The sequence below is a fragment of the Eulemur rufifrons genome, chromosome 7, assembly GCF_041146395.1.
Source record: "Eulemur rufifrons isolate Redbay chromosome 7, OSU_ERuf_1, whole genome shotgun sequence".
In the NCBI taxonomy this organism is placed as follows: domain Eukaryota; kingdom Metazoa; phylum Chordata; class Mammalia; order Primates; family Lemuridae; genus Eulemur; species Eulemur rufifrons.
Genome location: NC_090989.1, coordinates 252,742,959 through 252,863,739, shown reverse-complemented (window position 1 = coordinate 252,863,739; position 120,781 = coordinate 252,742,959). Strand labels below are relative to the sequence as shown.

At 38.7% G+C, this 120,781-nt stretch overlaps 2 protein-coding genes, 1 non-coding gene and 1 pseudogene across 6 annotated transcripts; 1 reads left to right on the top strand and 3 right to left on the bottom strand.

The window, feature by feature from the left end:
* Positions 1–4,027: 4,027 nt before the first annotated feature.
* RECK (reversion inducing cysteine rich protein with kazal motifs) lies at positions 4,028–75,597 on the bottom strand. Of its 4 annotated transcripts, XM_069474429.1 has the most exons (23): positions 75,414–75,597; positions 67,145–67,203; positions 60,346–60,379; positions 59,634–59,708; positions 57,719–57,755; positions 54,661–54,746; positions 52,880–52,927; positions 51,607–51,708; positions 38,643–38,676; positions 36,266–36,463; positions 33,813–34,080; positions 30,385–30,564; positions 21,823–22,035; positions 20,375–20,511; positions 18,149–18,289; positions 16,459–16,647; positions 13,910–14,032; positions 11,598–11,769; positions 10,742–10,934; positions 9,282–9,492; positions 7,565–7,638; positions 6,582–6,737; positions 4,028–5,656 (listed from the first exon to the last, which is right to left on the bottom strand). In XM_069474429.1, exons 8-23 carry the CDS (start codon positions 51,625–51,627, stop codon positions 5,435–5,437), a joined length of 2,532 nt encoding a protein of 843 aa, XP_069330530.1. In that variant the 5' UTR covers positions 51,628–51,708; positions 52,880–52,927; positions 54,661–54,746; positions 57,719–57,755; positions 59,634–59,708; positions 60,346–60,379; positions 67,145–67,203; positions 75,414–75,597; the 3' UTR covers positions 4,028–5,434. The 4 variants fall into 4 exon arrangements, with proteins under 4 accessions (XP_069330530.1, XP_069330528.1, XP_069330529.1 ...); XM_069474427.1 differs by lacking the exons at positions 51,607–51,708; positions 60,346–60,379; XM_069474428.1 differs by lacking the exons at positions 6,582–6,737; positions 51,607–51,708; positions 60,346–60,379 and having other exon boundaries at positions 4,435–5,656; positions 75,414–75,540.
* On the bottom strand, positions 12,293–12,354 carry LOC138388914 (U7 small nuclear RNA). The gene has a single exon (XR_011234369.1). It is a non-coding gene; the product is annotated as a U7 small nuclear RNA (small nuclear RNA).
* A 26,610-nt stretch (positions 75,598–102,207) lies between the features above and the next one.
* LOC138387401 (olfactory receptor 13C7-like) lies at positions 102,208–103,167 on the bottom strand. Its single transcript, XM_069474426.1, has one exon. It carries the CDS (start codon positions 103,165–103,167, stop codon positions 102,208–102,210), a length of 960 nt encoding a protein of 319 aa, XP_069330527.1.
* Positions 103,168–114,093: 10,926 nt separating this feature from the next.
* Positions 114,094–115,049, top strand: LOC138387400 (olfactory receptor 13C7-like; annotated as a pseudogene).
* Positions 115,050–120,781: the final 5,732 nt, after the last annotated feature.

Genomic DNA, 120,781 nt, shown 5'->3' with positions numbered 1-120,781 from the left:
CTCATGATTTATTCTTTGGTTTATAGGTTATTTTAAAATGTTATTTAGAGGCCGGGCGTGGTGGCTCACGCCTGTAATCCTAGCACTCCGGGAGGCCAAGGCGGGCGGATCGTTTGAGCTCAGGAATTTTAGACCAGCCTGAGCAAGAGCGAGACCCCGTCTTTACTAAAATAAAAAATAGTAATAAAATAAAAAAAAAATGTTATTTAGTTCCAAATTTTGGAAATTTCCTGGTAACTTTCTGTTATTGATTCCCACTTAATCACGTTGTAGACAGAGAATATACTTTGTATGATTTCAAGCCTTTCACATTTACCGAGAATTGTTTTATGGCCCAGAATGTGGCTTATCTTGATAAATATTCTCTGCACACCTAAAAAGACTGTATGTTCTGTTGTTATTTGGTAGAATGTTCCATAAATGTCAGGTGAAGTTGATTGACAGTGCTATTCAAGTCTTTTACATTCTTACTACTTTTCTGTCTACTTATTCTATCAAATATTAAGAGAGAGATGTTGAGATCTTCAGCTAAAATTGTAGATTTGTGTATTTGTCCTTTAGGTTCTATCAGTTTTGTTTCATATACTTTGAACCTTTTTATTAGAAGCATAAACATTTATGATTCTTATTTCATCTTGATAAATTTATTCTTTTATTATGAAAGAACTTTATCTCTGATAATATTCCTTCCTGAGAAATCTACTTTGTCTGATATTAGTATAGTCATTCTAACTTTCTTTCAATTAATGTTAACAGGTTTATTCAATTTCTATCCTTTAACTTTTTTTTTCTTCTTTTAGCAAATTCAGAAGACTACTGTTTTACATAGTAAAATACAATGTTGCTTTGTGTTTCATAGAGTTATAGCCCACTGGCATAAAACTTGATTTGGATGCATTGTGAAGGTTAGGTATATTGAGTGTATGGAAATATACAAGACAAAATTTGCACAGGTAGGCAAAAAATGTATGCTTTTTGTTTTATTGCAATGCTGTTGTCACTAACTCCCTTGCAACTTAATGCTCTGTAAAATATCCAAATAGAAACTTCATGTGACCAATGTGCAGCCTTGGACAGGTTACTTGACTCAATTTTCCTTCCCTATAAATCAGAGATAGTAACAGTATCTCCTTCATAGGATAGTCGTGAGAATAAATGTGTTAATACCTGTGAAGTACTTAGAACAGCTCTTGACACATGATAAGCACTAGAGAAATGTGTACCACTACTCCATCCTTTAACTTTTTCTTTCTGAGTCCACTGTTCTGCAGAACATCTTTTAACTTTTAACCTATATCCTTATATTAAAACTGGACAGTCCCACCAACACTGTCTAAGCATTCCTTTCTCTCTTCATGGATAAAGAAAGTGTGGGGTATATATATACCATGGAGTACTGTTCAACTATAAAAAGGAATGAAATAATGTCATTTGCAGCAATGTGGAGGGAATTGGAGACTATTATCCTAAGTGAAGTATCTCAGGAATGGAAAACCAAACACCATTATGTTCTCACTAATAAGTGGGAACTAACAGATGAGTACACACAGGCACAAAGCTATATAAAGGACATAAGAATCCAAGAAGGGGGCAGGGCAGGTAGGTGGGTATAGGATAAAATCTTACCTATTGTGTACAATGGACATTATTCTGCTGATGGGCACACCAAAAGCCCTGACTTAAGCATTATACAAGATATCCTTATAACAAATACACTTGCACCCCCTTAATTAATATTTTGAAATAAAAAAGAATAAAAATAAATGGGCAGCTTGTAGTTGACAGGATGTTGTTGGGTTTTTCTTTTTATACAGCCTAACAATATCTGTCTTTTAATTTGTGTTAAGGCCATCTATACTTGATAACATTATTTTGAAATTTATGTGGAACAAATACAAAAACTGACCAATCAATATTAGGCCTTAAAGTAAACCATAATAAATTCCTGAAAGTAGAAAAAATTCAGTCAAATTTCCTGAACACAATGTAATAAAACTAAAACTAAATAACAAAAGGTTAACTGACAATTTTGAATCATCTAGAAAATTTTTTAAAAAGCTGCCCTAGAGCACCGAAAGGCAAAATCAACACAGATATTTAGAGCCTGGCGTGGTGATGTGCCTGTAGTCCCAGCTACGTGAGAGGCTGAGCTGGGAGGGTTGCTTGAGCTAGGAGTTCAAGGTTGCAGTGCAGTGTGAGTGCCTGTGGATAGCCACTGAACTCCAGCCTGGGCAACACGGCGAGAGACCCTATCTCTAAAAACAGAATCAAAAACAAGCCCCCCGCCCCCAAAATAGATATTTAGAGATGAATGACAGTTACAAAACTCGGTAATGGTCAAGAGTGTGGAGAATGGGCTTGAAGTCATGGAGCCCAAGTCCAAGTTCTAGCTCTGCTTCCCCCTGACTGTGACTCTTCCCCAGTGTGTGAGCTTCTCCATGTCTGTTTCCTCTTCTGTAAAATGAAGATAGTGATACCTATCTTAGAGGATTTCTTTTTAAAGATTAAATGAGATGCAATTAAAAAGCACTCTTTAAATGCCACTTATTTACATGTGTATAATATTTCACAATCACAATTTTGATTGTAAAAAGGTAGCTTTCTTTCTCTATAAAGAGCAAGCCCAAATTCTGCTGCTTGTGGAAAACTTAAACTTACACATTCAAGGAAACTCAGTTGCATCTACTTTCTTTAGGATAAATATTCAAGCAATTCAGGATCTTTCTGGCTTCCCTCCACACTTTTGAGTCACCTTCTCCAGACTCAGATTCTTGGGCAGGAACATCTGTTTAGCTGTTTAGCCACATGCCCTTACACAAGCTTCCAGAAAGGGAGCAGAGGAAACGCCTGCCCCGCTCAGCTTCCAGAGCTACAGGTACAGGACCTTTTACACTCAGAAAGAGAGACTTTGCCACATGCTGAACAGCCAAAAACCAGCAAGTGTCTGCCATATCTCCAGTCTCAGAAGGGGGAATTTTGTTTCTGTCCTAAATCTGTTTCCCCAGAACATGCTACGCCCCATGACTCAGCCCCTTCTCAGTGTCTCAGCCCTCACATCATTATGAATTCTTCCCCAAACTATGTTTATGATACAAACTGTGCTTTAAGCCCTCCAGCCTTTGGCTTTTGATCTGCAGAGGATTTTGGAATAAAAAATTCACTGTAGAAGCCAATGGGTAGAAGGCTATAGCAACTACAAAAGTGGAGGAAAGGAAAACTTTGGCTCAGACCCAGCATCTAGCTAGACGGAAAAAAACAAACAAACAAACAAACAAAAAACGTTGGCAGAAAATCTCCTTATTTTATCCTGTTATGTTTTCTTTATTAGTGTTATTGGAAAATACAGGGGATGCAGTCAAAGCTGTACTTAGAGGAAAATATACAGTATGATAAATGTGAGCATAGATTTTGAGTTACAGCTGGGTCCAAAGTCTCTTTACTCTGCTATTAACCAGATGTGTGACCTTGGAGAAATTATTTAATTTCCTCAAGCTTTAGTTGCATCAACTACAAATGGTGTTAGTAATACTATTTGCCTTATAGAGAGGTTGTGAGAATTTCATGAAGATACTTCATTTAGAGCACTTGGTGCTATACTTATGTGACAGGAATCCTTGGACAATCTTGAGGAAGGGGACCAGAGGAGGCTAGAGTTCCATGGCGTCAGCCTAGCTCACAGCAACCTCAAACTCCTGGGCTCAAGCGATCTTCCTGCCTCAACCTCCCGAGTAGCTGGGACTACAGGCATGCGCCACCATGCCCAGCTAATATTTCTATATATATTTTTAGCTGTCCATATAATTTCTTTCTATTTTTAGTAGAGACGGGGTCTCGCTCTTGCTCAGGCTGGTCTCGAACTCCTGAGCTCGAGCAATCCACCCGCCTTGGCCTCCCAGAGTGCTAGGATTACAGGCATGAGCCACTGCGCCTGGCCTCCATGACTTCTTATTCCAGAGCAAAGGACACAGCTCACCCAACGGTGATCAGTGGTTTCATTTTGAATGTCCACATTGCTTGGAAGCACACATGATCATATAAAATTATTTTTATTAAAATAGAAAAGCTTTCCAGTATATTGCATTGAAGACATTTATACAGAAAAAAAGCAATTGCAACAAACATGCTACATCAGCATTGAGATATTCTGAAAGCTTTAAGTGCCCACTTTTCAACAACATTTTGGTATAATAAGCATATCCCTATGTATTTCAGAGGGTACATATAATACTGAAAAAAATACTTCATGTAAAATCTAAGTTCAGGTGCATACAAACAAGAAGTATTACATTGAATAGCTTATTTCAAACTGTGAAACACATTCAAAGTATTCAATTCTTAGACAACATGCAAACATTTTAATACTCAGCTTGACCTTTTTAAATATATAAACCACAATTCTTTATAATTCTATGTCCAAAAAGAAAGTAAGACAGAACACTTATCTATATTGTGCATATCACAAAAAGCAAATGTGTTTTCATGAACAGAAAGTACTGGGTTAACACACATACATGATTGTCATTTTACAAATATGGCTATTCACCTTCTTCATAATAAAATAGAAATATCATGTATTATTTACATGAACTAATTTCACTTTTTGGCAATTATATAAGTAGCAGCAATTGGTTTAAAGATTAATGATTAAAAACTTTAAATTTAACTCGGACGAATACCAAAGAACAGATATCTGGTTAATATAAAAATTGCATAATGCAAGATGCTTTGATCCAATGTAACTTCTCCCTTTCACAAAAGTCACAGACATAAATCAGTGACCACGGAGACTGTCACTTACAACATATAATTATATGAGTGTCACTTAGTCAGCTTTTTTTTCCTGCTTAACACAATAGATGGGGTCTTGAATTAAATTTCTATAAATTAATTTAAATTTGCCTGATAATTTACATGATAATTTCAAAGATGCTTTATCTTTATTTCATACTCTCTAATAGCAATGGCTCTTCCCTGGGACCCCTAGTTTCTAGATAGAGTAGGTAATTATATGTAAACAAAAATAAACACAAAGGGAACCTTAATACTTACAGGAACTCTGAAATGAAGTTTCTGTGATCTGATCCCGATAGCAAAATGAGTATCTTTCTAAAATGTGATCATCTCACTTATGGATGAATTAAGTTTGCTTTAGAGTGGGGGGACTCATCTAATGAGCAAAATGTAAATCATAAGGCAGTGATCCACCAGAAAGAGACAGCCTCTTTTCAATAGTATTTGGAAGAATGTATTTTAACACTTGGAAAAACAAAACAAAAACCCTACTAATATTGGCAGACTTAAAAAAAAATACTGTGTGGTGAATAGAGGTGACATGTGCTTTTACTTGGCCACAATTCAACAAACCAGCAGTCCTGAATTTCTCTCACAAGGTAGAAAGTTAGGTCGAGGAACACTTTGCACCTTTTGTTGGCGGTCAGTCGTGTGTCCATAGCAAGTGCAAGGCAAGGCCGAGGCTGAGGCCAAGGAGGAAAGAGTGGCAGGGAGGCCTGGCCCCAGTGCCCACTGAAGGCACGCTGCTGGAGACTTGTACCTGGGAAATGATGAGGGCAGAGAGAGGGACGTGGGATGCCAGAGTAGGACTGTCAGAGTTGATAAGGGACTCGATCTTCTCTGCTTCTTTATTGCAGGCTTCAATCTGGGAGGGAGAAATAAGATTCTTTTAATATAAAAGCACAGAACCTATGAAAAGGTCAAGTCAGACAAAGTTCACATGTATCCCAAAAGTAGTGTGGCCTTGGAGGAAACTGCTTTCTCTTTGTCCTTCTTTCTTTAGTCAAAGTAACATTTTATTATAGTCAATTTATTATATAAATATAACAGCATTAATAGGAATCAAACCAGAAAAGAAATGATCCACAATGCCACGGCCCTCATCAATCAACTGTTTTCATTTTTCCACAACCCAGTTCACCTCTTATCCACATTTAGACAGTATTGTAGGGAATGTACTGTCAATGCTTATCTAAACACAGGATGAAAACAGTTCAACTGAACGAAGTTTCTAATGATGGCAGTTCAAAAACTGCTTGAAATCAACCCCTTCACATGAGCCCTCATTTCCTTGATGCTGAACCTTGGGCCTACGTGAGTGGGGTTCCATATGTCTCCAGACTGTGAGGAAGAAAAACGGGGGCCCTCAGGACAATCTCTGATGGGATCCCCCTCTACAGTGGAGTGTAGCCCTCAGGAGACCAGTGTCTGTTCTGGCTTTGTCACTGCATGACCTGTGCCAGTTCCTTTCCTTCTTGGGCCTCTGCTGCTTCATCTGTACAACAGGTGGATTGGATTCCACGATTTCTCAGACCCTTTCCATCTCTGCACACTCTAGGGTCACAGTATCTTAACTTCTCCCCTCCCCTGACTCCTTTGCATTCTGCTGTCAAACGTGTACGGGTCTCAGCTGCCTCGCAGAGCGCTTGGTCCTTCAGACTCCCTTGCTTCTCTCCCTCCTGCCCTGCCGACCCCCAATCCTTCCCTGCTCCTGGTTTGTGCCCACCCACTCCTATGTCCACGAAACTTGAAAGTGACAAGACAGCTGCACAATGTGTGCTGAACCCCACCTGCAGAGCTTTGGGATGGTGGTCGACAGGAATGATCAGGATCACAATTTCTGATTCAATGCTGAAGTAGCCAAATACGTCACACTGTGGGACAGACACGTGCATGCGGATTTTCTGAAGAATTTCCAGAACTGTTATTGGCTTTTTATTTGTCACCTAGAAAGAGAAAATATTCTATTACTTGAAAAACAGAAGAATTCCCTACTACTGCCTAAGCTGCCTTGCTTCAGGCTGCCAGCTGAGGTGGCTCTTTTGACCAAGGCCTCCACATAGCTCCCCCCCCCCCAAATTCTAAATCTTCCTGGTCCATTACAATAGGGTTTTGCATGACTGTGGAGCTTTCTAGCCAAGATAAACACATTCACCAGAAGTGCTTTTTTAAAAAAGTGACTGTTCTGAGTTAGAGACCATAGGGTAATTAAAGTCTTCCTGTAAAAATACAGGTGTTTTAATCAAAATGGGGATAAGTCTCTAGGCAGTGGCACATTGGCTGCTACATTTCTGGAGCCCTGTCTTCACAAAAGGGAGCAGCAACAGTGGCACCACAGAAAACAGAAAGGGGCAAACCTATGCAGGTTGGGGGCAGGCTCCGCAAGTTCTCCTCAGGGGGGATGGGACTGGCATGAGGGAGGTGACCCTGAAACCATCTGGGCATCCACAAGTCTCTGGCTACTGGCTACCTGGCCCTGCCTGCAGCCCCTACATATACTGACTGTGCCAGCAGGGCCCTTTCCTAAGAAACGATCACTGTGACAGTGACGTGCACAGCCAGGGAGTGGAGGGAAGAAGCACAGGCTTGGGAGTCAGCCAGCCTGGGTGCAAACCCTACTCCTACTGATTACGAGCTGTATGGCCTAGGGCAAGTTGCTTTTTGAACATGAGTTTCTTCATCTATAAATGGGGACAACACATTCTACTCTCTAGGATTACTGACAGGTTTAGCAATAAGGTTTCAACAGTACCTGGCATATAAAGCAATTTACCTTAGCAATAGTATCCAGTTTTTCCTTGTCAAATAAAACTCTTAACATCCCAGCACATAATGGGCAACAAGCACCTGTATAACAGAAACCATTTTATGTGTGTTCAGAATTAGAAAGGAGAATTCAAAGTAGCTAGTGAAATGACCACCCCTTCATTCTGGGCCAGGAGAGCTATAGCTGTCCTTCCTGATGACTGCCAACTGGGGTCTTAATAATCTGTACATTTGCCCAAATCCTTCCCCACTTTCGTCCTTCCCCACTTCCCAGGCTGTGTGCAGACAGCACAGAGACGTGGGGCCTGCTCCTGCTCTGCCTGAGAGCTCGCTGAGTGATCCTGGGCAAACGCTTTCGCTGGGCCTTAGTTTTCCTCTCTGCAAATAAGGGAGCTGGTGTTTCAGGGGTTCCATGAGTGTTCCATGAGTGATTCCAATTTAATTTTTAAAATTATTTTAAACTGTTCAAAAACCATATCAGAATATAGCATAATAAAATATAATTATACTGTATTTTAATACAACAGAGATCATTAACCAGTCCATTAGCAACCTCTCCACCACTGGGCCTCCCCATCTCCCTCCATTTCACTTCATTGTACTTGTTGCCACCTGACTTAGTGTAGATTTGCACGGTAACTTGTGTTTGGTCTGTCACCTCCCCTGGAACATGGTCTTCTGAAGGAAAAAGGCTTTGTTTTGCCCACTGCTGTGTCCCCAGGGCTTAGAAGAATGTCGGCACATAGTGGAAGTTCAGTAAACATTTGATGAGTTAATGGATGGAGGAATGAACTTGTTAGACTCCAGAGTAACCTATCTGTGAAGACTTGGAATAAAGGCTCTTCTGCTACCTCTGTTTAACTGGAGAGTGTGAGATTGTAAGGTAAGCTGTTTAAGAAAACAGTTACTGCTTACAACAGTCTGCATGAAACAAGACTTTCCTGATTTATGCAGCTAAAACAATTAAATTAGATGCTAAGACCAATCTAAGACAACTCTCTTCTCTCAATTTCAAATGTTTCTGTTCATTAAAACTACATTATTTATTCTTTAATTACTATTAATAATTCATTAACTTTATAATAACTAAACATTATGCATTTAAAGTAATAAGCCTAATTTTAGTAATCAAATACTATTTCATCTCTTTACATGTTGGTGTTTGGTATAAGATTTTGCTTGAAAAAAGGTTGCCATACTGTTTTAAAATCATAGGACCAGATGATATATAAAGTAATCCACAGCTTTTTAAGGTCAACCCAGAGTAATGGGTCTAATTAGTATAAGGGTCTCTTCAAGACGTTTTTGTTGTTGTTGAGACAAGGTCTCCCTCTGTTGCCCGGGCTAGAGTACAGTGGTGTGATCATAGCTCATTGCAACCTCACATTCCTGGGCTCAAGCAACCTCCTCCTGCCTCAGCCTTTCAAGTAGCTGGGGCTATAGGCGCAGGCCACGCACTGGGCTAATTTTTCTATTTTTTGTAGAGATGGGGTCTCTGCTGTTGCTCAGGTTGGTCTTGAACTCCTGATCTCAAGTGATCCTCCTCCTCAGCCTCCCAGTGTGCTAGGATTACAGGCATAAGCCGCCACGCCTGGCCTTCTTCAAGAGTTTTTCAAAAATTTAAATAAACTAGTCAACTCTCAGCTCAATGACTCACTCTCTGGAGGATGATAAACAAATCTTCCCAATCTCAGCCCCGCCCACCCCAAATATTGCCAGCCTACCAGGTGGGATGATGGGTTTGCATCCAGTTGCCGAGAGTGAAGGACACTTCACAGCAGCACACTCAGCAACAGAACTGTACTCAGAGAGGACCCCGACAGCCTGGCAGGGCCCGTAGTAATCGACTGCCACGCGATCTGAGTAGGCAGCACACACACTACTATAGGTCTCACCATTGTGCCCGCAGACGGGCTCTGGGGCTCTGCAGAAAGGCTGAGGGCAAACAAATCACAGTTAGCCTGGAAACCTCTATGGTGCACCTTTCCTGGCCAAGAGTACCCACCATGACTCCCCACTTTCAGGAAGGAAAAAAGACACAGGTATAAATTGTGGGTACCCTCTGAAGCTCCTGAGGTGGGCCAAATAGAGGGTGTGTGGGGAGAAATAGGGTTGTCTCTAGATAAACTGAAAAGATTACTCTTCTCAGCCTCTTCAGGACTTGGGTGCTCGTTCCATGTGAACTGATGGTCCCCAAATCCCCCCTCCTGCCACCTCTCCTCCTCCCAGACTTCTGTTAGTATCCTACAAGTGCCTGTTTGAAGAAACAAGGGCAACCCATGCACATCTGGAGACCTTATCATTTCATGCTGGGTATGGAATAAGGAGCGGGAAGAATGGAGAGATTTGTGGGACAGACAGACTCTGGACATATCAGGTAGGTTAGGAATAGATCAGAGAGAAGTCGTAGACAGGAAGAGGGAACAAGTAGGAAGAGAAGACTACGAATTCAAAGTAGATGGTATCAATGCAGTTGCCACTGATGCTTTCAGGGCACTGAGAGAGACAAGCTGAAGGGCGTTTTCTAACCATGAAGACCAGAAAAGGAGAAGCAATCACAGCAGGTGTTAGCTGGTTGTGGGCAGGGGATGCTGGGCCCAAAGATGGGCCCCGGAGAGAGGGGCCAGCATAAAATCAGTGGTGCATGTGGGAAGCCCCAAAGGGCTTATCCTTGGGGTTACTTTTTAAAAAACGCAAATTCCACAACCAAAAAGATTGAAAGATACGCTGATATAAAAAGATATTAAGTCTTAGAGAAATTTTCAATCACTTTTCAGTATCTTGGGAGGTGGGACTATGGTAGGAAGAGTGGGAAAATGCTTTTCTTGGTTAATTCACATTCTTCTTGCTTTACTTTCTAGTGAGGGCTCACAGAACCATGAGAAGTGAAAATGGTGTTGACCATGCCAGGGGTGTGAAGCTTTAAATTCTTTCCTGGGAGTGGGCTGCAAGAAGCCACTCTCTATTCTTGCTTGTACACTAGATGTGCAAAGGCACACACACTAGCAAAACAGCCTTCCAGAGTTAGGAGAAACTGTGAAGCCTCATTTTTAGTGGAGGACTGGGTTCTCTAGATTTGACAGGATTCACAGAAGACCCTCAAGTGGTCTAACTGCTGATTCATGTGCAAAAGATCATAAACCAGTTTTATGCCTAGCCTACTTTGTCAGCCAAACCACTGTACCTGGCATGGGCCTTTGTAAGACAGGCTCTTTCCTCTTTGGTATAAAGTGCAGAGATTGCTGTGCTCCATGTGGTCTGTGTCACAAACAGGATCGCGGACCTGGTCACAGGCGAGCTGTCTTGGCACACACTCATATTGGCTACATCCAAATTTATCAAAAGTTGTCAGGCAGACTTGTGGTTTGGGTATGCATCTGAAAAAGATGAATGCAGCACTGTGAACCAACATAGGGAGAGGCTCTGGTGGGGCCGGCAAAACACTGGATGAGGTGCAGGAGGTTGAGGGGAAAGCAAGAGATAAATCAGAATAGTCCTGTCCCCAAAGAGCTTATGTAGAGTGGGAGAGTCAAGCCTGCATATAAAGTAGGCTGTAAGGTAGACAAAGATGTGCAGAATGCTCATGGGGATGAGTCATTCTGGCTGTGGAGCCTGGAGAAGGCATCAGGAAGAGGTGGTATTCCAGCTGGAGCCCGGAGGCACCATGTTATCTCCTCATTTTCCGTGGCTTACAGTCTTTGTTCCTGTTACACTGTCTGCCTTCACCAACACTGCCTTTCCTCTACTGTAAACCGGGCCTGCAATCTCCCACTCATCTTTCCGGATTCAGCTGAGTATCACATCCTCTGGAGGCTTTCCCAGGCCCTGCCTTCCCCAGGCTGCATGAACCACTCCATTTCTGGGCTCCCAATCACAGCACCTTATCGAGTAGCTTTATATGGCTCTTTCTTTCCAGACTCCAAACTCTTCAGGGCAGAGACCACTGCTTAACTTACCTTTATTTTCACTATCTGGCACATGGTAGATACTTTGTAAGTACTTATTTTTGGTTGAAAAAAATAAGAAGCCATTTGACTTACCTTTGATTTTTTTGGCAGGGGTTAGGATTACATGGATCCTTTGAGATGCACGATCCAAACTCAAACTGATGGTCTTGGAGACCCACACAGCGCGCAATGCAGGCACTGGGGTAAGTGCGTCCATTCTGCCCACACACGGGGACAAACTGATCTGCACAGTTACAGGGCAGACCTGAAGAGAAGAAATAGCCTAAAAAATCTGTACTTGTATATTGCCTTTCCCCTCATATTTCCTTACTAAGGCAAACCGTTAACAATCATGTTAAAATAGAATTGTAAATTAAGCAAGAAAAAAAACTCTCCAATCTCTGATAGGATTTTTAAAGGCAGCAATGCTGTGAAGAGCCCTTTGTCTGCAAGATGGCTTTTCCTTATCCTTTTCGTTGCCAGCTAATAGAGGGCCTCCAGATCTTGATCCCAGGTAGAGAACCCTATAAACAAGCTATTGGTGGGGCAAGTAAATCATGTTTCTCATCTGGCATATAAAATCTAGAATTTAGGCGTTTGAAGTCTGGCTGGGGGTATTTCTTGAATGTTCAATGGTAATACCAAAAATAAGATAAAGCAAAGGCTGTAAGCTCCTCACATAGGCTCCTTCCACTCTCATCTTCTTAGGGATGGGGAAGAACAAGAAGGTAAACCTGAAAAATTATTGTAATTTTAAGACTTATGAGTTTTTTTAATTTTTTTCCTTATTGGGTCTTCCGGTAAGGACCAGAAAACCTGCTAGACAAATTCTAAAAGAGCTGTAACACTGACTTATGAGGTTTTAATGAGTATCTCTCTCTGGGTCATGTTTGGATGAGGACACCAAGTCCCAAGAAATGTAGTCTGCTTTTGGGCCTGTGGATTTCCTTAGAGTCTGCTGGCTCAAAAGTCACTGACTTAATTTACCCCAGGACGCCAGGGGCCTCACACTATAGGGAATAAGAGTCTCGCTAGTTATAAAGTTCATCTTCCGGCCGGGCGCGGTGGCTCACGCCTGTAATCCTAGCACTCTGGGAGGCCGAGGTGGGCGGATCGTTTGAGCTCAGGAGTTCGAGACCAGCCTGAGCAAGAGCGAGACCCCATCTCTACTAAAAATAGAAAGAAGTTATATGGACAGTTAAAAATATATATAGAAAAAATTAGCCGGGCATGGTGGCGCATGCCTGTAGTCCCAGCTACTCAGAAGGCTGAGACAGGAGGATCGCTTGAGCTCAGGAGTTTGAGGTTGCTGTGAGCTAGGCTAACGCCACGGCACTCACTCTAGCCTGGGCAACAGAGTGAGACTCTGTCTCAAAAAAAAAAAAAAGAAAAAAAAAGTTAAAGAAAAAAAAAAAAAAAAAAAGTTCATCTTCCAAAACCATTTAGATGTTAACAACAACAAAAAACTTCCTTGAAAATCTTAGTTTACTCTTCATCCCCACATCCCTCTATGATTTCTCTAATCAGAATGAGTTGTCCTCATTACAGCAGGTCAGACAAAGGATAAGAACAAAGGATGATGATAATAATAATAATGTAGTAAAGGCTGGTACTTATTAGGGTGGGGGAAGATGGGGTACAGAAGCCCTACTTCTACTTCCCCATCAGTCTGCTGTTCACTTCTTATTTCTGATCTCCTTTTTATTTCTATGGGCTGGAGGTACAAGGTTGGGACATCCTTACTCTATTCTTCTCCCACTCGACCCCCAGTCCTCTCCATGTGTAATACTAACTCCAGGGAAAGAAGAATCAGGTTGCCACTGCAGCAGCATGACATGGTAGCTACTTAGTACCTCTTTACTCAGAGCCACAGGTATTTCAGATCTGGGAAAGAGTAGATGCCAAGAGATGCCAGCAGACTGTGAGCATAATACCAACAGCAAAACATAGGAAAGTCAAGAAAGCAGTATTCTGAGATGTTATTTGTGGGAGCCTAGATGAACCAGTAAGCTAAGGTAGGCCAAAGGAGAAGGTGTTGGTTGAGAAACAAACTGGGAAAATACATGGACATTTTAGACCACAATGAAAGGGGTAAATGGGGTATTTTACCAGGTAGAAGAGTTCAATTTAATTAAAACCATTCCAATCACCAGCTCTGTTCTTTTTGACTCATGGAATTCCAGAATATTAGTGCTGGAAGGACCCTAAGAAACCATTTAGTTTAGTGCCTTCAATTCAGAGAGGACAATACTGAGATCCAAAGAGGGAAGGAGCCCTCAGATTCTGCATTTATTTTACTATGTACATTTGCAGTTAAAGCAAAACCAGAGAAGCTGCCTTGAAGGGAAAAATGCGTGCAAAGGAATAAGACTGCCCGAGGACAGCCTCTGGGCAACCACGGTCACCTGTGAAGGTGCGACGGTCATCTTCTGAACTATGCTCACTGAGGCACAGGCGGGTAGAACACACCAAATTGCCAGCAAAACAAGAACAGATGTTGCAGTCGATACTAAAGGATGTTCCATGACCTGAGAGAAAGAGAAATAAAATGTAGAACTATATCATGCATTGAGAAATACGGCATAAATTAAAATTTCAATATTTTAGAAAGTTTTAAAATGAAAATTCTTGAAAGATGACTTCTGAATATACAAACGAAGGAGTTAAATCAAGATATTAATATTTATATTTTCAGCCGGGGTGCCGTGGCTTATGCCTGTAATCCTAGTACTCTGGGAGGCTGAGGCAGGAGGATTGCTTGAGCTCAGGAGTTCGAGACTAGCCTGAGCAAGAGTGAGAACCCATCTCTACCAAAAAGAAAGGGGGGAAAAAAAAAAAACCCAGCTGGGCTTTTAAGCGAGCGCCTGTAGTCCCAGCTACGCGGGAGGCTGAGGCAGAAGGATCTCTTAGAGCCCAGGAGATGGAGGTTGCAATGAGCTACAATGATGCCATTGTACTCTACTCAGGGTGACAGAGTGAGACTCTGTCTCAACAAAAACAAACAAGGCAACTGAGCACCCCACCTCTCAACTCCCCCATATAAAAATAAAAATATTAAAAAAAAAAGAAAAAATTTATATTTTCATATTTACCCCCATCATATTTTTCCAAGTCCATAAAGTGCTGGTCTCACTAGGCTGTTCCCTATTCTCTAAGAATGTTTCTGGCTGTACCTTCTGCCAGGAATGCTCACCTCTCCAGGGCCAGACCTAATGGCATCTTTGGATCAAAGACTCTCCCAACGTCCTGGCAGGAATAACTAGCTCCCAGAAGAGCACTTGGTCTGCAACTTTTTGTGGCTCAAATTCTCTCCCATTGTATCATGTAAAGCATGATCTCATCCCCCATCCCAATTTCAGCTCCATGAGGCACTACTGTGCTCTTTTGCACAAAACAGGCATTTAGTCAGTGAGCGTTTACGGAAGGAATAAATTTGTGTGTTCCCACATATTTTCTGTGATACAAGGTACCTACTTTCACATTTTAGCCAAGTATTTAATAGAATATGGACTAAGAAACAGATGCCTGACTTGCTCTAGGGCAGAAATTTGTGAACTCTTTTTAGGGAAAAGCACTCCACTTTCTAATTAGATCTCACACAGAAAAGAAGAGTAACCAAAAAGCATGTAAAAGCTGAACTACTACGGTTGAAGGGGTATGAGGAGGAGGTAGGGGTATGGTAGCTGAGAGAGTAGGTAGGGAGGAGGTACATCCTCAAAAGTGGAGCTTTCCACAATTGTTTGAAGTCATATATTGACATGAACAGTTCTTGGGGCTACAAGCAAAAAGATGGTTAAAGGAAGCAGTGGGAAAGCAAGACTCTAAAATTTTTAGGGAAGGTAGTCAAAGGGTGGCACTTAAAATGTGCTCTTTCCAAACCCCTAACCAACAGTGTAGTTTCCATCCCCATTTGCTTTCCTCGATGTCAAAAATCTGAGTTTCACTTCTGGTGACGTAGGGGTGAAGTGGAGTATGGTTGAGGAAGTGTACCTATATTCAGGTCCTTGCCAATGAAGTGTAAGGGCTTTGGAGTCACATAGACCTGGAGCCAAGTCCTGCTTCGGTCACTTATTAGCTGGGTGACATCTTTGAGCATCAGCTACTCTTCTATGCAATAGGGATAATAATAATAATATTACCTATATCAAAGAATAACTTGGAGGATTATATGAGATAATGTAGAGCAAGACTTTAGCATTGTGCTTGGCCACAATCAGAATTCAGTAAGTATTAATTAGTTATTATTAGTCATTAGCCCCTTCTTGAGGGGGCTTCTAAGAGGATTCATTAGAAATCCTAGTGCTTTGTATAGTTTGAAAAATACTATCCTAGAGCGTCTGATATACAGACCTTACAATTTGCTCTTTTTTTTTTTTTTTTTTTTGAGACAGTCTCACTCTGTTGCCTGGGCTAGAGTGCCATGGCATCAGCCTAGCTCACAGCAACCTCAAACTCTTGGGCTCCAGCAATCATTCTGCCTCAGCCTCCCGAGTAGCTGGGACTACAGGCATGCACCACTATGCCCGGCTAATTTTTCTATATATATATACATATACATATATATTTATTTTAGCTGTCCATATCATTTCTTTCTATTTTTAGTAGAGACGGGGTCTCGCTCTTGCTCAGGCTGGTCTCAAACTCCCGAGCTCAAATAATCTGCCCGCCTCGGCCTCCCAGAGTGCTAGGATTACAGGCGTGAGCCAGCGTGCCTGGCCTACCCTTTGCTCTTTGGTGATATTCTATGCAATGTTCTTCCTACAAAGTGAAGATAACTTATTTCATTTTTTTTTTTTTGAAATGGTGTCTCAATATATTGCCCAGGCTGGTCTTGAACTCCTGGCCTCAAGATCCTCCCACCTCAGCCTCCCAAGCAGTTGGGATTAAGGCATGAGCCACCAAACCCACCTGAATATTATATTAAAAACAAAAACAAATACAGTTCAATACTCACTTTTTCTTTTTCCTCCAACAATACAAGACTTCTGGAGGTCTATACAGTGCATCTCCATACAGTTTTCTAAGAGTCCACTTTGTCCACATGAACAGATTTTATAACAACCAACTTCCCCTGCAGATGATGGCACCTGGATTAGTGTCCCTTGACGGACAATGAAATCAGATGCTTCTCCCAATTTGCAACCTGCACAAACATTAGTTGAGAGAGATGGTATTGTTCTATGACATTAGATATATACTTTACAAAAGTCTTATAGGTACTGTATAGCTGTTAAAGATTACATAGTAGAACTGTCACCAAATTAAGAAATTGCTTTGATTTACTGGCAAAAAATATATCCTCTCAAATTAAAATTCCATGTTCTGATGGATGGTAGTGATTAAGGACCTGTATCCCAAAGTTACCTATCGTTCAGTATAAAAAGATATATAGGTTTTTATTTCTTTGGGCTAATCAAAGATATTTAAAAATCACAGATATTTTTAAAATGGATATGGAAACTGACAGTATTTTTAGGATAATCTTCATCAGAAAAACTTTTAGCAATCGAATACAAGCATACCTGAAATTCAAAGAAAAATACAATATTTAGGTGAGCTTAAGGAGAAATCATTTTATATCTTATATATTTCTATCTTATTACAAGATAGGCTTTCCGAGTTTAACAAAACAAGAAAATTCTAAATTGAATTCCATATTTAAATAATATGGAATATAGTTGTCACCATCTTAAGTAACTATGTCTTATTTTCTTGCCATAGAAAATATTGACTAGGCCGGGCATGGTGGCTCACGCCTGTAATCCTAGCACTCTGGGAGGCTGAGGCGGGAGGATCGCTTGAGGTCAGGAGTTCGAGACCAGCCTGAGCAAGAGCGAGACCCCGTCTCTACTAAAAATAGAAAGAAATTAGCTGGACAGCTAAAAATCTATATAGAAAAAAATTAGCCGGGCATGGTGGCGTATGCCTGTAGTCCCAGCTGCTCGGGAGGCTGAGGCAGGAGGATTGATTGAGCCCAGGAGTTTGAGGTTGCTGTGAGCTAGGCTGATGCCATGGCACTCTAGCCCAGGCAACAAAGTGAGACTCTGTCTCAAAAATAAATAAATAAATAAATAAATGACAACTGAAAATTACATGTGTCTTTGTCTTTTTCTGCTTACACAAATAATATACATTTAATGGGAAAACCTCAAACATTACAGAAAAACATATGTATTGGCCGGGCGCGGTGGCTCACGCCTGTAATCCTAGCACTCTGGGAGGCCGAGGTGGGCGGATCGTTTGAGCTCAGGAGTTCAAGACCAGCCTGAGCAAGAGCGAGACCCCATCTCTACTAAAAATAGAAAGAAATGATATGGACAGCTAAAAATACATATATAAAAAAAAATTAGCCGGGCATGGTGGTGCATGCCTGTAGTCCCAGCTACTCGGGAGGCTGAGACAGGAGGATCGCTTGAGCTCAGGAGTTTGAGGTTGCTGTGAGCTAGGCTGACGCCACGGCACTCACTCTAGCCTGGGCAACAGAGTGAGACTCTGTCTCAAAAAAAAAAAAAAAAAAAAGAAAAACATATGTATTAATAGAAAATAAAGTCCCTTATAACCTCACTCCAAAGATAATCCCTATAAAGCAACACCAGCAGCACCTGTCCATACTCGTCCCACACACGCACCCACCTACCTCTTACCTTGAACACAAGAATATGGAAGACAGGGATCTCCAGATGGACATCCTTTTCGGTTCACTTCACAGAGCTCATTGGCCGGGCAAGGATTTGGGTTACAGGGGTGAGTCACTTCTTCTACAATGTTACCTAAAGTACTTGGCCCTGAAAAACACAAAACAGATTGTTTAACCAAGCTAAAAGAGTAACAGAGGTCTGTAAATTATCTGAATTAATTATGGCTGGAATAAATGAAGAGTGCATGAGCATAAAGTAAGGCCTGATTCTACTTAGCTATTAAAATACTCAGTCTCTCATCATTTGTGAGTTTTGCATAAATATACATACCATACATTCATTCATTCATTTATTTATTGGATACCTACAATATACTGGACAAGGTTCTAGGCACTGGAGATACAGTGATGAACAAAACAGACAAGTCTTTAACACAGAGTTTACATCTGGTAGAGAAATAAACAATAAATATACTGTGTGTGTGTGTACGTGTATAAAATAAAAAATAAAGTCAGAAAATTATAAGCAATAAGTAGTATCAGGGGATGGAAAGTGACAGGTATATTTTGGATAGGGTGGTCAAATAGGTGCTTGTGTCTAAGCAGGATAATTTAGCACGTTTTATAATAAATGATAACTTATTATGGTAGTATGGACCCCAAACCATAATTATATTTTAAGTTTTGAAATCATGACTAAGGAAGAGTCTCACTTAATATAAAGTATGTGTGATATTTAAACAGAGTACTGAATTTTAAGCAAAATCATTTCTTTAATTTTCTTCCCATTGAAATAGTTTCCTTCTACACATATATTTGACTTCTGTAATAGAGTCTAGGATTGTGAATACATTAGTTTTGTTTACTTCATTTCAGGATAGATGCAGACTCTAAGACTAATAGAGGTATAAGGGCCCTTGGTTCAGCTCATCTTGCCTGATCATTTTATAAATAGGTAAGCTGAGGCTCAAGGAAGTGATCTGCTCAAAGTTACAGAGGTCTAAATTCTAGTCTCATACTTTTTTGCTATATTGGTCACAAAAGTTAAGGGACATAGTTTGCTGGTCTTGAGAAAATATGGCATATATTACCAGCTATGAATCTAGCACTCACTCTTCTCTTCCTGTTTATTAATAGATCTCCAATTTTACATACGGTGGCAATGGGCCCACAGCTAAAAACATAGTCTTTCCCAGTGCTCCTTACAACTAGCGGTGGCCAATGAGATTAAGGAGAAGTTATTTGCTCTCCCCCTTCCTTTTCACCATCTAGAATCTACCACCAAACTAGAATATGGTGGCTAGAACACCAATAACCATGTTGTGATAAAGTACAAGAAGTAATCTCGATGACTGAAATCAAGTGCTAAGGATGGTGGAGAAAGATAAAAGGATCCTGGATTCCTGATGATGATTCCATCATAACAACCCTGGACTATTTGTTTCTGGGCTTTCTTTTACTTCTATTTGTTCTGTCATTTGTTAATCTTGTCTGACACATGAAAACTAAGCAAGTAGGAGCTGACTTCACTGCCTTCTTTTCCAGCCAGTTCACAGCACTAATGCCCCCTGGTGGCGGCCTGAACACTTCCCTTATCTTAACTACTGAGTGTGTAGGAGTTTTGCTTGTCATCCCCTGGTTGATGTAGTCACCTCACTGCCAAGAAGCTCAGCTCAAGGATCCCTCAATGAGATATCAATGTACTCTTTTAGCTCCTGGAAGGAGTATTTGGCAGAGAGAGGCCGAAGCAGTGAGACAAGTTCCATTTTCATGTACTAACTCAGACTGTCATTCTTTACACCCTGTTGGGTGGGTAAGACGAAGCCAATGCCTGGCTTAGGTCCACTGACAGATACTCTGATGACAAAAAGCTGAATATTCTTGGGGGGAAATTCCACTTTCAGTGATACTATGGCAAAGAGATAGCCATTATATGGAGTTGGTTATTTGAGAATGCTGGCCCCCTTTTTCACTGCTTAGACAGATTGACAACAGTTCATACCTCCTTAGACTGTTATGATAATCACTTCTGCTTACATATTTTAAGATAACAATTCTTTCCTGGGCCAAAAGGCTAAGCAAATAAGATAAGAGTCTGTGACTGAGATGCTATTATTGAACCACATGTTCTCAACAGATAGATGGTCATCCAAAATAAGTAGCGACAGAGATGGAAGAGACCGTGTTTGAAATCGAAAAAAAAAAGAAAAAAAAAAAAAAAAAAAGTACTTACTGAGGTATGTATCCAAAGGTATACAATTCTCCAGGTCATCTGTGGGTGACAGAAGCTCACAAATACTTTCAGCTGTGTGGTCTTCAGGGAATTTGTTCTGGTCTCCACATTTTTTGAGGATCTCCACACAATCTGATCTTGAAAAGAAAAATGCACGTACATTAAGGGTTCAACGAAACTCACGCTGTCTAGTTAATATCACCTCTGTTTCTGAAGCTTTCCAGAAAGTAAGTTTTCATAATTTAACAATGTTTCATAACTGGTTAGGTTAAGCATGGCAAAAGAAAACAGGAGGCAACAGTGGACCTCAGGTTTAATAAAAAATTCAAGGCATCCCCAACTTTCTCTTATCTGAGATCAAAAGCCTTGCTCAAATTTTATACTTATACTTACTGTTACTACCATCAATGTGGCTTTTTACCATCTTTGAAAGGAAATTGTTTGGCCTATAATAACTGGAAAGTCTATTACTTTAAAATTTTCTTAGTCTTCGATAGGAATTTGATTCCTCTTCTATAAGTTTGCTATGCTAAGAGTCCACATATTTCCCACTCATTGCTTGTCACCCAATAGTTTATACCTTGGTGTCTCCTCAACTCAGGTCGTCCCCAAGTCATATCAGAGAATATATCTGGACTCCAGTGAAGGTTGAAATAATCTGAAATGAGTCATCAAGTACCCAGCAGCACTGAACCACATACCAACAACTTAGGGGCTAAATATTAACTCGGTTTTGGAAAACCTTTTGGAAAACAAGATAACTGGGTTTTGGAAAACAAGACGTGTGAATAGCAGTTAACATAGATTACTATGTAGTTAAGTGCTTTTGGTTTTGGTCACCATAGAAGCTCCTATTTTTATGTTATCCTAGATCTCTCAAGCAAACCATTCAAAAATGTTTACTAGAAACAGGCCCTAATGACTGTATTCATTAACTCCTTTACTCATTGAATATTTATGGAATAGTTGTTATGTGTCATGATTACACTAATATCTGAAGAGGAGAAAAAGAGGAACAAGGATAAAAGAAAAATGGCACAAAGAAGAATAAGCTCTTTAAGGAGAGCAAAGTCTAATAGACAATAAGACAAGTATACATATTGAAATATAAAAATAGAATAGTGTATCAAAGGTATTTAATGTTTCTTGCACTAAGTTCCGTAAGAGACATACAAATAAAGATCATAGGAATTTGTAGTAAGGATAAATTACTATCAGCTGGAGAAATCTGGGAAGCCTCAATAGGAATGTCTGGTATTTGAGAGAAGACAAGAAGGACAGGAAGTGGGCAAATCGAGATGGGGTGAACGGTATTTCATTAGAGGAGGAAAAAGTGTGAAAGCATTTGACACGTGGGGGTCATAGGCAAAGGGAAGTGGTAGAAGAGAAAATTTTAAAGAGAGGCTCTGAACGAAAATTGGAGAATCATTATGATGAAAGAAACTTACTTGCAAATAATACTTCCCCGGGATTTACTATGACAAGGTTTAATCTGCAGTGAACAGGCTATTGCTTTCCACATTTCTGGCTGGCACTTTTTAATATCAAGAACAGGTATATTGATAAATGGCATCTTTATGCTTCCTTTCTCCCACAGCTTCATGTCATTCATGGCTCCTTGATCTGACTGAGCATTACAACTCCTGAAAAGCTCTGTTGGCCTAAAGAGAAAAAAATTTAGAAGGAATCAAGAGGCAATTATTTTCTAAAGAGAAACAACAAGTAAAGTCCTGACACACTAACATATCAGGAAAATCTGATTTTCTTAAAGAGGAGAAAGCACATGCACATACAGCCCATTAGAGGATATCAGCTTCGAGTACATGAAGATTCAATACAGACTAGCATTAAGACTCTGAGTGCATGATTTCCTTTTAACACAGGTCTTTGTGAGGCAGTTTAAAACTTCAAAATGCTCTACACAGGACTATTATCTTCAGACCATCTCATTTCTTTCATTTTGCAAAATAAATATTATAAGTCCAAGTTTTTAAAATGGAGGTATAATTTATAAAAATAAAATGCACACAAAAGGAAAAAAAAAAAGAGAAAAAAGAAAATGCACAGATTTTATGGATATAGCTTGATGTGACAAATGTGTGCATCCATAAGTACATCTGAATCAATTAAGGAACATTCGTATCACATCACACCTTATGCCTCTCTCAAGTCAGCTGACTCCACCTCAGAGAATACGACTATTCATACTTATATCACCATAGATTAATTCTGCCTGTTCTAGAGCTTCATATAAATGGAATCATATTGTTATGTACTTTTTTGGATCTGGAGTCTTTAGCCAAACAATCTTTTTGAGATTCATCCATATTTTTGTTCATGTAAAAAGTTTGTTCCTTTTTACTATTGAGTATTATTGCATTAATAAACCAAAATTTGTTTATCCTAGTGGTTCTCAAACTTTTTGATCTCAGGACCCATTTACACTCTTAAAATTATTGGGTTCTCAAAAAGCTTTTGTTTACGTGAGTTATATCCATCAATGTTTACCTCACTGGAAATGAAAACAAAGCTGGTGTGGTATCATGTGCCTGTAGTCCCAGTTACTTGGGAGGCTGAGGCAGGAGGGTTACTTGAGCCCAGGAGTTTGAGCCAGTCTGGGCAACATAGTGAGACCACATCTCAAAAAAAGACCAAATACAAACTAACACAGATCTTTAAAGTAGTTATTAATTTATTTAAAATTATAATAAATTGGTTACATGTAATATATTATTTATATGAAAAATAACTTTATTTTCCAAAACAAAACAAACATTAGTGAGAAGAGCAGGACTGTTCTACAGTTTTGCAAATCTCTTTAATGTCTGGCTTAAGAAGACAGCTGGATTTTCATATCTGCTTCTGCATTCAATATGTTGCTATATCACTTGTCTTATAGACACTGGAAAACCCCACTGTTCAGTCTCGTAAGAATGACATTGAAAAAGGCAAATAATCTTAGTATTATTATAAAACTATTTTTATAATGATACTATCAATACTAATAGTTTTGATATCAGGGACCCCCTGAAAGAGTTTTGGGGACCAGGTACCACACTTTGAAAAATGCTGATTTACCCATTCACCTAGACATTAAAGTTATTTCCAGTTATTTTCATGCCCAGGAATAGCACTGTTGGGTCATAGGGTAGGTTTAACTTTCTAGGAAGCCACCAAACTGTTTTCCAAATTGCTTATACCATTTGATGCTCTCACCAGCAATGTATGAAAGTTCCATGACTGAATGCTTGTCAGTCATTTTAGTTGTAGCCACTCTTTCTATTAGTGTGTAGTGGTATTTATTGGTTTAAATTTGCATTTCACTGATGACTAATGATGTTGAGCACCTTTTCATGTAACTATTGGCCATTCAAATATCTTCTTTTGAGAAATGTTTTTCCAGCCTTTTGCCTTTTAAAAAAGTTGAGGTTTTGTTTGTTTTTTTTTTGTTGAGACAGAGTCTCACTTTGTTGCCAGGCTAGAGTGAGTGCCGTGGCGTCAGCTTAGCTCACAGCAACCTCAGACTCCTCGGCTTAAGCGATCCTACTGCCTCAGCCTCCCGAGTAGCTGGGACTACAGGCATGCGCCACTATGCCTGGCTAATTTTTTTCTATATTGATTTTTAGTTGTCCATATAATGTCTTTCTATTTTTAGTAGAGACGGGGTCTCACTCTTGCTCAGGCTGGTCTCGAGCTCCTGACCTCGAGCGATCCACCCGCCTCGGCCTCCCAGAGCGCTAGGATTACAGGCGTGAGCCACCGGACCCGGCCAAAAAAGTTGAGTTTTTAAAAAAATTATTGGGTTGTAAGAGTTCTTTATATATTCTGGATATAAGTCCTTCATAAGATATATGTATTACAAATATTTTCTGCCGGTTTGTGGCTTGTCTTTTCATTTTCTTCATAGCATCTTTTAATGAGCAAAAGCTATTAATTTTAAAATTTGTTTTATTTATTTAAAATAATAGTTTATTGGGCATATAATTTACATACAATGTAATACCTAACTCTCGAGAATTTAGTTCAAAAACTTTGAAAACTGTATCCACTCATGTAATTAAAACTCCAAACAAGATATAGAGCATTTTCCTTACCCTATAAAGTACCCTGATGCATGTCCCTCTCCAGTCAATTTCCCCTTCTACCAGGGGAAATGATTTTCTAATCTTTATCCCCATTGATTACATCTGCCTATTCTTGGACCTCATATATGCAGAACCATCAAGAATGTATTTTGTGTCTGGCTTCTGTGTCTGGCTTCTTTTCCTTAACATAAAATTCATCCATGTTTTTGAGTGTATCAGTAGTTTGGCTTTTTTTCTTGCTGCGTACTATTCCATTGTTTGGATATACCACAATATATGATATTCTTTCATTCTTCTAATAGATGTTGTGTATTCTCCCCCACACCTCCAGTGTGGGCTATTAAGAATAAGGCTGCTACATAGGTCTTTTTTTAGACATGTTTTCATGTTTCTTGGGTAAATGCTTCAGAATAAAATTGTTGGGTCAGAGATTTAACTTTTTAAGAAACTGACAGAAAGCTCTCCAAAGTTCTTAAACTATCTTATGCTCCCAGTAGCAAAGTACTATGAGAACTGCACTTGCTTCACATGCTTGCCAGTCTTTTAATTTTAGCCATTGTAGTGAATGTGAGGAGGCATTTCACTGATTTTTTAATCTGCATTTTGCCATGACTAAAAATAATGAACCTTCTCAAGTACTTAAATGGCCATTTCTTTTAAAAATTTTTTAATTGAAAAATTGTATATATTTATTGTGTACAACATGATGTTTTCAAATATGTATACATTACGGAATGGCTAAATCAAGCTAATTAAAATATGCATTACATCATATATTTATCATTTTTTGTGGTGAGAACACTTAAAATCTACTCTCTTAGCAGTTTTCAAGTATCAATGTACTGTTATTAATTATAGTCACTATGTTGTACAATAGATCTCTTGAACTTATTTCTCCTGCCAAATGAAATTTTGTGTTCTTTGAGAAACATCTCCCCAATCCTCCTCTTACCTCACTCACCCTCTAGCCTTTAGTAACCACCATTCTATTCTTTGCTTCCATGAGTTTGACTTTTTTAGATTCCACATATAAGTGAGATCTTGCAGTATTTGTCTTTTTGTGCCTGGCTCTTATTTCACTTAATGTCCTCCAGGTTCACGTGTGTTGTTGCAAAAGACAGGATTTCCCTCTTTTCTTTAAGGCTGAATAGTATTTCATTATGTATATATACCACATTTTCTTTATCAATTCACCCATTGGTGGACACTTAGGTTGATTCCATATCTTGGCTATTGAAGATAATGTTGCAATAAATGTGGGAGCGAAATATCTCTTCAACATAACTGACTTCATTTCCTTTGGATATATACCTAGTAGTGGGATTGCCAGATCATATGGTAGTTATTTATTTATTTATTTATTGAGGCAAGAGTCTCGCTCTGTCAAGCTAGGTAGAGTGCAATGGTGTGATCATAGCTCACTGCAACCTCAAATTCCTGGGTTCAAGCAATCCTCCTGCCTCAGCTTCCTGACTAGCTGGGACTGCAGGCATGCGCCACTATACCTGGCTAATTTTTTCTATTTTTGGTAGAGATAGGGTCTCGCTCTTGCTCAGGCTGGTCTCGAACTCCTGACCTCAAGCGATCCTCCCGCCTCGGCCTCCCAGAGTGCTAGGATTACAGGCATGAGCTACCAGGCCCGGCCTCTGTCTTTCTTTTTTTTTTTTTTTTTTGAGACAGAGTCTCACTTTGTTGCCCAGGCTAGAGTGAGTGCCGTGGCGTCAGCCTAGCTCACAGCAACCTCAAACTCCTGGGCTCAAGCGATCCTCCTGCCTCAGCCTCCCGAGTAGCTGGGACTACAGGCATGCGCCACTATGCCCGGCTAATTTTTCTATATATATATTTTTAGTTGTCCATATAATTTTTTTCTATTTTTAGTAGAGACGGGGTCTCGCTCTTGCTCAGGCTGGTCTCGAACTCCTGACCTTGAGCGATCCACCTGCCTTGGCCTCCCAGAGTGCTAGGATTACAGGCGTGAGCCACCGCGCCCGGCCCGGCCTCTGTCTTTCAATTTGATGTAGGGACAAAGCAGAAAAGGAAGGTCCACAGAACCTGATTACAGCCTTTTTGACCGATACCAGACCCTAAGCACCCTGAACACGGATGTTGCCAGCAACAACCCTAAGGATGGATGAATTACTAAGCCAATGCCTTACAAACTGTCTGTGCTTACCTTTCTGTAACAGCAGTTTATGATTAACATTTATGGCCTGACTGCAAGACAATGCTGGTCACATTCCAGGTTTCTGAACATTTAAAAACATTGTCATTGCTCCATAAGGGGTTGCCCTACTGCTTGGGAGAGGACCCCTACTCTGTCTGTGGAGTAGGATCTGTTGTCTCTCTCTCTCTCTCTATAAACTTTCTGTTACTAATTGGCTGGCTCTTGAATTCTTTCCAGCACAAAGCCAAGAAGCCACTTGGTGAATTCAGGGTGCTTTACTCTCTTCATTGGGACACCCTCTCAATCAAATTGATGTTCTTAGTCCATTTATATTTAATGTAATTATTGATATGGTTTGGTTTAAGTCTATTGCCTTGCTGTTGTTTTCAATTTGTCTCCTCTCTTCTGTCTTCTTTTGGATGAATCAAGTATTATTTTAATATTCCATTCCATATCTTCTTAGCTATACCTCTTTGTATTATGTTTTAAATTAGTGGTTGCTCTAGGTATATACTATGTGCCCATAATTTATTACAGTTTTCCTTGAATTAATATTATACCACTTCAATATTACATAATGTAAGAAATTTATAACAGTATAATTGTTTACCTCTCATCCTTTTTGCTGCTATTGTCACATATTTTACTTCTATGCATGTTATAACACCCACAATAAATTGTTATTTTGGTTTTAACCAATTACTTTAAGAGACTAAAATAAAGAAAAATATTTTTCATGTTTACCTACACTTACATTTCTCATACTCTATAGGTCGGACTTTACATCTGGTATTTTCCTTCAGAATAAAGAATTTGTAGTGAGAGTCAGCGGGCAGAAAATTCTGAGCTTCTTTTTTTAATGTCTAGAAATATCTTTATTTTACCTTAATTTTTGAAGCATATTTTCACTGAATATAAGATTCTGATTTGACAGGATTCTATTTTTTTCCCCTGAGTACTTTAAGGATATTACTTTATGGTCTTTGATCCTCCATTGTTTCTAGAGGAAAGTCAGTTGTCATATTTATTGTTATTTTGTTATATGTAAAGTATCTTTTTTCTCCCTTTGGTTGCTTTTAATATTTCTCTTTTCCTTTGGTTTTCAGCAGTTAAGTATGCTACGTGTGGGTTTTCTTTGCGTTTATCTAATTTCGGGTTTGCTAAGCTTTTCTAAGAAGTGAGTTAATGTATTTGATCAAATTTGGAAAAATTTCAGCCAATGTTTAATCAAATATTTTTCTGTTCCTTTCTTTCTGGATTCCAATTACAGATGTTATATATCACTTATTCTCTCTGTGCCTTAGTTTAGATAATTGCTATTGAGCCATCTCTGAGATCAGTGACCTTTTCCTTCTGTTGTGTCTGATCTATTTTCCATTCCTTCCAATAAGTTTTTTATTTCAGCTATTATATTTTTTAGTTCTAGAATTTCCATTTGATTATTTGTTTAGAACTTCCATAGCTCTTTTCAAACTCCCCATCACCTCACCTATACCCGTCTTTAACCTGTAGATCCTTTAAAATGTTTATAATTACTTTAGAGTCCTTATATGCTAATTTCAATATATAGGTGATCTGTAGGTATGATTGTTTTCTTCTCTTAACTATGGGTCACATTTTATATTTTTTCTCATTTCTTGTAGTTTTTGGTTATAAAATGGTCATTATGCATGTTACCTTATGGGATTTAGGATTTTTTTAGCCTTTTAAAGAATGTTGTTTTCATTCTAGCAGGCAGTTAAATTATTAGCAAATACCTTGCTCTTGTGGAGGCATGGTTTCATGTTTTGTTAGGGTTTTTCAGTTTTACCCTTAGTTCTTGGATGTGGTCTTTACTTCCATAGTGTGGCCCTTATGGGATTCAATGAAAAGGTCAAGGTGTTTACTAGGCCCTTCTAACTTGGCATGACTTGAATTCTAAACTCTGTCTACTCAACAAAAGGCAACTGCTATAATCTATGTTTACCTTATTTTAGCCTTCTACCTATTATTTTCCCCTGGGTTCTTTGTGGTATCATCTTGCACAAGTGCAATTTAGGAGTCAGCGAAGGATTTTTTGTTTTTTTAAGACATGGGGTCTTGCTCTGTCACCCAGGCTGGAGTGGAGTGGCATGATCATAGCTCATTGTAACCTTGAACTCCTGGGTTCAAGTGATCCTCCTGCCTCAGCCTCCTGAGTAGCTACAATTACAAGTGTGTGCCACCATGCCCATCTAAGTTAAAAAAAAATTTTTTTTTGTAGAGATGGGGTCTCCCTATGTTGCTCAGGCTGGTCTCAAAGTCCTGACCTCAAGCAATCCTCCTGCCTCAGCCTCCCAAAGTACTGGGATTACAGGCATGAGGCATTGTGCCCAGCCTCTGCCAAGGATGTAAGGGGAGTTACCTCTCTTTTTATGGTTTCCTTCTTTTGGGATTTTCACCTACAATATCCAGCCTCTCTGGCAGCCCCAGACTCTGATACCTATATCCTCGGCCCAAGACTGCTGTTTCCATACAGACTGAAGCCAGAATTATGTGCTCAAGTTTAATTTCAAATATTTCATAGATTTCAAATTTAATCAATCTCTAATCCAGGTCTTTGTTAAGCTAACATTCTATCACCAGTTATAAAGATATCTTGATTTTCTTACTCAAAGTAATAATCTGAATACTTTTAAAAGGATAGGTATGTGTTAGTTTGAGGTAAACATCATTTGAAAAAAATATCTAGAACCTCCTTCTGGCCCAACTAAATGATTTTTTTCCCTTTTGCCCTCTTGATCTCTGTGCTGCAGCTCACAAAACCAGCCACCTTTTCTTTAGTAATTCTTCCTCTCTGGCTTCTATATGGAGTTCTCTTGTTTTATGCTTCTGGATGCCCTGTTCTGGTTTTTTCACTGTTTTTTTTTGTTTGTTTGTTTGTTTTGAGACAGAGTCTCACTCTGTTGCCCAGGCTAGAGTGAGTGCCGTGGCGTCAGCCTAGCTCACAGCAACCTCAAACTCCTGGGCTCAAGCGATCCTACTGCCTCAGCTTCCCAAGTAGCTGGGACCACAGGCATGTGCCACCATGCCTGGCTAATTTTTTCTATATATATTTTTAGTTGGCTGGATAATTTCTTTCTATTTTTAGTAGAGATGGAGTCTCGCTCTTGCTCAGGCTGGTCTCGAACTCCTGACTTTGAGCGATCCACCTGTCGGCCTTCCAGAGTGCTAGGATTACAGATGTGAGCCACCACGCCCGGCCTTCACTGTTTCTTTAACCATTAACTATGGATATGTTCCAAAGCTCAGTCCTTAGCCCCTTATTTTTCTTACTCTACTTCACACCTCAAGGGAACACCTATTTGAATCGCTTCTGTAAATATTTTTGTATGAAAGAGGGGACTCACTGAGCAGGAAGCTCAACAGGTCTGAAGGTCCTTCAAAGTAAACTGGACTCAGGAGGACATTCAGATGATCAAATAGTTCACAATGATTTATTTTGCAATGAATTGTTTCTGCTGGTGCAGTAGCAGAGAGAAGGGACTGTAGATAGAAGAGATTCTTTGAATTCTAGAAGCTTGAGGTATCTCTAGATTAGAAGGGACTTTGCAATCATGCTTCTTTCCCTGAGGTGACTTACCAGATGGAATATAGCATTTAAAGAAGAAATTGTAAAGAAATATGACTTTCTTTTAATCCAACAGAAATGAAATGAGAGTAAAGTAGTAATTTCACTTATTTAAAAATCAGATAATTAATAATAAAATATTTCCATTCCATGTATAATAATTTGTTCCTACCTGTTGTTAAAATTAGTACAGTAAGTAAGGTTTCTACAGCCCAACTGGCAAGGTTCCCGGACATCTGCCAAGCAGGTCAACATGGACACTTCCACTGGATTATATTCACAAAAGCGATCGAATTCTTGCCAACTCTGTGTATTGCCCCAGCTCATGCTATACAGTTTAGTGCACAGTTCCCTGAAACAAGAGCACAAATGCAGAAACATAGAAATGAGCCAAATGAATAAATATTTGATTTGCATAAAACTAGAACTTTATGAGTTACATATAATACTTCAGAACATAAATGAGGGAAAAAAAACAAATGACTATCTCCTAGAATTCAGAGACAGAAAAACTGATTTTTTCCATGAAAAACAGTTAAGTCTTTTTTTATCATCCATTTCTTCCCCTTTTGCCATGGTTGCTAGAAATCTCAGTGCTAAATTTAATGTTTAATTATAATATTAGTACATCCTTAATTCTTGGCACAATTATGTCCTCCTGTATCTTTCTGATTTCTTTTTTTACCTTTACTTAAAGTACATGGTTTTACTTCCACAAAGATATATTCCCCTATATTTATAAACAATCACAGAAGGCAAAACTGTGACATGATCTTTAGAGACTTCTTTTAAGAAACATTATAAACTTAGGGTTCATTAATTTCTCCCTGAAAATTATGCCAGAGTCACTTATAGTCCTTAAGATATTCCTAAGCCTCTGTATACTATTGTAGTTAATACATGACATTATTATTTTTAGTACTAGATGATTACAAAGCAACTTAAATGTGCGTATATAGCTAAAACATCTTTACTATTTTCAAAGTGCTTTCACACATTAATCAGTTTAATTTTTTATTTACAAAAGCAATACATGTTCACTATACAGTGTTTTCATAGTTCATATTTTATTGAAATATACAAAGTCATGAGTAAAATTCTCTACTTTTTCCACATTTTATTTGACTCTTAGAATTACCCCACGAGGAGAGTATCTTTTCCTTTACTTTTGTTCATTCACTCTACTAATGTTTACTGAGTGCCTATTTTGTGTGAAGACCTGTTTGAAGCACTGGAAATGCAGTGGTGAATAAAACAGACAAAGTCCCTGCTTTCAATGGAGCTTATACATTATGGGGATGAGGAAGCTGAGACCGAGTTACATCAGGTACCTTGGTCTGGAAACCAGTCCTTTCTCTAGTCTTTAACTTTCTATACAGGTTGAGTATCCCTCATCTGAAATGCTCATGACCAGAAGTGTTTTGAATTTCAGATTATTTTGGATTTGAGAATCTTTACATATACCTAAAGAGATAGATATCTTGAGGATGAGACCCAAAGTCTAAATATGAAATTCATTTATATTTCATATATACCTTATATACATAGTCTGAATGTAATTTTATATAATATTTTTTAAAAATTTTGTGCATAAAATAAAGTTTTGACTATGTTTTGACTGCAACCTGTCATATGATGTCGAGTGTGGAATTTTCCACTCGTGGTATCATGTCAGCACTCAAAAAGTTTTAGATTTTGGATTTTGGATTTCAGATTAGGGATGTTCAACCTGCATTTACCTTGGCCAGATTAACATCTCAGAGTTTTTCTTAAATGTAAAACAAAAATTACACAAATTTACCCAATTATCTCATAAGGTATCATGAAAATCAAATCTGATAGAAATGAAAGCATTCATCAAACCATAAAACCCTACATCAAGGTAAAAGAGAGGAAACTGTGTTTCTCACTGAAGCTATTCTGGGAATACACAGCCATTCCAATCTCCAGTGATTCTATGTAGGCATAAACTCTTTTGTGGGCATTCAAAGAACCACTCAGCATCCCTCTCATAAATACATTTGACCTTCTATAAGCACCCCAATTTCCTTACTTCCATAGCCAACTTAATTTCTCTTTAAGCTCTTCTGTTAATTTTCTTTGAATATTTTTCATATTTTTTTTTATTTACCAAAGTTTGATTGATATTCACCAAAAGTTTGATGAGCTATTCCAGGCACAATTTTTTGCTAAAGGTCCATCTAATTTAGAAACCACAGGAAAGATTATTTTACTCCTGGTATCTCATACTCATTTTAGGTTATCCTAGTAACATGTAGTCCCTTTCTATCCAAAATACTTCTAATAAAGCAAGCTTCTATTTCACCTATGTTCTACTATGATCTTAGTTATCTCCATTAATCTTGTCTCTATATTATGTTTCCTCTATCCTATATTTGTACTGTTAATTTTTTATCCCTAAGTGTATCATTCAAATGAATGCCAATACACTGCTATCTAACTTTGGTTATAAGTGCTAACCCAATTATTCATTAGTATAACAAAAATTTGGTTATATTCATCAATATAACAAAAAGTTGATTAAGTACAAAGTTTCATAATTTAATAAAGAGAATATCCCTTAGATGTCAGATCAAAACATCTTCTAATTGTAAGCTTACTTAATTGTCTCTATGAGGGTAGGGCAGAATTCATATTGTAAAATAATGATGTCAGGCTAGATTAGGGTAGTTAAGAGTGAAATAGTAAAGATATTTTAATAATCTTTTATAGCATCAGAATGTTAGAGAACAACAGTTTAATAAATAATCACAATTATATCTGTGTCAACTATAACATCTTCAGCCATGTTCAGTGCACACTGCTGAGAAGGCAGAGGGGCATGCCACATATTTTATAACAATTATATATTTTATATATAGTTTAAAATTTGTCTTGATTGTAAACATGTAAGCTCTAGCTATCTAGACACATCACTTATAGAAATAACATATTTCCTGTGCTAGCCAGATTGCTTTTTGAGTAATGCAGGGCCACAAAAATCAAGGTATACATTTAAATCATGAATGTTATGATTTCTGAGATGCAGCATTTTGAGGTTTTGTTGATGAATCAATTGAAGAATTCTAAATAAGATCTCACATCTAATTTTCATCCTTATTTGAAATACTCTAAAAATCTTCACATATTTCAAATGAGTCTACCTCCTTTGGGAAAGGAGTAAGCTAAATTATTATTAAGATACTGTTGTAAAATATGTGTCTAATCTGAACAATGTAATGATTAAAATGATCAACTCGAATTAAAATTATAGTTGTGTGAAAATAAATATATAAGTAAACAAAACAAAAAAAAGAATTCATATTGTATCATCTTTGGGTATTTATTGTCCTGGCAATGCTAATCTTCCATGCCCTGAAACACAGTGCTTTTAGTTAGCACTCAATGTACAAAACTATGTTGTGTATACACTATACAATGCTCAAGAAATATCTGCAAGATGAAACAATGAAAAATTTTATATCTTCTAAACTCTAAACCTACACAATGCAAGAATATAACACATATTTGCTAGTATTAAAGTCATAAATTAAAATGCTATTTTCTACCGATTTTAATAAAGGAAAATGAAATACTGACCTACATGTTGAAGTGTTTGCCTTAGAACAGCAATGCAATTTAGCCCCATCAAGGCCTGTAGAGGGAGGAGGGTGTACAGTGACTCCAGGGTGAACAGATTGAGAACTTTCAAGGAAACACTGCCAAAGAGGATCTTGAGGCAAAGGTTGGGTCTTACAACCCTCGATGAGGCCATCAACAATTTCCATTTCTGTTTTCTTAGACATCAGAATTCTCTTGCAGGCATTTTGGCAAGCATGGTCTTCAGCTCTGTCACAGCAATATAAACCTACATTTCAGAATATAAATGTCTTAATTAGCTGGTTTTATACCATGCCCTGCTCAGAAGAGAACGTGGCAGTGTAGTGGAAACCATTACTACTCTTACTTATATGGCAATATCTGCAGAATATAAGGCCTACCAAATTTTCTCTCCATTACTTTGCAGTTTAGCAAAAAGGTGAGGAGATACAGTTGGACAAGGTGTCTATTACCAGAATTCACCACTGTCCCCAGTCATGGGATCTCTAGCACTGTCCTTACAAAAATGAAAGCCCATTCTATACCTAAGAGATTCTCACATAAAAGGTATTTTATGTTTCTGGAAAAGGTATTATATATCAAACTGGAATTATTTCCTGCTAGAAACTGCCTAAAAGAGATTATGTTCTCAACATTAGAGAGATGACTAATTTTACAGAACAAACACAAACACTATATTTCATCACAGTCTAGGACAGCATAAAGCTTTACATATTTGTGTATGTTAATGTAAGTTTTTTTTTTTTTTTTTTTTTTTGAGACAGAGTCTCACTCTGTTGCCCAGGCTAGAGTGAGTGCCGTGGCGTCAGCCTAGCTCACAGCAACCTCAAACTCCTGAGCTCAAGCGATCCTCCTGTCTCAGCCTCCCGAGTAGCTGGGACTACAGGCATGCGCCACCATGCCCGGCTAATTTTTTTCTATATATATTTTTTAGCTGTCCATATAATTTCTTTCTATTTTTAGTAGAGGTGGGGTCTCGCTCTTGCTCAGGCTGGGTTAATGTAAGTTTTAATTTAAATAATATTAATATAATAGCAAACTCTGACAAGATATCAGTTTGCTTCTGCCTTTAATTTTCTACAAAGAATCAGAAAATGAAAGAATACTTTTCAACCAGACCAGAGAATTCAGAAAGGCTTCTTTAAAGTAGTTTTCTCAAATGTCTTTGACTTTTTGAAGAAACCTATTCAGGCATATCCATCTGTAGCTTTCTTTTCCAGATTCTTCTGTATTAGTAGAGACATTAGAGATGGTTGCTCTTCTAGCCTTAAAACCTTTCTGCTTTTCTTTTGAGCTCTATCTCTTTAGCTCCAGCAGCACCTTTGTATAGCCTAAATGTCAGGGAACACAGATCTGCCTTTAAAGCAAATGAAGGTTGGTTGTGGCAAAGGCTTCATCCTCTGATTTTCACCAGAGTCACATCACAGAATGTCAAAAGCACTAGAGTTCTGATTTAGATGATGGCCAAATAAGGCACACAGCACTGTTTTTGAGTTATAAAAACAAGTCTTTTAATATCCCGGTGCAAATCAAAACATTGACATCTGGCTTATAAGTCAGTCTTTTGTCAGTTTGGTTAATCAGACACTTGTCTAAAATCTGATCATATCTAACTGAAGAAAATGGATTCCAGGACGTACAAAGCTAACGCTTTGAAAACCCCCAAGAGGTGCAGGTTCATTAGGAGTCTCTGATTTAAAAAAATATATACCAGGCTCTCTTCTCATTCTTTATGATTTTTTAATTACAAAAGTAATAACTGGTCATTGGTAAAAATTCAAACATTATAGAAATATATAAAGTGAAACAATTAGGTATATAACTAAAAATGTATCACACTATACCTTTAGTTCTATAACTTGTTTTTGCTTAATATATCTTGGATTTCTTTCTATATAAACATATACCTTTCTTTTTATTGGTTGTAAATTGTTATTATAATATAGAGATATCATAATTTATTTAATCAATTTTAATCAATACCCTATTGATGTATGTTTGGATTATTTCTAATTTTTCTCTGTTATGCCAATGTTGTAGTGAACATCCTTTGTATGTTATATAAACAATATATTTTTAAAAATTTGTATAAGTTTTCTTGCAAGATAAATTATGAGAAATGGAACTGCTAGATTAAAAGTTATGGTAATTTGAAATTCTAATGGTCTTTACCCAGCTTTCTCCAACAAAATATCCATACCAATGAACTCTCTCATGCTCAGGAAAGAGAATTCCTGTTTCCTCATACTCTCTATAGTTCCATTTCTCTTGGCACTTTATAGCTGTGACAATAATGTTCAATTTGCCAAGTCTAAATACCAAAGGAATTCTGGTATTCCCCAAATGACCCGGACTGCAGATATCTACCAGAACATAGATACAAACCATTGGACCAAAGACTGAAATGAGAGGGATATTTCCGTTTTACTTACTATCAGTCGGGTTCCTCATTGGATAAGACTGGGTATAATTGTTCACACAGTGTATTAACTGTGGACTAATAGAGGCACAATAATTTTCCACTGCTTTGATCTGCGACGGACCAGGAGAAGAGTCTGTTCGAAAAATAGCTTGACAGTATTCTCGACAGTTTGTATGATGACCTGCATAACTGCAACAAACTGAACCCACTATGCGGAAAAAAAGAAAGGACATTGAAATGAAAACAGGTTTTTGTTAACATTAAATCATCATTATAATGATGGAACAATATGTCTTTCTAAACTTGAGATATAAAACCATGCCGTATTAAGAAAAGCCCTTAAAATCAGCACTTCTGTGGCATAGTCATGGGGACATTCAAATGATCATTAGTATAAGAAAGTCATTATTCATCAACTTATAGTCTATAGTCCAGTGGTTCTCCACAGAAGTAGTACCACCCCCCCAGAAGAGTTTGGATCTGGCTGGAAGTATTTCTGGTTGTCATGATGACTTGGGGACTATTGTTGGCATTTAGTGCATGGGGGTCAGGGCTGCTAAAATGTCTTGCAATGCATGGAACAGTCTCACCCAACCAAACTATCTCCTAAAATGCCAAGAGTGCCCGTGTTGAGAACCACTGACACAGCCTCCTTCCATGTTAGACTTGTTAGGTGCATAAACAAAGCAAAGCAAAGCAAAGCAAAACAAACCTAAAATCAAACGCCTCACATTTATAAAACAGAACCAGTAGAAACTAAGTAGGTAGCAGGATCATTTAGTAAATTTGACAATTATATACTGGTAGATCTTAAAACAAAATCCCAAAAGTTCTATGCAGTTTGAACATCTATCTGTATGAATATGCCTAAATTGAGATAGCCTTCACCTCACGATTGATATGACCTGCTTTAATACTGAAAAGTAAAATATATTTGAAACAAACATGACTCTGGATTTTGTATTTTAACAAAATCAATGGGCTGCCATTTAAGGTATCATGGGAAAGCTAGATGAGTGGCTGGGGGTGGAGATGTGGGATTTATGATGGAGAAGATTTATGATGGGGAGACCCTCACAGGAGTTTAAGGGAGTCTTTGGGAAGCTGAGGGGAACAAGGGTAGAGGTATGGCAGGAGAAAGGCAGGTAGGAAATCCCTGATAATTAATTATTTGAGATGGGTATGGAGGAACCAGAATCAGGTTTCTGGTGAATTCCATAGATCAATGAACAGGGAATTCAGGTGACTTCCAGAAATAATGACAATGACAATGGTAATGATAAAGTCATATACAAATTAACTGAACTAGGCATGAACTAACTGATATAGAACAAGCCTCAACTTCCTGGGCCAGGAAATTGTTCCATACTTATTGTGTCACCTGTTTTTGACATGCAATTACTATCAAGTTTACTAAGTCTATTGCCGAAGATTTCATTTTTATAACAAAGAACAATTATTACTGGCTATATTTATCACTGTAAACCTTAATAGGGATTGGTGGTGGGGAATGGTGAAGACATATAAGAATAGGCAAGTAGGAATAGGACAAGATGCCTATCTTCTGATTCCTTCATTAGGCTGGCTTCCTCACCAGTGTGGGAGAACGTAAGATTACATGCTAGAGACTAAAGACCCAGTTAGAAAGGATAGAAGATAAAGTATAGAGAGCTAATGTTTCATATTATTCTTCAATATATCCCCTGCCAAGCTAATCTAAACAACTCTTGTTTCTTAGATGTGTTTTCCCTTCTCTAACTGCTCTCACTATTCCCTTCACCTGGAATGCCCATCCTCCAGTCTCCACTGTTCACATCTTGTCCATCCTTCAGGGCCCAGCTCAGTGACCAACTCCATGAAGTCACCTCTAAGTATCCCTGCAAGAGTGATCCCTCCTTTCTCTGAACTCCTGCCATACTTTATCAGTGATGCTATCTCATATCCTACCACATCAGAATTCTTTGTGTACAGGTTGTGTCCTCCACAGATGTGTGTCTGCACCACACTGAGAAAGTAATCAATCAATATCTGCTGAAAAAAACTGAGAGGCAGCCCTTGGTAAGTGTTACATTATATAATATGGGTGTGCTTAACTTCTGAAAGTGGTGGTCCTATTTATTGGGTCATGGTCATCCTCACATCTAGCTCTAGTATCTTCTCTGTTAACCTAAAATTAGGACATGAGAACTGTTACAATACACGAATGACCTGAACACACCAGAGGAAAGAGTGTATCAGAATCCTGCTGTGTACATTCTTTCAGATGGCTTACTAACAGCCTAAGTTATAATGCCAGGGTCTTGGCAATATTTATAACAGTGAATCATGGCCTGTGAATTGTGTTTTGCCCTTTGGACTGCTTGTACAACCATTGACAATATACTTACTTTCATTTCTGCTAATGCAACTGAAAAGAGCATTCTGTAAATTAAAGAAAAATAAATAGACAGAAATTAACAACCAGACAGAATTTCTAATTTTATTCCACTTTATGGTTACATGAAAATCAGGATATCAAACTATTAAATTCTTCTCTATGTTCAAAACTGAAAACATATAAGCTATGAAATGACATCCTGGTAAAAAAGGAAACCATCTTCCAACACATACTAGGGATAAAGATGATCTCTCAGAGCCATAAACTGATCACGTTATAGTAAAGCAAGTTTATGTAAAGCTGTATCAATGTGTGTGTATTGGGGGTTGGGGGTGCTTCAATGTGTTAATCTTAATTATTTCTTGCAGGATATAAAAAACTTTGCAGAAAAATCTAATAAAGGACTTTTAGGGAAATACATATTAAATATTTCATAGATCCATAGCATTGTAGAGTTGAAAGGACTTTAGAGATCATCTCTAATTCTTCGCAAATATGATCATGCACTAGAATCACCTGGGCTTTCCAGGCCTTACCCTAGATTACAGAATCAAAATCTGGGGATAGGGCACAGAAACCTAAATTTTAAGCAGGCTTCAAAGATGGTACTTATGTAGCCATCTTGGTACCAGAGTTTAGGAATCTCCCTACCATTTTATAGATGGAAAACCGTTTCTTCAGGAAGGGAAAGAGACCTGCCACAGGTCACAGTGGAAGTCAAAAGCAGAGTCTGAGACTATAATTAGTGTTTCTAGAGCTTTTAGATTTTGTTCAGAAAACACCACCCTGTATGTATAGAAAATAAGAAGCAAAAATAAGACAAAAATGAAAAACTTTTAAAACTTCTTGAATAAAGCCCATTTGGATATTCAGGGTTTGTCAGCTATGATTAATATCAGTCACAATTGGATGAGAATGAATTCTTAAAAGAAATAATATGGGCATAAATAAAATGTGGAAGGAAATCAAATATATCCTTATTGTTGAATTGAGATGATTTTGGCTTAGTGGAAACACACTACCTCCCAAGACTCAATCTGGAAGAAATAGAACTCCTGAGCAGACCAATAATGAGCAATGAGATTGAAGCAGTAATAAAAAAAGCTTCCAACAACAACAACAACAACAAAGCCCTGGACCAGATGGATTCACAGCTGAATTTTACCAGATCTACAAAGAGCTGGTACCCATACTGCAGAGATTATTCCATAACATCGAGAAGAATGGAATCCTCCCCAACTCATTCTACAAAGCCTGTATCACCTTAATACCAAAGCCAGGAAAAGACACAACAAAAAAAGAAAACTACAGACCAATATCTCTTATGAATATAAATGCAAAAACCCTCAACAAAATACTAGCAAACCAAATTCAATAGCACATCAAAAAAAATAATCTGCCATGACCAAGTGGGCTTCATCCCAGGGATGCAAGGATGGTTCAATGTGTGTAAGCCAATAAATGTGATTTACCACATAAACAGAAGCAAAAAATAGAGACCATATGATCATCTCAATAGGTGCAGAAAAAGCATTCAACAAAATCCAGCACCCTTTCATGATAAAAACCCTCAACAAACAAGGCATAGAAGGAACAGATCTCAAAATTATAAAAACCATATATGACAAACCCACAGCCAACATCATACTGAATGGGGAAAAGTTGAAAGCATTCCCACTAAGAACTGGAACAAGACAAGGGTGCCCACTGTCACCACTTCTATTGAACATAGTGCTGGAAGCCCTAGACAGAACAATCAGGCAAGAGAAAGAAATAAAGGGTATCCAAATCAGGAAAGAAGAGGTCAAACTACCACTTTTTGCTAACAATCTGATCTTATAACTAGAAAACTCCAAAGACTTCACCAACAGACTCCTGGAATTGATAAATAAATTCAGCAAAGTCTCAGGTTACAAAATCAATGTACACAAATCAGTAGCATTCCTACATATCAATAACAGTCAAGCTGAGAGTCAAACTAAAGACTCAAAACCATTCACAATAGCCACAAAGAAAATACCTAGGAATATACTTAACCAAGCAGGTGAAAGATCTCTACAAACAAAACTACAACACACTGAGGAAAGAAATCACAGATGACACAAACAAATGGAAAAACATATCATGATCATGGATTGGTAGAATCAACATTGTTAAAATGCTCATACTACCCAAAGTGATTTACAGATTCAATGCAATTTCCATCAAAATACCATCGTCATATTTTACAGATCTAGAAAGTATAATTCTACACTTCGTTTGGAACCAGAAAAGAGCTCAAATAGCCAAAGCAATCTTAAGCAAAAAGAACAAACATGGAGGCATCACATTACCAGACTTCAAACTATTATACAAGGCCATAATAACCAAAACAGCATGGTATTGGCACTAAAATAGAGACATAGACCAATGAGACAAAAAGCAGAGAACCCAGATATAAAACCATCCACATACAACCAACCAATCTGTGGCAATACAGACAACAATATACACTGGAGAAAAGAAGCCCCATTCAATAAATGGTGCTGGGAGAATTGGATAGCCACATGCAGAAGAATGAAACAGGATCCATATCTCTCACTAGTCACAAAAATTAATTCAAGATGGATAAAAGACTTAAATGTAAGGCATGAAACCATAAGAATGCTAGAAGAAAATGTTGGAAAAACTCTTCTAGGTATTGGCCTAGGCAAAGAATTTATGAAGAAGACCCCAATGGCAATCACAGCAACAATAAAAACAGATAAATGGGATTTGATTAAATTTAAAAGCTTCTGCACAGACAAGGAGATAATCAACAGAGCAAATAGACAACCTATAGAATGAGAGAAAATATTCACAAGCTATATATACAATAAAGGGCTAATAACCAGAATCTACAAAGAACTTGAGCAAATTGGCAAAAAAACAAAAACAAAAACCAAACAACCCCATTAAAAAATGGGCAAAAGACATGAACAAAAGCTTTTCAAAGGAAGACAGATAAACGGCCAATAAACATATGAAAAAATGCTCAACATCACTAGTCATCAGGGAAATGCAAATTAAAATCACAATGAGATATCGCCTTGCCCCAGTTAGAATTGGCTTTTATTAAAAAGTTCCAAAACAGTAGATGCTGGCATGGCTGCAGAGAGAAAGGAACGCTTACACACTGTTGGTGGGACTGTAAATTAGTATAGCGTCTATGGAAAACAGTATGGAGATTCCTCAAAGAACTAAAAGTTCCATTGGATCCAGCAATCCCACTACTAGGTATTTACCCAAAGGAAAAGAAGTCATTTTAGCAAAAAGACACCTGCACTCTAATGTTTATGGCAGCACAGTTCACAATTGCAAAGATGTGGAATCAACCCAAGTGCCCATCAATTCATGAGTGGATTAACAAAATGTGGTACACGTACACTATGGGCTACTACTCAGCCATGAAGAAGGATGAATCAAGGCCTTTTGCAACAGTTTGGATGGAACTGGAGACCATTATCCTAAGTGAAGTATCTCAAGAATGGAAAAACAAACACCACATATACTCATTATTAAATTGGAACTAACTGATGAGTACACATGGGCAGAGGGAAGTAAAACTCAGTGGAAATCAGGCAAGAGGGAGGGGATGGGCGAAAACCTACCTAATGGGTACAATGAACACTATCTGGGCGATGGGCACATTTATAACCCTGACTCAAACATAACAAAAGCGAACCATGTAACCAAAAACATTTGTACCCCTATAATATTTTTTAGTAAAAATAAAAGAAGGAAAGAAGGAAGGAAGGAAGGAAGGAAGGAAGGAAGGAAGGAAGGAAGGAAGGAAAAAAGTAAAGGGGCTATGCTGTTCTTAAGGCCTCAATAAATACAAGTCTGTTGGCTTTTCACAGATGGGTTGAAATTTCTTCCAGTTTGAACTTCTGCACTTCATATGAGGAATCCAGCTTATCAAATACTAAGTTGGAGAGGTTAAATAATTGACCCTTAAAAACATACATGTTTCTAAACCTCTACAAGGTATTTTTTTCCTTGTAGACACTATGACTCTCAAAAAGTATAGATGACTAGAATATGTAAAGGAGCTTAGTATCATGGCCTGGATATCACTAAATAAATGATTCTTTAATTTCTTCAGCCTCCCAAATGATAAATATCATTTCAATAGTTGGATAAAAATGAACACCCAAAACTGAAATGAGATTTATAGGTCTAGATTGCTCAAAGAAATTTGCTCATTGTCACCCAGAACATCCAACCAGCTGGAAGTAAATTCACTTGCAAGTAACATCTGCAGAGTAACAGAAGGTCTAGAAGAGAGCCTAGCACAGAATATATGCTTGTGGTGGACTAACGGCAGTAATGGCCCCAATTTTTCACATTTCCTTGTTATCTATTTCTTTCACACTAATTCTGGACTTAGGCATGTGACTTGCTTGGCCTAGTGGACGTTAGCAAGCTTGAAGCAAGCAGTTACCTGAATATACACTTTTATGTTTCCACTTCCTCTCTTGGACCCTTGCCACCATCATGGAAACATGCCTGAGCTAGTCTGATAGAGGGATGGGAAAGACATATGGAGTAGAGTTGAGCTAATTTAGCCAAGGTCATCCTAAATCAGCCAGCACCAGGCTGACCTGCCAGCTGATTGCAGATGCATGAGTGAACCCATGTGGAATCAGCTAAACCTGGCCAGAGCAGAACTGCCAAGCTAGCCCTTACATTAGTGGGAAATAATAATCTGTTAACTGTTTTAGGCCATGGATTTTGGGATGGTTTACTATACAACATTATTGTATAATAGATAATAATTGATATAGATATAATTGATAATAGACACAGTACTCAGAACTTTCTCTACTCATCCATAGAGTGCCTAATTCACAGATATTTACATGGCGTTTCCACATAAAACTGGTATTTACTCTGAAGAAAAGAACCTTGTAAATTCAGCTGTCCAGAACGGGAAAAATTCTATTTATACAAGTACTGACTGTAGCACCTAGTTAAAGACAACAACTTTCTGTTCATCCTTTATGTCTTACCTGCTCTATGAAGACTTCCCCATTTCCCTGGGCAGGGTTTTTTCCTTCAGGCTCCAATGTGTCTTAAACAGACTTCTAGCAATGTACTTGTCTCACTGTATTGTAATGGATTATTTGAATTTCTCTCTTCCTATGGACTAGACTATGAGCTTCTTGTAGATAGTGGCTAAATCTTTTCATCTTTGTATCCTGAGAACAGTGCCTGACACACATTAAGTATACTGGTTCAGGGCATTATCAATTCAATGAATGCTGAGAGAATGAATGACAGACACAAAGACAACTGTATGGACTCTGCCCCAGCAACTCAGAGGTTATTATTAAAAAGAGACATGTAAAACTAGAGTTACACTATAGGGTGACAAATACTATAATAAAGCATGTCAAAGGTTTAGAAGTAGCAATCAATTTTATGTGTGTGGAGGAAAGAGATAGGCAAGAAAGGTTTCAACGAGGTATGGTCTAAACCAGAATTTAGGCCGGGCGCGGTGGCTCACGCCTGTAATCCTAGCTCTCTGGGAGGCCGAGGTGGGCGGATCGTTTGAGCTCAGGAGTTCGAGACCAGCCTGAGCAAGAGCGAGACCCCACCTCTAAAAATAGAAAGAAATTATATGGACAGCTAAAAATATATATAGAAAAAATTGGCCGGGCATGGTGGTGCATGCCTGTAGTCCCAGCTACTCGGGAGGCTGAGACAGGAGGATCGCTTGAGCCCAGGAGTTTGAGGTTGCTGTGAGCTAGGCTGACGCCACGGCACTCACTCTAGCCTGGGCAACAGAGTGAGACTCTGTCTCAAAAAAAAAAAAAACAAAAAAAAAAAACCAGAATTTAAGGCAAAGGTTGCCAGTTGGATAGGAGTAGTGGTATACTGGGACTAGCTTTCTTGAGTCTTGATTTGTAGTATTAATATTTGCTGATGTTCATAGTATAAATACCCCCACCCATGGCTGACTTCAAGTTATAAACCGGCTTGCAAAATTCCTGAATATTTAAGAATCTGTACTCCTTAGCTGGTAGATGCCAGCTCCAATACACTACTCAATGGGAGAGTGTCAGGATAGATTCAGGAAGAGGGAATTCCAGGTAGAACAGGTTGCACAACTAACAAAACAAAATGGTCAGTCTGGGAAATTACAAGTAGCATGCTGCTGAAGAGTAAAGGAGGAAAGAGCCAGGAGCTAGATTGAGAAACGCTTGGGATACCAGGCTGAGGGGCATGAACTGTACCCTACAGGGGAGCAATTGAAGGATTTAAGGAAAGAAGTGATGTGATCAAATTTGGTCTTTAAAAAGATCACTCTAGGAGAAGTAGAGGTAGTAGATAAGAGGAGAAATTAGACATAGGAAAGCTAGTTTGGAGGCTATTGCATTAGTCCAGAAAAGTGGTACAAAGGCCTGAGGCTAGGGCAATCTCTGAGGATCTGGAAAGGAGACGGATATAAAATATATTTAGAGGCAAATCTTTGGGGCTTGATAGCCAGTAATTTGTGGAAAGTGATGAGAAAAGAGGAAAAAGTAGACAATGCATCTTAGGCATTTAATTTATGTGTCTGGGAGGACTATACTGGTATAAATGAGCAAGAAATGTAAGAACAATGATAAGTTTTTGTTTGGGGGTATATGTGTGTGTGTACAGTATTATGTAAGGGCAAGGTGAAGGGAAGGGGAGGTAGAAAAGGTAGGAAAAGTAATAATCAATTTGGTTGATATGAAATCAATTAAATGGTTTATATGGTTGTTGTTCCAATGGAACATTAAAAGTACACGTACCCCCAGCCTGAGCAACATAGCAAGACCCTGTCACTACAAAAAAACAAAATAATTAGCCAGGTGTGGTGGGGTGTGCCTGTAGTCCCAGCTACTCAGGAGGCTGAGGTGGGAGGATCCCTTGAGCCCAGGAGTTTGAGGTTGCAGTGAGCTATGATGATGCCAGTGCACTCTAGCTTGGACAACAGAAACAGACCTTATTTCAAAAAAAAAAAAAGAATTACATATACATAATACTAGTTCAGGAGCTCAGAAAAAGAGGTTAACAAAGAAGATTCTGAGGTTATCATCATACAGGGAAAATTAAAGCTATGACAGTAGATAAGATTGCCTATGGGGAAAACCATGGCCACTTAAGATTATATCAGGTCACAATCTAATCCAACTTGAGCAGATTTTCCTTTCGGGATGATCTCATTCAGGTGACTTCTGAGAATGAATTAGAAAGGAAATTCACCAGTAGCAAGGAGACTAAATAGCAGTTATTCCCCTCCCCAAATTACAATACAAATATGACAAAACAAAACAACATACAAGTGGAATGTAATCAAGGTTTTATGCTATCTTAAGCCAGTACTGCAGGACCTAATAGGTTTCGCTCTTTTTGGAGCTCATCAGCTGCAGGTAACGGCTCAAATTTACTCCAACACAGTATACCTGTATAACATTTTACCATTTACAAAGCCTCCCATTCACAGTCTTCTATTTACTATATCCTGACAATTCTTGGGCGTTTCCTTAGTATTACCTTAAAGACACTTTACATTTAGGTCTCAAAGGCTTTGCTGGGGCAAAGTACCACATAATTCTTTTTGTTAAAATCCCCAAAAGCTGACTAGGTGAGGAACAACGCAATTGTCCACAGCCTAGGCTGTCATCTGCCCTACCAGATGGTCTCCTCTATTCTTAGAACCATGGCAGCACAGATCCAATCATATTGATGCTTAGGTCTCTAGTTGTCCAGAGAATCCTGCTGGTCCTGACATCCCTGGCCCTCTTATCTCTAAATTGGGCTATTTTTTTCATCCCCTTTCCTTTAATGCTTCTGGTAGTAAATCTAGAATAAAGGTTAATTTGAGAGAAAAAGGAACAAAATAAAATTAATTGATATATGAAAATCTTTGAACAGAACATTTTATTGTGACATTTCCCAAGGATACACTGTATAGCCTGTGTAGATATACATAAATATATACCAAATACTGGCATCCAGGAGCAGAACAAAGTGTATGGTAAGCTATCATCTGTGGTAAAAGGGGGTGAAGGAGGACTATATATACATATTTACTTTTATATGCAGAAAATACCTCTAGTAATTTTAAGAACTGGGTGGTTGTGGTATAAGAGATGGGAAAGAGACTTTATTGTATACCATTTTGAATTTTGAACCATGTGGATATCCAAAAAATAAAATTTAACATATACTTGCACCCTTCTCCTATGCACTTAGCTGTGATTGACAGGTGGTGCTTGATAGGACCAAGTGTGGAACTCACGAGGCCAATTGTCTTTGTTTTTGTGGTTCTAAGAGCTTTTTTTAATATCCTCAGAGCCTTAATTTTATCTTAGCCTTCTCTCAGAACCAAAACCCCATGGCAGAACAATATTTTAGTTGTATTAGCAACTGTTTAGTATAAAACTTAACTGCTTGAAGACTAAAAAAAAAGTTAACTCCTCACAAAAATACCTCCTATAACTTTCCTTCATAGTTTCTCACCTTACTTAATGAAATAACATCAAATAACCAGTCTGAAGAAAGCTAGGAAAGAAAGGAGAGACATGAAAATGATATTTCTGAAAAGAATATAAAGGAAAGCTCAGAGAAGAAGCTATGAAAGAAACAAGTAAAAAATGTAAAAATGTGATGGTAAATTTGTAGCATTGTATTTCTGTGGCTCATGCAGCAAATGGAAAGGTGTATTTATAGTCATTACGTTAAGCGAATGGCAGGTAAGATTTGATGTTAAAGGTATGAAATGGATTTATGAATCCCAAACTAAAATTTATCTCATCACTTTACAGCCATTGCCAGATCTCTGGAAATTCACCAGCCTCACATCATCTTAATGATACTTATTCTGACATTCAAGGAAGAAAGTAACTATCAACGACCAAAATTTGTTTTAAAAAATCATTATTTTGGTGGCTAGAAGAAAATGTTCACAGCCAACTTGTGGACAAAGACAATGCAAAAAGAATCTACACTATATTTCTCACAACTCAAGTTCAACATGAACTCATTCTTACTTTAGTTCTAAACAGCCAATGTGCACAAATATGACTGTACCTATAGTTTATAGCCAGCATCTATCTGTTCTGGTTATTGGTGCCTATGGTATTCCAGCTGTTGAATGTTTTGAATATCATTCTTGGCTCTAGCATCATACATCCACAAACCCCATGTGGCCTAACCAATACTTCTAGGTAGGCCAAGGACTAAGCCTGTGAAAATGCACGGAGAACCTACAATTGAGCATGTCCATGACACCTGAGCATGTCCATGAAGGAGTTAAGCTAATAGTTGATTTTGGTAGCTTCTAGAGAGAGACCAGGGCTTGGTGACCCCTAAACAAGTGTGATTCTCAAAGAAGTATTCTTAAGTACTGAAGGTTATACTCTTTCTCATGTATTGGTCAGAATAAGGGAACTGCAGAATTGGAAGGGAGATCGTCAGTCAAATTTCCTGTCTATCGCAAAAATCCCCTTCGTAATATGTGAATTCAGTAAGTCATTACTTGAACATTTCCAGTGATAGACATTCTCTTATTTGGAACTTCTCATTCTATTCTGAACACTTATCTGAAATGTCAGATCAGTATCTGGCTCCTTCTTTTCCAATTCCCTAAAGAAGCAATTTTCAAAACCTAGCTCTCTATTTTTTCTACACTTTCTCTTTCATGGAGCTTTCATTCACTCTCAAGGTTCAAGGGTTATTTCAAGGTTTTCTGTGGGTATGATAGCTCTCCTCATCTTTAGTCCTGAATTCCTAACCACTTCTGAGATATAAGTCTTTACATTAAAAGGTCCTAACACTTAATAAGCTTCAATTTCTTCAAACCTCCTTCCCAATGTACATACTATTGTTGCTGTACTTTAATTCTCTTTTAAAAATTCAACAATACATTATTATTATTGTTTTATACAATCTGAGTGTTTTTACTTTCGTTCTATTTTCATATTCCCTTTTGCATCTCAAATAATTTTCTGTCTGAAGTTATCTTTCAGAACTTCCTTTCTCTAAAGGAAGGTCCAGCAATGGCAATTCTGTTTTTGTTGTCTGGAAAGATCTCAATCTTACCTTCTTTCTTGAAAAATATTTTTTCTGGATAGTTGATATTCTAGGTTGATAGTTATTTTCTTTCAGAACTGTTTAGGAATCCTTCTACTGTCTTCTGACTTCCTCTGTTGGTACTGGGAAATCAGCTGTTGTTCTTCTTTGACTTCTTTTTTTTTATCTGACTGCTTTTAAGATCTTTGGCTATGGTGTGTGTCTGTAATATATGGATTTTTTTTTTTTTTCTTTTTATCCTGCTGGGGATATGTAGGGCTTCTTTAAACACTGCCTCTGCCCAAATTATTTCTTTTTCTTTTAGTATTCCAATTAGGAGACTTTCTAACTCTATCCTTCAAGTCTCTTAAACTCTCTTTTGGCCTTATGTCCCTCTATGCTGCTTTCCATATAATTTCTTCATTTCTACCTTCTAATTCACTAACTTTCTTTATTGCATCTAATCTGCTAAATACCTATCATGTTTTTATTTCAACTATTACACTTTTCTCTTCTGGAAATTCTCTTTGGTTCTTCTTCAAATATGTTGCTCTTCATATTTTTAAGACTTTCATTTCTCAAACATATTGAACATTTTATAATCTGCATCTGAAAAATTTCTGTATCTGAAGTATCTTCAGGTCTGATTCTGTTCATCATTATTCCTACTGGCTCTTATTTGATGAATCTTGTTTTCTGGTGAGTTTTGTGATTTGTTTTCTGTGATCTGCTTATTTTTCTTTGAACTTTTTCTGTGGAAATCCTAAGAGGGCCAGAACAAAGATCAGTTCCTGCAGAGAATATCTGCATCACCTTTTCTCAGGCACCCAAGGACCACTACCATTTCAAAACCACTTTAAATAAATTGTCAGCTTGAGGTTTTATAAACATTCACTTGGTATAAATCTGGGCTACAAACTCAAGCCAAGGCCTTCTTATAGCTATGAATTTTAAATGGAGACAACATTAAGGTTTGAGAGAGGCAATTTTCCTTGCAGTCCCCTGAAAAGGGAGATGAGCTTATTTCTCAGTCACCCTAATACTGAGGGTATAGTCCCTTTGGAATCCCAAATTTATTGGTGGAAAGGGGAGGGGACTTCAACTAGATCTTCCACCTTCAATCAGAACCAAGGATTTGTCTCCTGACTTCCGAGTCCCATGAAGCTACAAAGCTATGAAAATTGATTCGGCAAATGCTCTCAAGGCTAATGCCTTCCTCAGTACTCTTACTTCTCTGCATTCCTACCTTCATCTAGTGTTTGGCTTGAGCATTCCATATTTTCTTTCTAGCAAATTAATCCAGCATTTTAAATTATTTACACCTGGAGGATTGGTCCAGGTACCAAGTCTGCCCTATTACCAGAAAGAGAAGTTCTAAAGAGTATCTTCAATCATATGAGAATAGTAAATGTATGCTAGGAAACTACACTTAAGTGGTTAGGATTGTTTCTTCTATCTCCCTAAACATCATCTCCTATATTCAATCCATCATAACAAATCCTGTTGATGAATTCTGCCTTCAAATCTCTGATTTATTCTTGAATACTTGATTCTATTGCTATCATCCTAATTCTGGGCCTTATGATGTCTTTTTAGCTAAGCTAGAGGGGCTGCGGGGATCTAAAACTTAGCCTGCACACAATTAAGAGTTTACACTTCCTAAAATATTGGCTTTGTTATTTGTTATAATATATTGGTCTCCTCTTAAAGAAATCTTCATCATTACCCTCTACTTAATAATGGGTTGAGCCTCCAAATGTTATCTTTCCAGGATTTGGTCCTACTTTGCCTATCCAAGCACAGATTCTTAGCCAAAATAGGTCTGTCTTTTCTTTTCTCCCTACATAAGCCACGTGTATTTGATGCATGGTCTTATTACCCGAATTATACCAATCCTTTCATGCCTCTTTCATTTTCAAAGTTTTCCCTGATAACTCCCAACATGCTTGCTCTGCTTTCTGTTCCCTGATCCCTTGTGGATGCAGTAAATATTTTAATTAGTTTGACTCAATTTGATATAATTCTTTAATATTTGGAGTTAAGCTATAAGTAGCTTACCTAGAATTCTAACCTAAGTCTGATTCCAAAGTTTGTGTTCTTTCTAATATATAAAACTCTTCTCAGTATTCAAAAAATCCTTTTAGGTTTGCATAAGAAATAAACCAGACTCTATAATTCAGATGAAAGAATGCTTTACATTTAACTGGTTTATCTTAGGTTGGCTGGAACAAAACAGAATCTTAAATGGTATTATAATTCTTAAACTTTATTCATTTAAGTAAATTTTTTACCAAATCCCCTCAAAAGCAATTCTGTAGCAGTTTACCAATAAAAATAAACATTAGCTCTTCCAAATGTAATTACCTACTCTCTGAAACTCAAATCAAACTACAAAACCACTCTTCAGGGTAAATACTACCTCTAAAATTGTAAGCCTAAAGAAATGGCTTACACATCTAGAAATTCACCCCAGGGACCACTCCAGTGTTAAGGAAAAGATACTAAAAGCCTAGTTTTATAAATTGTTCTGATGTTGATAAAAAATCAATCCAGTTAAAATAGGCTGCATTACACCAAATTTACCCAATTCACTTTATAAAAAAGTTTATCTCTAGACTAGACTTCAATAATCATGACAGTGACTGTTATTTGGGGATTATAATGCAGAACTTTTTGCTTACATTAACTTTTTGCTCTTACCTGTATTTCTAAGTAATAAGAAATCAAACTGAGTCTCAAATTATCTCAAATAATTTGAGGGTTGGCTTTTAATATAAAAATAAAAGAACCCTCGTGGCATGTAGAAATTTGGAAAATGGTTGCTTAATTCTAGGCCAAACAAAGGAGGATAAACTGGGAAAAAACTATTCTTAGTATTTCTATCATAGGACAGTGTTTGTCTCTCTTACCTTTCCTGTCCCGTCCTTCATCAACACATACTGGCAGACTTCCTAGGGCAATGCAGAAATCCAGACAAGAGAAGGAAGCACACTAAAATAATGGAGGACAGGCTATAGAAGACAGACAGTGTCAGACATCATGTGGGAGAAAAGAATTGTCACAGTTAGCCACTTTGTTCAAGAGAAACTAAAACTGGTCATTTCAAAGGTAAAGAGATAAGAAAAAAACAAAGAAATCTTTTACTTCTTTGTAGCAAGGATCCTTTCAATAAGAACAGAGGAGAGCTGCTATTAATTTGGAAATTTGCCTTCAGAGGAACAGATATAACTTAGCAAACAGTACAAAGGGACAAAAGATAAATAAGACTCTTTAGTATAAAAATGTTAATCAAGAGATATAATTATAGGCTTTGAGAAAAGAAAAAAAAATAAGAACTATAATCTAGAAGCAGTTAAGAGAGAATTATTGTTTCATCTCCAAGAAAACAGCAATAGGAATCCCAATGTTTATATATAAAAATGATGAATGAGGCATATGCACTTAAATATTCTTAATTACATGGCCTTACACTATGAAAAACAACAATACTGTCACATTTAACAATGGAGTTCTAGAAAATGAACAAAGTAGCCCCAATGAGGAATGTTTTCACTTCGGGGACTCTCTTCTGCACATATTTGCATGGTGTGAAATAAAATACCTCCTGCACATCTGCCTTAATATCTGCCCCATCTAGACACCACAGTGGTTGAAATCCCACCATTGGGAGACAAGAGTCCTTCTGATTTAATATAGCCTTTGTAACCTAGTGTTTTTTTTTTCACCCAAATGCAAGATGCTAGGAAAGTTTGAAACTATTCATATTAGCAATGTGATTTTGTTTCTTTGATTGTTTTCTTCATGATTAGAGGTAGTTTATAAAAATGGATACTTAGATGGGTCAAGAGATATGAAAAGGGGCAAAAGAACATACAGAACCTAAGTAAAACTATTTCACAACCGTGGGTACAACCAGTTGCTTTGTTATAAAAACATTATAGGTTAAATCCTTTGCATGTGAGATTTAGGCATTTCTTTAAAACTAATGCTTAATTTCAACAAAATTAACTAAAGTCATAACATTTCTAAACAAGGTAGCTGACATTTTTATCAAGGCTAAATTTTCTGTAAGGTAAAAGGCAATTTGTGTAAAAAATGAATTCATTTAAAAAATTTAAGTGCTTCTGTCAATTCTGATAACATCTGAATAATCCATGCAAATTTGTTAAATAAAATGCATACCTCATACTCTTTTCTGCAAACTTTGGAGATATCATTTTTTGAAGATGCCTAAAAGCCAACAAATTTCTCCATTAATTTATTATACATGCTAATCAGCACAGGACAAAAAAGAACACATATTAGTATATGTTAATTGCTGATATAGTATTCTTTATTTTATTGAGGAAAACCTTATGTTCAAATATTTAAAAGTCCCTAAAATACAACAAACAAATTTCATGTAATTTCTTTAAAACAAACATCACCCCTAGGGCCTACTCAATATTCTAGAGTTTCACTCTAATTTTTAGGGCTTTAATCTCACATAATAACACGGTCCTTTTGTTATTTCAGAAACTAGATGACTTTGAAGGACATGTAAATCAGAGGACTTTTTAAAAGCTGAATTCCACTCTGTAGCAAATTTTCTTGTGAAGCTCTGCCACAGCAAATTTTCTTGTGAAGCATTGCCAGGGCACTTATATTTTGCTTTTTTTTTTTTAACCCTTCACATTCTAAGCTTTCATACTGAATTTATTCAGCCAATTTTCTCAGAAAAATGCCATATATAATGGAGGGGCAACTAAAGAGAGAAAGTGTACTATGCCAGGCAATTATGAAGTTATTACATAAAAAGTTATTTTTATGTAAGTCTCTTAAGTTTATGAAGAGATATTAACTCCTCTAGAGAAGATGAGGAAACCAATACTCAGAGAAATAGCATGTTATTTACCATATTTAAATATGTACTTTCTATATAAAAAAGCCAAAATAAATCTGCTGAGGCGTGGTTATTCTTCCAGATGACATGATTCTCTATTTGGAGATATAACTCCAGAGTCATGGGCTCTGGTTTCTTGTTCCATTCCTCCTGTTCTATCGGCTAAGCCCAGGCAATTTATAACAGGTCAGCCGATGAGGGCAGTGAGAGCAAGAAGCAGAATGGGCCAGCAACTGCTTTATGTCCCACTAGACTCATTATAGTTCAAATCCTCCACAACTCAGTTTCATCTCAATGCCTGGAGGAGAGCAGCAGATAGCCAGGCCATTTGGTGCCAAAGAGTGTTGCTCAGGCTACAGTATAGCAGTCTGTGTGAAAGTGAAGGTGACAGATACTATGTCTCATATACTCCTGTCAAGAGACAAGTCCCTAGAAGAAGAAAAGAGAAGGCTTTCTAGCTGTGGTTTCAAGTCCATCTAAACAATCATTTCTAGTTTCCCAGTTACTTCTACTCCTGTCACTTGGAATGGATGAGCCAGGAGGCCAGATTTCCCATTCTGAGGAACCACTATTAAAACATGCACAGTGAGGAAGAACTCAGGGGCCTAAGATGAATGAGAGTAGAGATATATCAAATCAAAGAAGTCATAACTCACTATAGGAGTCACACTAACCTTAGGAGCAGAGAAGAAATATAAGAACATGATCAGGGTAAAGCCATCATGAAAGAGAGAAGGGAGATAAAATAAGCCAACAGTGTCAACTGTTCTCATCTAAGCATTCCCTAAATTTACATGACCATTTGGAGTCACTCAGCATTGACTCAGCATGATCATAAGCGAAGTACAAAAGGCAGAAAGGAAAGATGAGAAGGAATAAGAGAAGGCTGAAGTAATATGCAGCAACCATAACTGAAAATGCAGCAAGTCTAAAAGGAGATGGCTTATGCAAGAAATACTAAATTTGTAGTTTTTGTGGGTCACCTCTTCAGAGCCATGAGGTGAGCAAACCCAATCCATATGCACAGCTAAAACCCAAACTGCACTCAGTGATGCTTAAGAGCCTGACAGCCCAGCGTTACCTGCTTGCATGCCTGTCGACACTCCAAGGCAATAGCCAGTTCACAGCAGCCTAAGCCAACCCAGCCGTCAGACTTCTTAAACACACCTTAAAAACAAAATGTTCAAATGCTTAGGTCAAAAGTAGCAACAAAAACAAACAGCACACCAAATTGTTTCATGGGATACCACTAAAACTCAAAGCAGATGTCCACAAGAAAACTAGCTCAGACAAGCAGGGCCTCAAAATTATTAAGCCCTTCCCTTCACCCTTATGCCCAATGCTGTCACAGCCTGCTTAGAGTCCCTCACAGAATAATTATCAGGTCCTTTGTTTTTTCTCTCTTTTCCCTCCGACCGTACATTTTCTAAGTCATTCTTACTCTTGGGTAGATAGCATCTCTATCAGAGGATGTACAGGGTGAGGAAAGCAAGAGAGGCTTTCCTTACTTTTAAAAGGTGAAAAATTTATACAGTCTGAAGAAGAGAAACCATAGTATGCCTTCCCACTTTTAGACTGTGAATCTGAGGCAAAGATTCTAATTTAACTTAACAAGCAAACAAACAAAAAAGGGCACAAATATGATTGTATTCAAAATATTAAATATCTATAATAGCATAAAACCCACAATCCTGTTTAAAAACTGATACTTGGTAAACAGGCAGAAAAAATTTCTGTGAACCTGGCCTGGCTTTGATGGGCACACTTAATCATGGGGCAAAAGAACTATGTACTACCCTGGTTCAATTTATGCACAACAGTGATTTCTCCAACCAAATTACTGTGAAACCAAAAGATGATAAAATTATAAAAAGTGTTCTAATTTGTTTTTTAGATGCCTTTTGTGATCATGAATGTCAATGAATAACTCTTAAGACAAAATTAGGAGATTTAGGAAATAATTATGAAAAGAAAAGACTTATGTTTATAGGGATGCTATGAATTCCTCCTTATATCTTTTACAAATTGCTTTATGCTGCATTTATGTAATATATAAATATGCAAATCCACATTTGCATTAAATTAGATTATAATTTACATTTGAAAAAAATGTCAGGGATTCAAGGCAATAGGTAACATAGTTTTCCAAATGAAACTAGGACTTAACACAAATAGAAGCATTCTGCTAAAAAATAATATAAACAAACAAAAGCAAAGGAATTGTTCACAGATAGACAAAGCTCTCAAAATATAAAATATAAACTGCTGGCTGGGCATGGTGGCTCATGCCTGTAATCCTAGCACTCTGGGAGGCTGAGGCAGGAGGATTCCTTGAGCTCATGAGTTCGAGACCAGACTGAGCAACAGTGAGACCCCATCTGTACTAAAAATAGAAAAATTAGCTCAGTGTCGTAGTGTGGCCTGTAGTCCCAGCTACTAGGGAGGCTGAAGCAAGAGGATCACTTGAGCCCAGCAGTTTCAGGTTGCAGTTAGCTATGATGACCCCACTGTATTCTACCCAGTGCAACAGAGACTGTCTCAAAAAAATAAACAAATAAAATATAAACTGCCTACAAAGTTCATTAAGTATAAACTCCCTCAATTGTAAAAACTGACTAAAAATATTTCATATTACAAGCTTATCTGTATGTGTTAAGGGTACAAAGGACAATAGAATTTCATCTAGCTCCATTGCCTAGTAAAGTTTCCTCTAATTCTTTGCTGCTTGCTCTTCAGAATCCACGTTTTAGAAAGAATTTTAAATGGAATCAATGTAGGTCATAAACTCTGTGAGCTGTTATACCATAATGCAGTATACTACTGTTTCCATGTACCCAATGACCTCTTAGAAAATATTAAATTATAAGCATTTACATTTACTGAGCTCCTACTATGTACAAGGCACTCTATTAGGTCTACATGGGCTATAAAATTATGAAATAGACAAAATATATGATTTATCCCATTATGGAGATTACAGTTTAGTAGAAACAATGTGTGTGTGTGTGTGTGTGTGTGTGTGTTTATAAAATTCCAGGACACTAGGTAGAATGATAACTAGGAGAACAGACAAGGAAGTGGACAATTCCAGGAAGGCAAATAGCCCAATTTGTTTGAAATGAAAACTTCAAACAATATGACAGCAGTTAGAATTCAGAGATACATAAGGTATACTCCTTTTTTCAAAAAAAAAGGAGTATATATAGAGTAATTTTCAAAAAAATTACTCTAACCAGGGCTGGAAATGAGCTGCAATCCTAGAAAACAGTGAATGTCAGGCTAGAGACTGTGGGCTTTATTTCAATAAAAGTGGATATCACCCGAGGGCTTCTTTTTGAAGGGGATGGGAAGAACAGATATAATGTGTTGGAACATCAGTTATAAGGTTATTATAATATTCTATCACAAGAGTGTAATAATAAAAACTTGAACTAGGAGTAGAGAGGACAAATGTAAGATTTTGCAAGGGGAAAGTCAATGGAACTAGAAAGAAAAAGGAATCAGAGATAACTTGAGGGATTCTAGTATAGGGTCATTCACAAGAGGTACAGTTATGAGGCTGATTTAGGATTTGCACTTTAGATGCCACCTGGATGCAGAGATCCATGTAGAGATGGCTGTAGAGATGTCCAGAAGTCACAAATAATGATTCAGATTTGAGAGTTACTTCTCAGGGTTGATTAGTTAACAGTTCTTAGAAGGAATGAGATTACTAGAGTATGAATAGAGAAGGGAAGAAGACCACACACTGGAATAACTACAGTTCTTATTGGAGGAGGAAGGTAAGAAAGAATAAGGTTCTGAGGCTGAGGTGGAGTCATAAGGAGGTAGTGGTCAATAATATTAAGTGTTGCAGGAAAGTAGTGCTGAGAAAAAGCCATAAAATCTAGGAACCACGAGATCTTGGTGATCTTTCAAAGACTACTTTCAGTAGAATGGTAGAAGTGCAGAAAAGAGTACAAAGTTATGGATTGAGTGAATGAGAATAAATTATATATTTGAAAATTTGGGTGCTGCAAGAAAAGAGAGGACAGAAATTCCGGAATATAATTTAGGTTATAGGACTATAACACAGATTTTATGTTCACAAAATAAATTTTTAAAATAAAACTGCTAAATGTTACACTTCTATTGCTTACCTGGCAAAGATGAATTCATACAACTCCAAATTTCAACCTAAAATTATAATCAATAAAAGGCTTTTATTTAGATAATCAGTTCTTAAATATGACAATTCATTTCTACAGAAATTATGTACAGCTAACTTGATTATGGCTGTGTCTATGCACTCAATGTTCTAGGACTATATGTACAACAACCAGCTATTCAGGGAGGAAAAGAAAACTGAGATACAAAAATATTCCAGCCTGAGCAAGAGTGAGACCCCGTCTCTACTAAAAATAGAAAGAAATTATATGGACAACTAAAATATATATATACAAAAAATTAGCCGGGCATGGTGGCGCATGCCTGTAGTCCCAGCTACTCGGGAGGCTGAGGCAGGAGGATCGCTTGAGCCCAGGAGTTTGAGGTTGCTGTGAGCTAGGCTGAAGCCACGGCACTCACTCTAGCCCGGGCAACAGAGTGAGACTCTGTCTCAAAAAAAAAAAAAAAATATTGCTTGTTCTTTTCTCATTTTCCATCTAAGAGCAGCACTAAGGATGAATATGGTTGCTCAAGATACTTATTATTGGCCGGGCATGGTGGCTCATGCCTGTAATCCTAGCACTCTAGGAGGCCGAGGCAGGAGAATTGCTCAAGGTCAGGAGTTCAAGACCAGACTGAGCAAGAGCAAGACCCCGTCTCTACTAAAAATAGAAAGAAATTATCTGGACAACTAAAAATATATAGAGAGAAAATTAGCCAGGCATGGTGGCACATGCCTGTAGTCCCAGCTACTCAGGAGGCTGAGGCAGAAGGATTGCTTGAGCCTAGGAGTTTGAGGTTGCTGTGAGCCAGGCTGACGCCATGGCACTCTAGCCTGGGCAACAGAGTGAGACTTTGTCTCAAAGAAAAAAAAAAAAAGATACTTATTATTAATAGAACTGCTATTTCCAAGTGCATGGACAAAAGTGTTTTCAGACTAAAGGAAAATGTGTCAGTCACAACTATTTGATCATTAATTTTTCTGCCCTCCACAAAATACAAGCCACCATATCTAAAGAGGTTCTTGCATAGAAGCTCAGGCTTTCTTGGCCTGACCCATGAGCATCACAAACACTGAGGACAGCCCAAGCATTAGAGACATTTTAAGTTACCTGATTCAGATATGCAAGCAATATATCTATAGTATGCCAGAAAATGGAAAGACAGGAATAATAAGTCACATATTTCCCTTATCCCAAATTCAACTTTTCAAAATCAAAATATGATTTAGTTATTATAGTTTCCACAAAATTAGTCAAAGTACAATAAATAAAATCCCAAATTACAGATAAAATATTATAATGAAATTTAAAGACTAGACACATATTTAAGATTTTTAGATCTATGTCATAGAATAGACAAGACGAAAGACAATATTCTTTTTTTTTTTAATTAATTAATTAATTAATTATTTTTCTGAGACAGAGTCTCACTCTGTTGCCCAGGCTAGAGTGCCATGGCGTCAGCCTGGCTCACAGCAACCTCAAACTCCCAGGCTCAAGCAATCCTTCTGCCTCAGCCTCCTGAGTAGCTGGGACTACAGGTATGCACCACCATGCCTGGCTAATTTTTTCTATATATATTTTTAGTTGTCCAGCTAATTTCTTTCTATTTTTAGTAGAGACGGGGTCTCGCTCTTGATCAGGCTGGTCTTGAACTCCTGAGCTCAAATGATCCACCCGCCTCGGCCTCCCAGAGTGCTAGGATTACAGGTGTGAGCCACCGTGCCTGGCCATAAAGACAATATTCTATCTAGTAATTTGTATGAAGATCTTTTTAAAGTACCTACTTAAACCTAACACAATCACAATTTAAATCCCAATCATATTTAAAAATTTGCTAAATCTAAAAGTAACCCATTAGATGGCTTCATTTAGACAAAAGCTTCCACAGTTAAATAAGACTTACCATTGTTTCTGGGCAATAATCTGGGGCTCGCTGTAACAGATGTTTTAAGCGGGATTCACTTTTTGAGGAGAAAATCTATTAAAAAAAAAGGTTTTCTATAAGAAAGAAGAAGAGGTAAATTTTTTTATCCTCTAGATTTATCAGTTGTCTAGAATATTTTCCAACTTCCTTTTATAAATGGAAAACCATTGGAAGGATCTAAATTAAGCTGAGGTAACATTTCTTAAAAGATTGATTAGTTTGGCAAATAATCAAGAAAGTCCAAATATAGCAAGTCTAGACCTTTTTCTATTGACCAAAAGTGGAGAAAACCAGGCTACCAACTTGTTTGGGGGGAGGGGGTTAGAAAGAGAGAAAGAGAGAGAGAGATTGAAAGAGAAAACAAAAAAGGAAGAAAAAAAGATAAATTTATTTTAAGCTGTTCTATAAATTGGTTTTAGTCAACTGATGACAATGAAAAATAGACTATGTTACACCCATGATGTTGGTGAAGATCCAATTTATGAATAGCATTATGGCATATAAGTTTTCTATAAAATGCCATAAAATAGAGACAAAGCCATTTTTTAATATTGATGCTGAGAAGCTGACAAAGTTCACTCACCAGCCTAAATGACTCGCTTCAAAACAGGACTTTAATTAATGTAATTACAATTTGGTGTCTCAGTAAATTATAAATCACCATACATATCAAACAAATCTTCGTGATTACCTGTAAATAGTCGAGACTGTAAAATCCATGAATGCTATGGACAATGAAAAAGGATTAACCTCAGTTAGCTTATTTAGCATTCATTTTACTCCAAAACTATCCACTACAATTAAGAAGTGAAAAGAGCTAAAATATCATTTTTCAACCTCTAGCGAATTAACACATTTAGGCAATTATCAACAAAGACTATAAAAAAGAAACAGACTCGATCATTTATGGGGAAGACAACAAAACAACAAATAAAAAACTAAAACCAAAACCAAACCTTATCTGAATCTGACCAGGCCTCTGGATCCATCTCATAAGGAAGCTGCTAGCCATGCATGGTTATTTAAATTTAAATTTAGATTAATTAAATAAAATTAAAAATTCAAATTCTTCAGTCTCTTTAATCACATTTTAAGTGTTCACTTGGCATATGTAGCTAGTGGCTACCATATAGAGACAGAATATTTTCATCATTGTAGAAAGTACTATTGAACAACTCTGCTCTAAATCTAACTACCAATTACTAATAAATATAGAGAAAAGAAGAACATGTTAAATGACATGGGGCGGGGGGGGGGGTGTAAACAGTAAAGTTTAGATCAGGGGTGGGGAACCTACAGCCTTAAGGCCACATGTGGACTTCTAGGTCCTTTTTGTGGCCTTTTGACTGAATCCAAATTTTACAGAACAAATCCTTTTATTTTTATTAATACATTTTTGTTTGTCTTTTATATTTTTATTTTTTAAATGCATGTATTTAAAATATCAAAGAATAAGTTTGAACAAAATAATCCTCCCAGATTGACTAGTACAATTAGAATATTCGTAAGCCATAAGGGCTAAACTGACAGCTGCTATGCTCATAATTTAGTTCTTCCCCACTCAATTGGCACCACTACTGCACGAGGCTGATTGGCAAGAGTTCATGGGGGTGGAGTATGCCAGTAAAAAATCCAGATGCTCTCATTTCTTTTCATTGTATCTTGCATCAGCAAAATCTCTATGCTAAATCTACTATATTAAGTAACACTTTGCAACAAGTTATAAGTACTGTTAACTGTATTTGTGCAAATGCAACATGGCACTGCCAGTTTCCTAATATGCTAAAGTTGAAGGATGAGATATTCAGTGTTGATTTCCTGTATCATTCTAAAGTGGGTTGCCTATCACAGGGACAGGTGTTAGCCAAAATTTTATCTCTGTGAGAGCAGATAGTTAAATTTTATGAAGAATAGAATCAGCAATGTGAATTATTGAAAGATTTTTTTTTTTTTTTAGACAGAGTCTTACTCTGTTGCCTGGGCTAGAGTACTGTGGCATCAGCCTAGCTCACAGCAACCTCAAACTCCTGGGCCCAAGCAATCCTACTGCCTCAGCCTCCCGAGTCACTGGAACTACAGGCATGCGCCACCATGCCCAGCTAATTTTTTCTATATATATTTTTAGTTGTCCATATAATTTCTTTCTTTTTTTTTTTTTTTTTTTGAGACAGAGTCTCACTCTGTTGCCCGGGCTAGAGTGCCGTGGCGTCAGCATAGCTCACAGCAACCACAAACTCCTGGGCTCAAGCAATCCTCCTGCCTCAGCCTCCCGGGTAGCTGGGACTTCACAGGCATGTGCCACCATGCCCGGCTAATTTTTTCTATTTTTAGTTGTTTGGCTAATTTCTTTCTAGTTTTAGTAGAGATGGGGTCTCGCTCTTGTTCAGGCTGGTCTCGAACTCCTGACCTCGAGCGATCCTCCAGCCTCGGCCTCCCAGAGTGCTAGGATTACAGGCACGAGCCACCGTGCTGGCTGAAAGATTTTTTTTGAAAGAAGACTTCTACAAGAATGCAGCATTTCTGTGTGACATCATGTCAAATCAAAATGATTGAATATTTCTTTGCAAGGTAAAACTAAGTCTATATATGATGCGTGACAAAAAAATCCAAGCATTTCGAAAAAAGTTATCTTTTCTCAAAACACTTTTTTTCAAAAGGAAATTTCAGATGAACATTTTCTGCAGTTAGCAAAGGGCATGGATGAGCAGGATGATATATGCAAATCATTTGGAGAATACACACTGTTACAGACCTATTTAATTGAAGAATACAATGAAAGGTTCTCTGACCTTGAGAATCAAGACATCACACTCAAATTAGCATTTCAGCCTCACCAAGTAGACATCACCAACGCAACTAGGGAAGTATGATGGAATTGATTGAGCTCTCAGTCGATGACATTTTAAAGTCATTGTTTGATGCTAAGAAAGATCCAGTTGAAACACAGAAAAATGCAGTAGCATACTCATGCCTTTGGCAACATGCCTGAAAAATGCTTTCTTGCTTTTCAACCACTTATTGCTGTGAATCTACATTCTCCTACCTAACACAAATCAAGATGCCCTTAAGGTCACAAATGTCTGATAACCACATAGAGGATCAACTGAAACTGTGGACCTCCATGATGCAACCAAATATTCAAATGCTTTCCAACAAAAGCAGACACAACAACGCCATTAAAAGGTAAGTTAACTTTAAAATTAACAAATAGTTTTCATTTTTTGAAATTACTAAGTATATAGTAGTTAGATTTTTACAAGATAATGCACATTTTTAAGTATATCTAATTGAAGTTTCTTGAATGTGGCCTTATTTGATTATAGCTAAATTAATGTGGCCTTCCAACATGAAAAGGTTCCCCACCCCTGGTTTAGACTATGGGAAACTTTATAGGATAGATAGGTAAATTTATTCATCAAATAAACTGCAAGGAGAAACCTGCGGATTAAAAGATATTTAAAAGACATAATCAATTGCAATGTATATATCTCATTTGGAACCTGATAGAAACTGAAAAAAAAAAACCCTTACGAAATAATTAAGAAATTTGAATAATTATTAGATATTTGAGTATTACATTTTCAAGGAAGTGATAATGGTATTGTAGTTATGTTTGCTTTTTTTAAAAAAGGAGTTCTTATCATTTATAGATCCAAAATGAAAATCTGTGGATTAAACAGCATGACAATTGAGGTTTGCTTCAATATAAATTTACCTTGGTATAATGGGTGGAGGAGTACAGGTGGGTATAAATGAAACATAACTGGTCATAAGTTAATGTTGAAGCCAAATATGGGGGTTTATTATACTTTCATCTCTACCTTTATATATATTTGAAATTTTCCATTATAAAAAGATAAAAGGAAGCGTGAAAGAAAAAATAAATGGTTAATGAAACACAACAATGAAAGACAAGAAAGAATAAAAAAGAGAGAAAGAAAGGACTAAGCATATGACATTGGTAGTGGAATGGGAAGAAACATAGAGAAGGCTATGTTCTCACTCATCCCCTCCTCCTTCAACACCATCTTCCCTCAAAAACACAAAAACAAAACCAACCAACCAAACAAACAAAAAAGCAAAAAACCTACAAGAGCATTTGAAACAGGTTAGAACAATGGAAAGAACATGGAACCAAAAGTTGGAAATAATACACTCTGAGTAACTTTGGGTAATCTACTTGGCCTTATAAGAGGTGGTTATACCCTGGTGGTTTATGGACTTTGTAATCAGCCAAAATGAGTCCAAGTTCCTGCTCCTCAAGTCACTGGTTTGAGGGCCCTGGTAAGTTACTTAGCTTTTCTATATCTGAATTTCTTTACCTATAAAATGCAGATAAGTCTGACATTAACTCCCTCAATGGCTTGGTATAAGAATTAAATGAAATAAGGCACATAAAGGGGTATAGTAAGTATGGAGCCTGGCATGTAGGGAAAAAAATAAAATAAAATTTAGCTCCCAGGTTCTAGTTTTCTGAATAGCAACTAAGCAAAATTAAGTTAGATAATCTATCAGGTCCCTCCTGTCTCTAAAGTTATGATTCTATAAAGTAGAATGAATTATACTGATAAATATATACTTATATTAGGAATACATTTACCTTAAAGAACCAGCATATACTGTACACACTTTCAGATAATAAGGCAGACTTGAATATAAGCAGTTACTTTCTCACTAAATAACTGATAATCATAAAGAAAGATGAATGCTTATTCAGAATATATACTAGTATATACACTATTATACACATCACTTCAGAGCAAAAAATTTAATAACCGAACTTCTCCATTTAAGGCAGAGATAATCAAATCACAGGGTTCACAATTCTAAATTCTGAGAAGTTTTTTTTACACATACTTATCTCCTCCCTGTCATAACTCATTATTTCGATTTGTCTTCAAACAAAGCCCTTTCATCTTGAAACAAATCTTCATTTCCTATACTGACTTACTGACTTCTCCAACTTGTTCTTTTCATTGAATCCATTTCTTCACCAATCAACTCACATGCATTCCCTGATCAGCTTCCATGAGCAAGGGCATGAGTACAGCATAGATAAATAAGACACAATCCCTATATTCAAAGAATTCATAATATAATAACAGTTGGGAAGATATATATAAAAACTGAATATATTTTTGTTAGTCTGAAAAATTACATAATTTCAATATATACATTTTAAAAGTTAAATTCCTTCAGTATGGCTTTTAGTTCCACCACTCCAGTCAATCTAGAAATATTTATTGAGAGTTCTGAATGTTAGGCGCTGTTCTAGGCACCAGGGGATTCAGCATAAACAAAGCAAACAAAAGTCCCTGCTCCAGTATTATCTCTGCTAACAGGCTTCTTTTTGTAAACTAAGGGCCTTTTCTTAGACCTCAAACCCCCTGACTTTTCTTTGGCATGTGACACTCTTGACAGCCTCACTGTAAACTTATTTTGTTGACTATTATAAACCACCAGCCCTGACTTCTTATCTAAAGTCTACTTTCAAAAGTTTTAATTCCAGATCTCCAACTGTCTTCACCACAGTGGTTTTCACTGACAATTCAACAACTCAACTTCCCCTCAAACCAAATCTTTTCCCCATCCTCCCACAGTCATCAAGAATCTTACTATTCATCCCAACTTAAAACCTAAATGTCATCAGTATACCATCATGTTTTCACTCCCTACTGCTTAAAGAAATAATAATTCCTTACTCAAGGTATTTCCTTCCATTTGGAGTGAGCTCTACTAGTTTTAAAAGCCCTGGCCTCTCTCCACATCCCTCACTCACTTCTCCTATGAGTGGTATGACTGAATTAGCTGACTGTTGAGTTTAGTAGGACAGTGAACATATGCAACCCAGCCCTTAGTTCCCCTCCTCTAGGAGTAAGTCTAATTCTGTCACTTATTCTGTCTGGAGATAAAATTCTGTCACTTATTCTGTCTGGAGATAAAAACCACAATCAGCATCTGTGTAACCAGTAATACAAGTAATGTTTTGGGAGCTATCTGCCTTATTTCTCAATTTGTTAAGAACTTGGCTGGGGAAGAATGTTCTTTATTAGAGTGACTACAGTATTCAATTAATTTGCTAAATTATAGAATCTCTAACATTCCAGATTTTAAAAAACTGAACTTGCCTGCTACAGGTGCTGATTACAAGACACCTCTTAAAAATCACTCAACCTAAAGAACATCAGTGGAAAAAGAAAGAGGAAAAAAGGTGAAAAGTCAGGAAAACAGTGCTTCCAAAAGCAGCAGAGCTACTTTAAAAGCTTCCTTACGGTTACACCATCAAGGGGCCATTTTTGCTGTTAAAAGCTATTGTTCTGGCAGATTTTGAGAAAACACAATTTGCAATGGTGATTTGACATGTCTCCAAATCCTCTAGTAGCTATTTAGATGAGCTGAATGACTGTCATATCTTATAATCAAAGAGTATCTTAGAAAATCTTTCTAGTCCATAGTATTGTGTGAGAGAAGTTAGGTAGCTCTCTTAGTTTTAGGACATGATAAAACCCAAGTTATTACTTGAAAACTCCTCTAAAAGATGACTGAGACCATTGTTGCTCAAGTGCTCAGGCTATAAACATATGACCAAGATGATGAAACAAAGGTAGGACTTTAAGAACAGGTATTGCTTCAGTGGAACTGGGAATAAAAAGGCTCATGAAAGGTTTTTATTTTTGAGACAGAGTCTCACCCTGTTGCCCACCTAGAGTGCCATGGCGTAAGCCTAGCTCACAGCAACCTCAATCTCCTGGGCTCAAGCAATTCTCCTGCCTCAGTCTCCCCAGTAACTGGGACTACAGACATGTACCACCACACCTGGCTAATTTTTCTATATTTAGTAGAGACGGGGTCTCGGTTTTGTTCAGGCTAGTCTTGAACTCCTGGGCTCAAGCAATCCTCCTGCCTCGGCCTTCCAGAGTACTAGGATTACAGGAATGAGCCACCGCACTGGCTCTCAAGAAAGTTTTAAGGGTAGTACAATGAATACTCACATAGTCTTCACCAAGATTCACCCACTAACTATTAGTTAATATCTAGTCCATATTCCAATTTCACCAATTTATCCAAATATGTCCTTTATAGCAATATTTTTTTCATTCCAGGATCTAATTTAGGAGCACACATTGCATTTAGTTGCCATATCTCTCTAACTTCCTTTGGTCTGGAACAGTTTCTTAGCCTATCTTTGTTTTTATAACACTGATATTTTTGAAGAGTACAGGCAGTTGTTTTGAGGAATATCCCTCAATCTGGGTTTGCCCAATTATTTCTTCATAATTCAGGTTATGCACTTTTGGCAGGAATCCTTTAAAAGATACTGTGTTCCCGCTCAGTGTATCATGTCAGCAGACATGTCAATTTGTCCCATTACTTATGATGTGAAATATGATCACTTGGTTAAGGTGCTGTTGAACAGATTTCTCCAAAATAATAATACTTAATAAACAGTTACATAACTAGTAGCCTCTAAGATTATTAAACAAACTTACCTGTTCACATACATCACGGCACATTTGGTTATCCTTTGAATGACTACAACACAATGCACCTAGGGAGAAAAAATAAACATCTGATATTGTCCCACTGTTAAATAAACAAGGTGACTAAGCTAATTCAGATGGTTACATAAACCGCTTATTCAATACATTATTATCATTATTCATTTTAACCCAACAAATCTTTCCTGAGCACCTAATGCAAGTCAAGGACAGTGTTAGGTTTGAGGACATGGTCTCTGTCCTCATGAAGCTTACAGACTAATAGGGGAGACTGTCATGTAATAATAAAATATAAAAATTTCACTAAGTTTCAGAAGAAAAAATAGTACCTCGATTGTAAAGCTGTAGTTACTTTCTATGAAGCACTAACACAAGGGAGGGCCCAAGCACTCATGCAGCTTTCTCACAACAGTGCAATGCCACACCAAGCTCTCCTATTTCCTAAGACTTTGCTATAGCCCCAGCCTCATCAGAATGGGAGGACAGGCAGGAAAAAAATGCTGTCTTGTGTGATACTGAAGCTCTCTTTCAAAGTGCTCTAGAAGTTGGTGCTTTCTACTATCCTCTAACACTGCGGTCCCCAACCCCATGGTACCGGTCCGTGGCCTGTTAGGGACTGGGCCGCGGAGCTCCATCTGCCCTCCCCCCACCCCAGTACATAGAAAATTATCTTCCATGAAACTTAGGAAGGTGGGGGGGGGGGGGTGTATGTACACAGCAGGAGGTGAGCAGCAGGTGACCCAATGAAGCCGATCTATACAGCAGCTCCCCATCCTCACATAGCCACCTGAGCTCCACCTCCCCCCACCCCCTGTCCGTGGAAAAATTGTCTTCCGCGAAACCGGCCCTTGGCACCAAAAAAGTTGGGGACCACTTCAAAGGTCAAATGAGAGCATAAAATCCAGCTGATCATGACCAAAGATAACTGAGGATAACATATGGTCCCAATAAACAAAAAGTAAACTATCAGGAGTCTGATTTTGGCCTAGGGATTTTTGAAAAATAGTTTCTTGGAGCAAAGGTCTATTTAGAACAGTAATACAAAATGTGCTGTAATTAAACCACCACCAACAACAGAAGGTTTTATTAAAAATATAAATATAAAAGCCTACTTTTATCTATTTAATCGTGGAGGCCAAATTTATAGGGGAGTGACCCCCATAGTTAAAATTTTACAATAATTCTTTTTTCATTAAAAAAACCCACAAAAATTTAGAAAATAAGAAGAAAAAGAAAAATTCTTTATACTCCCACTGTCTTGCCACAATCTCTGTTGACATTTTGGCATATTTTCCTTCTAGTCTTTCCAAAAGCCTTTTTGATATTTCTGACAAAATGGAATGAAAGAGGGCAGCCTGGAGTCTTCTGGTAATAACCCCTTTCTCCCTCCCAACCAAGCATTCCTCTCTAATAGCAGATGTCCTCCCTTGAGAGAACTGCCACCGGCCACGAACAGGCTAGGGGAGCTCTGCTCCATCGTATTTTACACACCCTATTTTTAACCTTAGGCATTACTGTATTAATATACATTTTTCTTCCTTTGAAACAATACAATTTATTAGAACACTGTATATTTTTCAAGAAATAAATGTCTACAAATAGACATCAATTCAAATGCCTTGTTAAGAACAGGGGAAGAATTCAAATGCAATTAATTAATGTGGCAATGACAGGCCTTTATCTTTTTTAGAGCGACTACAATGGATTAATTGGGTCATTCAACTATTACACTACAAAAAAACTCCCTGAGGCGTAATGTTTTCTATAAGAGAAGACAAGGAATTCTAGAAATATTTTGGTTTTATAATTTGATCCTAATATGTTCTTTAAGAATAATAATTTATATAAACTGCCTCAAGTCTGAGAAAAAAAAGAATAATAATTTAAAACTGCTTATTCTCATAAAATGGAATTGAACAGATAAAGGTAAAACAGTTCAAAATAAAACTTGATATTGACATGAAAATAAAAAATTATCCTCATTAAAATATTAGGATGAGTGTCATATCTTGTATTCTTATTCCAAGAATCTTGTGATTATAAAATTAATAAAAACCAAAGATTGATTAATAAAGGCCACATATTTGGGTTTAATAAGGTATTAGTGTAGCTTGCTAATATGCAAGCAGAATTATCCAATAATTAGAAACATCAAGGTTTCACTGCTGGTTTTGGCCACATGTGTACTAAAGATAGGCAAGTAAGCAGGAAGCACATGCTTCAGCCACATGCAGAAAAATGCAGCTTCTAAAGCCAACTAGCATTTAAAAAAACAAATACACACCCTAATCTAAAAATAAGAAATATTCATAGAATTATAGGATTTTTGAAGTTGAAAGAGATTTTGCCACAGAAACCTCCCCAAAGCTATAATTCAATTTGGTTAATGAAAAGCTATTCTTGTTTTCTTCTCTAAAAATAATAAAGATTCTCTCTAATTAATGTCTTCCTAAGGAACAACTAAAGCAGAATATGTATGTATTATGTGTGTGTGTGTGTGTGTGCGCGCGCGCGCGTGTACATATATATCCCACACTATTGAGGAGAAAAAACTAAATTTGAGCTGACACTGGAAAAAGGTCATTCTAAATAAACAAGATACATTAATTTAAAAATCTGGTCTTATTATTTATGTGAAATCTTATTTTTAATCAAATTTTTATTTTCAAAACAACTTGGAAAATGACAATCACTTTAAAAACATTTAAATGACAACTACAACTTTAATGTATAAATACATTCATGCAATTGTCACATTTATCCCTTTAAAAATATACATGTGTATATATCTACATAAAATACACAGTCGGCCAAAGAAGAGCCAAACAGTAAAATGATTACCCATATCCCTGCCACTTCCATTTAACATTGCTGACATCTTGTCATACTGCTCTGTCTGTCTGTATGTACAGATATACATATATATATATATATATATATAGGGTTTTTCTGAAATCATTTGCAAGTTACAGGTATCCTTCCCCATTGCTTGCCTTATATCATACTGCTGTAGCAGCCAATTATATTCATCCATTCTAGTACCAATATGACTTTCAGATTACTTTTGTTTTTAACAGACCTTTTATGATGTCAATCTTCTAATTAACGGGCTTATGGTAGCTTCCTGCTATTCCAATTCTGAATTTTCTAAGTCTTGCTCTAGCTTTCCCTTCCCTAAACTTCCATTACTTTTAGCAAGGAAAACTGACATTTGCCTGGAACACAGCCCTCTGCCTGAAATGCTTGGTGCCCCCTTCCTGATGATTTAAATCCCAAACATATTTCAATGCTTAAATCCCATCTCAACTCTTAGTAAGGCTTTCTTCTCCAACAACTCGAGGCCACATTGATTTTCTAGTTATTTAAGATCCTACTATTCTAGTCAGAACTGGCAACTTAAATATTTAATTCTTCTCTAATCATTTCATGTGGGTTCTTTTGGTATGTCCAGATTGACTGTAAGCTTCTTTGGACACTTAACACAGTGCTCATTTCAAAATATTTTATTCATTGATTAATAAATAATAATGCCTTTTTAACAGGAAAAAAGTATAAAAAGTTTTATTTCTCTCACTGTAGTACTTAAGGACCACATTTCATATGGTAGCTCACCCCCATAATTTAGCAGACATATGATTTTTTTTGGCTTAGGTCAAAAGATAAATTGGACCAAATCATATACTCAGGTGAAACATAAGCAAGCAGCCTGGTGGTGATGGGCTCTGCAGCTATAATAAGGTCAAGAAAAGTTGGGGCTGGGGAACCTGAAGTTTTATGGAAGTGTGGAAACCATGAGCAAAAGGAGGAAGAGAAAAATGCAAGAGACGCACAGAGAGAAGTCATGAGAGATTAGAGAGAGACTGTCTTCTAAAAGCAATCTTGGTTCCTAGCAACTTTCCAGTCCTTGAGGTAGAGTGTGCTGAATTCCCTACCCTTGGATTTCCATGTGATTTCCTGTTAGATGTTGCATAACTGCCCCCCTAATGCTGAAATATGTTATTTCTGTTCCTTGAGGTCAAAAGAGCCTTAACCCAGACAGGCATCATTTTGAAACAAATGAAGCAAATGACTCTTCTGAAGTTCTCTCCCAGATGGTAACAGTCTTGGACAATTGCCCACCCTACTCTGTGCTGCAGGGCTCTCATCTCTAAACAAAGAATCTAAAAGTATGGCTCCCAGTGGTGTATCCCATGGTCAAAATGCATCCCTTAACACTACATTTTTCTTGTAGTCTTGTTCATGTTATTGATGGTGCTTTACAGCATCCATCATATTATGTGTTATACACTTCATGAAATCACATGACTTTTTCTCAAATATATTCTTCAGATTTAGGATAGAAAAAGATATGTACTAATATAAACATGTAATAGTAGCAATGTAGATATTATATATTTTTTGGTGATATTTCATGTCTGAATTTTCCACTAAACTGTAAGCCCATGAAAGCAAAGACCATGTCTATTTTTGCTTACCACTTTATACCTCTGCCTATCACAGTGCCTAGCACTATTAACAGCTTAATATATGCCAAATGGATTACTCACAGGTATGAAATTTAGCTTCATAAGCAATGCATCTGGGGCAATTATTACTAATATTCATCTTAAACATATACAAAAATGGAACATTTGGTTCTCTCCCTGCTTCATCTGCCAACCCTCCTCCAACCTGCTCCTCCCCTATATTTCCTACTTACTAGTAAATGCCATTGACTTTTATTAAATTGCTCAAGATTAAAAAAACTATGAATAATCCTTAATTCCTTCTTCCTTCACTTCCCAGATCCAATCCATCAGCAATATATTTTGAGTATCTACTCTTCTGTCTCCACCACCACTCTAACTTTTGAGTCACCATTATCTCCTGCTTGGACTACAGCAATGGCCTTCTAGCCAACCTGCTTTTACTCTTACCCCACTATAATTTTTTTTCCATTCAACAGCAAGTGATCTAAAATATAAATCAAATCATACCACTCTTACTTAAAATTCTATTGGTTTCTACCTGGACACAGGATAAAATCTACAATACTTACGTGGTTTCTTGCAAGGCTCAGGACCATCTAGCCCTAGCCTACTCTCTCATTCACTATGTTCTAACCACATAGGCCTTCAGTTCCTTATGCTTTAAGGCCTCTGCACTTCCTGGACCCCACCCTATCTCTCATAAGGATAGCACTTTATCAGGTTTCAGATCTCTGCTCTAAACTTCACCTTCTCAAAGAGGCCACTCTTGTTAACCCTATGTAAAGAACCATTCCTCCTCTACTCACACAATTCCATTATCATATGGTTTAGTTCTTTCATAGCATACTTGCCATAGACAGAAATCATTTAACTATTTATTATCTACCTCCCCACCCCTAGAATGTAAGCAGCTCTGCACCTAGAACAGTGCCTGACATATAGTAAGCACTCAGTATTTTTTGGATAAACAAATCTCATGGTATCTGTTTTGTTCTTTTAAAAACTGTACTAATAGTATATAAAAACCACCTCCCTGACATATTCCCACTTTCTTCTATAAGTGGCATACAGTGAAAAGTATGACTAATGAAAGATTGCTTAAATCTATGGATGCAAGATTGAAACTTTAGTGGCATACCAGCATAAACTGTTCTATCTGATCTATCACCAATCCTAGCTATTTCTACAGTATGGGCCAAGATACTTCTTTGGGAAGAGAATCTGCTTCTTATTACTTTCCTCCAGATAGGCGTTTGATTTTTCTAACTTAAAATTCATTACATTCTTTGTCAGGATTCTAGGCTTACTATTACACAATTCCTTAAATGTCAACTTGTTGAAATCTGGCCCTTAATATCACATCGTTCCCTATTTTGTACTATTACAAAACATCTTAAATAGAAACAGCTATTATCAGGTCCCATGAAACACACATCCTGAGACTGCAAGAAAGAGTCCCTTCCCACTATCCAAAGAAATAATCATTGAGCAAGCCATATCACTCCTTCACCTCCGTCCCCCAGGAATAGGAATAGTCAGGGCAGATAAGACTTACAAAGCTGTATAGTAGGCAGACTCACTGACGTGCAAAGGCTTATAACAGAGGAGACAGATGTACCCAACCTTGGATGGGGGTAAAGAAAGGGGAAAGAAGACTGTCTGAGCAGGAATACAAGCCAGGCCTTCATTAAAATACAATTTTATATTGTGTTTTCAATTTCTGTTTAGGATTGAAGAATATTTTCTGTACTTTCTACAAATCCACAGTGGAAGCCTTTGTCCATTATATTACTCAATGTCCTTTATGTAAGGAACCAGGCAATACATGCTTTCCGGAATTTAGTACAAGAAACAAGTCTCACTTTCAGATCAAAATTGGAATTTTTCCTTTTATCAAACAATGCCAACTGTATGTTGTCATGGACTTTTAGAGCTGGAAGGGCCATTAGAAATCAACTAGTTTAGCATTTTCTAAAGTGTTGTTTGGATGTTATGAAGGAAAAAAAAGACTTTTATGAGCAAACAAGTATCTTTCTTTCTATAACAATTTTGATGAGATATAATTCACATATCATGAAATTCACCCTTTTAAAGTGTACAATCCAGTTGCTTTTAGTATGTTCACAGAGTTGTACAACCATCACCACTATCCAATTTTAGAACATTTTCATTACCCCATAATGAAACTTAATACCCATTAGCAGTCATTCCCTATTCCCCTAGAAAACAAGTTTTGTTTTAGCCATAGGAATCCTTTGACCCTTTATTGTGAATCCAACGTGTTTTGTGAATTTATAAGATAGGGTATGATGCGCAGTGTTTCCCAAACATTGAATAGCTAACACTTCAGTGCTTACTATGCTAAATTCTGTACATGTATAACCTTGATTCTCACAATAAAAATCTATAAGGTACCACATATATTAAGTGTGGATAATAGAGCACAAAAACATTAATGCTAAGTAACTTGCTCAAGTGTTCTTAACCACTCCACTCCATCTCCCTCAGGACTGACTAGTTGTGGGAGGAAAATGAACAACTAGTATTCTATGGGCCATAACTTTATAAGTGCTTTTTAGTTCAATTTCTTTTATTTTAACGGTGAGAAAAATGGGGCCTAGAAAAGTAATCTGATTAGCCAAGAAAACACAGCATTTTCTCTCTTTTTTCTTTGGTTTATGGGCTAATTGACAGCTAAATTTAGAACCCAATTACAGTTAACTATCTTATCCCAGTTCCCGACACAATTCTCTCCCTTCTTTAAATGTCTTTCTTTTTTAATCTTTATTTTGACGGTGTAAACTACCTTAAGACTTTGTAGGGACTGACTTAAAACCTCGTTGGGAATGACTTTGCTTTGTTTAGGTGTCCTTCTCTAAATACAATGCACTCCACCACTTTTGCGCATACAAATCTCAACTATCTTGTAATGTCTAGTACAGACAGGGAGAATTACTCAATCTTCCTCTCATCGTAGGTGGATGTCATAGCGCGCTCGCGCTCTCTTGATCTCTCTCTGTGTACCCATACACAGCCCTCCATCTTCTCTGGACACTTCTGCCTTGAATTCGAGTTACTTCCCACCTCCTAGCCAGAGAGCTCCTGGAGGGCAGAAGTCAGCGTCGACTCCGAAAGCCCAGCAACTGGGATCAGTCAATAAGCAATGAACATTTTCCTATCTACCCTTGGTTTAATTTCTCTAAAGCAAGAACAAAACTCCTCCAGCCTGCCAGCCCCCAGAGGGCAGGGTTTACTCACTTACAGCGTCTCCCGCCAGAGCCCAGCCCTACCTCTGACCACAGTGCACCCACCGGGCAGCTGTGGAGACCATCAGTGCTCACCGCCAAGGTCGGCACTTCTGAACCAAGCGAGGGGCAAGTAACAAGTAACAATAACTGGCGGGGAGGACGGCGAGGCGGCTGCACATCCGAAATCCCATCCAACCCCCGCGACGATCCTGAGCAAAGGCATTTTATCCTTTTCTGACAGGGACCTGAGCCAGGCCAGGGGGGTCAAGGCCGAGCAGGGGGCCCACGTCGGAAGGTGACAGAGCAAGGCCTCGCACCCGGGTCACCGCTCCCAGGTCGGAAGATCTTCGGAGCGGAAAGAGGGCTACACTCGCCCCGCCTCGGCACCCCTCTCCGGACTGCTGAGACCTCGGGACATGGGGTCACCGGCCGTGGGCTGGGTCTGGGGGTCGTGCTCACCCCCGCCCCCTGCCCCGCGCCATCTTGGAGCGCTGAGGCGGCCGCTCCAGACTGCCCCGAACCGCTGCTCCAGAGGTTACTCACCCGCACTGCCCGGGGCCAGGCCCCCTGCCACCTCCGCGACCCCCGCCATGGCCAGCATAAGCAGCAGCGCACCTCGAAGGGAGGCCCGGACAGTCGCCATGTCCCGGCCGGGCGGGTCCGGAGCGGGATGCTCGGACCCAGCCGGGCCGCCGCAGCCGCTGCAGCCGCTCGCGCACGGCTCCGCCCCCGGCGCCCCGGCCCTTTGGTAATTGGCTGCGGCACGCTAAAGCCCCGCCCCCTGCTCCGTAAAGTTTCCAAAACCGCCTGGGGGCGGGAACGTGCCCCGTACCCGGGCTCTTTGTTATGGCTCAGCTGTGTAAAGCTTCTGTCACAGAGTCCACCAGCCAGCGTTCTCCAAGAGTGGAGTCAGAGGATGTCAGAGCTGGAAGGGTCCTTAGAACGCCTCTGTCACCTCCCGAGGTTTACACGTGGAGCCACTGAAGCTGACAGAGGAGTCTGACTTGCTTGAGATCACACTGCAAGTTTGCCTGAGAACTCTTAGTTCCAAGGCCGAACCAAAGGGGCTTCTCTCCTTCACCTAACCTCAGTGATACTCTCAGTATTGTTTCTGCTGAGACTCCGCCCCACACCCAAAGAAGGCGTGTCACCCGGGCCATCTCAGCCTCCTCAAAAGCTGAAGGGTTTTGCGGCATCCACGGCCCCCTGACAAGGGTGTAGGGCCTGAGGCATGGATTCGCCACCAAGGCTTTTTGGCACATGTAGCCTCAATGTATCTTCGATGTACTATTAAACACCTATTCCTCTTAGGAAAAGGGAGTGGGAGAATGCTTGTGTATCTAAATATGGAAAGCCTTGAATATCAGACTGAGGAGTCTAGACTTTGTTCAATGGACAAGTTGGAGGTGAGTCCCCACCCCACCTATCACTCCAGCCCCTACTGTGTTTGAGAGGATGTTTGAGAGGGTCCACTGGCTAGCAGTGCTAATTCATTCTCTCTCTCTCTCTCTGTTCCTGAATTAAACCGTTTTTCCTCCTTGCTTTTTAAAAAAGCATAACCACAGTTAAAAAGTTTAAATTCCTTAATATTATTAAAGATTTAGTCCAGATTTACATTTTCCTTATATTGCAATATTTTCTTGTTGCAGTTTTTCAAGTTCTAAACAAAACTCACAGATTGAAATTGGTTTTTATGTCTTTTAGGTCTCTTTAAATTTATTTTCTCTTTTGAGTTTACAAAAGGAAAAAGAATAAATTACAATGCTATTTCTAAAACATCTGCTTTGACAACTCTGTTACTTCTGTTTAAAAGGTAACTTGAGGCACGATAAAATTTTAAAGAGTTTATTTGAGCACACAGCAACTCTTGCATCTAGAAGCTCCAAACCAGAAGTGGTTCTGGGGCTGGGCTCTGTTGAAGGAATAGGCATTTACAGAGTGAATGAGGAAGTGATAAAAAGAAAATATTTGATTGGTTACAATTATAAAGTTGCCTTATTCAGTCTATCCCATTGAAAAGTCCCTAGTTATATAAGTTTGTGGGCTGCTTCTAACTAGTTGAGCTTAAGTTCTCCTTTTCTTTAATATGTACATTTACAAGAACTAGCTAGTTTAAATTTCTTTTATGTTTGCAAATCCAGCAAGGTTAAGGTCACTTATGAGGCCTGATTGGCTTTGTCCGCTCAGGGATTCTTCAGGCCTGGTTTCCATTTTAATTTACTTTAATAATTCTCCCCTTTTGGGAGCTGTGAGTGTGACCAAACAGTACAGTGTTACTCTCAGTTACCACGTATTGACATATTCACTGGGCTAACGAATCACATAGATGCTATCATTATCAACAGTTGCATCAAGGCCGGGCGCGGTGGCTCACGCCTGTAATCCTAGCACTTTGGGAGGCCGAGGCGGGTGGAATGCTCAAGGTCAGGAGTTCGAGACCAGCCTGAGCGAGACCCCGTCTCTACTAAAAATAGAAAGACATTATATGGACACCTAAAAATCTATATAGAAAAAATTAGCCGGGCATAGTGGCGCATGCCTGTAGTCCCAGCTACTCGGGAGGCTGAGGCAGTAGGATCTCTTAAGCCCAGGAGTTTGAGGTTGCTGTGAGCTAAGCTGACGCCACGGCACTCACTCTAGCCTGGGCAACAAAGTGAGACTCTGTCTCAACAAAAAAAAACAAACAAACAAAAAAAAAAAAAAACAGTTGCATCAAGATGTAAACTCACCATTATCCAAAATTGTGTAGTCATTGTAGGCTTTAGTGGTTGGGTGGTTGAGTTCTTCTGCTTGTCTAATTTCGATGGCAATCATTTGATGTAGGAGTGGCTGCTGGAAAGCATTTAAAACAACACATTAGGGAAGTAAATACAATGACTATATAGAGAATAGTAGCCAAGGATTGAAAAATTCCTTGGAGCAGAGATTTCCAGGAGTCAAGACTTAATCAAATAAATATCAATAAATCAATGGAGGAGGCAGCACCTATCTGAAGAGAGACTGTTTTTTGTTCCTTAAGACCCTTTAAATTTGGGGCAATAATTCCTGATTTGTTAACACATAAACAACATTTTTATCAATAACATCATAAGCTACCCTTTGTTGAGCAATTAAGGGATCAAGAACTCTTTTATTTTAGAGTACTACTGAGGCTAAACTGTTTATCTCAGAATGTCTTACTTGAAGATATTCTATGAAAACAAAAGAAAAACAAAGATTAATAGAGGGAGCAAATTATGATCTTAGTTTTTGAGCCAGAAGGGTAGCTAATTGATAACATTTCTAGCTTTGAGTTTGAAGCATCTTTAGATGGTACAATAAAGATGGCAGTTGCAATCTGGTGGATTTTCCTGGTTTGCAGATTGAATCTCTTTGGTTATGTCATCAAGAATTCTGGTAAATTCTCTGAGTGACCCACACAGTAGCAGGACAAAAGGTTGTCCGTACATAATGTCTCATGGTGATTTTTCTGAAGTTTTTATTAAGTCATCTAGTTTCAGCACTGGGCTTGGGAAAACTACAGTTTTAATTTTTAGCTAAACTAGAATTCAGGATCCAATCTAGTCTACAGGTAGTAACAATACCTCACAGACAATGAACAGGACTAGAATTTGATAAGGGTGCACTATAGTTTTTCTGTTGAAATACAATTTTTTTACAGTCATCCCCATTTTTACCAAAAATAATCACAGTAAGACTAATTAATTTGTAAAATAAGTCTAGTTTTATTAAACTTTACCTGGTTATTTACATAAATGTAACAAGAATAGTGCTTCTATGCATATTTTAAAATATAACATTTAAGTCAAAGTTTTGGTAATATCTAAGGGGTTTTATTAGTTCCATAGAGTCAATCTTAGTTTTTAAAAACTGTCTGGTTAATAAGGAATTTCAGATAAGACCTTTAAGAGTCTCTCTAGGCTAAGAAGTCAAGCCAAGAACTTGCCTAACTATGTCATGTTACAAGAACAGATTCCTATTGTACCTGTGTAAATATCCATATTGCCATGAAAATAAGAACATTTAATAAAAGTTTGTAAGTTCTGGAGTGATCAGGTAGGGAGAAAAAAAGATAAATGTTTCATTTTTGTTTCAAATTGCTGTAAGTTATAGATAGTTTAAGAGAAAAAAAGAAAAAGCGTTCCTTTAATCTGGAAAACGAGACATCAAAGAACCAGCAATGTTACAAACAAAAAGTGATAAAAATTATAATTACTCTCATCAGTTAAATCAGTAACGTAATTATTTTTGTTTTGCTTGATTTTGGGTTAGCAGTTGTATATATCCATCAGTTTTCCACTAGAGTTCTGGAAATTCTTACCCAGTACAATATTATTATCTTAAAGTTATTAGAAACCTGTGCTTGTCAGAGATTTTTTCATGAATCTCTTGTAATTTTTGTATCATATTCACAAAAGCTTTCAGGAAAGCATCAGAGTAAAACAATAACTATGGATGACAAAAGACAAAATGGTCACGGTTAAAGATCTGATGAGAATTTATTATAATTAAATTGACAAGGAAATTTGGTTATTCTGTGACGTACAACATTTTAAGATAATTAGAATTATGCCTGATAACATTATATAGGATATATCAGATTTCTAGAAATTTCATATACTTTTTAGAACATTTATATTAATATACATCCACACAAATGTAAAATAAAAAGTAAAAACATTAAACATCACTGTATTTGACAATGTTTTTCATGCAATTTAGCATAGCAAATAAGCCTAAATTAAATTAGTTTAATATTTCTCTTTTTGTTAGGAGAGAGAACAAATCTTTTGAGATTTTTCTAGGCAGCTTATTTAACAAAAAAAAAAAAAACGTTGTTTTTAATCTCTTAGTAAGAATAGACCAATAATCCAAAAAACTGTTCTTTTAACAAAGAGAAAACCAAATTTTAGCTTTGTATCAGTACTACATTATTGAGCTCATTTAAAAAAAAATAAGTCTATCTAATCTTAATAGTCTGATCACACGTATTTCTTTTTTTGTATACTTTCTGCAACTTCCTATATCCATTCAGTTTTTGTCTTTTTAAATTCTAGAACAATGTCATCTTGTTAAGGCAAAATTACTCTTTTCTCCTTAATGAAAATATAACTTGTATACTTTTCCTTATTAAAAACACAGCCTGCTTTCTTTGTGCATTTTTCATACATGGTTGTTCCCTTTCATCTTTATTATCTTTAAATTAAATATATTAATTAGAATTCTTAACTCTTAGTAACCTTAATTTTTAGTGAAAACTAGAAGGTACATGATTTCATGATTTTTAAAGGCATATGCCTCCTCATAGTATTAATATGACTTTTTTTTAAGGCTTTAAAAATCCTTCTATTATGAATAATTTCAAACACATACTAAAGGAGACAGAATAGAATAATAAACCTGGACTTACAAATTATGTAGCTACAACAATCACAAACTCATGCCCACTCTTGTTTCATTTATACCTCTATACTTTTCCTTTCTCATGCTGGAGTATATTGAAGCAAATGCCAGCTGTGATATTTCATCCACAAATATTTCAGTGTGTATCTATAAAAGAGAAACACTTAAAAAATTACCATGAAATCATGACCAAACCTAAAATCTTAACAATGTCTAATATCACCTATTATCCAGTCAATGTTTAAATTTTCCTGATTGTCTCATAATTATTTTAAAACTTGGTTTGTCTGAGTGAGAATCCAAAACTGGTACATAAGTTGTATTTGGTTTATGTGTCTTGAGTTTCTTTTAAGCTGTAGATTTTCTTCCCTCTTCTTTTTTCCTGGAAATATATTTGTTTAAGTAAACAGGTTATCTTTCCAGTTGAGTCTCCCACAGTCTGGTTTTGCTTATTGTATTCCCATGGTGGTATTAATTAACATATTTCGCAGGCCTCTATATTTCCTAAAACCTGTTTACTAGATGCTTGCTTCAATTTAGGTTTGAGTTTTTGACAGAATAGTCACATATGTGGTGTTGGATTTTCCATCATTAGGAGGCATATCATCTTCAGTTATTTCTCTTCTTGTGACAATGGCTACTGATAGTCATAGCCTAGATCTCATTTAATTTGGGATTTGCCAAATGATGATATTCTAATTTTATCATTCCTTGAGAGAAAGAGAAAGAGAAAGGAGAGAGAGAAATTTTCCCTCATCAAGTATTGGGTACCCTAGGATACAGCTCACACAGGAAAGAAGTTAGGTTCAATGCTTGATTCTTTTCAGAATAATTAGTTGGTTCACTAACATCCTTCAAAGATGACCAATGAGTTTATTTTTTTAAAATATCATTATGAACTCATAGATTTTTAACTTATTTGATATGTTTTAATCCATTGTATTCATGCTCAAATTGTCCCATTTTGGTCACTTAGAGCAGTTTCAAGTTGGTTCTTGTGTCTTGGACATAAGCTTTTTATTGCTTTTGGGAAAGGGGAATAGAGACCCTTTCTAGAACTTTCATTCATAGAGTAGTCATATCCAAACATTTTTGATTGGGAACTGCTATCAGAAAATATTTTCAAGCATGAATCTCCTGTGTATGTTTATATATTTATAAATTATACACATGTCCTATAATATAATATGCTATGTATGTAATATAACACCCCAAAATAGAGATTTTAAATGATGAGATAAAGATGAAATAAACAATGTTTTAGAAATGGTAGCCACTTAGGAGGACACTGGATACAGCCCTTTTAGCTAGCACAGCAGAATGAAGGAGGAAACTCGGCAGAGGCAGAGAGCCCCACGTTTGCCTGGTGAGAAGCCAGGCATTATAGCAGGGACCAGGCTCCTGGCCTCCAGCGCTCAGCTGGTTTCCTGCCAAGAGTTTGGCATGAGCACAGCTGAGATTCCTAAAGTGTCCTGGCCCCTGACCAGGCCCTTTCAAGGTCCAGCAATCTGGTGAGCAGACCCGACTTGGGTAATTGTTCAAGAGATGAGACACGCAAGGCTGGCCTCACAGATGTGGAAACAGAATCATACACATCTTCTCTTTATGTTTACTGGTTTATTATAAAGGATATTACAAAGGATACAGATGAAGACTAGGTACCGGAGAAGGGGCGCAGAGCTTTCATGCCCTCCCTGGGCGTTCTTCCTCCAAGAATCTCCACATATTCAGCTATCCAGAAGCTCCAAAGTGTAACTTTTTTATGTAGCACAGGACATGGTTTTCTAGCAGACCCAAACATCTTTGATTCCTCCATAATAAGAAGCCAAAACTAGATAAACTTAAATTTCTGTTCACCAATTAGTGTTTTAGTAGTTTATCTTACTTGGAAATGATCTAGGTATTTAATGAAACTCTATCATTTAATTTAACAGTAAAATTATATGCTTTCAAGTTATCAAAAATATTTTGGAATCTGTTTTCAGGCAGACATAACATCAAACAAAGCTGTCATCTTAAGTTATTTTTCTTATTGACAAATTTTGAAACAGAGATAACATGAGCTTACTTGAGAACCTAGATAAAATAAAAGTTGTGTGTCTGCATTATATTTAATGCTGACAACTCTCTGAAGCCATATTCATTTTTTATTAAATCAACAATATTCTTATTTACTAAAGATTACCCAAGTCATGTGAACTTGAAAACTATTTGGGTTATTTCCTATTTTTCAGAAAGAACATATAAGCATATATTTTTCTTTAAGCCAATTAAATATATCTCTTTTGTAAGTTAATTTTAATACCATCCAGAGGTAGAAAATATTACATATACATAAGATACATATACATAGACATGCATAAACACAAATTCAAACAGAGATTTATGACTTTTGTTCTAAAATTTTACTCATGTGCCAGGTATAATATAATAATATGAAACTCACTGGTTTATAAAAGAATAGTTGGATCCAAATTGTGTTTCTGGTAAAGTTACCTGTTCAGATGGCCAAAGCTTTTTACTAATATTTGTGAAACAGACTTTTAAGATTTTTCATTTACCAGTTTGTTTCTAAATAGTTACCCTCCCTCCTTTTTTTCCCGTTCTATTGAGTCGTTTCCCTGAAGCCTGCATTTTAAAGATTTAGATACCTCAAAGGCACAGAGAAAGGATGTAAGTTTTCTACAAGAGGAGTTTTGGGGCATATTCACCTTTTATCAGAAGTTTATTTTATGGAAACTGTGGAGTCTCCATAAGATGTGAGTTGTTGAGGAGACATCCAGTCTATTTCCAATTATTTTTTTTTCCTTTTTAGCCTCAGATGGCTTGCTCTTATAATGTCTCTGAGTTTTATGCAAGATCAAAATTTAAATTTAGTGGTTGCAAGTGTTCCCAGCTCCTTTGGGGGTCTAATTTTTAAAGGAAGCTGGTGTTAATGAGGTTAGGTAGAAAAGGAGAGAGATGAAAGCAGTTAGTAGGTTCAGAATAAATTGTCATTAGTGCACTGTAGAGATTCCTTTAGAGGGATAATTTTTTTTTTTGAGTCATTCTGTATTTTGGAAGCCTCTCTATACCAACCAAAAAATGTATCTCATTGTTTCTGAAGCATTCAGGATCCCTTCTTTTCTGATGTACCCCATAGGTGAACTTTGTCGAGATTAAAACTTCCCCACTGTGGCCACTATAACTCTACCTTAGGCCTCCTATTTAATCCAGACTATTTTTTGTAGGTCTCTGATTGAATATAGTCCAGTTTTTGTCAGCCTCCTACTGTTACCAGCCTCCACATTGAGGTTTTTCCAAGTTCTTGGTGATTGTAAGGAGAAAAGAATTTCAGGCTGCACCATGTAAGCCAAGCAAGTGACAGCTTTTTATTGAAAGCAAAAGTACACTCTCAGTGGGGAGAACAGATGGACTTGAAAAAGATCAGCCGCACTGGGAGGAAGTGGTTTTTGGTCTTTTGAAGTCTTACTAATTGAGGGGAGGAATATTCAAGGCTATGGGTTTGACTTTTACTCAGAATTTGGGTAGTAATTCCTAGAATTGGATTCCTTTCCATTTTCATACTTATATGGCTGTCTTGGAACTGTCATAATGATTTCAAGGGTGCAGAAATTTTAAAACCACCATGTAAGTGATATTATAATTAGCCAAAGTTCATGTAAGGTGGCAGAAATAGCTGACAAGCTGATTGAAGCTGGTTCTTGCCTGTGGTTATCAGCCCCTCTAGTTAGCTTCTGCCTGAGGGTTGTTTACTTTAACACCTGCGCCCAATCTTCAAGCCCCTGCATCTGGGTCTCAGCCCTGTCTTCTACTCTAACACTACTGGACCAAGTTTAGTTTCTGTCAGATGCCAGTCTGATACCTGGACCCAGTCTGGATCAAAAAATGCTCAAGTAAAGTTGAGATCGCAGGACACAAGTTGTGAAGCTCATAACTGAGAGGGACTCACCCACGACCTCCAGTTGCAGCAAGAAAGCAGTGAGTACAACAGGCTCTGTGGGAACCTATGCCTAGTTATTCATTGTTTCTGAGGGTTGTTGATGGGGGGAAAGCTCCTTCAGATCCCATTTCTAACACTAAACCCACTAAAAAGGTAAACTGAGGCACAATAAAATTTTAAATAATTTGAGCACACAGTGATTCTTGAATCAGGCAGCTCCAAACTAGAAGTGATTCTGGGGCTTCATTGAAAAAGTGTGAGGGAGAGGCTTTTATAGAGTATATGAGAAAGTAATAAAAAGAAAATATTTGATTGGTTACATTTATAAAGTTACGATATTTAGTCTATCCCTTTAGAAAGTCCTTAATTGTGTAAGTTTCTTGGCTGCTTCTGACTGGTTGAACATAAGTTCTGTTTTTATTTAATATATGCATTTATAGGTAATAATTCAGGTTAAATTTCTCTTATGTTTGCAAATCAAGCAAGGTTAAGGTCACTTAGGAGGCCTAATTGGCTTTATCTGTTCAGGGATTCTTCAGGCCTGGTCTCCATTTTAATTTACTTTAGCACTCAAACTCTCTGAGAGGCCACCTCTTTTCTTATCGGATAGAATGATATACAATTATTTAACGTGGTGTCAGGGGTTTTTAGCAATTGGACCCAATCATTTTTTCCAGCATCATCTCCACACACTCCCTGCACCCTTCTCACCATTCTTTTAGAACTTGTCACTTTGTTATTCCAGACTGTTTAGTTGCTCACATCCCTCTGTCACCACATCTGTCTCCTCTGCCCAGACCCACAATTCTTATGGTAACTGGGATCAGCTGAGGGAACTAAGATGGCTTCTCTTGTCCCAACTCTGCCCCATAAGGATCTGAGCAGGAAGTGGGTTCTGTGTAAGGTTACTGACACATTCCGCCTTAGCTGGGACTGTCCTGACTGTAAAACTAAAAGCCCTATATCCCAGGAAACCCCTCAGTCCTAGGAAAATTGGGACAGTTGGTCACCTTAGCTCCATGCACCTCAAAAAATGTCATAAGGAGGCTTGTAAAAAGCCTTCAATATGAAAAAAATGGGGTCAGACAGGTGATAGGTACTACTCCCAAGGTCATTCAATAGATAAACTGACTACTATAAGCCATGGAGATGGGTAATTAGGTTATTAAGTCCTTATATTAGTTTCCTAGGCTACAATAATAAAGTATGACAAAGGAAGTATCTCAAACAACATAAATTTATTGCCTCACAGTTCTTGAGGCTAGAGTCCAAGATCAAGGTGTTGGCAGCGTTGGTTCTGTCTGAAAGCCATGAGGGAGAATCTGATCCATGCTTCTTTCCCATTTGCTGGCAATATTTGGCACTACATGGCTTGTAGATGCATCACCTAGATCTCTACCTTCATGCTCACAGGAAATTCTGTGTGTGTGTATGTGTGTGTGTGTGTGTGTGAGAGAGAGAGAGAGAGAGATATTCTGAAATATATATTTGGTCTTCGTCCACAGTTCCTGATTTAGAACTCCCCTTAAAACCCTTGTAATTTCCTGAGCAATAGGGGCACCAGGAGAATCTTCTGTTCTGATATCTGGTCTTAGATGCCAGTTCCTGACACAGAGCTCCTAAGACCTTTGTAATTTCCTGAGTGATAGGAGCATCTGACAGTGCTCTTAATCACTTGGAATTTCCTGGGTGATAGGAATACCTTTTGTTTTAATGAGGTGACTCTTGTTGGGCTTCTGCATAGCCTCAGGATGGGGGCTGGTTTCCAGGGAAACCAAACATGTGATTAGAGGGTTGAGAACTGTAGCCGCACTCCATAAACTCCAGGTAGGAGATAAAGGTTGAGGGTAGTGTTGATCACCAGTGGCCCAGATATAATTAATCATGCCTATATTAATGAAGCTTTCATAAAAATCCAAAAGGACCAGGTTCAGAGAGCTCTAAATGGCTGAATACATGGAGGTTCCTGAAGGGTGGTATGTCCAAAGAGGACATGGAAGCTCCAGGGCCCTTCCCACATACCTTGCCCTATGTATCTCTTCCATTTGGCTGTTCCTCTTTGAAATATTCTTAATAATAAACTTAATAATAATAATAATTACTAAATAAGTAAAGTGTTTCTCTGAGTTCTGTGAGCTGCTTTAGCAAATTAACTGGACCTGAGGAGGGAGTGTTGGAACCCCAATTTATAGCCAATCAGTCAAGAACAGGTCACAACCTGGAGTTTGTTATTGGCATCTGACGTGGGGAGCAATCTTGTAGGACTGAGCCTTTAACCTGTGGGATCTGATGCTATCTCCAGGTAGATAGTGTCAGAATTAAATTAAATTATAGGAAACCCAGTTGGTGTCTGCTGGAGAATTGCTTGGTTGGTGTGTGGTGGAAAACTCCTCACAGATCTGGTGTTAGACATGTTGTGTTGAGCGATATGTGAGAGTAGAGAGTAGGAAAAACACTTTGGTTTGATTTTTAATCCTGTCTCTTTTAACAGTATATGTCTGTGTCCAAATCACCCCTTTTTATAAGGATACCAGTCATATTGTTTCAGGGGCTCACCCTTCTCCACTATGACCTTATCTTAACTAATTACATCTGCAATGACCCTCTTTCCAAATAAGGTCTCATTCTGAGGTTCTGGGGGTTAGTACTTCAATGTAAGAATTTTGTGGGGGACTCAATTTATATATATAACAAGAAAGATTATCCACCACTCCCCCAACAAAATCACTGGCCCTGAAGTAGAAACTGAAGAAAGAGGAAAAGGATAAAGGATTAAGTTGTGTTCAAAGATTCTAAGTCCCCCAAAAGCAGGAGTGGTTGAGCTCACCTCTGCTGACTCACAGAGGTGATACCTGAGGTGATGCACAAAGAGAATACTTGAAGATCTCTTAGTTATAGAGTGATAAATGACTATTTCCAGGAAACTCTTATGAGATACTGCAAGAAAGATGCTCTGGCCAAGTGAATCAATGTAGGTATGCTAATGAGGCTGAAGTGCCTTGGAAGGAGAGAATACTTATTGCTCTACTACCAAGCTATATAATTAGGATAAACATGCTAGAAGAATGGCTGAAATCTGAGTTGTGATAATGAGCAATGGTAAGTGGGAGTTGCTTGAGATCCTCTTTTCCTGAAAGATTGCTGACCAGACACTGAATCCCTGAGGAAAGTCAGTAGGGAAATTGAGGCCCTTCTTGGCCAAGCATTCTTTGGCCCACTATATGCCTTTTTACCCTTCTGTGAGGGGAGCCCATAAAGCAGATAGAATTTGGAGACTCTATTGACTATTTCCCATTGACACAAGTGATCTGACACTAGCCTCAGGCATTGTCAGTAGGCTTGAGAAAATAACACATCCATTTGGGAATTACCTTGTTATTTAGTGATGAAGCCAATAGCTTTTTCCAGTTGACCTCCATTCAGACCACCAGAAGTAGTTAGCTTTCCCATGGGAAGTAGAGCAGCCATGTAATGTAGTAGAAAGAGCATGGTTTTAAAACACTCCTGAGTCCAAATTGCACTCTTCCACTAACTAGCTATTGACCTTGGGCTAATTTATTTAACTTCTCTAAGTCTCAGGTTTTTCCTTACTTTTATCTTGGACTTCTTGAGAAGATTCATACTGTATTTTAAATATCTAACACAGTGCTTGACAGATAGTGAATGATGTTAAACACTCTAGAACTGTAATAAGAGATGAGGACAACCTTCAACTTGGGCCACAGTACTGACCAGCTGAATTCACTTCCCTCCTCGCTCTCCACTCCTCCTCAAGAGAGAAGGTCAAAAGTCTAGAGTAGCACTGTCCAATATGGCAAACACTAGCCACATGTGGCTCTTGAGCACTTGAAATGTGGCTAGTCCAAATTGAAACATGCTAAAACCAGATTTTAAAGACTTAGTATAAAAACAAGAATGTAAAATATTATTAAAATTAATTTTACCTGTTTCTTTTTTTTCTTCCTGATTGTGAGTAATATTTTCCTGCTTCTTTACATGCTGGACAAATTTTGATTGCACGTCATACATTGCAAATTTTATATTTTGAGTACAAAATCTTTGGCTTGTGTGTGTACTTCTTTAAAGAATGTTACATTTTGGTCTGGCATGCAGTTCAGTTATTTGCGGATCTGCTGAGATCACCCCTTTGTTTCTTGAAGATGACCATATTTTACTTTACGTGCTTAAATATATGTATGACAAGTGCTTTAAAGTCCTTGTCTGCTAATTTCAACATCACGGTAATCTTGATGATGATTTCCATCAACTATTTTTAATCTTGATAATTGGTTATATTTTCCCATTTTTTTTCACATGACTAGTAAATTTCCACTTTTCACTGGACCTAGGACTTGCTCCTCACATAAGGACATGGTCCTCACTGCTAAAGCAGGGCTGTCACCTCAGCAGAAAAATGGAAAATACAAAAATAGAACCAACTAGAAATTACAGACCTATAAATAAAGCACAATATGAGAATTAAAAATTCAACACATTGGAAATGACAGAAGAAAGAATAATTGAACTTGAAGCTAGATCAATAAAAATTGTCTAATCTAAAGAACATGGGGGGAAATACTGGAATAAAATGAGCAGGTCTTCAGTGACTTGTGGGGCAATCTCAAGAGATATTATGTATTTGTAATTGAAGTCCATAAGGAGATGAGAAAGAATGAGGTAGGAAAAAAAGGAAAGAATTATAGCCCCAGATTCCCCCAATTTGGTGAAAAACATCAACTTTCAGACCTCAAAAGCTCAGTGTACCCCAAGCAGAATAAATACAACGAAGACTTCAACCTAGAAACATAGTCAAACTGCTAGAAACTAAAGATAAAGAGATATTTAATAATCTCAAAATCAGCCAGAGAAAAAAGACAGATTAAATATAAGAAAATGATACAGGCAAAGGCTGACATTTAATCAGAAACAATGAAGGTTACTTTTAACTACCTTCACCGCTGCCACCCTAGTCTAAGCCATCATCATGTCTTGCCCTAAATATTGTAATAGCTTCCTAAGTGATCTCCTTTTATACATCCTTTACTCCCTACTATTTATTTTCAACAAATCAATTATAGTTATGCTTTAAAGTAATTCAGTTCATGTCATTCCTCTCTTCAGAACTCTCCAAAGTCTTCTAATATTACTCAAAGAAAAAGTCAAATTTATTACAAGATTCTCAAGGTCTTGCACCCTTGCCTTTTCTTCTCACCTCTCTGACTTTATTTCCTACAACTTCTGTCTCATTCATCCATCACGTCCAGCCAGTCTTACTTGGTGCCTTTCCTTAATTGCTCCATGTATCTTCTCCCTCAGGACTCTTGCACTTGTAGTTCATTTCTGTTTTGTAGTTGTACAACTCTCCCTTTTCTTTTTTAGGTCTTAACTCAAATGGCCTTCCTTCACTGCCCTCCTTAAAATTTCAACACAACCTCACCCCTGCATTCGTTTCCCCTCTTTCACACTTCATATTTTCAAAAGCCATTATTACCTTCTAACATAACATTTTAATATATATGTTATAAAATACATTATTTACTTTCCCAATGTATTGGTTGTTTATTATCTGTCTCTCTCATTCATGAGGGCATGAGATTTTTGTCTGAGACCATCTTCATTTCTTAATTGCTTCCTGAAACAGAGTCTGAATCTCTTTAAAAAAGAGAAGCTGTTTTTATGAAGAACGTGGCGGGGTCTTAATAATTTTAATTAAATAGAAGTCTATCCATTGTTTTCTAGAATTTATACATAGTAAATTTTTGAAGTTAATCTTTAATGGAAATAATTTTTCTGAATCTGTTTAGCCTAAACACATTTTATCATGATGAAATAATAAGAGGTCCATTTTGAGTTATTTAACTAAGACTTTATGGCATCTGGTTTCATATGTGTATTGTGGGGCAATTTTGTGAAATATTAATTAATGTATTTTTTATTCCTAGTAATTCCCTCACTAGAACTAAAACATGAGAACAAGGCATTCATTTCTTCAGGTATATATACATTAGAGTAGAAAAATAGACAAAGAGGACAATTACTAGCTTTTGGGTTTAAAAACCAGACACTACAAATTTCAGACAGAGACAGTGGCTTTAGGAGAAAAAGATTTTGAAATATCAGAACCTGGCCTGAAAAGCTGAGGGCATAAAATATTTGCATGAACAACAGACCTGGAAGAATACAGTGATCAGTCAGCTATAGTTCCTTCTACCCCCATTAGTCCCCAATAATTTGATTCACTCTGATGCAGGAGGAGCAGAGCCACTGGAGGAGAAGAAGGGGTTGCTTATGGGGGATGCAGTAGGGTGGGACATAGAACCCCCAGAAAGGCTTGAGAATATGAGATAAGAAGGGATCTGAGCCTCACTTCCCTGTGGAGCTCAGGGAAGTGACAGACCTCCTAAAATTCCCCTGCACTCAGCATGTTGTGGGTGTAGAGTAGAAATGGCTGCAGTGTGTCCTGTTCTTTGCTCCACACAGAACAGTAGCTGAATGTTTTCTGTGCCCCTCCAGTAAAGATTTGAGCACCCCTTCTAGTTGTTTGAAAGTAACTACCCAGCAAGAGATAACATTTTCCAATTGCAATTGTGTCATGTTCACTGTTAATTTAATAACTGGGAGCATGGCTTCGAACAATTACTCAGTTCAGAGACAACAAATGAGAATTCAAAGACAAGGAGCAAGATTTTGATGAACATAAAAATTGAATTCTGGAATTCTGGATGACAATTGTAGTCATACAAATTTCAGCTTCCAATTTATTTTTGTATTTTTATTTTGGTTGCCTGCTGTAGAGAAAATTCTGATCCATACAGACGAGTAGTTTGCAAAGGATCACGGTTTTTGAAATAATTCAACTTCCAGTCTCAGACAACTCATTTTAAATTAAAATAGTACTTTGAAAAAGAAGTACTGAGGAATTTTCGTTTCAATATTGGCTTATGAAAACTTATGTCCACACAAAAACCTGCGCAAGGATGTTCATAGCAGCTTTATTCCTAATTGCCAAAACTTGGAGGCTACCAAGATGTCTTTCAGTAGGTAGATGGATAAATAAACTGTGGTCCATCCAGACTATAGAATAATACTCAGTGCTAAAAAGAAATGAGTTATCAAGCCATGAAAAGACACAGAGGAAACTTAAATGTGTATTACTAACTGAAAGAAGCCAATCTGAAAAGGCTACCTACTGGATGTTTCTGCTCAATTTTGTTCTTAAAAAGTTTATTAATTTAAAAAATGTTAATTAGACAATAAAATATGAAAAAGTTGATTCACTGATAAGATTTGATAACTGTTCAAATTCCTTGCCACAAATATAAAAGAATCAAAGGAGTAGCAACCAAAACTTATGTTTAATACTGATACTGTTTATAATGTAGTAGCAACCAAAATTTATTCTTAATCCTGATACTATTTATAATGCTACATTATTTTTGTGTGACTAGTTATATATTCACTTATTATTATGCAATTGGCTATGACACCATAGTGAAGACACGTACCAAATAGATGATTCTGAGCCTTGGCCAATGACTGAGAACAGCACATGTGTGTACTTGTATAATTTTACTTGAGCTATGTGCATAGGCTTAGATTAAAGAAAATATCACAGAGCTACCCTTTTTTTTTTCTAATCAAGGACATTTAAAAAGATAAATAAATGCACAAATATGGCAGGAAAAGATTTATCCCAAGGTCTGCACAAAAGTGAGTCAATTTAACAGCACACACATTAATGTGGTGGTAGCCTCTAGTATGTCAAAAATTTAAACATAACAAATTTGCGTGTGTCCAGTGTCTTGCATATGAACTTATTTAGAATATACATATTTTAAATCAAATACATGTGGAACCTAACAAACCTCCTTTTGGGAGAAGTTTGATTCTTGTTTAATCAGACTATATATTATTCAAGAGGTTTGTACAATGTATGTTTGAACATATCTATTTTGATTCTGTTACTCTCTTTCTCTTCCAAAATGAGTCACGCTCTCATCCACAGCTGGCATAAATATGTCATTCTGTTCTTTTTTAGCTTTTTGTAATCATAATGGTGTTTTATATTTAACTCTAAACCAGCTGAAGTTTATTGCAGCATATGGTGTGACGTACGGATCAAAGGCGTGACGTACGGATCAAAGGCAAACAAACCTTCCTTCAATTGAATGTTGCTGGTGTCCCACTATTTATTCAAAAGTGATTCCTTCTTTATGCTATTAATTTTGATCTGATGTATATGTATTAAATTCTTACATTTTGCATTCATTTTCTGGTATCACGGTTACCACTGATTTTACAAAACTTAAAAAAAACTCATGGTGTATAATTTAGTAATTATTACTTTGTAAGTAAGTTCACATCTGGTAGGAAGAATCTAATATTGATTGATACCTTCAAAAGATCCTTGCATTGTTCCATTATTCTTCACTAGCAATTTATGTATTCTCTTTAACATGGAGGGATTTAAAACACCAAATAACTATTTTATAAGGCCAGACTTCCTATTGCCCCTACCTCAGACGTACCAGAATTTGAATCTTTGAGGGCAGAGTGCAGGAATATGTATATTAAAGAAGTTCTTTTGTTACAATTTGAGAGCTTCCGCCTTAAGAATAAAGGTCATTTTTACTGTTGCTTTCCCCTAATCCCCAGCCAATCACTCTGCCTTCCTTTACACTCCTGTAACAGTCTTATACATTTTTTTTTTTACTTGATCTGTCATGTTTGGAATCATGTTTATTCTCAATTATTTGATACTATTACTACTGTGAAGAGAATAGTATTTTTGTTGATTTTTGTTTGTTTTGCTGTGTATTGAATGTACAAATATGTATGTAGGAATACAATTGCTCTGGGGGAAGTTATTTCTATCCTCTAACTTTTTCCCCCCCAAATATTAAGGGGGTACAAATGTTTTAGGTTACATGGATTATTTTTGTAATGCTTGAGTCCTGGCTATAGGTGTGCCGGTCACCCAAATAGTGTTCACAGTATCCATTAGGTTCGTTTATTCCCCTCCCCAGATACCCCTCCCCCTGGTTGTTTTCCAGTGAGTTTTACTTGATGTGCACTTGTGTGCTCATCAGTTAGTTGCAATTTAATAGTGAGTACATGTGTTGTTTGTTTTTCCATTCTTGCTATACTTAACTTAGGAGAATGGTCTCCAGTTCCATCCAGATTGTTGCAAAGGTATTAATTCATCTTTTTATATGGCTGAGTCGTATTTCATGGTGTACATATACCACATTTTATTAATCCACTCATGAATTGATGGACATTTGGGTTGATTCCACATCTTTGCAGTTGTGAATTGGGCTGCAATAAACATTAGAGTGCAGGTATCTTTTTGATAAAATGAATTCTTTTCCTTTGGGTAAATACCCAGTAGTGGGATTTTTGGATCAAATGGAAGGTCTACTTTTAGTTCTTTGAGGAATCTCCATACTGTTTTCCATAGAGGCTGTACTAATTTGCAGTCCCACCAATAATGGATAAGCATTCCTTTCTCTCTGCATCCAAGCCAGCATCTATTGGTTTTGGACTTTTTAATAAAAGCCATTCTACTAGGGTAAGGTGATATCTCATTGTGGTTTTAATTTGCATTTCCCTGATGATTAGTGACATTGAGGATTTTTTTCATGTTTCTTCTCCTAACTTTTTTGAACTCATGTTACTAATAGTTTTCTGGTTAATTTTTAGAAATACTGTGATTGTATTTTTGCAGAATTTGACATATATTTCTTTCTCAGCTATATTTATGCCTTTTATTTTGCACTTGACCACATTTTTATATCTGTTTGCCCTTGGCTACATTTTAGAGCTATTTAAAATGAGATTAGGGTGGGGGAAGAAGATAGTTTTTAAAGGAAATTACTAATTCAGTCAGATAAAAAATTCAGATAAGAAATGAAAACTGAAGAAAGAAAGAAGTTGCTTCTTTTTTTTAATCAATTTTATTGAAGCATAATTTGCATATAATAAAATGTACCCATTCTAAGACTCAGTTCTATGAGTCTTAAGAAACGTATTCACTTGTATAACCATCACAAAATCAACATGTAAAACATTCTCCCCACTCCCAAAAGCTTCCTCATGTCCTTGCAATCAACCCCACTTCCTTCCCTGGCTCCAGGCAACAACTGATATGCTTCCTGTCACTCTATGTTAGTTTTGCCTTTTCTTGAATTCCAGTCATATTCCATGTACTCTTTTGTATCTGGTTTCTTTCACTGAGTATATTGTTTTTGAGATAATCCTATGTTTTAGCTTTTTGCTTTTTTTTTTTTTTTTTTGCCAGTTTGTTCCTTTTTATTGCTTGGTAGTGTTCCATTGTGTAAATATACCTCAATTTGTTTTTTTTTTTCCTTCTGGATGAAATGTTTATCTTTTGACATATTGATGGATATTTGAGTTATTTTCAGTTTGGGGCTATTTGAGTAACGATTCTATGAGCACTTGTATATGAGTCTTTGTGTGTCCATATATTTTCATTTCTCTTGGGTAAACACTCATGTCTCAAAAGGTACTCAAGGTATTTTAATTTATGTACATGACTGGGCGATGACACACAGAGGCCAATGACATTGAAAGAAGATTTTTATTACTTATGTTTCCCAGGAGGAGGGGACACTCCATGACATGCAGGGCCACATGGGGAAGCACCAAGGTTTGGTCAGGAGGCAGAAGCAGGATTGAGCAAAAAGTCCAACCCAGAGCCTGTATTAGGGTTTCCGTGGGATAGGCAAGGCAGGGCAGAGTAAACAGTAAACAGTTTAGGATTGGCTAGTTTGAACAAAGTGTGGACTTTGGGCTATGAGGGTGGTCTCTAGGTGTCTGATTCCCGGCTTGAGTGATTTAGGGCAGGGGAAATGTAGGCTTGGTGTGTGAGAGTTAGATAAGGAGGTGATTCAGAGCATAGGCTCTGGATCTCAGGGGAGATGTAAACAACTTTAGCTGTTAGGTTGGTCCTGTAATTAATGGATGCCAAACAGACAAATACAGAATCTAAGAAAATGCAGTTAGAACAACTCAGGATTGGAATTACTGAGTCATAAGGAAGTGTGTGTTAAACTTTACAAAAACTAGTAGCTACTTTCCAGGGGGTCGTACCATTTTACATACCCATCCACAATGCGTGAGAGTTCTAGTTGCTACACATCCTCTCTAACACTTGGTGTTGTCTGTCTTCTACATTTCAAACATTCCAATGAGTATATAGTGGAAACTCATTGTGGTTTTAATCTGAAGTTCCATAATAACTAATGATGTTGGACATTTTGCATGTGCTTATTGGCCATTCATAAATCTTTTGTGAAACTCTTTTGTGTGAAGCATCTGTTCAAATCTTTTCTCCATTTTGGGGGGTTGTCTTCTTTTTATTGCATTGTAAGAATTCTTTATATATTATGGATATAAATCCTTTATCAGATTTATGCATTGCAACTATTATCTCCCAATCTATTGATATGCGCATTCATTTTCCTAATGGTGTTGTCTGAAGAGCAAACATTTTAAATTTCAGTGAAGTCCAATATAACACTTATTTCCTTTAGGGTTCGGACTTTTTGCATCTTAAGAAACTTTTGCCTACTCTGAGGTCACAAAAATTTTTTCCATGTTTTCTTCTAGACATTTTATAGTTCTATCTTAAGCATTTAGGTCTATGATTCATTTCAGATAAAGTTTTGTGTATGGTATGATGTAAAGCCAAGATTGATTTTTTTTTCCCTGTATGAATACCCAGTTGCTCCAGAAATACCAATCCCAAGCTGGCCAGGGCCTGCCTTTCTCTCTCGGGTACTATGGATCCCTGAAGGTATGGCTTAAATTCCGATTGCTCTAAATCTTGGCTATTCTCTTCTACATCTTTGAAATATGGGGTCACTTTTTCACTCATCATGGTGATCCTGCTGACAACACAATCAGATAATATATCCAGCTACCTTTGTTTCCCTCTAAAGGGGGACACAGGAATTCTGGACTCCTCTTATGTATCACGAGGGCTGAGGAAGTCTTAGGGTGGTAGTCTGTTGCCGGTCTAGTATCTCTGGGCTTACAGCATCCATAACATCATGTTCATTCTAGAGAAGTAGAAAACCAGTTGATACTTGTGAATTTGCCCTTAGCCTGTCTGGAATTTCTATCAGAGGTTTTATTGTCTCAACATCACCCACAACCTCTAGTTTTGGGCACCAGCCCAGAATGGAGAGGGCACTAGATTTCTACGCTAGCTCCCAACATTTCCCCCTAAGGAGGTTGGAAACCTTTATCATCATATCCTGAATTCTCTCTCCTATGGCTTTTGGTAAAGCTCTTTAGTGATAAATTCAAACTTTGCTCTTAATTTAGAAAAGGAAAATTCTGGATTTTAAAAAACTCCTCCCCCCCCCCCCAGAAAGCCTAATATTTAAGATTACTGTCTAATTTGACACTCTAAGGGAAAAACAAATGCTTTGTTCTGGGGAGTATTTGTCCATCCCTGTGAGTTAATGAAGCCTATTGAACTGCGTTGGGTGGGGGGAGCTACTGGACAACTTGATTTTGGAGGTATATAAACCACACTGGTCAAGGATGGCTCTTCTGGAAGTATGGACAATTAGATTCTCTGACCAACCCTCCTGCTGAGTGTGGAAAACAACTAAACATGCTGAATAAAATGTAAAAAAAAAAAAAAAAAAATTTAAGTGTGTTGATAAGCTTTCCAAGACAGTAAGAGATACTCAAAGGCCAAAATACCAGGTGAAATCTGGAACCCAAAGACTTAAAAGCATTAAAGTTTTAGGCTTTTGCCTTGAGGGTATTTGCCAGGCTGGGTGAGCACCTCTCTAGCTTGCTGGTGCCCCAGGGCTTGGCAGTGGTCGAAGATTTCCGAGAGGAATTCCTCCCACCCTGCCTCTTCTTCCTTCAGGCCCTCTGCCCTGGTCCGGAGTCTTCCAGGGCCTTGCTCCTCAAAGTGTGGCCAGCAGAGTAGCAGCACAGGCTTAGCCCAGGAACTTGTTAGAGTATAGAATCTCGGACCCCACCTCAGACTCAGTGAATCTGAATCTGCATTTTCACAGGACCCTCAGGTGACTCACAAGCACATTAAAGTGTGGGAAGCACCAATTTCAGGAGTTTGCAGAAATTTCAGTTGGTAGCTTCAGAAATGTCCACCAGATGGCGGGTTTGCAGCAGGCACAGGTAACTAGAACCACCATCAGCCACCCAAATCCCCTTCTAATAGTCCTGTAAATGGCATTAGAAGTTTGGAGCAATTGTTCTTGAACTGTGGAGGGAATGAATGGGGGAGAGCGCCCCAAGGAGACCGCTAATCAGAGAGTGGCAGATTGTGGATGTGAGCCCCGAATTCCTCCTTTCTGGGTATTCCCCAGTTGTTTTCATGTGAATTGTCTAGTGAGAGGGATGGGCTATACCCTTTCATTTCACAGATAAGAAATCAAGGCTCAGAGAGGCAGAGAGACTTAGCCAAGTGCTCTGCAGTGGCAGAGAGTGTGGGAGCCAGAATTGGAAGGCAGGTCACTGGCTGCCTGGCCTGGGCTGAGAGCGGCTCTATAAAGGTAGGGCAGGTGGATCAGCCAGCCCAGTCTATGCTGACCTGAGTGGCCTGCCTTCCCCTGCCTCCCCCCAGTTGCTCTTTGAACAGCTATCTTGTTTTCTCCATGAGTGCTAGAAGCAGCTATTATAATAATTCAGTTTGAATTGTTAATGGGCTTTCCACAATACTCAGAGTCCTGGACTTAACCTCCAAGGGAACAAAACATTAGTCTTAGCCAGGAGCAAACAGGACCAGCCCTGGCCCCCAGAGGGTCCCCTGGGAATCTTGATGGCCTCTGAATCTACAGCAGGCATAAGCTGTGAGCCACTGACTCTTTTTTTTTTTTTTTTTTTTTGAGACAGAGTCTCACTTTGTTGCCTGCACTAGAGTGCCATGGTGTCAGCCTAGCTCACAGCAACCTCAAACTCCTGGGCTTAAGCAATCCTCCTGCCTCAGCCTCCCGAGTAGCTGGGACTATAGGCATGTGCCACCATGCCCGGCTAATTTTTTTCTATATATATTTTTAGTTTTCCAGCTAATTTCTTTCTATTTTTTAGTAGAGACGGGGTCTCGCTCTTGCTCAGGCTGGTCTCAAACTCCTGACCTCTAGTGATCCTCCTATCTCGGCCTCCCAGAGTGCTAGGATTACAGGCGTGAGCCACTGTGCCCGGCCCACTGACTCTTCAAAGAACTTTCATCCCAACCTGTTTAGTTTTCCTCTTTTAATTGTAAGAACAAAGATTCACTTGAACAAGCTCGAGTATATTTTTCCCTTATTTTTTTTCCTAAGTAAGAATGCATTTGGATTGATTAGGGGAATCACACAGAATTCAAGAACAGAAGTCTTCATAGAGTTGAGGCCAATTGAGCCTGAATTATGTGTGCCCAGACTATAAGGAAATTGGAAAAATATTTGGCGGGGAACAAAGGTTACAATAATCCTCAGTTCCACCCTGTTGTTAGCCATAAGTGGGAATGTAAATCAGTACAGCCATTATAAAGAATACTATGAAATTTCCTGAGACAAATTACAAATAGAACTGCCATATGGTCCAGCAATCTCACTCTTGGGTATATATCGAAAGGAAATGAAACCAGCACCTCAAAGAGATACCTGCACTCCCCTGTTTATTGCAGCACTATTCACCATAGCCAAGGTATGGAAACAACCTAAGTGTCTGTCAATAGATGATTAGATAAGGAAAATGTGGTATATATACATAATGGAATACTATGAAGTCTTAAAAATGAAATCCTGGCCGGGCGCGGTGGCTCACGCCTGTAATCCTAGCACTCTGGGAGGCCGAGGCGGGTGGATCACTCAAGGTCAGGAGTTCGAGACCAGCCTGAGCAACAGCGAGACCCCATCTCTACTAAAAAAATAGAAAGAAATTATCTGGCCAACTAAAATATATATAGAAAAAAAATTAGCCGGGCATGGTGGCACATGCCTGTAGTCCCAGCTACCCGGGAGGCTGAGGCAGTAGGATCGCTTAAGCCCAGGAGTTTGAGGTTGCTGTGAGCTAGGCTGACGCCACGGCACTCACTCTAGCCTGGGCAACAAAGCGAGACTCTGTCAAAAAAAAAAAAAAAAAAATGAAATCCTGTCATTTGCAACAATATCAGTAACCTGAGATGTGCTCACAGAGAATTTGAATTCAGGTAAGTCCAAGTACATGTGTGGAAATAATTACAACCACCATCTTCTGAACATGTCATATAACACATGTGATAAGTCCAGGGGACTGAGAATTGAGTGGGCAGTGCAGGGCAAAGATGCCCAAGGGGCTGTGATACTGGAAGGTGACTTTTCTATAGTCCAATTTCCCCATCCCTAGTCTCCTGCCAGGTGTGGGACCTACAGCTAGAATCCCTGCCTTGGAAGGTCACCCTTGAAAGGACTTTGGGGCCATCCAACCTAAAACAAACTTCCAGCAGGGGAGAGATGAAGCTGAGGCCAAGAAAGGGGCTCCAGAAGCCAACCCACTGCCACGTCTTGTCACTAGTTCATTTGCTCTTTTTGTTTGCTTCTTTTTTGCTTTGTTTGCTTTTTTCAATTTATGCCTTGCCTCATCTCACAAAGGATGTGAGGTAACCCAAAAATATATTTGAGGCCAAAAAATTAAAAATAGATAGGTAAGGAAATGGGGCAAAGGGAAATAAAGGTAGAAAAATTATATAATTAAAAGCCAGGGAGGGGTAAGAGTCACCTCAAAATGCAGACCATCGTAAGGCCATTCTCAGCTGCAGAGTTGAGATGGATATGACACACTGGGAGCGGGTTTGAATCTCAGGACAAAAACTCAGATGAACAAGAACTAGTCATTTATTTATTTTCCTTAATCAAATTGTCTGACACCCAGTGCCATTTGACCAGGCCGATGGGAATCTTCTGTTGCAGTTGGGAAGGAGCATCCGACCCTCCCAGGGGTTCCCAGGGATAGGGAGCCTTACCCAGAGCCCAGAAAGTGGTGGACATTTGTTGGCTGTCCTCCCAGGATCCATTACACCCCTGCCCCATTCTTAACAGCTCCAGATTTTCCTTTGTACAGCAGCCACAGGGTTTAGGTGAGACTGACCTTGTCTTCAGTTTCACAGGAGGGTCCTGGTGGTCTAAGTCAATCTTTTTTTTAAGACAGAGTCTTACTCTGTTGCCTGGGTCAGAGTGCTGTGGAGTCATCATAGCTCACTGCAACCTCAAACTCCTGGGCTCAGGCAATTCTCCTGCCTCAGCCTCCCAAGTAGGTGGATCCACATTATATTTGAGTAGAGTAGATATTGAGTAGAGTTTTTTCTTCTGTGAAACTGAAGGTCTCCTGCTACATGCAGCATCCAACCGCCATGCTGTCAAGGCTGCTGCTAACCCCCCAAATGTCCAAAGCCACAGGCTCACAGCCTATGATCTCTGTGCCTGGGCCAGTGGGGGAGCAACTCTTACTAATGCCCTGTGATAGATGTGGAGTTGAAGATTATTATAACTCTTTGCTTTCCCTAGAATACTTTTTGGATTTCTTTATAGTCTGGGCACATCCATGGGAGTGTCTGGTAGGTGTTAATGCTGTGAGGCATACCAGTTGTGGGGGAGGAAAAGATTGAGGCCTGCTGCCTCCCACACACGGAGTCGCGTACCACCGCATGGTTGGAGCTGGGGTGGGACAGAAGGTGCAGACAGTTCTCTGTGTTTCCTCACAGACCAGTCCCACTACTGGAGGTAAGTTCCCTCTCTTCCTGGTGCTAAGACTTAAGAAGAATTCCAGCCATGGTGCTATTGGCCGACACACTGTGATGGCACGGATGATGTTTTTCATGCTATTCTTACCAAACACGGGCCTCTGGGATGATACCAAAGTGTGCACAGTATTCAGAAGTTCTACATAGGGCTACACAGGACACCCCAAGAATCCAGTGCCACTGAAACCTGGTTCTGCGGTTGTCTGCTAATTTTGCACCTATCAGTGACTCTTCACAGCTTCTGGTGGCAGAGGATGTAAGATTTTGCAAACATAAGTTAGCTATGATATGATGTCACTGAGGTTGTACACAAAGCCACCAACTAGCAAGTATCTCCAGAAATATGAAGACTCTTATTTCTAGGTTCTTAGATAGTCACTTGTATTACCTGTGGAATAATGTGGGGAAAATCAATTTACTTTTTAGTTCCAGTTCTGTGGTCCATGGCTTGGACCTTGGAAAATCCTGTCTCTACTCTGGGTTTTCATTTTCTTTCTTTCTTTTTTTTTAAATTCATTTTTATTTCAGGATATTATGAGGGTACAAACATTTTGGTTGCATTTTATGTCTTTGCCTCATACAAGTGAGGATTAGAGGCATGCCCTTCACCCCTACAATGCTCATTGCATCCATTAATTGTGAGTTTACCCCCCCAACCCCCTAATCTCTGAAGAATATTACTACCGTGTGAGCACCATAGTGTTGATCAGTCAGTGCCAATTTGACGATGAGTACATGTGGAGCCTATTCTCCCGATCTTGTGATACCTCACTTCAGATAATGGGCTCAAGCTCAATCCAGGAAAATATAAGAGGTGCTAGATCACTGTCATTTCTTATAATTGAGTAATATTCCATTTTATACATATACCAAATTTTAATAATCTACTCATGCATTGACAGGCACTTAGGTTGTTTCCACATCCTTGCAGTAGTGAATTGTGCTGCCATAAACATTCGAGTGCAGATGCCTTTATTATAGAATGTCTTTTGCTCTTTTGAGTAGATGCCTAATAGTGCTATTGCTGGATAGAATGGTATTTCTATTTTTAACTCCTTCAGGTATCTCCAAATTCTTTTCCACAGAGGTTGCACTAATTTGCAGTCCCACCAGCAGTGTAAGGGTGTTCCTGTCTCTCCACATCCTCGCCAGCATTTCTAATGAGTACAATGAGGAGCTTGGAGATTGTGTGTTCTGGCAATCTAGGATTCTGTAACAGTCATTCACTCAGTTAGGTGTTTCTGAAATACCAGGTGCCTCACGGCAGCCTTCACATCCTTGTTCCTCAGGCTGTAGATGACAGGGTTCACCATGGGGGTCACCACCCCATAGAAGAGGGAGATGAGCTTGTCTGCAAGGTCCTGCTTGTCTGCCCCCAGTGGGTCCTTAGACTTGGGCTTCCCGTACATGAAGAGGATGGTCCCGTAGAAAATGACCACGACTGTGAGGTGGGCAGAGCAGGTGGAGAAGGCCTTTTTCCTCCCCTCAGCTGAGGGGATCCTCAGGATGGTGGCAATGATGAAGACGTAGGAGACAGAGATGAACAGGACTGGGATTGCAAGGAAGATCATGTTGGCCACAACCATGCTGATCACGTTGATGGAGATGTCAGCACAGGCCAACTTCAGGACAGCCAGGATCTCACAGGTGAAGTGGTTGATGACGTTGTCCCCACAGAAGGGCAGCCGCATTGCCTGGGATGTCTGTACTACAGAGTTGGTGATACCAGCTGCCCAGGAGCCGGCAGCCATGGACACATAGACAGCCTTGCTCATGACCACAGGATATCGTAAGGGGTTGCAGATGGCCGCATAGCGATCAAACGCCATCATGCTCAGGAGCACACACTCTGTTGCTCCCATGGCAAAGGAAAGGAACATCTGTACTGTACAGGCTGAGAAAGAGATGGTTTTCCTGGGGGTCAGAAAGCTGTCAAGGATGAGGGAGACTGAGGAGGTTGTGTAGCAGATGTCCAGGAAGGAGAGGTTCCCCAGGAAGAAGTACATGGGTGTGTGCAGGCGGGAGTCAAGGATGGTCACCGGGATGAGGACCCCATTGCCCAGCAGGACCACCAGGTACATCAGCAGGATGAGCACAAAGAATGTCTTCTCCAGCTTTGGATGGGCTGAAAGTCCCAGAAGAATAAACCCCATCATCGAAAAGGTCTCATTGGATCTGCCCATGGTGCATCTGCTTTGTCACCTGCAGGAACTCAAAAGGTCAACCTCAGCATTCTCTTACTCCAAAAGTGCCTGGGAAGCCAGGGAACAATCTTGGTTCTGCTCAGCAACTGGAGAAGAGCCCTGACAACTTATTTATCTCTATGGGGTTCTAGAAACAATGTAGTAGAGATCAATATTTAACTTCTGCTTCCAGTAAGAAGAAACAGATTAATTTGGATTAGCTCTCTTGCAAATGACAATTAGAAAAACTGGACAAAATATAAGAAACATCTGTGTAAAACATTGGAGGTAATAAGACAATGAGGAATCATAAGGTTATGATTTGGGGGAAAACAAGGACTCAGATAAATAAGTTCAGCACTTTAGGCTGTATTTCAATTGGAGCATTTGCAGCTGCTGGATGGGGACACTGAGAGACAGAGGAGCGCTACCAACAGCCTCATGGAGACAGGGAATAGGTTTTGAAGTACAAGACCCACCTTGAAGGGCCCTTAACTGTATCCCATTGGGATGGGATTTCAAAGGGCAGAAACACAGGAATAAGGGCAAATCAGAAGGAAACAGGTGCTGTAGTTCCACTTCAAATCTTCTCAAGCCCTAAAATTTGATTGAGGTAGTCCCAGATTTGGGGTGCTCCCAAGTACCTAACAGAAGCAAACATAAATCCACTCTGAAGGAAAGTAATGTCACCCTAGTCTCCAAAATCATTTCTACAAGTAATTTGCAAATACAACATATGGCACACATTGAAGAAGAATAAGGCACACAAGGAGACAAGATGACATAATGAAAACCAACAGAAAAAAGCAACTACAGGATATAAAGTTTCCCTTGCCTTGGGGCAGGTGGCAGCCAAGAAGACAGCTCTGCTAACACTTCTGGGAGAATCAGCCCAGGCCACCTTGACACCAAGAATGCCAAGGTCTTAACATCTTGTTGGTCCTTTTGTACGTTTGGGGGAGTGAGTGCACCATGACCGAGTTGAGTGAGCATTTGGACTGAATCTCCCCTCTTCTCCTCACTCTCCATTGCCTGCATCAGAGGCACTGACTTGTTCCTGAGACTATTCACAGAGCCCTAGGCCTGCTCTGTCAGCTCTTCCTACTGGGAAGGTTAAATCTCTCCTGGTAAAGATTCTTTAATTTTCCAAACTTTATTTAGGTTCTAGAACCTTCTCTCAGGCCCATCTGTGCACTTCCTATTAATACTACAATTCAGTTTTAGTAAAGAACCCTGCTAAGTCAGTTAGCAAGAAACCCCCATCCTCAATATCTGATCACCCTTAATATCTGATCAGGTTCCTCATCCTCCACCACCCCCCAGATGATGTCTAATCAACCTGCCCTGTCTTCAGCAAGAATCCTGTTAGGTCAGTTTAGCCATAATCTCCCTTACCCCTGTTTTTCCTCTTTGTAATTTTCCATCCACTGACCCCAACCCTGCCCCTTGGCTATAAGTTCCCACTTGCCCATGTTGTATTTGGAGTTGAGCCCAATCATTCTCTCCCACTGCAAAATCCCACGGCTGCTATTGAGATGGTGCCACGAGTGCCTGAGTAAAGTCGGCTTTACCATGCTTTAACAAGTGTCATTGAATAATTTTTTCTTTAACATTCCTCAGACTTCTAAGTATTCCCCAAACTAGGATTTATTCTGGGCCAGTAAAAAACTTACAAGCAACCTTGAGGATGTTGGGTATTTGGTTTTATTTGCACTATATCTAAAATACTTATGAACCTCCCAGATAGCTGTCCCTCCAAGAGCTCTCAGTAATCCACCCCCTTCCTCGGTTGTTGCAGGGGCACTTCCTGCCTAGTGAACCCTGACACACTGCTATGTTGGTGCTTAGCACATTACAGCTGTGACAAAGTCTGTGTCATAATAATTCAATTCATGTTAACAGATATTTATTTGGCATCTGCTTTGGGACAGACATAATTCTCGGTGCTGGGAACATAACAATGAAAGACATGGTCCCTGACCTCAATGAGTTCAAAATCTAGTAGAGAAACAGTCATGCAAACAAATAATTACATCATCATCAACCATAACAATTATTCTAATGTAAAGGACAATAGGCCTTAGGGTCTATTTAGTAATTTGCTCCCTTGCCAACATAGAGAGCCCTTTACTGCATTCCTGATAGTCCTAGAGCCTAGGTTTGACTATCTGAGTGATGTGGGCTCTTTACCTCCCTGTGAGGCTCCCTTCATTTTGGAATAATTACCCTTGATACTGAGCTGAAATCTGCCTCCTTGCAACTTCAACCTGGCCCTGTCTTCTGAAACTTCCAAAGGCAGTTAACCTCTCTTCCACACAAAAACCCTCTAAATATCCAGAAATAGTATGAAAATTTCAGCATGAAGATAAATAAGAATCAATTTCCCCTTTTCTCCTAGAACCTTAACAAAATAGATACATGTCTTAGAGGCAAATGTGTCATCCAGGAATTGACTACAAAAGGTGAAACTGAGAATGGTCCCCAGGCTTGAAGATGGCTGGGGTGTCTGCAACTGTGATGTGTGTGCTGGGACAGTACATCAGTCCCCAGCAGGGGTTTTCATTCTATGCTGGCCAGCCAACTTTACCCTCCCAAGAACCTGGATCACATGAAGAAATATTCCCTGCAGACACATGCTCATTACTATTGTTGGATTTTGTACTCTAATTATGAAATGAGAAAGAGCCCAACAGTTTTAATCAAGAAAGGATAACTGAGTGTGGGAAGAAGACTACTAGCTGTGTGGTCCCTGGGAAGCCCTTTTTTACTCTCTACAATGATTAGGTAAAGCCAGATGATCTTAGATACTGTTGCAGTTTGTTGGGTCTATTTGATTCTGTGAGAATAATATATCAATAAAAGTGCTTCATCTCTCCCCTCCTCAAGCCCCATTCCATTACAGTCAAGTCTGATGATAGAAATGTAGCTGTGCTAATGAAAATTTTGGTATTCCTTTAATCAAAACTTGCACTTACCTTCATCACAAACATGGTGAGCAAGAATGATCAGTTTCCTAAGGGTTGGAAAGAGGCTACATGTCTGAAGCGCCAGGGTGAGGGCTCAGAACATGTGACAGGTAAATGGTCCTCTCCCCTCCACCAGCCTTGTGCACTCAGGGCACAATCTCCAAAGGTCTGGCCATCACCCTTAGACGATAATTTAAATTCTGGTTTGTTCTTTGGGACCATTTTAGTCCCTGAAGTCATTTAAAGTTTGGAAAATAAGTTGTACTCAGTTTAGAAACTTTGTATGCTACTGGGATAACATCCCCAGAATCCAATTATACAGGAGGCAGTGGAGGACATTTGCTTTCTGCTTCTTCTCCCCTGCTTTTCTCCTCCGTCTTTTCCTTCCTTCCTTCCTCCTTCCTTTCCCTCTGAACATCATAATCCCATTAACAGAGTCCAACAGCCCACAGATCAGTGATGACATGATTCATTCAAACTCGCAAGTCTCCTTTCTGCGCTGTGGCCAAGAACCATCACATCCAGCCTCTGCTTATGTTGTGTTTTGGGTGGTCTAAGTGAAAAGCTTATACCATCCCTCTAAATTTTCATCTTGTTGGATTAAGCACCTTGAAGCAACCTGCTGTGTTCTGCCTCAACCTCACTGAGCATCCAAGTCACTGTAGTTTCAGCTTCCTATCATCTGTGTGTGCTCTGAGATCTCATGGGAGTCACTGACAGAATGTGACCCAGGACAGGTCCAGAGAATGGGCGTTCATTTATTCAGCAGTTATTGAGCGTATACTTCATAAAAGGTAAAAATGTGCAGAGTAACCTATTCTCTGCCTCCTGGGAGTGCACCCTCTAGTGGCGAGAGAGAGGCACGTGAAAAACTACAGTTGACCCTTGAACAGCACAGAGGTGGGGGCGCCAACCCCCACGCAGGCAAAAATTTATGTGTAACTTTTGACTCTCCCAAAACTTAACTACTAATAGCCTGCTGTTGACTGGAAGCCTTACTGATAACATAAACAGTCAATTAACACATATTTTGTATGTATATGTATCATACACTCTATTCTTACAATAAAGTAAGCTAGAGAAAAAAATGTTACTAAGAAAATCATAAGGAAGAGAAAAATATATTTACTATTCATTAAGTGAAAGAGGATGATCATAAAGGTATTCATCCTTGTTGTCTTCACATTGCATAGGTTGAGAAGGAGGAAGAGGAGAGGTTGGGCTTGCTGTCTCAGGGATGGTGGAGGTGGAAGAGGTGGAAGGGGAGTCAGGAGAGGAAGGCACAGTTGGTGAAACTTTATGGATATACATTATTATATTTCTGTCTGACTTTATTACATTTTTATTTCTCAAAAAATGTTTCTATAGGATACAAAAACTTCTTCCACTATTTTCTTTAGTTTCAGTGTCCATATCATATTAATAGAAGGGTCCCTGTCATAAAAGAAGTCAAAAGCAGCCTTGAATAATCAGAGCCCTTCTGCCAGATTGCCTAACGTCAGTTTGTTTTCCGGCCTTGCTTATTCTATGTCTTCACCCTCATTGTGTGGCACTGGTTTGGAAGTGCTCATCTCTACCAAGTCGTCTTCTGTTAATTCCTCTGATTCCTGCTTCTCCAAGATCCATATCTTGAAACCCTTCACCCACTACCTTTTTGCCATATCCACAATCTCTTCTTTACTGATTTCCTTGACTGGCTCTGTTGTAAATCCTATGAAGTCATGTACAACATCTGGACACAATTTTCTCCAGCAGGAATTTATTCTTTCAGGCTTGATGGCTTTCACAGCTTTTTCTATAACAATGATGGCATCTTCAATGGTGTGATCCTTCCAAACTTTCATGATGTTCTCTCTGTTAGGGTTCTCTTCCATAATGTTGACAATTCTTTCCATAGAGAACCATGTGCAATGAGCCTTAAAAGTCCTTATGACCCCCTGATCTAGAGGCTGGATTAGAGACATGTGTTTGGGGGCAAGTAGACTACTTTGATGCCTTTGGTGTTGAACTCATGGGGTTCTGGGTGGCCAGGGACATTGTCCAATATCAAAAGAACTTTAAAAGGCAGTTTCTTACTGTCAAGGTACTTCCTGACTTCAGAGACAAAGCATTAGATAGAACCAATACAGAAAGATGATTCTCATTGTCTAGGCCTTCTTGTACAAACAAGACTGGCATCTGGTGTTTATCTTTTTCCTTCAAGGCTCAGGGGTTAGCACCTTCATAGGTAAGGGCCGTCTTGATCATAAACCTGACTGCATTTGCACAAAACAGCAGAGTTAGCCTATCCCTTCCTGTCTTAAACCCTGGTGCTTGTGTCTCTTCCTTACTATTAAATGTCCTTTGTAGTATTTTTTCCAGAATAAGGCACTTTTGTCTGCATTAAAAACCTGTTCAGGCAGATATCCTTTCTCCTCCATAGTTTTCTTAATGGCATCTGGGAACTCGTCTGCTGCCTGTTGGTGGGCAGAAGCTGCTTCTCCTATTACCTTGACATTTTTAAAGGCAAACATCTTTCTAAAATTATTAAATCATCCTTTGCTGGCATTAAATTCTCCAGCTTTAGATACTTTACTTTCCTTTTGCTTTAAATTGTCATATAAATGACTTTTTCTTGACTCATATTAGAATCTGTAGGTATGCCTTTCTTACAGCAACACTGTACCCACATAAAAGCTACAATTTTCAATATGAGATAAAAAGGTATTTTGCAAAAAGTGCAAGGTTTTCACCCTTCTGGCATAGCTACAGCAACAGCTTCACAAATTTCCCTTCCTTTTTCCACAATGGTCCTTGTGCTAGATTCATTTACCTTGGAATGGTGGGCAACATTAACTGTAGACCTCAATCTATAGTACATATCAAGCAATTCAACAGTTTTCTTGTAATGTCATGAATTTTCTCTGCTTCTTGGGAGCATTTCCAGTATCACTAGTGGCATTTCATGTGGTTCTCATGGTGTTATTCAAGGTTTATGATATTGCACATGATGATTAAACATGATGAAAAATGAAAGAGAGCTGTGAAAGATCACTTTTACTGCGATACTCAATTTACTAGAGCTACAAATTGCTCCTATGGAGATGATCAGCCTCACAGGATGTTTTAAGCAGACACTCACAAGCCAAAGGGAAGAGCAGAATAGGGCAAGGTCTAGGTGGAGGGCTGTGGAGTTCCCATGCCCTCTCTGGATGCACCACTCTCCCCATATCTCTGTGTTCTCTGAACCCCGTTGGTTTTGGGCTTTTCATGGTGGTCCCATTATGTAGCCATGATTGATTAAATTATTGGCCATTGGTGACTAGCTCTCTCCCATCCCTGGAGGTCAGGGGGTGGGGCTGAATATTCCAACCCTCTGATCATGTGGTTGGTTCCTCTAGTAACCAGCCCCCATCCTGACGCTATCTAGGGCCACATTAGGAGTCACCTCATTAGTATAAGTTCAGGTATTGGAAAGGGCTTATTATGGATAGCAAAAGATGCTCCTCTCTCCCCATCACTAAAGAAATTATAGTGTTTTAGGAGCTCTGTTCCAGGGACTGGCCACCAGACCAAGTGTGTGTGTGTGTGTGTGTGTGTGTACTTTATTATATCACAATATCCCACCCTCATACCTACCTCATAGGGTTGCTGGGAACATTAGATAAGACAAGAATTGGGAAACAGTTATAAATAAATGGCAATTATTATTAATATTAGTGCCTTACCATTATCTCAAATGTAACAAATCCAGTTGGCTGCAAACTCCTCAATCATAGAAACTATTTCTTAGTCATATTTTTATTTCCAGTAACTATCCTGGAGCTGGGCACAACACACACACAGGAATTGTGTCCTGAAATGTCAGAAACAACCCCGGAGCCACCCCACCCATTCCAGCTCTGACACGCTCCCTCTGTGCTTTCTCCATGCCTCTCTTCCAGTTCTCAAGATTTGGTGTGAAAGGGAGGAAAACTATCTTTTCCTTCTACCCATCTTAGGTTCATTGGCCGGGGCCCCTGCAGGGAAAGACAGATTAATAAGAGAAAAGCAAACACAGTTTCATATAACATAGAAGCCTTCTAAGGAAATGTGGACCTGAAGAAACAGTTAAACCTGGGTGTTTTTTGTAGTAGGTTTGAGTGGAAAGTGGCGGAGAGGTATGACGGGCAGAAAAGAGTGACCTGAGTCTTGCAAACAGGGGACACAGCCAGGCCCGTTTGCTCACATTCTCGGCCTCCCTATGTCTTGGGAGATAAGGGTGCTCCGTTGCTCTGGGTGCAGGGAGGGCCCCTCTCACAGGAGGTCTGTGACTTGCCTCAGGGGAAGGTCAGAAAATCCTTCCTAGGTTTTATGACCTGCTTCAGGGGAGAAGGATGGGAAAGGTCAGAGAGACCTTCCTGCACACACTGTTTCTCAAATTCCTTCAGCTTAAAATATTCAATTTGCCAAGGTGCCATATTTTGAGGTCATGTGTCCTGAACCCATCAGGTATCTCAGCCATTATTGATTCTTCTCTCCCCTACATCTCCTACCCCAGATCCATCTCTAAATCTTACAGTTTTTTCCTCCTAAATGTCTCCCAGGGCCACTCCTCCATCCCTGTTATTTTCACCCTGGGCTAGTTCCATACTCCTCCTGTGCCCAGCCTCCAGGACAGCTCAGTGGGATTCTCAGTCATTCAGTTAGCTCCACTCTGCTGGGCATTCCCTGAAGATAAAGACCCATTGCCGATCATCATGTCCTCCATTCAGCCTAACTCTTTGGCACCTGGCACAAGGCCTGGCACATGTGACATGTTGATAGCATAGAGATTATTTGGAGTGGTGGGGATGGACAGGCTGGTAGCAGTGAAAGAGAGAGAGAGGGAGAGAGAGAGAGCGAGCGAGCTGTGTCACTGGGTGGAGGGGAGAAGATGCCTGGGTAGCTGAGGAATCTGTGTGACCCAAAGTTCCCAGGAATATTGGTATCATAATATTCCTTAGGAATAGTTGAAGAGGAGGCCTAGCTCTTTTTCCCTTCCAGACCCTTTGAGGGCCAGTGATAGAGCCACCCTGAACCAATTGTTGTGATCAAAGCCCAGGAGAACTCTGAGTACCTGGCACCAGCAAACTTTCTGAGCTGAGGTTTCCTTGTGCTGAGAGGGGAGCTTTGGGTAGATTTGCACAACATTGACTAATTGGGTCTGTGGGGTGAAGTCTAAACTCTAAACCTCTCATCAAACTTTAAATTGCTTCTGGGATAGGACCTGACCCCAAAGCAATCCTGTCCTAAATTCCAGAGAGATCCTTCATGGGACTCTCTGGAGAACAGTGCAAGCACAGAGAAGGGAGGGTCATGGGCCCGGTGGCTGGGCATGGCTTGCAAGCCCACTCTGGGGTGCACACTCCTCCAGGCTGGGGCTCCTCCTGGCTGAGCCTCAGACTTGAGAGCCCGCCTTTGTTTCCTTGTCTCCCTGAGCCCCAAGGCCAGGCAAGGGCTTCTTCTGGGGCTGTGACTGCACTCTGGTCCCTTCTATGCACTCAGGATCATTTCGAGACTCCAGGAAGTGAGACAACTGTTAAAGAGTATAAGCCCATGTCAAAAGTGTGCACCTATGTGTTGCCAGGGAAATTCTGAGAGATAAGGCCTCTTATAAGTTCCTTGGTTATGGTTGGGTAGCACCGAGAAGGGCAGGTGACACCAAGACAGCCACTTGTCCTGACCTCAGTAAATGGGCAGCCTCCCCTCTTCACTGGCCTGCCTTCCTGCAAGCAATTGATCCAGCCTAGACTGGATCCCAAACTGGGTAAGTGCTGGGTGATCTCTGTGGCCAGCTCTTCACCAGATGGGAGCAGAGGAAAGAGGTTATGTGCAAAGAAGTCTGTGCAGGGGGCGCTGGGGATAGAATTGGGTGCAGTGGCCGGGCGCGGTGGCTCACGCCTGTAATCCTAGCACTCTGGGAGGCCGAGGCGGGTGGATCGCTCGAGGTCAGGAGTTCGAGACCAGCCTGAGCAAGAGTGAGACCCTGTCTCTACTAAAAATAGAAAGAAAAAAAAAAAAAAAAAAAAAAAGAAATTATATGGACAACTAAAATATATATATACAAAAAATTAGCCGGGCATGGTGGCGCATGCCTGTAGTCCCAGCTACTCGGGAGGCTAAGGCAGTAGGATTGCTTAAGCCCAGGAGTTTGAGGTTGCTGTGAGCTAGACTGACGCCACAGCACTCACTCTAGCCCAGGCAACAGAGTGAGACTGTCTCAAAAAAAAAAAAAAAAAAGAATTGGGTGCAACAACAAGGCAACTGTTCCCGAAGTTCTGAAGGCTGCAAGTGTGCCAAAGGAATGTTCTGAAAGAGCCCAGAAGGCAGACTTAGGACTAGCCAAGGAAGAGAGAAGTTAGAAAAAGGCAGATTTCGGGTCCCTGAAGAACTCTAACAACCTGGGTGTTCTGACAACAACATTGCCATGAGCCCTTCATTGTCCAACATGTATACACATAGGCTGAGAAATCACTTATTGAAGAGGGGACTCTGTGACAGGGGGCTTAGAGGTGGGGACTGGATGGTTTAATATCTGAAGGTTCTACCAAGCTCAGATTCTGCACTCCCTGATACTAAAAAGAGCTTTTCTCTAAAAATAGTTCCTCATTTCTTAACTCCTGATATCCTGAGATAACCTTTTTTGGACATTGTATCATCACCAATTAGGAAAAAACCCTCCCTTTCTTCACGGACATGTGCTATCACAAATCTCTCTCCTGACCTTAGTTTCTCCACCTTTGACCTGAGAGGGATTGAAATAGATCAGTGATTTCCAAGACTGATAGATCCAGAATACATGGGGAACGTTTATTTAAAAAGCAAAAGAAACAAAAACAAAAACAGATTACCAAGACAATCTGCAAAGATAGGACCCAGAAATTAGTACTTTTAACCAGCACTGGAGTAGCTATTAGGCAGCCAACTCCATGCCATTTGGGCACACTGCAGTAGGGCCTGGTGACATCTGGTGTTCTGAATCTCTGGCAGTAAAATTGTGATGAATTGTGATGTGTGTTTCGGTATTCTGGGAGGTTGAGTAGGTTTGTGTGTGAACATGTCTGCAAACCTCCAAATGACATTAATGGGATGGCATCTCTCATTGAATGTGATGGGGGTGTGACTCAAGGACCCACCAAACCCAGGCTGGGGATATGAATTGTGAGTGAGCTCCAACAATCAGGTAAGAGTCTATTCTTCCAACCTAGTCCCAGAATAGCAAAGATGCAGGCACGTCAGGTGTGGTTACAGGAGGAAACACATGAGTCCTTCTCTCCAGACCAGATTTCTGGAGACTTTGGTTGGGACTCCATACCATAGACTCCAGAAATTCAATTTGGTCAGATTATTCAGGGAAGAAGGTCAATGAACTGATTTATACTAACTAAACTCACAAAAGACTGAAGAGTAAGCCAGACACTGAGTAAGAAATAAAGTGCTGGGGAGATAAGAAGCTCCCTGTTTTCAAGCCACCACAGTCTCTCCCTGTAAGACTATCTATGTGAGAAGTCAAATTATTATAGAAACTTGCTGGCTGAGGAGAAGCCAGACCCAGAGGAATGGGCCATGTGACCTGCAGCGTCACTGAGCTGTGATAGCCTGAGGTCTCCAATTAATATATATGGCAGAGCAAGAGTTACTCAGAGGCTTCTGCTTCCCTACAAAGTGCTAGAGATAGCATACGTACATACACGACATTGCGTTAGGTATATTAATATTGTTTAGACAGAATTGTTCATTTTATTCATTCTAAGTTTCATTAGATTTCCAAGGTCTCCTCTTCTGAGGTCTGCTGGATTTTAGATAACTTGGTTTTATAGTTGAATCCCAGAGGGTAAGTTTATTTACAATTTTAGAGACATCATACTGTGATAACCACTATTGACTCAAGCAAGCCATCAAACAGCAAACGTGTCTCTTCTGCCTTCAGTGTTCCTAGAGATGAAAGAGAGACTTTGAAATGGGAACATTCAACCAGTCCACTGTGACAGAATTTGTCTTGCTGGGCCTCTCTGCCCATCCAAAACTAGAGAAAACATTCTTTGTGCTCATCTTATCCATGTACCTGGTGATCCTGCTGGGCAATGGGGTCCTCATCCTGGTGACTGTGTCCGACCCCCGCCTGCACACGCCATGTACTTCTTCCTGGGGAACCTCTCCTTCCTGGACATCTGCTACACAACCTCCTCAGTCCCTCTGGTCCTGGATGGCTTCCTCACTCCCAGGAAAACCATCTCCTTCTCAGGCTGTGCTGTGCAGATGTTCCTCTCTTTTGCCATGGGGGCCACAGAGTGTGTGCTCCTGGGCATGATGGCATTTGATCGCTACGTGGCCATCTGCAACCCCCTTAGGTATCCCGTGGTCATGAGCAAGGCTGCCTACGTGCCCATGGCTGCCGGCTCCTGGATGGCTGGTGGAGCCAACTCCTTGGTGCAGATCTCTCTTGCAGTACAGTTACCCTTCTGTGGGGACAACATCATCAACCATTTCATCTGTGAGATCCTGGCAGTTCTAAAGTTGGCCTGTGCTGACATCTCCATCAATGTGATCAGCATGGGGGTGGCCAATGTGATCTTCCTGGGGGTCCCAGTTCTGTTCATCTTTGTCTCCTACATCTTCATACTCACCACTATCTTAGAGATCCCCTCAGCTGAGGGGAGGAAAAAGGCCTTTTCCACCTGCTCTGCTCATCTTACTGTGGTGATCATCTTCTACGGGACCATCCTCTTCATGTATGGGAAGCCCAAATCCAAGGACCCACTGGGGGCGGATAAGCAGGACCTTTCAGACAAACTCATCTCCCTCTTCTATGGAGTGTTGACCCCCATGCTTAACCCCATCATCTACAGCCTGAGGAACAAGGATGTTAAGTCTGCCACAAGGAGCCTTGTGGCTCAGAAGTGCTTCACCCAGTGATGGGGTATATCCTGTGATCCACATACTTTGATGGCTCTCACCTGAGACTCTCAGTGCAAAGCAATGCTAGGTGAGGGGCAAGTTGAGTTTAGAGACACGCTACTCACAGTGTGGTCCATGGGCCAGCACTGTCAGCATCACCTGGGGACTTATTAGACATACAGACTCCCGGGGCCCATTGCAGTCCTACTGAATTGAAGCCTGCATTTTACCAAGATCCTCAAGGGATTCATATGCATGTCAAACTTTGAGAAGTATTGGTTGAGACTGTGTAGTGAATGCTGTGTTGTGCTGCCCAGATTCCTGCCCCCACCTTACCTAGGGCTGAAGCACTCACGACCCCAGCTTCCCGGAAGTGTGGTGGCTGAACAGCATTCAGCAGAGTCTCTCTGCAGGGTTGCCCTTGACTAAAGAGAGCCACCTCACCCAAAGTCACATTCTCTTCTTAGGAGTGGCTCACATCCAACGATGAGTCAATGTCAGCATAAAGGCCCAGTCCTCCTTGCCTCGGTTGGGGATATCTCTAAAGGACCATGCCAGCTTGAGAGCTTCCCTGTGGCAGTTCAGGTTCTCCCTCTGTCTAGCCCTGCTTCCTTCACCTGCCCCCCACCCCAACAGGTGTTGATCTTAAGAGCACTTCCCAGTGAACATTCTGCATGGAAATCTCCCCATTAGCATCAACTTCCAGGCAACCCAACCAGCAGCAGAGAACAAGAGTCAATTTCCAAACAGAAGTGTGAATAGTGTGTATATTGTTGGTGCGTGTCCTTCTCCGGTGTTTCCTGTATTCCCAGGGACAACAACTCATTGAATTCCTTTTGTTCAAAGAAAAAAATTATTACCTAAAAAAGTATTTGCCAAATTAATTCCTTTAGTTTTCACTACTATAAATGAATCTTGATTTGTATTTTCTGTACAAGTGTTTTTACTCCTAAACAGAGAGTAAGCAGGACTGTTGTACCCACTGGGCTTGAGGGCTCAGTAGTCACGTCTATGTCAGTTTCTTCAAATTCAAAGATCTTTGAGGTCTGGAAAGTATGTTAGTCTTGACTACAACAAAACAAAACAAAATCTAAAAAATCTTAATTGTTTATTTACATGCCTACAAAATGGAACATTATGTCAACCTCAATAATAGATAAATTTTTGTATTCATGTATCCATATTTTTAAATAATCTATAGATTAGGTACTTCAACTTTGCAAGGATTCCTGCATTTTCATAATTATTGTTGAGAAGTCATAGAATTGTAAATTAAATGAGTCATTTGCAAGCCAAATAATTTCAATAACAGAAATAGAAAAATATTTTCCAATTTATCACTAAATTATACATAAAGTCGGGTACAGGTTCATTTTGATGTGATGTGGGCTAGGACCTCCAAAAGGAAGAGTGTCCAGGCCTGGAACAGTCTTGAGAGGGACTTGACAGTCCTAGATTTGTCTGCAGTACCTAGAACAATAATCAGCATGCAGGTGCTCAGTTTGACACACAGGGGTCTTGCCCCAATTATCTTCCAAGCCTCTCTTGCTCCTGCTCTTGTTCTCAGAGAGATGTGACGTGTGCAGCTGGTAGACTTCTACACAGAGTTTTAGTAGTAGAAAGGCATGAAGTACTGATGCATGATGCTGGCAATCATGTTGATAATGATGCAACAACATGGAGGAACCTTGAAAACATTATGCTAAGTGAAAGAAGTCAGAGTCAGGAGACCATCTATTGTATGATTCTATTTACATGAAATGCTCAGAATAAGCGAGTCAATAGACGGTAGATTAGTGGTTGCTGGGGACAGGAGGGAGGGGGTCAAAGGGAACAGCTGCTAATAGGTACAGGGTTTCTTTTCAAGGTATTGAAAATGTTCTGGAATTAGGTAGTTGTGATGTTTGCACAACCTAGAGAATATACCAAAAACTACCAGTTGTATATTTTAAAAGTGTGAATTTTATGGTATATGAATTATATCTGGAACTTTTTGAAGTTCAAAACATTATAATGAATTTGTTTTTAAAGTTAGATTTATTGAAGTATAATTCTTATACACCCTTGGGGTGTAAAAAGGTCACTGTTTTTAGGTGTACTGTTCAATGAGTTTTGACAAATGTATTGACACGTAACCACCACCACCATCAAGATATTTCCTTCACCCAAAATGTTCCCACATGCCCCCTTGCAGTCAATTACCTCTCTGCCCTCATCTCCTAGAAATCATTGATCTGAATTTCATCCCTATTAAGTTTTCTCTTTTCCAGAATGCCACATAACTGGAATCATGCAGTATGTAGAGGTTTTTGGTTTTTTTTTTTTTTTGAGTCTATCTTACTTGAATTTAATGGGACATACCTAGACCAGACCCAGTGGTCAAACAGCAGGGCAACTTTTCTCTAGAATCTGGGGCTGGGCATTAATAACACTTAATCAAATCTAAGCACTTTAGAGAAGTAACATATAGCAGAAAAAATCACAGTATTTAGAGTTAGACCAACTTGGATTTGAATCACAGTTCTGAAATTTTCTATTGATATAAACTTCAAAAGTTTCCTTAAACTCTCTGAGCCTGTTTCCTGATTTCTACAATGTGAATAAAAATACCTACTTCAATGGGTTCTTTTGAGGATTAAATTAAAATGAGAGAATGGGCCAAGACAGGAGGATCACTTGAGGCCAGGAGTTCAAGACCAGCCTGGGCAACATAGTGAGATCCAGTCTCTACAAATATATATATATTAGCCGGGTGGCGTGGTGTGCACCTGTAGTCCCAGCTACTTGGGAAGCTGAGGTGGAAAGATCACTTGAGCCCAGGAATTTGAGGCTACAGTGAGCTATGACCGCACCACTCACTTCAGCCTGGGCAACAGAGCGAGACCCTGTCTCTAAAAAAAAATAACAGTAATAAAAAATAAAATAAGAGCATGTGTGTCCATACAGTGTCCAGCACATACTAGGCAATCACAAAATAATAACTATTACTATTATTATTTTATTATTATTATTGATGGGCAGAAGGCATATGACCTTCTAAGTGTTAGAACACTTAATTCCTAATGGTTGTACAGTGTCATTCCTTGAAACTTCCCTAACTGTTCATCTCTTCAGCTTCAAATCTCCCGAGTACATGATTTTTATTCTAGCCTTGTGTTTCTCATAGCTTCTATGTTATTGCTGTTTCACTAGAGACCTTGGGAAAGTTCATTAATCTTTCTGAGTTTCATATTCCTCATCAGAAACAAGAGAGTGATATTACTTTCCAAATAGAGTTATTGTGAGGATTGAAAGAGAAAATGCAATTTAACCACTGCTTGGCACTTAAGTAGAACAGAAGCCCTCTTACCTGATGTGGTCAAAACCAACATTTGGTTGGTTAATTTGATTAATTTTTTTTAATTTAATAAAGTTAACATAGTATTATCTATGTCTATATTTAATCTTAAACCAGTGGTTCTCATTCATGAGTGAAATAACAAAATGTGGTACATGTATACCGTGGAGTACTACTTAGCCATAAAAAAGGATAAAGTAATGCCTTTTGCAACAATTTAGATGGAACTGGAGACCATTATCCTAAGTGAAATATCTCAAGAATTGAAAAACAAACACCACATGCACTCTCTGTTAAATTGCAACTAACTGATGGGCACATATGCACACAGAGGGAAGTAAAACTCGTTGGAAACAAAGTAGGAGGGAAGGGGGAAGGAGGGGGGGGACAAAAACCTACCTAACAGGTACAATGAACACTATTTGAGTGATAGGCACACTTATAGCCATGTCTCAAGCATTACAAAAGCAATCCATGTAACAAAAACATTTGTACCCCCTTAATATTTTGAAATAAAAAAAGAGAACGTTTTAAGTTTTATAACTAATTAAAAAAAATTTAAATTAAATGTTAAATTATGATCTATTGATTCTAAGTGCTAGTCCAAAAGGTAATTTCCTTTGGACTATGCTACATTATTAATGCAAAGAAAACAATGTTAAATGAGAAAATTTAAGTTTAGAAAAAAATCTAATTGTTCTCAAGCTGTGGTCTAGGGACCCCTGAGAGTTCCTAACACATACTGATGGGTCCATGAGGTCACAACTGTTTTCCTAATAATATTAAATTGCTATCTTCCTTTTTCACTGTCACCCTCCCATGAGAGTACAGTGAAGTTTCCTAGAGGCTACATGACATGTGACATTGAAGCAGATTGACTACAGAAGCAGATATGAGAAGCCAGCTGTCTTCTCTTAAGTCAGACATTAAAGAGAGTAGAAAGAAATGTAAAACAATACCATTCTTCTCCTATATTTTGTTTTAGAGAATATAGTTATTTTTTAAAATGTTATTCGTGGTAACATGTAATATATTTATTATTGTTAATTTTAAATATAATAAATAATTTATCAGTTTTAATTTCTAATATGGTGAATATTGATAGATATAATCCATACAAACAAAAACTCTTTGGATCTGAGAGTTAAAAAGTCTAAGGAGGGGGCAGTCTTAGGGAGGCCCCAATGCTTTAACTGTTTTGGAATACACCAGAGCATTCTGTTCTTCTTAACAAGGTCTGACCTTAAGAGAGACTATTTTACCAGGGTCTAGCCTCCTGGAGTTTTATCAGAGCCTAACTGACCCAGGGGAAGGGAAATTCCTGACTCTAGCCCGCTCTACCATCCTATACCACCTGGCAGGAAGACGTAAACCAAGAGGCATTTGTGAAGATTATAGACCAGGGACACAGGCTCCCTAAAAGACTGAGACCTATTCGTAAGATTATAGAACACTTCCCCCACCCCATGCACACACTCTGCCCCCACATTACTAAAAGCCTATTTACTGCAGTTTCTTTTACCCAGTACGTCATGCCTGGCTTTCAACAAAAACTTACAAGGCATATTACAAGGCAGAAAACATAGTTTGAAAAAACACCAGAACCAGACTCAGACGTGGCAGGAATGTTGGAATTATCAGACCAGGAATTTTAAATAACTGTAATTAATATGCTAAGAACTCTAATGGAAAAAGTAAACAACATATAAAAACAAATGGGTGATCTAAGCAAAGAGATGAAAATTCTAATAAAGAATCAAAAAGAAATGCTAGATATCAAAAACACTGTAACAGAAATGAAGAATACCTTTGATGGGCTCATGAGTAGACTAGACAAGGCCAACGAAAGAATCTCTGAGCTTGAGGATTTGTCAATAGAAACTTCCAAAACTGAAAAGCAAAGCAAAGAAAAAAAGATTGAAAATAAAACCAGAAAAAATATCCAAGAACTGTTAGACAAGTACAAAAGGTGTAACATATGCATAGTGAGAATACCAGAAGAAGAATAAAGAGAGAGGAACAAAAGAAATATTTGAAGAATGTAAAGGAGTCTTGAGATCAAAAAGTTTGGGAACCATTTCATTAAAGATTTTCTTTTATGCTAAAACATATAACTGGATTTATTTGCCAATGTTTTGACACAGAGAGAGGGCCATTTCTTGTCTACCAGTTCACTAATTGAAGTCTTAAATAAACCATGCCCACAGACATTGCCTACAATTTTCAATTTTTTTTTAAGTTTCAGAATATTATGGGGGTACAAACGTTTTGGTCACATGAATTACTTTTGTACAGTTTGAGCCAAAGTTATAAGTGTGTCTATCACCCAGATAATGTGCATTGTACACATTAGGTGAGAATTTACCCAACTTCTACAATTTTCTATTTAAATTTTCTTAAAGAATTTAAAGAC

Bases quoted from the DNA above. Each gene is read 5' to 3' on its own strand.
- RECK (XM_069474427.1), bottom strand. From the start codon at position 75,513: ATGGCGACTGTCCGGGCCTCCCTTCGAGGTGCGCTGCTGCTTATGCTG. The intron at 38,677-52,879 runs GTATGCATTTTA...TTTAATTTACAG, and splicing joins TTTGCAGAAAAGAGTATGAG to AATGCTCTTTTCAGTTGCAT. The intron at 22,036-30,384 runs GTAGGAACAAAT...TTTTCTCTTTAG, and splicing joins TGTACTAATTTTAACAACAG to GCCAACAGAGCTTTTCAGGA.
- LOC138387401 (XM_069474426.1), bottom strand. From the start codon at position 103,167: ATGGGCAGATCCAATGAGACCTTTTCGATGATGGGGTTTATTCTTCTG.